Below are 126,298 nucleotides of genomic sequence, written 5' to 3'. Positions count from 1 at the left end.
AAGCTGCAAAAAATTCTGGCCCGTATTGCGTGATTGCCAAGACAAGAAGAGGATTGCTACCTAAAACTGTTTGTAAAATGCTGAACTTCTTTCGTGATATAATTGAAATGAACAACGCTTTTGGCTTCAACAACATATGTTTAACACGAACCGCACAGGCAGTCAATTAGTCACGACTCACGAACCCAAGTCAGTTACGTGTAATACCAATCAATCATTTTATTTTTCGCCAAAAGCGCGGTGGGGACGAAAAATCAAGCGAGTTGTTACTAAAACGCGCCGATGAACAGGAAAAAGTGACAATGTCGAAAAGACTTTAAACTTGCTCTAGAGAAATAACGTTAATATTTGCCGGTAACAACTAGCACTTCCAGTAAACCTATAATTAGTTAAATCCATGCAACATAAGTTTAAAAAGCGAAAATTTCGCAGACAATCAGGTGGTGTGTTCAAGCAACTGATGAATGAAAATTGCTTCAACGCTGTATTCGCTGTATAGCACGCAAGTGACGCAGACAAGAAAGCGCGAGTCAGAAAAGAGATCGCGAGTGACAAATAGCAGTTGGCGATCTATTTTGAAGCGAATTACGAAAGACATTTTCAAAAATTCTCCAAGTATACAAGGATGAATTACACCATAGTAAGCTTAGGTCACCATCGTATATTTACCTAAGTTAAGGCAAAAAAACCTAAAAAGTAGCTTCGAACGCACGTTTTTTTCCGTTGTAACAGTAATAGTCCAAATATTTTCGGGACGTATCTAATGTAGACTATAGCCTTCTGCTTCGTAGCGTCCAAATGTGGTAACAACTTCTTTTCTTAGTTTTTATTGCCGACAGCAAGTTGCTGAAAACAACACGTCGCATAGGAAGCAACAGTTGATATTAACGTTAAGAAAGAGTCGAGTCGCCCTCAACACAGTTTCTTTGGTCGACTTAGCGACACTGCCATAGCAATAGCTATTTGATAAGTGGAATTCTAACCTACCTGTTATCGGATGTTTTACCAAAGAAAGAATTTTCAGTAATCTTAGATATTAATTGAAACTAATGAAAGAATGTTACACGTGCCGTTAACTTGGTTGGGTGAGGAAAAGTGATGCTGCGTTAAAAATTGATTTTAATTAGCCTGTATTTAGAGTTAATTTGAGATTAAATCGTAAAGTTATGCTATTGTTTAAGCTAAGTACGCTGTATTAAAACTTTCAACTTTGGTTATATTACCAGAATTTCCAACTCGATTCCGAGATGGTTTGTTTACAGCCTTTGGTTTGCAGCATAGTCTGTGTTGATAAGGCATATGAGCTTGTAACGTATCCGAGAAGTTTTGATGTGTATAAATCCCCAGATGTATATTTAATGACTCTATTAATCTATAACGTTTTGAAGGGTGTGCTTACCCCAGCATCACCGGCGGCTCAAATCTGACGAAGCGCGATAAAGGAAGATATCCAACATCCAACTGTAGCCTAATTTGTTCAGCTACCCCTCAGACTGTGTGTGTTCGGAAATAAACTCGAACCATTTTAAAGAATGCGCGAGCACGAAAAACGCACATACCTGCACCGAAAACAAGTCACTGATTAATGATAAGAAATTGTACAACTTAGGTGGTACTGTAGCTACGCCACAAGCTATTGCATTGCAGAATAAGTAAAGCTAAGAAAGGATTTCATTTGCGACTAGACACTAGAAACTTGAGTTAGAACTCGAATCAGTTTTGCATTTAAGGACTTCAAGAGACTTGACAAAAACTTGCCCAGCCACAGCGACAGCGACAGCGACAACGGAAAAAGGCTATTTGATAGTGAGCTTCTATTATTTCCTGTGGTCGGAAAATCACTTGGTGGCTTTGTGTATGGAACTACTAGTTCGTCAAGACTGTACAATTATTCGTACTTGTTATTAGTTATGCAATGAATGCCGACCGTGAAGCAATTAAGCGGTTTCTAAGACACCATGATGCAAGTACGAGTATAATTCGCAAACTCGGTAACTTTCTATAAGGTCAAGAAGAACATTGGATGAAAATTATAGGCCTATAGAGCAGTGGTTCTTAAACTGGGGGGCGCGCCCCCCTTGGGGGGCGTGTAACATTCGTAAGGGGGGCGCGAGAGATGACAAACTGTTTATTATATGAGCTACCGGTATGTCTAAACATGCTTTCTTGACTTTCACTATAGGTTCATTTTTACTAAAATTTTAAAGTGTCACGATGGCAATTGTATTTTTGAAATTTGGATTCTGAAATACGTCAATTGTTACGTCATAATATTTGGTGTTTCTCCGCATTGAAGCGTATTGTTTTCGTTTACTCATTCATGCACTACTAGCTCGACTAACTGTTCTCTTGTGTTCTCTTTTTGCAGTGACCTGTTTTTTCTCACAACGGGGGGCGGCGTAACAAGAAAAACTTTTACAAATGTATCACTTGTAGAAATACTTAATTTACACTAAATGCATTTTCTTTAGTTTTACAATTATGATGTATACAGGAAGCCAGATGTTTTTGCTACTAACCTGTAAATATCCGATCAGTTTACGACGTATAATTTTGGAGTCATTAACGAATGAAAATTTGTGTGCAGTGTCGGCCACACATAATAAAAATAGTAATGTCGCGCACCCGGTTTAAATAGGGTAAAACCAACGTCAGCCAATATTAAAACCGTAAAATGAAGTAAAATTTAATTTTAGTATTGATTTAATAACCAGGTATTTTAGTAATTAAACTAATTGTATTGACACAAAATGAGTGGAAAAAAGAGAAAGTATGACCAAAATTATCTGAAGTATGGCTTTATAGATACCACAGTGAACGGAAAAGCCGTACCGCAATGCGTGATATGCTTAGAAAAGCTAAGCAACGACGTTTTGAGACCAAGTCGTTTGCAGCGTCATCTTCATGAATATAAAGACAAAACCTAGGAACAAACTTGACTGTGAAGCCGACCTAAGGTGTGCATTATCTTCTACAAAGCCTCGAATTAAACGTTTGGTTTCCAAAAAACAACTACATCCTTCACATCAATGAAAGTTAACTGAAAATAAATTGTTTTTTGTTTAATGCTTTTTTATTTTGCAATGAGGGGGGGGCGCGAAATTTTTAGGTACCGTCAAGGGGGGCGTGTGCCAAAAAGTTTAAGAACCCCTGCTATAGAGTATAGACTACTCGAGTAGTTAAACAAATTGACACTCGCACACAGCTCTGGTACAAAAAGCTATTTTTCATGGTTTCTTGTTAAACTAACTTAAATATTACAACATAGTAAGCTAAATATCACCTAAATCTTCCTTCTAATCTAAATCTAACTTCAATTAAACCCTAAATTGCTTAAATCGACTTTTGAATTCGACTCTAACCTAACCGTCTATCTTTAACTATGGGCTTTGTGACCTACTTACTGTGAAATAGTCGCTCTGAAAAGCTAAATGTTGCATGATTTTTGTAAGCGGTGTTGTATTCAAGTTTTAAATACTCATGTAATTATAAGCTGAAGTTCGCATGACTTTACGATTCCGTTACAAACACGAAAACAAAATTTTGTGCTTTACAGTGCGCTACTATAAGTCTAATTGGACCTAGTGTTGTAACAACTCGAGTCACAGTTTTCCTGACTTTACTTGCGTAGAGTCAAAGTCCCAAGGAGTCTTGTTATAGCAGTTGGGACGGTAAAAAACAGAGCTTTGATAAAAAAAATTGTTTCTAAAAATTTAAACTTCTCTGAAAGAAAGTATTAACCAGTTTAATTCGAACAGGGTTATGAGGTTATTATAACCAATTAAACGCAATTCATAATGTGACGTAAGATTTGTTTCTAAATTTAAAGGTTTAACTTGACTCAGGTCAGTAAAAATAACTTGGTTACAACCTTGCTTGAACCAGTCTAAGAAAATATATCTTTCGGTAAAAAGTTCATACCTGAACTCCAGAGTAAAACATTTTATCTCACCAATGCCCAGACTGCATTTTGGAGCTGTAGGTCACAAGCTCATAGTCGCACGGCTGTTAAATAATGTTAACTGGCAGTTTCACAATAATATTGCGTTGTTTAGCGATTTCTTACTCGTAACATCTTAAAAATTGACCAAAATATATTTGTATGGGAACATACATAGGATATCAAAACAAGGCGTAGAATAACCATGCTGGCTAGTTCTGTATATTACGTCTTAGCAAACGTGTATTCGTCCATAAACCTATGGACAATACTTGCACTTCTCGGAGCTGCATTATGGCAGTGGTGGAAGAAACCGCATCCCCGATTTCCTCCCGGTCCTAGAGGTGTTCCCATTTTGGGAATATTACCGTTCTTTGGGAAAAATCCGTCAAAATCCACCATGCATTGGTCGTTGCGTTATGGGTCTATTATGTCTCAACGAATGGCGAGCTGGGATGTAGTGTATGTTAACAACTACGAAACTTACTACAAGGTATAGGCTACATAGCTTACTTGTTGCTGATAAATATATTGTTAATCTCCATGTCAAGGTAAAAGCTGGATAAAAAGCATGGGAAGATCGGTTTTCCGTCAATTCAACCCGGAACGAAAATAAAACAAATTTAACCCAGCACGGACGATAAAACCTAGGACGACTCAACCAGTTGAATTAACATGGAACCATGTCTATCGTGTTATTGTGGACATCCAAGACGTATATAAGCTGACGGTATATTTCATTGCAGTGCTTCGTAAAGAATTGCAACACTTTAAATGGACGCCCGGACGTGAAGCTGTTTAGCCAAATACATGGACCCAATATGGGGCTCGTATTCAAAACACCATCTGATTTCTGTAAAAACCAAAAGCATTTGGCTCTCACTTCAATTAGAAGGTTGAAAATGCTGCAGGCTGTTTATTTTGCACTATTCTTCGATTTGAAAGCTTTCAACAATATTCTTTTGTTTTATAATAAAGATCGACAGCACAAGGACAAGTAATTCACGATGAATTCGATTATTTTTTCGAACATTTAAAAATGAAAATGGGAGCTGCAGTGAATTTAAAGGTAAGATATTAAACTTTGTCCGAAGTAAAGTCGTTTCCAAGAGTGTTCGACGTCTTGTTCAATATTTGCATTAAACTTATGACGTAATCTTAACTTTTTTTCTTGCAACTATAACGCAGCCCCTCATTTACAAGTTTACGGCGAATGTCATCAGTCAGATAGCGATAGGAAAACGATTTGGATACAAACACACAAAATTCAACGATTTTGTTTCGAAAATTGAACATGAGTATTAGCAAATTGCACATTTTTTCCTTGTATGATTTTTGTTTTTTGACTTCTGAATTTTATTGCTTTCAGATTTACGGATCCAAATCATGCAGGAAAAGTACACGTTTGCGGATTTTTTCCTATAATGCGATATATACCACCCTTTTACCAAGCGAATGAAAAGTTTTGCCTGGGACAGCATCATATGCTTGGTATAATCATATATCAGCAAAACTAAAGTATAAGTTTATAATTACGTTAATGAAGAGCTATTCTTATTGCTATCGTCTAGTTTGCCATGTATTTTCATTTACTTTGCCCTTTGCATATTTTTACCACCAGCTTTTCTGAGAAAGCAAGTCGAGAAGAGTAAGGTAAACTTTGATCCAAATACGGTGAACAATTTTTTAGACGTTTTACTGCACGCAAAAACATCAGGAGACTTTAAAGGTCATCCTGAATTTACCGTAAGTTTCTGACTGCATATAGTTATTGGTTTGGTGTTTACTCGAATTTATTTTGAAAGAAAGTCGTTGATAATTTTATGGTAGCCTATTAATCCAGAGTTCTATAGGGTACATCAGCAAAATAAGAAAACGTTTAAACAAGGCTTAAATGTGTAAGTTATTTTCTGCATTCAAAGGACACGCAAATTGAAGTATTCTTGAAAGAGTTCTTTTCTGGAGGAATGGAAACAACAAGTAACACGCTGCTCTGGTGTGTGCTGGCACTTTTGCACCTCCCTAAATACCATCAACTAATTGTGGAAGAGATTGATTCTGTTATAGGTAAGAAGTTCGTTTCAAAATTTGCCATCTATTTGCAACGTAATGATAGTTTTTCTCAAAACAAATGTGAACACATCCAGGTGACCAAAAACCTAAAATGTCCCACAAACGAAACACGCACGTCACTTCCGCATTCCTGCAGGAGATCTGGAGGTGCATGCCGGCGGTGCCTCAGACTCCTATTTATACAACTCTAAGCGACCTTGAGCTTGGCGGATATTTTCTTCCGAGAGGAACTCGAGTAAGATTTAATCTATAAGAATATAGATAAATTCTTTTGTTTATTTCTTCTTTGAAAAGTTTGGAGATAAAGCTGTTTCCTATTTGGCAAATTTTTTTTTACTAAAATAAGCTGTAGTATAGGGCTATAGACAGGGTTGCCATACCGTCCTTATTTCTAAGATTTGTCTTTATTTTGAAGGTCCTTGTCTTAGAAAATGTTTTTTTCCTTTTTTCTAAGAAATGTCCTTATTTTCACTTGCGTCCTTATTTTCGTCTTATTTTTAGGGCAGAGGTTCGTATTTTGGGCATTTTGACACCTTTACTATACCATTTTGTACCAAAGAGATACAAAATTTAAAAACATGCAGATAGTGTCTCGTTTTTTTTTGTTTTTTTGTTAGGAACATTGGTTGCTTTCTCCTGTTGTGCATTTTTTAAGGTGATATTCGTCTTTCGTTTCCTAGTCGTGCTTATTTTTGAGTTGAGACCGATGGCAACCCTGGCAATAGAGGAAGCAAGCAAGGCTTATTGAACAGTTGAGATCGTATACTTTGACACTTCGTATTTTACGCAATAGCAATTACGGAGGTTGATTACGAAAATGCGAAATGGAATTTGGTTCAATATGCCTAACTTTTTCGCTCTTGTGATCGCAATTCATGTCATGACTTCTTGAATTTTATAAACTGACAATATTCTAATTTGTACAGAAAGGTTTTGCTTGTTCATAAATGTTTTGGTTTCAGGGTAGTGTTATAAATTCACAGGCTTGTCCATGGGAATGGGATTCCCACGGGAATCCCATGGGAAATGGCCCATGGGATGGGATGGGATGGGATGGGACAGCACGAATTGCAATTCCCATGGCATTGAAAATTTGCTAAATGAGCACAGTGACTCGGAATATGAGTACCAATGATAATAAATTGTCATAGATAGACAACTTTTCTGAACTTTAAAGTTAACAAAGTCAATAAATTTTGTCGTTTTGTATCTCTCTTTGTACATGTAGTCAATTCTAATAGACATTAGACTTAAATTTCCATAAATTTAATAACATTTATTGAATCGTATTTTGATGGGATGGCATGGGATGGGATGGGATGGGACAGGCATGAATTGCTATGGGATGGGATGGGATGGGACAGAAAAAAATGTCCCATGGACAAGCCTGTAAATTCATAGAAAAAATTATTTCAGTAGAATCATCTATTGACAGGTTATTGGCAACATATGGGCCGTCCATTACGATCCACAAGTATGGCCTGATCCGGAAAAATTTGACCCAGGGCGACATTTGGACAAAGAAGGAAAGTTTATTCGTTCTTTCAAAATAATTCCTTTCGGAATTGGAGCAAGATTCTGCCTCGGCGAACTTCTCGCTAGAACAGAAGTTTTCATAACATTCGTCAAGATTTTGCAGTCGTTCAGAATTTCTCCAGCAACAAATCCATTACCCACTCTTAATGATGGAATCTGTTCTTTACTGTACAGTCCGCACCAGTATCAAGTTGTTCTCAGTGAAAGAAACTAGCTTTTATAATTAAGCTTCCAATTAGCAACATAGTACATAATTATTTGCATTAAGTTTTAAATCAAGCTTGTATATTTTGCTTGGTGTGTTAATTTGTTTGCTTGATTGTCACTCACACATTGTAGCCTATATTAATGTATACAGCATAGTCGTTAAATGAAATAAAATATCAAGAATGATAATTAATGGGCTTTAAACACAAACCATGCCATTTATGACATATAACACACCAAAACCTCTGAGCATACTTTCACAAAGAGTTTGGCTTTTTATTTTATTTCAGAGTTCTCGTTTTGTTTGTGTTGACCCCAAACAAACATAACAATGAAATTAGAACCTCCGACAAAAAGAATAATTACTTCAGTCGAAAAATAGAAATAAAACAGCATGTACAATTGTACATTAGGCCTATAGGTAAGTTAGATTAAAAACATGTCAACAGCAATACGTAATCAAAGAAAATTTGATAAACAAGAGAAAGTGTTGTCCACAAACAACAGAGGCAACCGAAACATGCCGATTTGGTCATCTCTTTTACAGCGTATTAGATGTGTTTTTGCAAGTTTTCCTCTTTTCAAAGTAGAAATTTCATTTAGGAAACTGCGGAATGCTTAATCAGCCTGTTTACATGATGGTCACTTTCCAAACCAGCTTTAACTGTGAAGGGGTAGCACAAAACTTGAGCGTGTTTTAGACTCTATTGCTCTAGCTTCACCTGGCCACCAGCAGCGCGTTCATGCGATTATTTACCAGTCTCGCAGCCCCCCATTTAGTCAAATTCGCAATCGACAGGATAAAGTATGATAAAAGAACCTATAAAAATGCAACGAACAATAAGCCGACGTTTGTAGGTAATGCCATTACAATAGTTCAGCTCTAGGCTTCTCCTGGCGCCCCGAGCAAGTTAATTGCCTGATAGCACAGCAATACTGTAAGTGTCAATCCAACTTTTTCGGATGACGTTGAGTGATGCCGAACAAAATTACTCCAAACAAAGTTCAAAAAGATGGATAAAAGCAGACGTAAAGAAAGTATGCAAGTGGGCTAATGTTTGATGAGGGCTACAAGTACAACGTTGTGGTATAGAAAGCGACAAACTGCAAACCTTGTTTTTAGAATGGGACAACTGGCAGAGGTGGGTAGTACCGAATTACTGTACCGCAGTACTTTTTCAATATCGATACCGTCCTTAGTTTTTTTCTAAAGATACTGAATTACTTTTTTCAAGAAAAATAAGTCGGTCCCGGCACTAGGTAGTTTTGAATTGATTATTTCAAAGTTTTGAAAAGTATGTTTTTTAAAACTTACTTTTAACTAACACTTAGTGCCAATTTTAGCGCTGTTTGTTTTTTTTTAATTTAAAAATGTCCAATAAAGTCGCAAAGACTGAGTTTACATATTTTTTGACCTGAAGTAACCTTGTGACGTAATTATTGTCACGTTGATTGACTTAGTTATTAGTATTACGATGCCGTATTTAGTTGCACCAACGATATAAAGAATTCGTATTTAGTTGCACCAACGATATTCTTTATATCGTTGGTTGCACACTGTATTGCTTACATAACTATTTACCCCCAGACAAATTGTATTTTTTAAGGATCTTATCGCCGCCTTGACGCACATCACATTTGGAACAAGTTTACGCAGTATGTATATAGTAATCGTTTGGACCTCTTCACATGTCGGGCTATTATAGCCTAGACGTTCGAACTAATAAAACGACTGAAAAATAATGTGTTTATCTGACTGAATGCCAGTCATTCCTAGGACAACCACTAACCAGCAATATTTCACGCCTTAAACCTATCTAAACCGGGTGCGCGACATTACTATTTTAACTATATATGGCCGACACTGCTCACAAATTTTCAATCGTTAATTACTCAAAAACTAGCCTATACGTCGTAAAATGATCGGATTTTTACAGGTTAGTAGCAAAATCATCTGGCTTCCTGTATACATCATAATTGTAAAACTAAAGAAAGTGCATTTAGTGAAAATTAAGTTTTTCTACAAGGGATACATTTCTAGAAATTTTTCTTGTTACGCCGCGTCCCCGCTGTGCGGAAAACCAGATGACTGCAAGAAGAGAACACAAGAGAACAGTTAGTCGAGTTAGTAGTGTGTGAATGAGTAGCCTAAACGAAAACAACACGCTTCCATTCGGATAGAGAGCAAAATTATGAAAATATGACAATATTTCAAAAATTACGAAATCAAACTTTATAAAACAAACATGGAAAGATAACTGAACTTTTTTTTAGGAAAAGTCACCAAATTGCAAGTTTCTACATCATTAACTTCACCATCTAGCTCATTCGATTAGGGAATGACAGCCGCAAGTCGGCAGTAACAACAGTAGTATTACAACAGTAATAACAGTAACATTATGGGATGTTACTGTTATACGCCCAGTAGCGCAGTACACATTCGCAAAACGTTACAACCTTTACCGTGGTCAAAATATCGACAAAAATTACACTTGTAACAGGATCCACTGTACAAAAACTACCGGTACCGGCAAAGTTCCGAACTACTTTTCTGAAATTGTATCAAATACCGGAAACGTCGGTAATTTTTTTGCCAAGTACTGATGGCGTTACCATCGGTATTTTCAAAGTACCCATTGCCCACCTCTGACAACTGGTTACTTAATTGTTTTTTGTGGGTTTTGAAATATGTGATGGCATCAATGTAGGGATAGAACTTAACCGGGTCTGACTGTAAGAAAATCTGTCACCAAAGTACGTAAAATCGATTAACATGTGTATTAACAAAAACAATTTTATAGGCTAACTGCAGCAACATAAACTGTTGTGTGCTTTCTGTGTTCTGACACCAGGTGCCTGTCTGCCACACTGTCATTGCCAAGCACCAGCACTATGTTTAGAATTAGATAGTTAAGATAATAACCGATTGACCGTATTACTGTAATAATTTATCCGATATGTTCATTATCTAGTACGATAATCTGTTCTATTTTATTGTTGAATAGTAGGTTTTACCTGCTTTTATTTGTAGGCCAATATGCTTCTATGAAGAAGTAGTTGTGTTACTTGAAAAAATAAACAACTTTACTGTGAGCCAGATGAACTTTCATGGTGCAGGTGTACTGACATCCTGATTGGCCACACACTTTTATGAAAAAAAGCATCTAGAAAAATCTACAAAAAATTTATAATTCAAATTTTGTCTGATTAAGTATTATTTTAAGATTAAGTATGTCAAATGCACGAAGCCCCATTTATACAATCATAAATATTCGTTCCGTAACTTATAACTTTCTTGGATAAAATTGACAGGCCAAACCTAATACGGCGTTCAATTTGCTTAGTAATGCTGGTTGCATGTCATATTGATCAGTCTGTAGTAGCCTATTCCACCATGTTTGTTGTACATATAGTACTTTGGCCGTAAATTTCTTTGGTGTATTTGAACTGTATCTTGAGCAGTTAAAGTTGGTTTAATCATGCGTAATTCGGTTCTAACAAATGTGTGTTTACATAGATAAAGGAGCATTGGATGTAGAAGTGGACATTGTCACAGCAGTAGTCGAAGTTTGGACACGCTGTGTAACTATGCTATATTCAGAAAGCTGCAAATCAGTTTGTCATTTTGTGCATGGATACAGGTGTGTTACTTGTCTACAGCCAGCACCGCGTCGTTCGTTGATTTATTACCTAACTGCGTGAAGATAACAAAGTTTGACAGTTTGGCCAGACTGCAAAGGACAAGAGCACGTAAGATTTTTCCCAAAACGGCATTGCACACCAGGACAAACTGGTGTCTCCAAAAAGAAGGAGGTAATAATTTTTGCTCCGATTTGTTCTGCAAAATTAGTATTTAAAAGCGATTTCTTTAAAAAAAGGCAAAATCGGAAACACTGATTTTTCCGCCGATTTCTATCAGAAAGGGCTGCAACTTACCTGCATAAATGCCAGACAGCCTTGGGCCACCTGTCGCTGTGCATACCGGAATTTTGTTTCTGCACATACGAGATATCGGTGAAAACTGCCATACTCAGCAGTTTAGCATGAACGTTGACGAATCTCGTGCATGCAGGTGCCACACTTTCCACTATTGTTCATCAATGTCCAGTCCACCCCAAAATTTTTTTTATCTTCACGCCGATTCGTAATAGAAAAGTTCTTTGTTTGAACGTCAATTTATAATAAATAAAAAATTGAGACTTCAGTGTACGCCAAAATGTGCTTGTGCAAAAACTGCCATGTTTTCCAGTCGAGTTTGTTACTTTGTTAGGGTCTGGTAGCCAGTGTATGGAAGGAACCAGTTATACAAATCTCAGAAAAACAATTGCTCTTTTAAATATTAATGTTTGGTTTAATTTTATAAAGTTTTTGTCGTGAGCACGATTCTTCTAACCGTATGTATGCCAAATTTCAAACTTTTATGTCTGCCTAGCTCATTAATATATGTGCTGTGTTCATCACCCAGTTGCGCTACCATTTTAATATCCTTTAATAAGGCCCGATTGGAAAGCATGGCAGTTTTCAACAACGAATCATGCATGCAAAGACACAAATTTTTGTTATGATGGCGTGCACTGAAGGCTCAATTATTTATTATAAATCTGCCAAACAACCAGCTTGTCTTTGTTTATGTATTATAAATCGACATGAAAATAAAAAAATGTACACGTTGATGAACCTCCTGTGTGCAGGTGCCACACTTTCCACTACGTGGCCAAGGTATAAACGACACTTGACTCGACTGTTTGGTTAACTTGTGAATCGGTGCCTCTAAAATATACTGGGTCGTTTAGACCAGGGCTTCCCAAACTTTTTTGCTCGCGACCCCTTTCAAACTTCTGAAGTTTTCCGCGACTCTTCACGTTTAAATTGATTAGCAGTGCGAAATATACATTAGTCATTAGTGACATTTATTGAGATGCAAAGACTGAATTCAAGCAACCAGAACTTCAATGTACTTCAATGTTGATTAGGCTGGAACGATATTTTTTTTGATTGTATTTTGTACTTCGTGTAAAATTGGTATACGCTCTGCGACCCCTGAAGTTCGTTACGCGACCCCGCAAGGGGTCGCGACCACTTTGACAATAGAGATCATTGTCGCGTTTGAGTTGTGCAAAAGCTTTCTTCATTTTGATCATGATTCACATTCCAGGTGTCATTACATTGGCTAATGTATATATTCCTTGCTTTGCACAGCAAGACAAACTTATCCAGTTAGCAGTTTGTTTCTATTAATTAATTATTAATCTAAACCTTGCTTACTTATATATTGGGAGTGTTTGATCATAATTAATATCAAATTACATTGTTGTTGTATACAGGTTACATTTGCAAATAGAGACATCTCCTAAAAAGTTAAAATGAATGATATATTTTCACACTGCAAGGATGGCAACCTTGTGGCGGTAAAGGTATGGCTTGACAATACTGAAAATGACCTAAACCAGGGAGATGACCACCTGTTCAGCCCCTTGCACTGGGCATGCAGAGAGGGCCATATGCATATTGTTGACATCTTAATCAACAGAGGAGCTCGTATTAATGCTGCTAATATGGGTGATGATACTCCACTGCATAATGCAGCACAGATGGGTCATCTGGATATTGTGAAGAAGCTGATAAAGAATAAGAGTGATGTGAATGCTATCAACGAACATGGCAATACTCCATTACATTATGCTTGTTTTGGCCAACATGCTGCTTGTGGTGAGGAGCTAGTTGCAAGTGGTGCTTTAATCGGTATCTGCAACAAATATGGCCAATCGCCTATTTCGAAAGCAAGGCCAATGTTTGCTCGTAACTTGGCTGAAATGGCAGCTTCTCTTGGGCAAGATTTGAACGAAATTCAATACAAGGATTCTGTAAATGCATGGAAAGGAACCACTCGTACAAGAGCAAAAAATGAAACCCTGAGCCACGAGAATGTTGATCTTCGCCAGCTTAATTTGAAAGGTAAAATAGCATCATCTCATTCTGGCGAAACTTGGAGAGGGCGCTGGGGCCAGCAGGAGATTGTTACCAAAATATTGAAGGTCCGGGACATAACATCAAGAAAAGCAAGAGAGTTTCATGAAGAATACCTACGCCTTCGAATCTTTTCTCATCCCAATGTCCTCCCTGTTATGGGCGTCGTTAACTCTCCCAAGACTCTAGCAACAGTCAGCCCACATGTAGCTGTTGGTTCGCTTTACAATGTTTTACACGAATCCACGGTAACAGTCGACCATTCTAGAGCTGTACTCTTTGCCACCGACATTGCAAACGGAATGTCATTCTTACATTCCCTGGAACCGATTATTCCTCGTCTTCACATCAACAGCCGGCATGTGATGATTGATGAAGGAATGCAGTGCAAGATCAACATGGCAGATGTCAAGTTTTCTTTTCAGGAGCCGGGGAAGCTATACAACCCTTCTTGGATGGCTCCCGAAGCACTCCAGCGTAAACATGAAGATATTAACAGAAAATCTGCCGACATGTGGAGCTTTTCCATATTACTCTGGGAGATGGCGACGAGAGAAGTTCCATTTTCAGATCTTTCCAACATGGAATGTGGAATGAGAATTGCCTTAGAAGGGATGCGGGTATCCATACCTCCTGGAATCTCTCCCCATATATGCAAGCTCATGAAGATTTGCATGAATGAAGATCCCACCAAACGACCAAAATTCGATATGATATTGCCAATTCTCAAGAAAATGACAATTTGAGATGCATGTGCAAGTGTTACAATCATTCTTGTCTTTGAACGCTATGAAAGTTTTTTACGCCTAACAAAGCTTTCTCGCTTAAAACTGCAATTATATTAAACTAAAAAAATGCTCACATTATAAAATTCTACCCAACTAATAGTTTCTGTCTTTCATTGTTGGAAGCATGCTTCGCACCGTATATAAACTTTAAAGTAAAAATGAATTAATGCTTCATATTACTTTTATCCAATTAAGAAATACAGTACTTCCAGTAGCTGAAACATTTCCAATGAAATATCCCCAAAGTCTCCTATTATGTGCGTTTTATAAAAAAGTATTATGAGTATTTTCTTAACCGATATATACAGTTTATACATGGCTGCTGTAATGAAGTGTTCAAAATATAATAATATATGTCATTTATAATAAAAATATGTGTTATTCATTGTTGTCTTTTAAATTACGTGTGTCAGACAAATTTCTGATGTTTTCGCATTCTTTAGATTTTTGTGTTTTAATAATCGTTAATTATCAATATGTTGAAATGAAGTATATACATACATGTCTCTTACTTTCATCATATAATGTCCATCACATGTACATAGCGCTGAATTGTCCAAGTAACAACGCAGTTGATCAAAAGATGATTCAATTTAAGTCTCATTTGATTTCATGCTAAATGAAGATTTTGCTTTGTTGCATAAAGTTAATGAAATGCTTTAAATGAGGAAATTTTATCATTTTTGTATAATGTAAAATTACCCTGAGGTGGGTAGTCGGTACTTTGAAGGTACTGTTAGTAACGGTACTTGGCGAAAAATGTACCGACAGTTCCAGCATTTGATGCTGTTTGAAAGTTAAAAAAAGGAGTTCGGTACTTTTTGTACAGCAGATCTTGTTGCAAGTGCAATTTTTGCTGATATTATGACCCCGTTAAAGGTTACTTCAGGTCAAAAAAATTGTGAACTCACTTTTTGTGACTTTAAAAATGAATTTTTAAAAACACGCTTCTCAAAACCTTGAAGTAATCATTTTAAAAGTGCCGAGATGGACATATAATTTTTGAAAAAAATTAATTTGGTACTTTAGAAAAAAGTATTGACAGTACTGCCCACCTCTGAATATTATTACAATAATACCATATGGTAAACTTAAATGAAATGTTTTGTTGATTTTGCTTTGCGCTTACTATTTTTACAGAATATTATACGTCTGGTGAATTGTAGATGTTTTATCTTGCTACTATTACATTGCTGTACCTGCCTTTTTACTTATGCATTTTTTGTTCATTTATCTCCAACCAAGTTTAATAAATTGTCTCGTCTGTATTGTGACCACATACTTTATATTCCTTCTATTGACTGCACCGGCCATGGCAATTATATGTTATATATATGGCTTCCGCCCTTTCTATATTCTGCATTGCACCGTTTAAACACAGACCTAGTACTAATACTGTAACATTTGCATTATTGTAGGTATTCGTTGTTTAGGAAATACTTGTAATTAAGTTAAGAAATGTCTCGAAGATATGATTCAAGGACAACCATCTTTTCTCCTGAAGGTCGTCTTTATCAGGTGGAATATGCTATGGAGGCCATTGGGCACGCAGGTATGTCTTTATTTTTTGAACAGCTTTGACAATATAACAATATATGACAGAAAAACGGGTATGTCTGAATAATAATTATAATAATAACAAACTGCCCTTTTTTCTAGGAACTTGTCTTGGCATACTAGCAAATGATGGAATTGTATTGGCTGCAGAGAAACGCAATGTTCACAAGTTACTTGATGATGTTTTTCTTTCTGACAAAATTTACACTTTAGATGATAACATTGCCTGCAGTGTGGCAGGAATAACATCTGATGCTAATGTCTTGGTTGCAGACTTAAGGCGAATTGCACAGAGGTAACGAAGTTTACAGTAACTTGTGTCTGAGAGATAACATCATAACTAGGAAATGATAATATTTTATTCAGGTTCAAACTGAGCTACCAAGAAAGCATTCCTGTTGAACAACTTGTTACAAATTTATGTGATATCAAACAGGCATATACACAGTTTGGAGGTCAGTTTAATTATGCTATATGCCTGACAAGTTGTTAAATGTGCTGTATTGAATCTAATTGTGTGGTAATGTTGTAAGAGATAAGTAAAAATAGCATTGCGTAGATATAGTATGTTGTTAGTTGGTGTGTTTTACCTGAAAGTTCAGGCCGGCAATTTTGAAATTTATCAATGTTAGATCATATCATAGTAGGCATTGAACAAGGTTTTGTTGATAACAGTATTGGACAGGATGAGTATACTTAAGCTAGATTAGTGACACCCTCAGTCATGAATGACTTGTGGTTTCCTGTTAGGTTTGAGGCCATTCGGAATTTCAGTTCTTTATATGGGCTGGGACAAACATTATGGCTTTCAGCTGTATATGTCTGATCCAAGTGGAAACTATGGTGGATGGAAAGGCACTTGCATTGGAAACAACAGTCAGGTTTGCTTTTTTGCTACTTATCTCTTGCTCTTTCTGTGCTATCCACATCTTTAAAATACTCCAACAACAATGCTTTATAAATGATGAATGGTTTAAAAATATGTCCCGTAGGCAGCTATATCAATGCTGAAGCAAGAATATAAGGAAGATGAAACCAATTTAAACGATGCACTTAAACTCGCCATTAAAGTTCTAAGCAAGACTCTTGATACAACCAAACTCACTTCCGAACGGGTGATTTCCAGTTTTTTCTCTGATTACCAACTTTTTATTTGTTTAATGACAACCATTTTTTCCTGTTGATAGGTTGAAATGGCAACTTTAACAAGGCAAGATGACCGAACAGTTATCACAATTTTGAATAGTGCCACGTTGACCAAATTGTGCAATGAATATGAAGAAGAAAAGGCAAGATTAGAAGCAGAGAAAAAGGCAAAAGAAAAGGCAACTCCTTCAAAAGCAAAGAAGTAAAATTTAAAATGTGACCAAATTGCAAAGACTTGTTTTGACCCTTCATGACCGTTGCTGCTTCTTAAGCATTGTTGATTGTCAGTTACATCAGTTGTACCTGACATAGATTTGTCTTTGACGAAGTGTGAAGTTTTTTAGCTTTCTTCGGCTTTTGTCAATAAACTACTTGCTTCAACAAATTTTCTTCTTACCTATCACCAGCGTGATGGTTGCTGGGTATCAAATACATCAGGTGTCAGCGCACAAGATAAATTAGACAACCAGCAAACAGGGGCAAAGGGTGACTACGTAAACATAAATAATAACTGAACTAATTTAAATATGCACCAGCCTTGTAAAAAGGACAAATCCTTTGTTTTACTACAAAGTGAAATTACTAAGAGATCAATTATCACTACGTAAGAAAATTAAAAAAATTTTTTGTTTGGCTACATTTATTAAGCGTATCTGTATGATTTTCAAGCGCTGATTCGAAAAATGCTATCAGTTTTTTTTCTATCATCGATCGTTTTCAAGATACAATGATTTCCGTTTTTTGTGATTTTTTATTAACTGTAGGTATTTTATGCGGTTATGATCTGTGTCTGTCAGCACTATCATGTTGTAAATGGGCGTCCTATTTACTTGAGAAAGTGAATGGAAGTGGGAGTGTGAAATGCAGACGAATGTGCTTTTATTTCTTATCTCAGTTTTCATTTTATCTCAGCCTGTTAAATTCAGTATAGTTTCACTAGAAAATCGTGTTTAGTGTTTACAGAGAGAAGTATGCCACATGATTACATTTTGTAGAGTTAAGTCTTGTGTAAATCTTAGATTTAGTTCATCTTTTCAATAGTAGAAATCAAAATGTCTAGTAGACAGTGCAAAAATTTAAGTAAGAGTACAGCCTACAGGAATAGACACTTGGAGTTTTCTGTCTACTTTGACGTTTTTGAAGACCTTTGCTATTGCAAAGATGTAGAAGGCCTGTTTGGTGCTGTTGGAATAGAATAATAGATCATGATCCTACTCAGTGGCGGCGTTTCATTGACAGTTCTGCCAAAAGTCTTAAAGCAGTGTTACTTAACAATGGCAACATATACCCATCAATTCCACTTGCTTATTCCTTACAGATGAAAGAAGACTATGAAAACGTCAAGCAACTGCTCATTAAAATCAGTTACATTCAGTTTAAGTGGTATGTTTGTGGTGACTTTAAAGTGTTGGGAATTTTGCTTGGTCTGCAGGGTGGTTACACAAAATACTCTTGCTTTCTGTGTTTGTGGAATAGTAGAGCTGACGGTGAGCACTATGAGAAAATTCATTGGCCGACACGGGAAAAACTAAACCCAGGAATGTACAGCGTTATTAGGGAACCTCTTGCAAGCCGGAAAATAGTTTTACTGCCTCCACTTCATATCAAATTAAGTCTGGTAAAACAGTTTGTCAAAGCTTTGGATTTTCAAGGATAAGTGTTTCAAGAAATCCGTTCATTGTTTCCCAAACTATCACTTGCCAAAATAAAAGGAGGAATATTTGTTGGTCCCCAGATAAACACAATGTTAAAGTGTAAAAGCTTGGAAGAAAAAATGTATGAAACAGAAATAGAAGCGTGGCAAGCATTTCGAGGTGTGGCTGATGGATTTTTGGGAAATAAAAGGGACAGAAATTACAAAGAGTTGGTGGAGAAACTTACCAAAAGTTACCAAAACATGGGTAGTCGCATGTCTGTCAAACTTCATTTTTTATGTTCGCATCTGGATTTTTTTCAAGAAAATCTAGGTGACTTCAGTGAGGAGCATAGTGAGAGATTTCATCAGGATATTGAGCCAATGGAAAAACGATATAAAGGCCGCTGGGATAGTGTAATGATGGGAAACTACATTTGGTCTTTAGTAAGGCAAGAAAGGAGCGGTCATAAAAGAAAAGCTCGCTCGAAAGTACATTTTTGAACGACTTTTACTGTTTGACAAAACTATGTTACATTTATCTTCAAGCCTTCCTTATTAACGTTTTTAAACTGATTTTTGCGTTTAATAAACCAAACGGAACCTTGATGTGGAGCTAAAATCTACTGCAAGAGTAGAACACGATTTGCTTTACTAACAGCTATATCAAAGTTTAAATATCTCAAAAAGTAACGATGGTACGAAAAAACTAACTGGATGTTTGAACTCAGCACCCAAAAATACATAAAGGGGCATTAAAAAAAGTAGCCAAACAAAAATTGTGTTACGTAGTGAATTATTCGAAAAATTCACAATGGGGCTTCACATGTCATTTTAGTATGTCTTAGGCTATTATTATTTCTTGAAATCCCAATATATTAACATACCTCTGGTTCTTGCAATAGCTAAAAACTACAATTTTGGGTCAAAAAGTCAAATTTCAGCTACAATTAGGCCTACCTTAATTTTTTAACGCATCATATGCTATGGTAATTCCCATGCCGAAAAGCGGGCATGCTGACGTTTGATTGGTCTAACAGAGTTTTTCAAGCCATTACATAGAACGCACAATATTTTCATGAAAATTGCAAAATTTAACATTGGTTGGGTTCTTCATTGAATCACTTCACTAAACATAATATATCTACCAGTCATAGCTTCTTCAACAATATTTTGAGTTTATTTTACAAACAAGTTGGAAATGTACGAGAAACTGCAAAAGCAAAACGGGTTTAATGAGCAGCAGATTCAACATGGCATTTTAACAGAAAAGGTGTACACACAGGCTTTAACATTTGACAAAAAATTGCATCATGTACCAACATAAAGTGATTGCTTTTTTCATCAGTGGTGAAGAGAAAAAGGTAAAAATATTTCTAGTAAAAGTGTGTTTGGCATGAAGTGAAAATGTGTTGTAGGTTACTGTGAGGCCCTTTGCAAAACTAATGCAACTTTAAACAGTGGAAAATGAACCCTAAAAATCGGCAGCCTTGCTTCAAATAAAATAGATTTGTAATTAATGCCAAATAGAAAGCAAGGTCTTGCAGTTTTAAAAATATACCACTCGTTTCACTGTAATATGTGTAGACTGAGATAATAAGTTATTATTGGCCTTATGCAGTTAAAATGCAACAACTCGGTTTAATCCAGTCGCAAAAAACCGACCACAAAATCATCAATATTACGATTTGCGATTGGCATTGTCAGAGTGCTGGACACCAAAACCAAAAGAATCTGGATGCAAATGTGTGTTGGATAGGTCAACGTTAATGTCCTTTCATCACGCAGCCACTTCAAGCTTAATTTACTGAAAAGAAAGCAAACAACACAAATGTAACATGACTCATACTTCAAAAACGACAGAGTTACAAAAGAAGTGCACGTCTATTCTGTTACAAAGTGGCTAAACTCTACTTACTTGAGGGTTTTCTCTTCAAATGTATTGGCATACATTACTTTCACAATTCTTTCACATCCAGTTGAATCAGCACTCCTTATTTCGTTGCACGTGCGTCTTGGAAATAAAACGTGAGCATGAAGTTAATCAGCACAGACTACACAACAGAACACGTTATGATAAAATATCTTGGTAAGTAGAAATAAAAAAATAATATGTGGTGCAGGACCCTTACCCAATTGATATCAAATGTGTTGAAAAGGAGAAAAGCTTTTCAATAACCTCTGCAACTTTACTACCATGCATTCTCGGAGGTCCATCGCGGCGGATTTTTTCTGTGTCTATTCCTGTATTTTTATCATGGCTGATCTTGGAAGCCATAGCAGTTTTCTCACACTTTGCCTTTTTTGATCCATCACTATTTCCAGAATGTGCATGGCCTCCTCTGTCAGTCATCTTGGAATGCTTTCCGCTTTCCTCTTCAACTATTTACAATATAGCGTAACTTTTTTAGTTTACAGTATTTGAAATAGTCTTCAGAATGCAACCGTTAAAGTTTTTTAAAAGTTTGCACAAAGTTGCAAAAACCAGGTCATTTTAAAGCTATGGAAGAAATGTTTCATTATAGAGAAAAAAATGAAAAATTCCTAGAAACTATTTTACCGCCAGTTTTGATTGTCTTAGAAAAAATTTCATTGCTGAAATCAGAAACTTCATTTGATGATTTTCCGTTATTTACGAACAGCCGCGTACCAGTATTTAGAACTCGAAGCTAAAAAACGTCAACATTATTTGAAGAAACCCTAACTAATATTTTCATGGTTACAAATGAATATGCAATTACACGTAACAACTTCTGTGTCAACATACCAGTAAATAAATGTTGCTTTCTGGGTCTTGTATGATAAAAAGATGAGTAGCATGACACTGCACTGCATTTGAAACTTGTTGTGCAAGCAATCTCTCCAAGAAGAACTCACTGAAAAAGACGGGCCTGTAAAAATGTATGAAAACAACCATTTCACAAAACCTGAGAGAACACACACAAAAAACATCAATTGAGAAAACCTTCCTCAACAAGAGTAGGTAAAGGCACCCTCAAGTTTCAAGCAGTTATGCTCCAAGCGGATATTTGTGTCTCAAATTTGTTCATAAGTTGCAGTGGCACATTCTGATTCAAAGGGCAGTAAAGTGGGGAAAATGCTGAGACAGAGACCTGTGTGAGGTGTGGGCCATTACTATTTTACAGTGATGCAGGGAATGGTTACTCTGTGTGATTATGAAGCTCTCTTAATTACGCATGTACATCGTTTTTAGATGACGAGGTACAGGTGTGACAGTTAAAAATGACAGTAAAAAATTTGATTAGCTTATCTAACAACTTGACTTTAGCTTATTTATGGTGAACTTAACAAACATGTTCCTCAGCCTGTGTATAACATAACAGCATCACAGTGTAGAAACATTGCATAACATGTCACTATACCTCAACGCAGCAAAATTGGGGAATGGGAAGTTACGGATATCATTGCTTTAAGAGTCTAAGTCAACGGCAATAATGAGAGTAGGGAGGCCAGTTTTTTCTCCAACTGTTTCTAAGATTTTGCGTTATGCCTACCCGATGATATTTCACCCTGGACGGTGGTGGTTTGGTGACGTCAATGCATCATAACGTCTTTGGTGAAGAGCACTTGCTTTAACTATGCCAAGATATTCGTTTTATGTTTACAGTTTACTAAAAGTAAGCAAAATGTGTTTTTGGGACAAGGTGAAAAAACAGAACAGATCACTTCAGAACACTTGTAAAACGCATTGTGACAATGCACAAAGCATTACATAACTACACAACAATGTTAACGTTGAGCCACTCTTATGCTGTCACAAAAGGGAAATCTAATTTATAATTTGCTCCCTCCAGCCTTTTTATTTTCTTCCAAAAAATCGACACCTACATATGTAAATGTTCATATATCGTGTCATCGTAAATCGGAGGAGCTTGTCTTTATTGCATAATAATGGCAAGTATGAAAACTTGCATTACTCCTCACCTCACAACTGTCTCAGACATTTGTTTTCTCAGGGATAAAACTTCAATATTATTCTTGTTTAGTTTATAGGCATCAATCTTCTTGTCGTCGTGCATGATTGCCTCTCCAACCACAACTCTGCATCTCGCACATTTAACACATTGCACAGGTGAAGGCGACTGTAAATACACATTGTGATAATTCATAGACATCTAACTGCCACTTAAACTGCCAAATTACATTTCACTTTATTTATCCCTTGCTTGTACTTTATTTGCTGCTTTGTTGGGATATTTTCGAAGCAAAATATTCTTTCTCTCAACTGTTCTAGAATGAACCAAAATGTTGAAATCATCCAAGAAACAATCGCCTTCCCTTGGTTTAAGTATTGATTGCGTCACATATGCTGCAAAAATACAAATGTCAGTCTTACTCTGACAACAATCAAAGATTAAAGTTGGAAATGTTTGGCATTAGACAATTGCTTCAATTTCAGTGCATATTACACCAATACACAGTTACACACTATGCTTTGTATTTTGTAAATAGAAGAAAAATTTAAACCTGGTGTTACTTTGTCTTCAGTAAATGGCTGGCTGCAGCATGACCAGTTGTTAAAGAGGTCCCTCCATGTTTGAGATGGCAGTGGTAAAACTCGGCTAAATTTCCTGGTGAATACCAGTAACAGATAAAAATTATAAACTGGTTCCACAGTTACTTACATATGGTAGGGTATTCACATTCTAGTGAATAAAGTTAACAGATGGAAATTATCTGAATTAAAAATAATTGACACTCTCAATCACATCACAGTTTAAAAAATCAGAATTTTGATGATTCGGCAGCAACAAATGAGAAACATTATCCTTTGTCTTAGCAAAAGTGCCAATACAGGTGCAGTTTCGTTACTAAAATTAAAAATATAGGTAAATGTCTCTGTGAAATATGACAAAGCAAACCTAAGATATCATCAAACATGTATGTATTATACTGGTACAGTACTATTCTATTAATAGGCTGACGACAGGTAATAATTCAACGGTAACAGATATTTTAGTAGCGTCAGTGAAATCACTTTAACAGTCTTGATGCGATCTTTTAAAGGGCAACTAGTATACAGCAGGCATTAATCTTTCACTACTTTTAACCATCAATATGAAAAATTTTTACTTACACATTGTTCACAAAAAGTGTTAATCCACATGTTTTGCATCCACATTGGCAAGTTGCACGTTCCATTCTGAATAATTCACTTCCTGCTCTCTTCATAGTCGTGCTCATGAAGCTAGTTTGAGGTACAGGTGTGTCACGCATTTGTAAGCGTAAACCAAGTCCTGCCAGACAACATAGGCATAGCGATTACGAAAAAATCAAGATATGGTTAGACGTATATACTTAACTATATATATACTTATAAACATGTATGAATGATTTGTATTGCACAATATACTGGTATTGGATTTGCATAATATATGCATTGCATATAATAATGATGTTCATGAAACTATATAATACTGTATATTAAAATTTTAGTACAAGTATGCTAATGGAGTTCTAAGATATTATTTTATCATAATTCCTTCCCACTGAGGCCTTTATATAGGCATAAGGTATGCAATTGTGTTACTGATTTAAAAGTTCCTGCAAGCGACAGTTTGTTACTACTGTTTTGCTTCCATGCCCTACAGGCTACACCAGACACATAAATCATAATGCATTGATTATAATGATAAACAGGCAGCTTTTACCTTCATGCGGGTGTTTTTGAATGGCTGTGCAGGTAGTAGGTTCAATTTCTATTACAAGTGGATACTGGTCTTCGGTGCCATCACATTTCTTGGCCACAATTTTACGAGGATGAACTTCAATAACTTTTGGGTGGTCAGATCCACTACAACATAAAATTTATGAAACATACAATATCGAAACGGCACAACTCGAACTTAAATTCTAGCAAACAAAACACTGGCTAGTGCACCAAAACACATCTAAAGTAGGTATAAAGCTAAAATGGGCAAATTTGTTTATGTTTTATGAAAAATGTAATCAATGTTTTGATTGAAAAGCATGTTTTCATATTTGCTTCGGAAGCTATTTTCTTTATAAACTCAAAAAAACATAACTTTTAGACAAAAAGTTACATTACCGCAGGACAAGATCAATTGAGTGAATACGATCATAAACCTCCATAAAGTAGGAACTGCCATCTTGTTCCTCTTCCATTTTATTCATTCTATTAACACAGATGTCCTTAGGAGCCTCACATATCAAATCTATAAAAACAAATTTTTCAATGCTTTTCCCAAACAGGCTCGAGAGTGCAGATAAAGGACATGACAGTGTGTAAATTATACATGCATCTAACAACAGAGAAAAAAAATCAAAAATAAATATGGTTTGTATGTCAAGTGTACATGGTAAATTCACGTTTATTTACCTCAAGTGTACCTACTATAATTCTCGTACGTTTACAACAGATGAGCAAGACTTTTTTGTGAACTCACATTTGCAATTTATTTAGCACAATTGTATGCAGTATAATATTGAGACATTGTGATGTATAAAATTAGAATAGATGTCATCGACATACCAATTAACATACAAAATGAACGGTTGCACATCAGTACTGAGAGTTGATATTTATTATAGAGTCTTAAAACTGTGATGGTTGTTGTACAGAATAGAGATAATTATTTATGGTTGGCCTTTTATTAAGAAATTTTCCCCATTTTGTACATTGATGATGCATGCCTCGAACCTGTATGCAAAGTTATGCTTAAAATTTTTTTCAATCTTTCAAATCTGCTATCTCAGTGAAATGAGGTATCGGTATCCAGTCAGCTCTAACTAAACCAAAACCACCCAGAAAATAAATTTAGGATGTTATGGTCAATCATGTACATCTTCTCAACATAGATTCAATTTTTGATATTGACTGTTTCCAAGTACAAGGACAAGAAAAAAAATTGCAGAAATAAATTTGCAATTTAACTTACATAAACTAGGACAAATATATTCGACAGTTCGTGGGAAAGTTAACAAACTGTTATACTTGCAGTAGTTTACCAATACCATCAAGGTATAGCCTTATAGGTAAACTACTGTAAAGCCGAAATCCATGCAAACATTAAACAACTGAACAAGCCAAGTTCCAATTAATTGAAGCTTCCAAGTTTAAACTGCTGTTAAATGTGCAAGTGCTGGGTTGGCAGACAATGGAAGAACATTTGTGTGGAAATATCTTATTTTACCTGCGAGTTTTACCATCTACCCAAACAGCAACATTACTTCTGCACCACCACAAATCAAAAGCAAGTTCTCATGCTGCTGAACATGAATGCTATATACAGTAGATTAAAATTGGTCATGGTTAAAAACTCATTAGCATCCGTCAAAATATAAGTACAAGTGCTATCAGTATATCTTTTATAAATAATAAATCGACGAACTTGAGAAAAGACAGGAATTGCTGGTTCAGGCAATCAAGTTGCAACATATAACCTGCATGGGCTAAAATAACCCAAATAATGCCTGTATCTTAAGATTTATAATGAAAATTTTTTATGGACAGATGGACTAGAATGTTTTACCCAGTATTTTGCTGGTGAATTTCAGGTTATTGAGGTGAACAGTATGAAGTTTTTCAGATAATTTCATTTTTACTAAACTAACATAACAGTATTATTGTATAAACGAACCCAAGCAAGTGATGAAAACATTCAGACATGTGGCTAGGCCTAGTGGCAGATTAAAGACCGCTGAGGCAACCTTAACTTGCAAAATTGCCACCCCATTTCACAGGCTGGAAAGTATGGCAGTTTTCGCAGAGAAATCTTGTGAGAAAAAACGCAATCTTTGGCATGACGGCATGTACTGAAAGCCTCAATTCTTTGTTTATTTATAATAAATTGGCATTTAAACAACCAGCTTTTTCTTGCTTATTTATTATAAATTGACGTAAGATAAAATAATTTGGCGTATAGCCTACGTTGATGAATGTGCAACACTTTCCACTATGATTATGACAGTTCAATAGTGTTTTAAAGCCAGTAGTGTTTTAAAGAATCAAAAGTTCCTGCTTTGCTCCACCCGGCTCAAAGTTCCCGGCGAGTGCAACAGTTTTAAGTTTGAACACCTGTAAAACGTTTCGACTGTAGGTTTGTGACTGTGTTTACAAGGCTATAAGCCTATATACCTATGGTAAACAAATGCGAACCATTGGGTAGGCCTATATATAATCAAGCGGTAACTTGGTAAAGCCAGGAAACTGTTAAATTGCGTAAATCGTTTATTTTTTAATGGCAAAAAGAAATTCTCTCGCTATGAATGGTAGGCTACTAATCCTACTATGCTAAGAAGTGGCCCCGTTATACTAGCCAACTCCTGCCGAACCTACCTCTGTAAATAATAGAAAACATGTTTAATGAGGAAAGTATCCCTTGAAGTGGCGCCAACAGCTCAATAAAAACCAAACTATTTTAGCCAAAAAGGGAAATGTGTTTCGTAGATTTATTTTATATGACTAGTGGGGCTAAACAATTAGCCAAATTAATACCATATTTGCTAAATATAGGCTAATATTGAATTGTATTATAATGCTTATTTTTTGATCTTGGGGAGCAAAAGTTACCGTTCTAACCATTATACTAAGTTATGCAAAATAAAAAATATGCTTACGAATAGGAAATATTGGCAAAGCTCAAAGGCTTAATAATTTAATGGCAGGATTTTTACTTCTTCCAAAATTATTCAATTCTTCTTTGAGCATTTATAGAAACTTTTTATTCTTCTGGGGCTGACGCAATACAGCTGAGTGAAAATTACCTTAAAATTTCGGTTATGCAAATTTTTCATGACGGTAATTATTTGTTTATTTTTAAGAAAGTCTATGTGAGGACTTTTTGGTTTATAATATACATACTAGGGTGCAAATGTAAATGTAATGTAACAAATGCAAATGCTTTTCCGGCCGTATATTTCATTTGCTTCATATTTTCCATATTTCGAAATATGTTGATCATACTTCTTGTGGTGTGATAATCTTTATTTCTTTATATAGCTGAACGAAGATTACATTGTAAGCTGATAAAGCAAGTGGGTACTTCACATGGATAAGGTACAACGTACAATGCACTTTTAATAAAGTTTTGTTTAAACAGTGATTTCCACAATAAAATTAAGTAAAATATTCTTGTTGTTCTACACGCAGAATCTTTATAGTACATCTTAATTAAAAAAATTAAATTACAAATTACAGTATCACGTAATGTTCACCTTGGTGGAAAGTTGTAAAACAGACGCAGCAGAATGTAAGCTCACGTCTTCGTCGGGTTTGATTACGGGGATTTCCCATCCCTTGACGTCATTCCAATCCACCTTAAGCATGTGATCGGTATAGTGTGTGCCAAACTTGCAAAAATCAGGGTTGGTTGGCTTCGATTTATGATTCGACGTGTAGTGGTACTCGATTTCAGACGCCTGGAAATTTAACAATCTAGTGTATCACTTACTTTACATCTTGATGAAAAGTGGGCACCTACATCATTTTCTTCATTCATATCTTTTTTTTCATTGAAGGAGTCTGGAAATTAAAAAATTCTTGCTTCTATTCAACAGTTTTAAAGATGGAACCTTTACAATGGTGTTTCTTATAATTGCTTTACAATTTCTTACTAAAGCAAAAGGAAGTGACTTTGAAAACTTTAATATTTGAACAGCTTTCATCCAAGTATACGCCATGAGGTGTAAGTAGTAGTTAAATTGTAAAACGATTATTGTTTGATGTGAATCAAATTGGTGAGTTTCAAAGTGTCTGTCCTACATTTATTTTATATAAAAAGTAGAAAAATTAGCAAAAAGCTTGCTAAGCGTTTACTATAAAGTATAAAATGCGCTCGCTTAAATCCATGCTTGAATGGTTGCACATTCCAAAAAAAAAGCCGACATTTTTTGTTGACCTGAGCAATGACGTCATATTTTTGTTAAGCTACCATACCACGGGCAGTTCTTCAGCTGTGTTCAGCCTTAAGAGGGCATTAGGTAGCTTAAAGTTTGATCTCTTTTCGGTGTAGCATGGGTTATGGCACAGAGCAGTGATTGTTTTAGTTTCTCCAGTAATAAGAACTTACAACTAACAAGAGAATAGAATAATGTGTTTGTAAATGTTGTAGTTGTATTGTGAAAATAAAGCATAGCTATTACTAAATCTGCTGTTTAAGTGGGACAAACAGCTGTTGTACAGCTCTATGTCTTTTTCTGCTGCTAACCTGTATTATTTAAGCGACAAGGGAAAAAAACGTTGATGTAATCGATACTGCTGTCTAGCGCGTAAGCCTCGCATGTTAGATATACGCCGTATACGGTATGGCTGATGGTTATCCACCAATCTGACGACAGTATTTAGCGTTTGTGCTATTTCAATCGTATTATTATTATTATCGACATAGCGAGGTGGTCCGTTTTTCAGCTAGATGGGCCTACTTTGATTTTATCTGGTTTATGCATTTAAGTGATTTTTTACGTTACAGGGACAGTACAGTAATGGCTTGATGAGGGAGTGTACTGCAAGTTTGCCAGCAATTCACTGTAAGAACATAAGCGTGCATAGTGTTAGTGAAAGGCAAAGGTATACCATCAGGCCAGGTAGTCCTATTGGCCTGGACTTACAATTTTAAGGGCCTTAATATTTGCAGCCACGCTCATTGCAACGTGACTATAATTGAAACACGAAGCATTAACTCAAAGAATTGAATGATGCTCTGTAGCAGGCTGTAAACCTGCGTGTTTCCGTGCATTTGTCAACAGTGCTTACACTTAACCGTTTATAAATCGTGTACCTTTAGCAACGACATTATCATAAAGATTTTACTGAGACCTAATTTCCCCTCTGGCCTTGGCCCACACAGCGCTTGGCACGATCCTACACGTGCATCGACTATCATAGAGCAGGAAACGGTGAAACAAATCGCGGCTGTATGCAGTAACGTAATCAAACGGCAATAGGATTATTTAACCGAGCAGCGCTTTTCTCCCAAGCAAATTAAACGCTTATGTTGCAGGCCCAGAATTATTTTATTCCTTTACGTTCGGTTATACAAGCTTGAAATCATTTTATATAAAAGATATTGGCAGCACTGTGATTGTTGTTAACGACACAAGCCCTTGTTACATCAGTATAGCTCTTTAAATACAAGAACGCTTTATAGCCCAGCCTCATGTATTGTACATGATGTATAGTAGCCTAGGTGCTGTAAGTAAAGGCAAGGTTAGGTTGTTATGGCTGTGGGAGGGTTTCATGAAGCTATTTTTCACCGTATAGTGGGTTACAGACATGGGTTATGTTATAAATGCGTAGGGAAACATTATTTATTGCTTCTATCCTCGTTTTGTGTGATGTGGTTTTGAAAGCTTACCCGATGAGTCTTGGTTATCTTCCATACTACAATACCAGCTGTTACTACTCTACTTGTAGTACTCCATTGTTCGTTGCTTTTTAGAGACCTTGTTGAAACACTTAAATTTTTAAATCTATGTGGTCCAGGACGTGGCGGGTCGACATAACGTGAAAGTGCGTTATTAGAGCCATTTTCTCTTCAAAAAATTTTGTTAATTAATTCAAGTTTTTTAGCGGTACAATCGTTTGTTTTGCTACATAAAAGTTTTTGTTCAAAGTTATACTCAGTCATTGAAAAGGTTTTGTTTATTAACGCCTGTCGCTAAAAATAAACCGGTTGGTTAGAAAGTTGGTATTGGTTACAGATATAGCAATTACGTTTAGACAAAAGATACTACTGTACTTACCTTGGCTACACGCTACCCGTGTTAGAATATACCCTGTTGTGGGTCTGACAACTTATTTACAATTGTTGTAGTTATTTTTTGTAATAATAGTAGTCTGTTTCCAAATCAAAATAAATCGAGAAGCAAAAGCACATTTTGCATTTTTGTGTAGCTGTAAAATTGTTCCCCTTTAGGATAACTATAATCGGAGACGTCGTCGAATTTTCAGGACAACACTGCGTCCACACAGGAAAAGGAAAGTTTTAAAAGGTTAACGCCGTTGAAAGAGTCCCTTTTTGATGCGTTTGGTTCTTAGACCGCTAAAACAACATCTACAAATATGTTCGATGAATTTGTATACCATGGAAATAGTTACCATTATACAGTAGTAACAATTTAGTTCGTACTTTTTGATACTCGGTCTATGTCACACAATTCGTTCATGTTTCGTTATCCGGTTTTAGGTAACTTTCATAAGTTACCATATAGCCTATTGTGTAAACGTAACCTAAATTAAAAATGGAGCAAGGTGATGGTTTGAACTCTAACAGCCTTCAGACAAGCAAAGGAAGTCCATCAGATGCCTCTAATATTCCTCTCGTGACCAGCGTCAATCCATCATCGCCACGGTCGAAACAACACCATAAGGGCAAAAAGAAACATTCTACATTAATTATACCGGTGTGTAGCGTAATGTATATCTCTCTGGTCTGTTGGCTATGAAAGCGGGTTTGTTAAACGTTGAATACACATACAACAGAAATTATGTGAAAAACTTGCTGCGCATTTAAATACTTTTGCTAATGGGACTTACGTATCCTTTACTTTCATCAGTGCTAGCAGCTTACTTTCTATAGCGAGTGGTACAAGTACTTTATTGATTTTTCCCATGTGTGGCTAAGTGGGTTTTAACATATTTTGAAAGGTATTGCCGCCTACACCCGAAGACTGCTGCTTATGCTGTGATCCCGTGTGTCATAACCATTTGCGACTTGCAGTTCTCACAACGTTTTGTTGTTGGATGTTACTAGGATTTCTGCCGATAATTTTCGGATTTATTTCCATATACTACGCCAGAAAGGTAAGGTTTACCAAAATAAAACATGTTTGAGAAAGTGTTCGCCACCGTGACATTCTTTAGAATGTTTTTTTTTTTAATTTTTGTTTTTTATTCCAGGCTAGGATGACTAAAGATGAATTACAACGTGAGCGATATAATTCCTTATCATGGACAATTTCTTGGGCCGGGATGCTACTTTTCACAATAGGCTTGATTCTAGCTGTGCTTTTAACTGCTACTTGTGGCGTTTTATAAACCCGGAGAATTGAATTACTCTTTCACGAGATATAGGCTAATTTATGTTCGCTTGACATAATTTACTGATTTGATAGCAAGCCTCTTAACAACCGTCTTATACGCAAACATCCTTCCCATAACCCGTTGTTAAGGTTTTTACGAGCAACGTTGGGTCAACTAAGCAGTGTACTGACAAAATTTTCTTAACGCAATTTAATACTTTATTTGAAAATAACATTTAGAATAAGCCAGTTTTATCAAAAAATTTCATTTGTTTACTAACATGTTTTCTTGTATTCGACATTTTCATACATTAATATTATTGATGATATTAATATGTAAGTTATATAATATATGGTATACAAATGCTTATGCATGTTTTTATAGTTTGTGATTTGTTTAGGATTGAACACCAGCAACAACGATTTTTGTTGGGTGTATAGGCCCATCACAGATTAACAAAATGCAAATACAACTAGGTCGTGGGCTCGTGTCTAAAGGTTCTGATTTCCTAGTTTGCGGGGCTTGTCAAATCAGTTTGTGTTTGTTTCCGTCATGTGTTTTGTTGTCAGCGGGCAAAAGCGGAAACTTTTGGCCGAGCTGGCAAAAAGTCACCCCCATTAAGTTAGTTGCAATGAACGAGTACCCGTTAATTTTTGGAAAACCAAGCTTATAGGTAAGTTGAAGAAGATGTAAGGGCGGCACGTTTCGAAACACATGCGATCTTCGTTTTATGCGTTATGCTCCAGCTAACTTAATGTTTCTATAGGCCACGATTTCTTAACCTTTTAACAACTGAGTCTGTACCTCTGAATGGCAATACTATGACCCATGCTATTGTAATTTCATAAAGATTTTAAATAATAAAGAAACAAAGCAGGTTCTAGAGTATAGACTGTTTGCATTTTATATAAACAATGTTATGGATTGTGGTAAAACTGTAAGTAGCTTGAGGGTGATCTGGTATGAGAAAAAAATTCAAATACTATTTAACTTTAAATTTTCCTAAAACGGTGTCTATTTTGAGGCTACCGGCTGTTAACTAAAGGCATTTGTTTTTTTTACTCAACAGTAACCACGTTGTGAAAACGTAATTAAGCGTTATCAATATTATGTGTGCATCATATGAATGATGCACTTTCACCATAGCTTTTTTCATGATGTGACAAAAAAATGTATGGATACACAATTTTTGTTGCCATGACTGTTCCATTCAATCAACTCTAACGACCACAACTTCAGTGAACCCTTAGGTAACACGGTTGCACGGTGACCCACGTGGTTCCACGACATATGGCCGCGGGAAAATGACCGCGAACAAACTCACCGGGGTCAACTGAACGTGACGTAAATTGACCGCGAACAAACTGACTGTGATGTAAATTGACCGCGAACAAACTAACCGGGAACAGACTTACCGGAATGAAAATTGACCGGGAGGTAAATTGACCGTGGGAGTCCTGACGTACAGCTTCAATCTGACAATTTACTTAACTAAAGTGTCCATTGTTATTGCAATGAGTCCATTGTTACTACATGAGATAGGCTACAACACATTGTTTCATAATCTCATCAAACAACTCGTCTAGACCGGGAAAATGCATGTAACAATAGGAAATCTATGAATAAAGGTGAAAAACCCGTAGGGTCACCCTACACCCTACAAGGGGCCAAAAAACTCTACGAGTGGCAACCTTGACTGCAATACACATACTAAATTGGATAGTGACTAGATAGCGACTAGATAGTGAATTAGAATTTTGACCTTTTGACGGCCAATTTGTCGCCGGTTAATTTGATCGCCGGCCAATTTATCGACGGTTAATTTTATCGCCGGCCAGTTTACGTCACGGTTAATTTGATCGCCGGCCAATTTGTTGCCGGTCAGTTGTCCACAACCAGTTGTCGCCGGCGAGTTTGTTCACGGCCATATGTCGTGATCCCGACCCACGTTATGGGCTATGTGTCAGACAAACAAAACCGCTAAAACGTCGAGCAATTATTTCCAGGCTGTAGGCCCAATGGTATAAACATTCAGATAATGTAGTAAAAGGCTTTGATCTAACCTAAATGCCACATTTGGGAAATAGGTAGCCAACGAGCTTGACTTGAATAAGATTTTCACGCATTGATGAAGTCAAGATCCGAAGCCAGGTGTGACAAATAGGAGTTTAGGCCCACGGAGAAAAAACTGGTAGCCTTTTGGTAAATGTATCAGGCACAGCTTTGACGTACACACTATAATAATGTTTTTGTTGTCGCTCACAGAATCATGTTCGATTACTCTGCGGTACCCAATCTAGTTATAGGCAGATTAGGCACACAGAAAAAATGGCTAGTAGGAAGTGTTTTTTAGTTGTAAGTTATTTATCACATCAGTATGTTTACACAGGCATTTTAACGGATGCACGGACTGCTGGAGATGACATATGTAGGCCTAGTTAGAGAACGCCTGATACAAACACAGTATACAATAGGTATAAGGCAGTTTCATGTTTTTGCGAAACTTGCAAGGAGCGTAACAAACAATCCGCGTCATTTGTTAATAGGCAGTTGCAGAATGCTTGAAAAATCTTGAAGCTTGGGTTTGTCACGCGCGGGTACACATACTGCAAAAAGTTTCCTTTACGAGAAGCCAGTGGTACTGAGCCCAAACGGAGAGAGAGGATGACGAACCTAGTAGCATACATTCAGCATCCTGCACGGGAAAATAAGCATTGTTTGTCAATAACGTGATTAATAGCTTCCATAAAAATTCGCCAGGCCCGAATCAGGCTATTTCTATCTTCTGTACCCCTAAGTGTACTCATGCTCAGCCGATAGCTCACTAGCTTCTCAGACAACAACTAGTTTTTAAATTAACCCCGATATAATTTATTAGAAATGAATAAAGACGATTTAGTAAAGTTTGTCTATTGTCAGCGCCAGCCAACGACACACTTTTCAGAAAGTTATACAGCTATACAACAAATATTTTTCCCCGTTTTCAGAGTGTTTGTAACATTCATAAGGTACCCCGGATTATGCTAGGCGGAACTATTCCACGTTGAGAGAAAAGTCAACATTGTTATAGCACTCAGCAAATATCCTCAAAATGTTTTACTTCTATAACGTAGGCAGTAGCGGAGTTTTGGCTCAGGAAGTAAATGCTATAGCAAACGCTGCGAAGAGACTGTATTGTTTCGCGTATAGACTATAGGCTGAATATATTGGCCTTCAAGCGCACAAAGCAAACGAATACAAATGCTTGCCTTTTGATATTACGGGAATAGTGCATGTGTTCGTTTAAAGAAGATGACTTGGGTTCAAGACGGGAATCAGACTAGCAGTCTTGAATATATAGCGAAGAACCCAGAATGTCAGTGTAGCGCATGATAAAAATAGACTTGTTTCAAAAGCTAGTTTTGTTCCGTTACGGTTAAATGGATCTTCTTTAGTGCACGATTAGAGCAAAAGTTATCAAAACTCTTTGTCATTTACTGATACTTGTCGATCACGTGTTTACTTGTGAAAATCTTGTGTAGCCTTACTTTAAACCATTTCTACCTATAAGGTAAACGTAGACCCAATCACAGCGAGCTACTGTAAAATAAAACAATAGTTACGGTTAAGTGGGTACACTAGTTCACAACAGAAGTTTTAGAACAGATGTGGGGCGCTATTCGGTAAGTCGTAGGGCATGGTAACAACTCTCTTGGCTGAAATAACAACTGAATCATTGTGACGTCACGTCTATCACAAGCGTAACAATGAAGTCGAGTTTGTTCATAGCTAACTGACGAATTGTTGTTGATAGCTAATTTAGTTTCTGGGATAAGAGTGTGCTATTGATCTGTTCGCAAGACAGCAAAGCGAGCCTAAGTGAAAATGACCAAGCGAATGATAAGACCAACGTACACACAGCAAAATGTATGTTCGTGGTATACGCTCAAAAGACCTTTGTATGGTATGGTATCGGAATATGTTCCTCGAATGGAGAGAAGTCTTTGCACTGTTTAAACACCATGATAATAGTTATATTGAATGCACTGGCCCCGTTACCCAGCTTGTGTGTGTGCATTATCCGATGGATATGTTTTTATTGGGGTTTTCAGTTTTATTTTCTGACCTTGCCCCATTTTGTAACTGTTCACCAGAAACATCGAACAGGAACAAAAGTTGTTAACGCCTTTGCAAAATGAAATTGCAACGATGATAGCGAGATGCCACTGAGTACGGTTCGCATGCTTGCAAGCCCAACGCTTTACAGCCAACTACAGTACATTACCGAGCAGACGCACAGCCGGAAATAAGTTCTACCCCAGTCTTATAACAGCTTGCTTTGTTTATCTTGAATAAATGCTTCCTGCAGCGTTAAGCTGTGTCTTGTGTCCAGGAGTTGATGTACCGTTTATATCACAACATCAGAATAATATCCATTTCCTGCTGTCTGAAGTCTAATGTCAAGAAATGGGCCAATCTGTTCGAATAAGGCTTGCAAAAGCTGCTGCTCAAGAAACTGTTTGCCAAAGATAGTATGCTGTGATGGCACCAGCAAATTAATATTAAAGCATTCTCGGCATGTCACTAAAGTTTTTATCATAGTAAGTCGGGCTGAAGTTTTATTATTTATTTTTGTTATTTCTATTCGTTTATTGTGGTAGAGCCTTTCAGCTTACTGCTCACAAACACTTCCTCTGGCCAACGGTTTACCGTTGACGTGGGTTCAGAGAAGAAAACGTTTTTTTAGTATTTTCCATATTTACAGTTGTTTCTGTTGATGTTTTTGACGTAGGTCATTAGTGCTCTTTCTTTGATTGCCACCGAAACTGCACTCTTTTATCTCGATTCCATCAATATATCATGGAAGCGAGGAATATTACCTAAGTTTTCCCTTCATCGCATCATAATGATTATTTCCTTTATAACAACAATCGCGCTGCTAATCGTTCTGATCCGGCAATGGAAATTGCGGATGCGTGATCTGCCCAAGAGCGAGCCTTGCCTCCGTTGCAAAGTAACGCAAAGCAGGACAAAGGAAAAGGTCCTCAATCTTGAAAACTGGCAATTCAAAAGTTGGAATTTTGTTGTAAGTTGATCAAGTTAGTAACGATTAATTAATTATCAATTTTAAAATATTACGAGTTTTTTTTGACACCACAATGAGTTACTTCAAGCGCATCTGCATATTTTATAGGATTTCGTTCATTCCTTTTTGCTGGCAAGCACTTATCTTGCATGTGCAGTATGTATGGTGATTGATATTCCTAACGAATACGAACATCATTTAGAGGCAAGTGGTGTATCTAAAATTGCTTGTAAAATGTCAAGCGATAAAATAAACTTTTTCAAAAAAAAAAATGATATGAAATTCCAGAAACTTCGTTTTCTTCCAGGTTACGATCAAAGTTGTTGAATTTGTTTTGGACTTAGTTTTGGCATTGTTATTCACGAAGTCATGTATGACTGCAATCGAACATTGCCAAGAGCCTGAAATATGCAATTGTGATGAAACAATATTTCAAAGATCGCCGAAAACTTATAGCTCGTTAGAGCCGTTTGGCGGCGATCAGTCGGACAATGAAAAAACAGAAGAACCCTCACTGTTTGCGGATGTAAAAAATGTACAAGGCGTGACGTACACAAGGTTATCCCCTTAATACCAATACTTTTGACTATGCTCTCTGTGTACAAAACAACCCGTCTACCTCTCCCGCCAAGCACATTGTACAAGAAATCTTTCTTCTATAATGAAAAACCGATGGCATTCTGATGTTGGTATCTTCGCTTTTATAAAAAGCAACTTTTCTAGAACATCTGTCTGGGTTGCACGCACGGCGATGTCCAAACATTGGGCTTAATTCTTACTTGGACTTCAACAAAGAAAAACTATGCAAACTCGTTTTGTGTGATGTTTGTTATTTACCAGATGATGCTCGTTTCTTTATTAAGTGCTATTTCCTTGAAAGTGAAATGATTGTCTTCTTTTTGTCTGACGTAATTTTAAAATTTAGACAATGTTACATTAAAACATAATTCACTTAAATAATGCAATTGACAAAAGTTGTGGTTTTAAAACTTAAGGAGTAACAGACGAAGAAGGGCTTCTTGTGTGCTTTTTATTTGGTTTTACATTTCACACGGATCTGGGCTTTAAATGCCCCAGAAAGCGATGTCGAAATAAGCAACACGCACAAAACGAAGGTACGATAGAAGCGTTCAAGAAAGGAAAACTATATCATTGCGCAAACGGAAAAGAATAAGTTAGATTGTATACAAGTAGAAAGTTGCAATCAGCAACTCCACGATATAAGCAAATTCTAATAAAAATTGTACGCTATAAGCGACGTCACAAAATATTTAAACACGACATAGCGTGCGGTTATCGAAAATGTTTCTAGAATATGTCCCAAATGAAAAACTTCTGATTAGGTAAGCCATAAACACGTCAAAATGGCAGCATAGTTTTGTAAAAATGGAAATTAAGCAAACACGACCGCGAGCTCACTACTCAAAATATTGGGCAGAAAATAAACCGAAGTTTTAGATTGAACCATCACACAAAGCATAAGACCATAAGACAGCGCCAAAAAAGAACGGTGACGAAACAGTTGATGTCGTCATGATAAAAGAAACGATGACGCCAGCCTTGACCAAAATCCTCCAAATACGCAATAATCCAAGCACATCCCTATCAGCAGCGCGATGAAGCTTATGCGAACCCTATCACGCGGCACCTAAGCATCAGCAAATATGTACACGTCCTCCAATGATCTTTCTTCACGTCACAGACCTATTACGACATCTTAACTCGGCACCTTTCTGACGTCATTCGACCACATTTCTCAGACTTAATGATATCTGTCAAGATTTTCGCCCTACTGTGACGTCTTTTTGTGGAGCGGCGCCACCCCTGAATGAAAATCACCGTTGTAGGAGCCGTAAAAGTCCCCCGCAGTAGGAGTCATGGTGGGGGTAGGAGACCCATCTTGCATATCTTCCGCCCTAAATTTAAGCGTGAGGTCCCGGGCAACGGAATTCTGGTTTTCCCCGAAATTGGCATTCGAGGACGGACCGAAATTCTCCACACCCGCCATACCTTCGACGTAATCGTTGTTATGATTATGGTTTAATGGTTGAAAAGTTGACATCAAGTTGGATATGTTGTTCGAAGGAACTGTCGGAGTTTGTACCGGCTTTGGAGCGCAATTCCGCCGAACAGAGTTGAATTTACTCGAGGGTTTCCGGCGTATCGTTGCGGTGCCGGGAGTATGAATCTGGGTGTTTATCACTAACAAACAAAAATAAATAATATTTTATTTATGTCAGGTTGTATTGTCGAAGTATAGTGATTTCCATATTCTTAATTTCTAACGACCATAGCCTTCCAGAGCTTAACTAGCTAGCTAACCGTTAGGAATGTACAATACACAGTACAATGTTCTCCTGGAAGTTTAATTGAAATAATTGTTGCGAAACCCCAACTGTTATTGACTAAATTTAACATATTAACATCAATTTCGAAAAACAAAAAATAAGCACAACTCTGGTAATAAGACTTTAATAAATGCAAAAAACACTTACTAGTTGTTTCTGGAACTCCAGCAGTCGAAGCTGGTCTTCTTTGTTGGCTATTACGCGCATGTGCGTGGCTGTTGCTATGGTGATAATTTCGAGGAAGAGTAGAGAATTTCTCATAATCGTGCCTGCCTCTGTGATGTGGTAATGCATCGTCGCCGTCATAATCAGTGTCTGGAACCCATAAACGTTCATTACAACACGTCACATCTAAGACTAAACACAACTGCGCACGTTCCAGAAAGTTCTAAACCATAGACAAAGCACAGGAAAATGTACCAACTACCAAGTAACAAACCTAACAATTACCGTGAGAAGCAATCGTGTCTTCAGAACAGGCTGGAGTGGTATTCTGGCTGCTGTAACCGCTGCTACTCGAATATTGAAGACTATTGCTACTGTTCTTTCTGCCTAATGTCATGGATGAAAACTCAGACTGTGGTCCGTAGTCTGATGGAGGTAACACCGGATTGGGAGGCATGGTAGCGTAGTTGACGTGCCCTGGATTGACGCCAGCGCTGTTGGGTTGGTGCATCTGCGGCACTGGCGGATTAGGAATTGTTCCTACGTCATCGGATAAAACTAAGAAGAAGAATAAACTTACAACTTAACGAAAAATTATTTCACAAAACTTAAACGTGGATGATGCTGAATAAATAAATAAGAAAAGTACCAATTGTTCTTGCTAAACCATATACACATAAATTATAAGTGTTTAAGCACTAAGCACAGAGTGTGATGTCACAAAGCATCAATATACTTACGTGAAGGAGGGGGCGGGGGAAAAGCGTCTTCAGTAGAACAGGAATTGTCCTGACCAATCAACGGAGGGGGTGGGAGCGGGGGTTCATCTTTGGGGGTCATGAATGAAAAGCCTGCAGGTTCAGAATTCCGGTGACGTAGTGGAGGCGCGGGATGGTCCCTGGGTACGTCGACCATGGATGATCTGTGCACAAGATAGTCGGGTTTTGGTGATAAAGGGGGTGGGGCCTGGGGTTTGCTGGGAAGAACGTTTTGTCGTGGGTCATTCACAGGGTGACTGGGAGGTACGTTGTCATAAGGACCTGAAACCACATAATGGGAATCCGATTAATTTAATCGCACTAATTACGTAACAGCTTTAATAATGTAATCAAAATTTATTTTCAACGATGTCATAGCATATTGCAAGCTGTAGGTTGACGTTGCTCTTGTCTCACCTGGTCTAGACCAATCTTTCCAAGAAAATGGCTTATTTTGACTTCTCGGTGAGACCATGAAGTCGGATGAAAGTTGCTCAGAATTGGGTCGGGAACGAATAACGGGAGAAACACCATCAGCACCATTCTGCGATATCTGGAACAAAGTGACAAAATTTCTAAACACATGCCTTTTATGGGTACAAAAAACTTAGCTAGAAAAAGTTGAGGAAAATCTTCATAATCATGATTTTAAGTTGCAAGTTAGTTGTTCACTAACCTTGTCCACTGGTGGTGGAATAGGTGGCTTCGCAAATTCATTTCCAGAGGGTATAGCTGCATTGCCGCTTGATATGAATCCCGAATCGTGAGATGAAACTGAGGACAGACGAGCTACAACGCTGCCGCCAACTGGCGCACTTTTGCATGACGTTGGGCTTCCCTGCCCGGTGGTGCTATTTCCTGTACTGTTGGTCCGCCGATGGTAATTCTGACATAAAAATTTAATTAGCTAATGGTTAGAGTTGCGCTGTTAAATTCGTACTTTTGCTGGCAATTTTATACATTATGAAGATCCAAAAATTGGTCGAAAGTTTACGCGATTGTTTTTGTACTAATCGCCTTAGAAATATAATTTCACAGATTTAAAAAAGTTCACAGAAAAGCTTCAGTTCACCGGATAATGATGATGACGAAATGACGAGGTGTGGTTGAAAGATCCACTTGAGCGAGAATCGCTGCTGTTGATACTGTTCAGGCTGCAGAGCAAAAACAAAATTCAGTTTGATTCAAATGAGCCTTACAACAAGAAAATACTGAACACAACTGCAATGCTTACGAGGTGTACCTGCACATGGATGACTTTCTGCTGTCAGTGGATGTTGGTGACGATGGAGGGCTCAGACTGTGCGTTTGAAGAAAAAAGTCCTCATTATTTGTAACTTGGGGATCCTAAAATTGACACAGAATCACTTATGTAATTTATTCAAGGCTTAACAGTTGCTTGAGTAAAGGAAGCAAAAAAGTAACCTTCTAAGACTGGAATAAACATATGTTAGTTGCAATTGTGGGATTTTTTGAAAACAAAAATTCTGACGTGTCTTACGGTAAGAGGGGATGTTGATGACTGGCTGTTGGCAGATATGAAGTCAGCAACAAGCTGATCGGTTGATGTTGGCAGTTGTTTTGGATTACGACAAAGACGGGTAATATCGGAAGTCAAGTCATGAAGGTGAGTTACTTCATTGAGCATAGAAACTTGAAGCTCCTGCAGCAGCAAATTTACATATATGATGAAAATTATGTGGAGATAATGCTAAAGTAGAGCTGAAAATTTTTACGGTAACTCTTTATTACATAACATTAAGATTTCAATCAGACTAATTTAACTCTTAAACTGTAAAGTATTTATTTTGATTTACATCCTTGCAGTAACCGAAACATAAAAATTGTGAAATAGATATGAATTAGAGTAGTAAGCTTTTAGCGAATTATAAAAGAGGGTTAAAAGATTCCGTGACATTTTATGTAACCTTTAACTTGATATTTCAAACATAATTCAAAAGTAAACATGGAACTCATCCAATTTCTTGAACAACTAATGCAACAACGATGTGGGCTGGGATATTGTGAAAACAATTACAGCAAGAAAAGATAAACGTAATGTCGACAATCGCCTGTTTTAACTGATCTCATGTCTCTGGGTAGGTATCAGATTGTAAAATTTTTGATAACCATCAACCTTCAGGCTATCACATCGTTTTATCATGTAAACTTGAGCATGTTTTTTATTTGTACAAACTTTGCCAGCAACATTCTTCAAGGAATTGAACAAGTCAGGGGAAAGAAATTCAAACCAAAGAGGACTGAGTCTCATTGTTTTGGTTTATTTTTTCTCTATTCATCTCTACTGATGAAGTGATTCCCATCAGTACACCAAGAGCAACTGCTTGTGCGTTCTGCAAACGTTTCTGTCCATGCAACGGCATTGTGACACGTACAGAAAAGCAGCATAAAAAGGTCTTTCACCCTATTTAAGTATCATGGACTTTTAAATATGCTGACTTTGGTATTAAAAACAACAATTCAGACAATTGTGCAAAACATGGGTTTGAAAGAACCACAAATGTTTTATTGTGCTTTAAATAAACACATTTTGAGTAATGGTAGAAAAACAATGTAACCCAGTCACTGTAAGACAGAACCTTGAAATAGTATCATGTATTTCATGCTTTATTGCTAAATACTTTCATGTCAGTGTCTGACTATACTGTCCCAAGTCTAACATCTTATGTAATTACCATGATCAGTTAAATATTGACAAGGAAATTGGCGACAAAAGTAAATACAACAGGTCAAACACACTAATTTCGCATTAACAGACATTAGTGATGGATAGACTTGATTGTCATTAAGATCCTGTGACTAGTTAAATGGAAAACAGTACAAACACGCCGATGCATGTTTTACAAGCAGTTTGAATCGCAGATTTCCTGCTGTTCTCAATATTAACCAATCGAAACCCAATGCTTTTGCAATAATAACACATGTACGGTACATGTACTCTTGAAATGATTCATTGAGCTGTTACGTTAAATCACTATGTTTTGCAGTTTTAGTAACCTATAGGAATGCAAAGGCACATAGTAAGTTGTTGATGAGCCTTAAACAATAGCATACCACACAAAAATCCCTTTTCGAGCAGATAAGTGAACTTTTAAAAGATGTTAACTCGTACATGTTTTTGAAAGTTTTGCATCTGAAGTAAAGTGTCTTGATAGTATTAAATAGCATGAAGACGCTTAAGAATGACTTAAGCTTATGAACTATACACTGTGTTCCAATCTACAAGTACATAAGCATATTTATTTGTCAGAAATGAACACAATATGTGATTAACATATTTTACCTACATGGACCAGCATATTTTGATATTTAATGAGCTGTAGGCTTAAGGTATGTATTTCCATAACTACACAAAAATATAAAAACATATCGCTCAACCCAAATTAATATTTATGATTCAAACATTAGTGGTTTTCTAAAGTGTACAATGCTAACAAAAACTGTGCATTCAAGCAGAAATATTTCATGATAATACTTTTGAATAATGGCACCACATCTACAATGAATACCACACAGGAACACTGTGGTAGGTATGGGTTGGCATGTTGGCACATATGTTAGCATACATATTCCATTTATTTATGCTTTGGGGAGGTAACAGTGTCATAAAAGCATATGCAAGTTGAAAACCTGTCAGTCTAACTTCAGATCTGCACTATTCAACTCCGTTAATGACTCAGCAGATTATCAGATATTGAACCGTGAATGTATACCATTGTTGAACAAGAAGCAATACAAAACCACAGCATGATCATCAAGCTGGTTGTCAAGATAATTTCACTCTGTATTTGAACATTCTATATAACGTGCTATATTTGGATTAGCTTCATCATGCAATATAGCCACATGAATATATTGGGAGCCACTACTTAACACAACTAATTTCTACGAAGTTTGTTATGTATGGTAAAGTTTAAATAGAAGTTTATTGCCCTACATTAGCCTGAAGCAGGGAACAACCAATACTAAATTTGTGCATCTATTAATGATTGGCTAAAACAAACCTACCAAAACTGGAGAAAGGCAGTTTGCAAAAAGGCATATTCTGGTTCGTTCTTCCACCAGTAAATTTCGCAATGCGGATTTCTCAGTTTCCATCAGAGTGGAGAACCGTTCGTTAACATCAAGCATCACTGAACTTAATTGCTGTTGAACATCAGTTCTGCTTCCTAAAACAATGATAAGATGACAAAATTAACAAAATATTGTAACAATAGATGATACACTACAAACATTTATTACATAGTTTATGTTAATAACAGCAAACTATCAATATAAACCAACAAATTACAACAAGTACCAGTAAGACCGTTGCTTGTATTTATATTGTTTTAATTTGCTTAAGCTACGTTTCGGTGTTAAGCAAAAATTGCTACTTGACATACTGTTCAAATTCAAGTCCTCCATTCCCCACTCTATGACAAAGTAGTAAAAAAACAAACACTTATTGAGTTTGGAACGCGAGTTCTAACTTCGCAATCTTGCATCACCAAACGGGCACCAAGTTTATAATGATTTGAATTATACACGGCATACAAAAGAAGAAATATTACACTAATTTTATTATAAAAACACTGTAAACAAGTCGTGACGTTTTAATTTCATCACATTTAAAGATTACAACATTAATTAATAAGTTATAAGAAATAAGAAAAATAATTGATGATTCACAAAAATGGTGAAATTTTTCTTGGTACATCTTTGGCCTTTCTCCAAAGCATTTTCTGTGTAATCCTTGCAATTGTTGATTTATTTGTATCTTTCTTTGATTTATTACCATGATTAAAATTTCCCCGGCTTTACATGAAAAAGGTTAAACTGTGATCAGAAACGCTTAGAAAATGAATAACGTGTGTGACGTGAATAACCACTTAAGCCACAAGACATAGAAGATGATAGAATGTTTGATGTCAAGAGCATACAGTGTAAATGAAACAAAGAATGAATGACATAGCAACGTAAATAAAAAACAGATTTGTTTCAAATTTCATGAATGAGCATTTTCTCATTATTTTAAGTTACTTTGCTAATAGTACATAACATTTTAGGAAAACACAATTTCGCCTGTTTATACTGCCAAAAATATGGTGATTCAGCATTTTTAGAAATTTGTAAAATAATCTAATAGGCCTTAAATATGAACTCTTCATGCCATCACTTGTGAAGTTGTGACTAAGTTAATATAAATGTCATTATTTTCTTCCGAAAATAAGTGGCCTCACCTTTTCGAGCTTTCTTCTGCAACCTGACACTGTCAGTGTTTCGCTTCTTAATTTCATGCATTGCTTTTTTGTAATCTACAAAAAATAAATAGAAAATTTCGATTGGCTTGTTTAATAAGCATACAAGATTACAAGCTTTTGTTTATGTTATCAGTTAGCAGATAGCAAAACACTTTACCTTTGGTGTGATCTTTTTCAAGTTGGTTGGCAACCTTCTTCCATTCTTCCAACCTGTCTTGTACCGGACACAACAAATTATCAAGCATTGAGCTAGAAAAACAAGGCAGAAATGGATTTAAAATTCAGTTTTGATGCTTGACTGTATATAAACATGTAATAAAATAACAAAAATTTATACAATCAATAAAATTTTCACATATTTACTACTTAGATACATTAGACTTATACCAGATAAAAATTTACGAAATTCAAAGTATTTTACAAGTGGTTGTATGAAAAAACTTAGTTTGTGGCGTAATGGTGGTTTCTAAATGATTGGTAGTTCACAAGTAAGTGCTACTCACTTCGTAAAATGCTTTAGTTTGTTTTCCATCATTTTCTGTCTCACGCATATCCGTGTCAAAGCGCTTCCAATATCTTTCGTTGAACCTGAAAAAGTAAGACTACGATTAATCAAGATTTTTACTAAACAATACTCTATCAATGTTGAATTACGTTATCAATGAGTTAACAAAGAGAGGTTTGAATTCAGCAAGCATAAGCAACATGTCATTGCAATGTGAAAGAGCTTTGAAAAGTGAACAAAAGCTTTGACAAACGGATTTCAAACCCCAATGCCCTCTTAAAATTTAGAAAACTCAAGATAAACTGAAGCGTTGACAAGCAATGAAAATTAAACTCGTAAAGCCGTTTAAAAGGTGAGCTGCCAAATACAAGTCCGTTAAGGTTGAATGTGAAAGTCGCAACAACTGACGCTTGACAAACACTTTTGGATTAGACATAACCCACAATAACAATGACACTGTAACTACACCGAGTAATGGGTGGGCTCGTACCCTCAAGATTGATCATATCGATTGGCTTAGCTGGCGTTGCTTTGCAGCGTGATTGACAAACTTTCTCTTTTCTCTTGCTGTCTTTCACGGTTAACTTGCACAGAGCTTAAAAACGACAACTTGAAGGAATGAAATGAGTCACCAGTAAAGCGGTTGTTAATCATAACAATGTGGTTAAACCCCTCAGTACATTGCAGATATACCGAATCGTTGTCACAATGAAACTCAACGAGATGTCAAAACACAAATTTTACGTCACGACGCTACACAACAGACAGGTTGTTTGAGGTAACTTAATTCGAAAAATTCTGACTAAAACCTCATCTCATTTTTATACTGGTTTTATATATTGTAACTTGTATTACAGAAGACCTGAAGCTAAGAGAGTTTTAGCAAACACCATAATTAAAAGACTGGGCGCAAAGAAGACGAAATAAGTATTAAACATATGGTGGAAAGGATCGAAGAAATTTGACGGTGACATACAAGAAACTTACCCAATTTACAATCACACAGAAAAAGCAAGAAGCAGAGTGCTTCGCTTTTGTTAAAAGATGCCAGATCCCGAAGATCCCTTCTTATAATACAAGGGGATCGTTAAGCAACGCGATGTACGGGAATTGTCGATAATGTCACGCAAAAATCGAGTCTCCAAAATCGACAGAGCGCGCCCTTCCCCCGGGAAAGTTATAAGTTTAGAAAAATTATAGTGACCAAACGTCGCGGCAAATTGGTTGATATTGATTGCTTGCCAACATGACGTAATAATACCCAAGTGTGATGTACAACAACATATGCTTGCTGTCGTCAAAACTTCATAAGAGAAGATATCAACCGTTGCTGTAGCAGTGTAGCCGAATGCAAGTCGCCCGACTCCCAACTTTCAGCATCGTGAGAAAATTTCTGTTTGACACTGATTGATGTTGAAATGTGTTGTTAACGAGCTTGAAACGGAGTCAATAAATGTAAGGATAATTTCTTCCGCCCCTTTACGGCAGGAAGCCTTTACTCGCGTTCTCACCGTATACCGGGTGCATAACGACCTTGCGAACGTGGATTAAGTCACAAAAGCAGTGGCGTAAATGATAACGTTCACTTATTTTAAGCCAGCGCCAAATATAAACTACCTTTGTGTGAAAGCTGCTTTAGACGTAATAATATTACAAAATACTCATTAATGCTTGGCTCGAGGCGCAACTGGTGCCGGGACCGATAACACAGACACAACGAGCACCTTGAAAGTTATCCTGCGCAATCAAAACCAGGATACCTGGAATTGTGCAGCGCCGAAGTGCAGCACTAACGAATGGGCGGCGGACCAACCATTAAGCATATGTTGTGCGGCCGACTACACGTCCTAACAAAGATAACGAAAATTTTTCCACATATTCCAGAAATTTGGAATTAGAAATGGACAGCAAGGGGTACATAAATTTACGCGCCCTGGGTTATTGTAATAAAGGCGGTAACACGAGGAACATTTCGATTTTAGAACACTTTAAACGGAATCATTTTGATTCGAAATAATGGTCAAAACTGAACCTGTGGAAATTCCTTATTGCCAACACGGGCATAACTAGCTATGGCTGCGACACTTTGTAAAATCACGTGGAAACAAAACATGTCCAAAGGGATGCGGAAAGTGTTGAAATTAGGATACTGACCTGCAACATGATGATGTCATAGAGGTTATGTAAATGTTATCGTTACACAAACTCGATGCACTCGGACACGAGTTTGTTGCTGATCTGGATTCAATTTCCTAAATTGGCCGATACAGGCTCCAGGTTTTTAACCTCACAGCAAAACATCCAAATAAGCGAAAGGCAATTAAGGCTGTTGTCACCCTGTCTCAAAACGTAACATCCCTTTATACCAGAGTGGCCAAACTAGGCCAGAACGTCTGACCACGTCCGGTGACCACTGTTTTGATAAAAAGGCGAGACACTCTGCAGCAACCAACGGTAAAAGCCATTGTGGTAAAAGGATGTCGCTAAAAGGGCGAGCATTACCAGATGGGTGACATGACATCCTGGTAGTTGTTTTAAGGATGTTTGCTTTGTACTATTTAAGGGGCGCAGCCATGGCCTGAAAAGGCGGCGGAGCGTATTCTTTACAAACCACCTTCTTCTATCCGGATTAAGCAAATGGCAAGAACTACCAGAAAGATGAGGTCACGCTTTGACTCGAGAATTTTATCAGTTCCAAGAACATCGCCAAATCCACGAAAACATAAACATCCAAAAATCATTCTATATTCTACAGCAGGGGTGGGCAAACTACGGCCCGCGGGCCGCATGCGGCCCGCGGGTCCATTTTCTGCGGCCCGCCGGCACTTGCAGAAACTCCTACTCATCACTTATTGTTTCAATTAAACAGGTTACCTGACAAAATATTATTCCCTTTACGAGTGTGTTTTTCTCTTCACTTTCAGTGCGTAAACACACACACGTCAGTCGCGCATGTATTGCAACATACACTTCTCACGCATTGCTTGATTCAATTGTTTGATCATAAAATACAATTACGGTAGCGACTACCGTAGGCCTACCGAAATACCGTAAGGCGTCAGTCGCGCATGTATTGCAACATACACTTCTCACGCATTGCTTGATTCAATTGTTTGATCATAAAATACAATTACGGTAGCGGCTACCGTAAGCCTACCGTAACCGTAAAACTGTGAACAGTTGCACAAGTCTCATTAAATTTTGTGATGATGATTGCATAGATTTAAACGTAACTGAGTGTGAAATACAAAAATTGTGTTTAATATGAATATGCGTTTATTTACACACCGGGTAAATTTTCCTACTTTGTAATGAAAATGTGCGGCCCGCCGGCTGCAACATTTTTTCAAATGTGGCCCTCAGTACAAAAAGTTTGCCCACCCCTGTTCTACAGAATACCCTGACGAAGCGTGTTTCCTATGATATTTTTAATGAAAAACTTCATTAAGAAACACTTTTGTTTGATATCTAAGCATTGTTACGTAATAAAGACCATTGTTATGACAGTGGCGAGTAAACAAGCGAACAATGTACAGTGAATGTCGCGGGCAAGAAAACCTTGTTCAACCCGGTTGTACAGACAAAACACTTCAAGAAAAACATGTCATATTGGTCTCAGCGGTTCATTTCTGTCAGAATGTCAGGCCACGATCCGACAGCCGATTTTCACTCGTCGGAACAAGCGGTAAAGAGTCGACGGTCGAAAAATGACACCATAGAAAACGTGTTATCGTCGCCTTATAAGGTTGGCAACGAGACAGGCGACAAATTTGAAGAATTTCGTTAGTTTTGGGCAATGGAGAATTATTTCCCTGGGTTGCAGCGAAATTCGCCCATTGGGGAAGCCATTAAAAGCCGATCCGATCCTTCAAACCAAGGTTGTTGCGCATTGGTGAAGGCGCAATTACATGCGCGATCGTTTCCCAGACACAACAAAAACCATTGTTGACATCACTATTATCACAGGTGTTGTCGGCACGAGACAACATGATCTACGACTTTTAAAACAAACAACTCCGAACTAGTTGCCCAAGGAGAAGACGGCAGACTCTATACGTCATCTTTTAAAAAACTTCTGCAAACAAATTTTCAACGAAGTCGCTGCCCGTCAATCAAAGTCGATTAGTGCCGGTTGCGACAGGAGAATCTGAACATTTGTGCCGTTGAAACTGGATGCTGAATTCGTGACGAAGGTCACTACCTTCGCAGCAGGCGTATTTTGAGTGCATAAAAGGTTTTCGTGTGAGAAGTTGCTTTATTTAAGAATTGCTGCAGGAGCCGAAAATGCAATGCGGAAACCTGAAGTGACGCGCTCACGTTTCGGTTTTGAAGAACTAGATCATCGTTATAAACAAACACAAGTAATAACCTACTTATAAAAGCATCTACCGTATGCAATTAAATGTACAGTATTTCTAATTTTTAAATAGGTTATGTATAATCAAAATTAACTATCTTAAAAAATACATACAAAATGAATGCAAAAAAATATATAAAAATGTATGAATCCACCGCTAAGGATGAAAACTTCAGATGTTTGACCCATGAAGTCGAAAGCCATGCACTTTCCGCTCCGGTTGTCAACATCTCCACTGCAACGCAAAGCCATCTCTGTTTGAATCAAATTGACCGTGACTAAGGTAAAGCAGAAATACATGGCTTCGAAAAGTCAAACCGTGGGTTTCTATTGCAAACTGAACACGAGTCATGTTCCTTTAGCATTTGATAGTCTGCAATTTTCTGGCAATTGGAATGAGCTTTTGTGTTGGCGACACTCGGTCAGATTTCGAAATTTTGGATAAAGTATATAATGTTTAAATAAACGCAAGAAACAAAATTTATACAACTAATGAAACACAACTATTGATAGACAAATCAATGAAAGATTTTACAATAAGACACTTATATACATGGCCAAAACTCAATAGATGACGGAATTATTGCTCTAATTAAATGCAACCATTCCACACCTGCAGTGCTGCAATATTTATTTTCCGTCAGCTTTTCTAAGGACACCGAATAATTTTACACACACGAAATGCAAATACACAAACCCGGCTCATTTAAATTAGACCGAGTTACTAAAACATTTTTGTAAAAATAATGTTTTTCACTCACTGTTTTATCGTAATTTTGTAAAAGAATCTAAAGTTGTATAGAAGAAATTCGTTGTTTCAAAAAGTCTTGAACTTTGACTGAATTATATTAAAGAAAATATCATATAGTGGATGACAACTCGGGCTTCAACGTATGATCCCGAACCAAGCGCGAACAAAGAATGTCTTCAGGTCGGCTACTGTGAACGACAATACTGTTTTTGACACAATTGACTGCTCTCAGACCATAAAACAAAATATAAGCTATAAAGTGCAACCATGCTCAATGTAAAGAGCTCAATTTAGTGGTTGGAATTGCTTGGAGCTGGCTTTGGTAATTACAGTGAGACCTCGTTAATCCGGACCACTTCGTTTCGTCAAAAAATGTCGGTTTAGCGGGGTATCCGGATTATTGGAAAGTAAAAAATCAATCAATCTTGCAAATGCAGCACCGTGTTCAAAACGCAGTATGCACCTTACTCCAATTCTAAGTACCGAGTTTCTGGCTGGACAGCAACTAAAATAAAATTATATTTTTTGTATGATCCGACCCAGTGTCGAACCCCAGAACCACCGTATTAAACACGAATGCTCTAAGCCAGAAGTGACGAACATGCGGCCGCAAATCGGTTTGACAACCGCTCTTGCATGGCGAAGCATTCCGGTGGGACCAGCAGTCTAGAACTTTCTTAGGCCTGTTTCCAATTTTTGCGCAATGCGATATCAAAAGCTGATAGCACGATTGAGTCGCAGCAGTATGTCTTCAATAGATTGCCGCACTCAACCTACGTAATGTACGTATTTTTTTGCGACCGCGGAAGCGTTGTTTGTTAGTGTTGATGAACAATTTATTTTTTCGTTTCTAAAATACTGTACAGTATTTCATAGTATGACTAAAAAGCTGTGCGACTTACTCAGCTGTAACTGACAAAGTGGCTTGCCACAACGAATAGGACCGTCACCGCTGCTACAACGTCATTATGCAACGCAACGTAATTATGCGTAGATAATAATCGGCAATTGTTTCGTCAACAAACTAACATACTGTATTAGGACAATCGTGAATCATTTTCGCTTAACTGTTAATAATCCGGTTTATCGGATTTTATTGCTATTGATTTAGCACATTTGTTCCAAAACTTTTGTGTCGGAGTCGGACAGCGGGGTTTCCGGATTAAAGGGGTAAAATGCATAGGAAGAAATCCGTTCCCGGCAGTTTTGTGTCGGATAGCGGGGATTCCGGTTCATTGGGGTCCGGATTAACGAGGTCCCACTGTATTTACAATACAGATTTATCATTGCATAGGGTCAAATCTTGAATCGGGCTGAGCCTGAGTGCCGAAGACGCCACATAAAACTGTTTTACTTTAATTTGACTGAGGTATTAATGCCATGTATGAGACCGCAAATAGCACTACGGCGCAAAAGAAGAAAACTGGTGTCTGATAAAATAATATTCAATGTTAGATGAAAAAAGAAATAACGTCAAACAGATAATAGTCGTGAGACATGCAGGACCTTAACACAATGATGTATATCATATTACAAAGCCTTCACAAAATGTTAACACAATATTGTTAGGTCATCAGAAGTGAAATGGTGGCGTCACAATGGTTCAGCGGGTCAAACACGAAACATTGGTTGTAACGAATTGTTGGGTTAAGAAATACTTTTACACGCGGCTATATGTGAGAGTTTTTGTTTTGATACAATAATTGAGTGAGTTGCTAATTATATCGTAACAGAGAAGCACGTTACGGCGGAAAACGGACAACTCCATTGATTACAAGAAACTGAATTTGGCAGATGTGATGGACATCGACGGAAACAATAACTTATAATTCAAGGTGCGGCAAAACCCTGGAACCCAAAAAGTGCTTTACCTCAAAATCTGAAAAGTGAAAATCTTACTACGTATTATTTCGTAGGAACAAAGTAGGCAAGCAGCGAACAATTGAAGTTGCATGATACGAGGCGAACGGTTGTTCTTTCCTCACGAAGGGGTATTACGAGTCGTAATTTACGACGTCATATGGACAGCTACTTCCCATCAAGCACACAAGCTTTTCTGTGTGTCTGAAGCATACAGCAGCCAAGATTGGAAACAGCGGCGCCAAATTACACAAGCAAATTGGGTAGTTTGCCTTATTATTATTACAATGGGAAAATCACCATGTGATGGTCTGTCGGCCTTTCGTTGTATTGGTGCAATTTTTCTTGTCACGATAACTTCAACCTAACATCAAAACAATACGGTACCACACAAATGCATTTGCCCAACAATAACGTCATTTAGAAATAGCAAGCCGGTATGCGATCAATATTTCATTCGAAGCAGCGTGGTATTGTAATCCAACTAAGCCCAGATAATACGTAGTTGGGAAAACGAAAAATACAGTGAACGAGATACGAATAACCGATTACAACTATGAAATCTAGTTGGTAACAATGGGCACTAGAACCATGGAATAGAAAGTTATCGCCTAATTCAGTCACCAACAAAAATGAGTTTTTTTTCAAGGCTTGCATTCAAGCCCACTTGACAGCTCTTACTCGGGTACGTTGAAGTTTAGCTAAAAACCTGTTTAACCAATCAACTGCACGACGAGGTTCATTTGAGCAACCGAGCGTGAAAGGTCAACGAACCGTGACTCAAAACAGCACAAAGGTCGAAACTTGCAGTAAATGCGCTCATAACTTTAGGCTGTAAGTTCTTGGGTAACTGTGGTTTGCAATATCGCTGACAGGACTCAATCGCGATCGATTTCCAATGTACATCACACAGTAAACCAAATTTGAATGATATATCAACACCAGTCATAGTACACCATACTGATAACCGCGCAGTCGCTAATTGGCAATTCCCTATTTGGATGCGTGAATACATCCCAGCGCAAATTTCCAGATTTTTTCATTTCGTTGAAAAATATCGACGTAAGTGCTGCGCTTATCGGTTTAATTAACACTTACATAGCAAGGAACAGCGCTAAGCAACGTTACACTATGCCGTCTGGGGATTGTCTTGGTGCAGTTGCGCTTTTGACGTGGCAGATCGACTTTAGCGGAAAAGAAAGCACAAGAGGTTGGGTTTTAAATCCGATCCACATGTCACCGTTATGTTTACATGACAATATTATATCCTTTAGCTGTACAATGTACACACCCTACCAACAGAAATACAATTCGTACAACTACTGTCGCACCCAGCTGGCTATGCAAATAGAAAAGATCTTCGTATGTTTTCAGTGAATTCGAATCAAATCTTACTTTGTGTTTTTGAAGTCATTACTTGTACCTGGGACATCAGCCAAAATAGCCCATTAAACTATAAAATAAACTTTTACTTCCTTATACGCAAATAGCAATTGCACCCGGTGATGTGACCAACAGTTTTACGACTTCAACAAACAGAGTGGTGCTATTGGGGCTTGTAGCGAAAGACAACTTGCGGATGATCATAAATTTCGCAATGGAAGTGGCATCACGATTCATGACTAATGACGTAGGAACTTGGCCAAGCCAGTAGTTGGTGATATATAGGACGATACGTCATATATCAAGCTTACGTCGGTTATGTACATTTCATGGCTTCAATGGACCACTGTTTTATAATAGTATACGTAACAGATTATTAAATCTAGTAGAAAAAACAAAATCGCAGAAAGAAGTACATGATTTGGAAGCTTAATTCAACTCTGTGTCTCAAAGAAAAACAGCACGAGTTAACATTGTGTGGATGTATCGAATTACACGATGTTCACAAGCGTAACAAAGACAGTAAATAAGCCTTTAAGACCCACTTCAAATCAGTTCTAAAGCATTTGGGCGTTCGGCCAATTAAAAACTTCCTTCTAAAAATAAAGCCTCGCCGGTGTGCAGCGTTGTACAGTAAGCCAACTGCTTGCTCGTTTGAAAAGTTGAAACTACCGCGCGCAAGTAGCGGTAAGTTTAAAATTTATTATTTTCAAATTCACCGATTTGTCATTGAGGTGGGCTTAACGAGTTTTCGATGACTCCGTTCTAAATGAATTGCGTGGGCATCGAAAAGTGCGACAAGTCATTCAATAAAAAGTCATGACGACAAATCCATTTCTACTGAAGTAGACCACTCCAGTGAGGAGAATTTAGTTCTAGGGTGGGCCTAAGGATGTACGGGGATTTTATTTAAATATACACAAAGAAATAAAATGATTGATGTTAAATAAATTTTCGTCATGAAACGTACAAAATCATCGTCTGAATTGACATCAAAATCCGAATAAGGAAGGATTTCTGAATGTTTAACTGGTCGAACCGAACAATTAGACTTCTCATAATAGAAATTGTTAGTTAATAAACAGCCCTTATTCAAGGCTGTTTGTGAAAGCCTTAGTTGGGGGCGGAACAAACAAGATCAATATTCTTAAGTGTGGACGACATTCATTGTGACGTATAACGTACATTGAAAGGGGGCAACGAACAAAAAACGACTGTCGTTTCAACACATCAAATGGACCAAATTCAACCACTGGAAATAATTACACTCAAAAACATTCATCAAACGCTGTGTACGACGATCAGCGCATTTTATGACAGCACTAAAAGTCAATCGGTGTTATCGGGCAATTATCACCCGGTTGCAACACCTCGCACGTTCGGCACGTTGTCACCTTGAGAGGTGGGTGATAAATCGAGGCTTTGGTAAACTTTCCTTGCGATTTAGCAGCATGAACAAGGTGACATTAACACGAACAGCAATTGTTTCTATGCTGCTAATTTTTGCGATTTTTCACCGTGTTTTGTTTAACACCCATTTTCGTGCAGGAGAAGCTATTCGTCACGTTTTAATGATGCCTTGACTTGGAAGAATCCAAACTTTCGTCTGGCGCAAATTAAAAAATGTAAATGGAGTACGAGCGCTCCAAACATTTGTTAAATAACAGCTGAACGTTTCAGGTTGTCGTTGAGTACAATCCAATTATTTTGCCGAGAACAGCGCATACCGGAACCTTTTAGACATAATATATGGATCGTGAGATGCTGTTTGGGAAGAAGCAAACCAACGACGACATGTGTGTTGTTATATTAGTTGCAGCTTGCGCGGTTAGACTAGAGTCACTAGAGTAACTTTCAAGCAGACGAATGTTAAGTTTTGTACGGACCATACATGTGCGGCACCAAACAAAACAAATCAAGACACAAACTTTCAAACTAATTTAGTCTTCTTCAACGATAAACCACCGATAAACTTCAAAGACGTCCTATTATCAGACCAATAAACAGTACATGAAAAAACTTAATCCCCTTTATACATGTCATTAAAAAAATTAGGTATACAAATCATAAGACTAGTAAGAGCTTGTTAAAAGTTGTTAAATAAAGACATAGGCTGCAATGTGAATAGCATGAATGTAATAGGTTTCTAATAAATTATTTAGTGATAACTGATAAGAAATACGATTATATTTTTCGTAGCATCACACTGTACACACAAACACGCAGTGTGGTTTATAGTATTTCTACACAAGTTGTTCAACATGGAAAGATTCAAATATACATCTTTTGAGCCCAAGCTAGCTTTTCTAATTAATTTTAAGTTTGAAGTAAGCATGTTACTAGGCGCTAATCCTCTTAAGACTGCCCTTGTCATTAGGAAGAATAGGTCAATCGCTTCACTGAATACATCCTATGTACAGCGCTTGCACACATCGCAAATGTCATTACAACTAACAATATGATTTTACAACTAACAATATGATTTTACACCTCACTGAACCAGAACCTAATTAAAACAAGAAAACTCTTATGATATTATGAAACCAGATTACGAAAAAAATTTTTAAGGAAACTTACTGATATTTTTATTGTGATAAAATTATTGCATACTGAATATTTATTAGTCTATGAAGAATGCTCTCGCTTGCAATTCATGAGACAATTACAGTTATGAAAATTTACCTTTGGTATTGGTGGCTACATCAGCAATTTTCTGTATTGACTCAACAAAAGCAGACACAGCAACTGTTGTGGATCTGCAAGGCACAAAATTTGACTAAAAAGCAAGGTCAAGTAGCAATGATATATATCACATATATATATATATATACCTACAGTATAAGCAGACAGATGGCAGTGAACCATTTTCAAAATTAGTCTTCAAAAACATTCAAATTTGCACCAAACACAAGAACATTACAGATAATTGTGGTTAGAAAAGTCAAAAATTTAATATCATCTTACTTCAGCAAGGAATGCAACTTGGTCCCTTTGCTGACAAAATCTTCCCACACAGGAGAACTTCCCTGTAATAATAAAATTCCATTATGCAGGAGAATTCCTATTTGCTACGAAAAAGGAACAGAAGCAAAATCAAATAAAATTAATGCTGTATTGAGAATGTTTCTAAATGGAAAGAAAACGTTTGCTCATCATGTTAAAAAATATTCTGGCTGTTTAATTCATTCTTCGATAAATGATGCAATTTTGTTTACTAAAACGTTTGATAAATGCTAAAATATATTAATGTATAAAACATATATTATGTGCCTCTATAGACATAATCCTGTAATAGTACCACAATCACAGTGACATGGAACTGAATCAATACACTGATGTCTTACAACTAATGCAATAGGGATAGTAATGTAGGGCAGAGCTTCTCAAACTATGGGTCACGACCTCAAACGGGGTCGTAAAATGTAATTTTGGGGTTGTGAAACAAATTCAACTTCTATCAATTGAATTTTTTGTTAATTTTTTATTCGCTATACTGTTTCCATCATGTGGTTCTTTTATTACTGCGCAGTTGCTTTCGTGAATTGTGTATAATACATTTGAATGGTTTCGCCATAGACAAAAATGCCACTTGAAATTTGTGATGGGTGGTTTATAGCTTTAATATCGATAACGTGTATGGGCTAAGGCCACCAATCAAGGAGTCGTATAGAATATCTTTTTTTAAATGGCGTGGCAGAACAAAAAAGTTTGTGAAGCCCTGATGTAGGGTACATAAATTTTCTATAAGCTTGTCTTGCTATGCATGCTAAGTTGTTTTCAATGGAATGCAAGCTGGTGATGGCATATTTATCCGACAGTAAAGCAAGGCAGACCATTACCATCTAATGTTTTATAGAACATACATTAAGTATGCACTATATATATATATAACAAATATTTGTGGTTAAAGCACCAGCAACATTTAAATTGAGTTAAAATAAAACATGAGACTACCAAACTGCAGCCACGTGGCACAAAGGAAGTCGAAATATGAAACTGTGTTTCCCCGTATTGCCATTTATCTTTCTCAAACAGTTAACCAATGAGTCAATAGCATATGCTACCATTGTACAACAACTATATACAGTAAATGAAATAAAAAACTTGCATACAGCATGTATACCTATAATTTTAGCATAGTTTAATGAAAAAGAAGTAGTCATCCAGTTTATCGGCAAAAATTGAATATATATTTTGAGCATGTTTTCTTTTTTGAATCCAAACATTCATTAAAAATTCATTGAAACCAACCTGAAAACTATCACACATATACTCACTTCAACGTAACCCTAATGTATCACCTAAACTAAGTTGAAACCATTAATAACAAAAATTATGCAGCTGTTTGCAGAGATCATATTGTAATTTTTTCCAATCGCCTATATCAAACAATCCAATCTGCCAGTGAAATAATCGCTTTATAAAAAAATTACTGTTTTACAAAGTACAGTAAATCATGTAATGTGACCGACATCAGAGTATGGCAGTTTTTCATGAGAAATCACGTGTGCAAAGATGCAAGTTTTGGCATGATGGCATGCACCGAGGGCTCAATTCTTTGTTTATTTTTTATAAATTAGTGTTCAAACAATCAGCTTTTCTTTATTTGTTCATTATAAATATATCGGAAGACAAAAAAAAAAATTGGATTGTACGTTGATCAATTTCCTGCGTGCAGGTGCCACATTTTTCACTATGGGTAATGTGCAGCATGCTGATCGTTATTCTTAATTAGTTATAATGGGTAGAGGTCTTATATACAATATATAGAAAGGCAATAAATCCATTGAAATAAATAGTCTACACTGATAAATAAGCTGATGATGCCTCTTCAAACCTTTAAATCCGTGACAATGTTCTGAAAGAGTGTTCCTAATAATGCACATTCTTTTTCTACATCCATTTTCAAAAACTTCCTATATTTTCAAATGTATAATAAATCCACAGAATCCAGATAGGCCTCCTTCATTCAAATACTCACAAAAATGTATCTGTCATTTGTATATATTGCAGTATTGCAAGTCTATTCTAACACAACAGTAAACTGAAAAAAATTATGGTATATTTACTGGTAATACTTATAGTTGGTTACTGTTCCCTTTAGTTGTAATATCTTTTAAAACCTAAGAGTAACGGACCAAAACGCAGCTAAATCCCTCACTTGTTTACCTTAAAAGCTTTATATAACCTCGTACAACGTGCCAACACTACAAGCCATGCAGATTTTAAGAATGTCAACACTACTACAAAGATGCGATAATGTACAGTTCTGGAAGAGTAATCGCTCGCATATCGTCGTAAACAGCATCGTATCGACTGACTGACGTTTCATCGCGCTCAAGCGGCTCAACTCGCAACGCATGACCAAACCTTCCGCATAAACGCTTATAGCGTCGTTTGGTTGGCAAGTAGAGGAATCAAAGATAACCGAGCAATTTTTGGTGGAATTAATGCTCTGAACATTTACCGCTACCTATTGGTCAACATACGTCTCACTATAGATATCACATTACAATGTATAATTTGTAAAATTAATCTATGCTTTAACAAACCATAAACATTGAAAGTTTGGCATTTTTCTTTAAGTTTGTGAAGATTGCCGGAAAGTATGTGAGTGAAATGGTCTCGCATTATAGCCCTAAAGCCAAAGGCCTAAATAATAGGTAAGGTAGTCTATTGTGAGGTTTATGATGTTATGAAATCAAGGAACAAACCGGTATACACTTTTGGTACGGGTAGGCTACGCTTAGGCTCAGAAGTCTATCAACAGGGTTGCCATACCGTCCTTATTTCTAAGATTTGTCCTTATTTTAAAGGTCCGTGTCTTAGAAAATATGTTTGTCCTTTTTTTTTAAGACATGTCCTTATTTTCACTTGCGTCCTTATTTTTAGGGCAGAGATTCGTATTTTGGGCATTTTGAAACCTTTAGTATACCATTTTGTACCAAAGAGATACCAAAATTAAAAACATGCAGATAGTGTCTTGTTTTTTTTGATTTTTTTTTAGGAACATTGGTTGCTTTTTCCTATTGTGCACTGTTTAAGGTGGTATTCGTCTTTCGATTCCTAGTCGTCCTTATTTTTGAGTTGAGACCGATGGCAACCCTGTCTATCAAGCTAGTCAGATTTAGGAAAGTTTGCCACTATTTCATCAGAAAAATCGTGCGTTCGAAGCTATTTTTCAATTTTTTGTTAAAATGTTATAGCTTTACATAGGCATAAATCTACCTTTTAATCTTACTTACAACAAAACCTGTTCTAGTTTACAGGTGCACTACCAGAAGACGTCACAATTTGACGGCATCCAGTAGTTGTGAACTTGTATACTAGCCTACAATTAGACCATTAAAACCTTAAATACCAGTAACTAAAATCAAATTTTTGCGTAGCTTTTCTTCCAACTTGACCTGTTGACCGCCTACCTTGAACAACAGCATGCATGACCTACTTACGGGGAAATGGTCACTCCCTTTAGCAAAGTATACGGTACATATAGCACTCCATTAGGCCAACAGTAATCTTAGTTACCGTTACTAATACTAAGGCAGCAATAGTTTACTAGTAGTACTGGTATTATGCTAGTACAAAACTTAGGTCTAGGGACCTAGTGCGGTCCTGCAGTGAAAAGTGAAGTAAACGAATTTCATTGGATGCCGTTATGGATGGTAGGCTATTCTTTGGAATACAGGACTAAAGTTTTCAGTCCTGTAGACGGAGTTTGTTGTAGGTATAGGGGCCTGCTGCCCATAGTAAAAAATGTGATATCTGCATGCACACCAAACGTTTTTATTTCGACTCCGTTGTTAAATAAATAAGCAAAAAATAGAGGCTTCAGTGCATACCATCACACAAAAATTTGCGGCTTAGCAAACATGAGTTATTAAAAACTGCCGTACTTTCCAGTTGGGCCTGCTTGTACATGCAGTATAATGGCCACCGGCTACTTAACTATCTTTTAATCCCAACTCTCAGGCCAGCAACCATATAAAACTACGCCAGGCAATTAATTAGTTAATTTAAGTACGTATAAGTTGAAGGTAATTGATACAGAATTTTACTGACATATATACCTTTTTAATAACTTTTTATTGTAGGCTCTAGCCTATTGTAGTAACTTTCAGCTCCATATTATTGTGTTTAAAAAAATGCTAGGTTTCCTCAGGCAAGCAGTGACAAAAACGGTAAGACTGTAAGAGTATATCGTATTTAGTGGATCCTACAGACGTATGTTTGAAGCGTAGATTGAATAAATATATAACGATATTTCATATTGCTGTTGATACTGTATCATCTTGTAGGCCTAAGTGCTTTCTTGAAATATGTTTTATACAGTATTAATAAATCACATATTCGTATAAGACTAAATGATAACAGAATGTTTTTTCAGGTTCAGCAAAGTTTAAGAAGCTTTCATGCGACATGTGTAGCACATAGTGGTGCTAAATTTACTCATGTTGATACACCAGAAAATAATTCAGACATAACTTTTGACTTTACTCCAGAAAATTATAAGGTTTTGTCTATCACTTAGACCTATTTCAGTACAACTTTGATTTCCAAATATATATACAGTAGTATGTAACATTAGTTTGTTTTATTTAAAATTGTAAATTATAAACGTTACTTGATAAGCCAAGTAATCCAGACTTCAATTATAACGAAGCTAAGATTATATCTGCTTAAAATTCCAATACTACGTGAATTCCAATACTCACATGAACTCTTTGGGACTTAAATTCAATTATGATGAAAAGTTCATGCTTACTTGGCCTCGGTTCTTTACTTGCAAAATTGCTATCTATGTTCCACAGAGAATTGATGCAATAATGGCCAACTACCCAGAAGGACACAAAGTTGCTGCTATGATGCCAATCTTAGATGTTGCTCAAAGGCAGCATGGCTGGCTCCCTTTATCTGCCATGAACAAAGTAGCTGATATACTGCAGGTTCCTTCAATGCGTGTGTATGAAGTCGCAACATTTTACACGATGTACAACAGGTTTGTTGTGTTCGTTATACAGTATATACATATGTATTTATGACTGTCTTTATCTGTATACTTATTCCACTGTTCCATGCAAAAATAGTTTTCTTTTTGTTATGCAAAAACTTTGATTTTTATTTGTGTTAGAATAGATTTATAAAGTTAGAAAGATAGAATCAATGTTTGTGATGTATTATAGTGTAATTGTACCCATGCTGCAATTAAACTGTTCAAAATAAGTTTATTTTCTATTGTTGTAGGAGTCCAGTGGGCAAGTATCATCTTCAATTGTGTACAACGACACCATGCATGCTTTGTGGTTCAGATGATATTTTAAAAACAATTCAGGATAAGCTTGGCATAAAAGTTGGTGAAACAACCAAGGATAAGATGTTTACTTTGAATGAAGTTGAATGCCTTGGCGCCTGCGTCAATGCTCCAATGATTCAAATTAATGACATGTATTATGTAAGTTATATGTTTTTGTCAGTTATTAAAACTGCTGCTAGATGTTTGTGAAGTTGTTTTGTTATTTCTTTTATGTCAAAGCTAACTGCATTTTACTTAACAAATACCTTATCTTCAAAATGCTAGTACTGCATATGTCAATGTGTTGAGTCCCTGCAAGCTCAGGTCACTGTTACTGAACCATACGTTTTTCACGCCCAAACATTGACGCAATGACATGCGACTTAAAAATAATCACGATATACTGTATTGTTAATAAGAAAGTTTTTGGCGGCTTTTGAGCAAGTTATGCTTGCAAATAAAAAAAGAAGGCTGCCACTAAGCTAATTTTTCAGCTTCTTGTTAACCCAAGATAAATGTTATAACATAGTAACCTAAATCTACCTTCCAATCTAACTCCAATAAAACCTTAATTAACCAAAATTAACTTTTTGCATACCCATCCTCCTAACCGCCTATCTTTAACAACAGACTGTGTGACCTACATACGGCCAGCTACTCACATTAGGGTCATGGATCATGTTTTGAGAAACTCTTGTTAAATAATTGAACTTGTTTGTGGTTTTTATTATATCATCTTGTCTTGGGCTATAAAGGTTAACATAAAGATAGGCTATATGTTAACTTACACTACAGGAGGATTTAAAGCCTAGTGATATGGAAGAAATTCTGGACGACTTGATAGCCGGAAGGGCACCAAAGCCTGGCCCAAGGTATGTTGTGATCACTATCTTGCAGCTTGATTACAATGTTTCTCAAAGTGAGGGAATCGCCATCTTGTGGTTTAAAAAATGTCGTACTAAAATGTTGTGGCTATACACCAGGTTGAATTCACTCTAAAAATCTCATTTGCGACGATTTGCAACTGCATGCGTCGCAACACTGACAGTAGACATTTTTTTATTGCTGCCGGCTAACGCAATCACATGAGTACAGACAAGTTTACTTTTTTCACATCATTGAATAGTCTAATGACTGACAACCAAGTGACTATGCACGTGGGTCACGAAGGCCAATGTAGGTTTTTTGTTTTGCAAGTGCTTTGTCTGGCAATGACACAATTGCATCCAGGTAACAGCAATTTTTAGGCTACTTAGTTATTTTTAAACTGTGTTCTGTTAAGGTCAGGAAATATATTTTCAATTGTTTACTTTATTTAACACACGGGAACTTTCCAAAAACTTGTTGTAAGAACGTATGTCACATAGTTACTCGGTCTCTCTTCATAGGGTTTTTATAGTCCTGCAAATGCTTCAACGACATTAATCAAATGTAACACTGCACTCCAACCTTTTTGCTAAAATGATTCTGTTTTTGCTATTGTGACTAATTTTTTAACTGTTTTCACAGTCAGTAGTGTTTTAGAGTTTATTCTCAAGGGTCAACTTTTCGTTTCCACTGAAGTAAAATTAAAGTCATAGTTTTTTTTTTATATGTGAACGTATCTAAACAGTTAGATTTTAATAATGAGCTAGATCTGACTAAAAACTTTGGAAACCACTAAATGCCAATAATGCTCTTCCTGGAGGTTGATGACCAATCTTACAATGCTAAAAGGGGGCGAATGGACAAAAAAATTGAGAAATACTACTTTTGTATATTCATATGTCACAAAACTATTTAATTGGTAACTGTATAACTATAAATATGTAACCATGCATGAGTGTATAATTAGTACTTCATCAAATGGTGGACTTATTCGATGTTATGTTTTAATCTAGGAGCAAACGGTATGCCTCTGAACCGCTGACTGGTTTAACGTCCCTGACAGAGACTCCCACCGGACCAGGATTTGGTGTTCGTGAAGACTTATAATGTGTAGAAAGTGGCTGATTCAGCAATGTTATTATGAAATTCTCTATTTGTGTGTACATTTTACCGCCATTAAATTCTTATTTATGAAACGCTCACACTGTCAAATGCACCTCGAAATTCCTCAAATTTCTATTGTGTCTTAGGGAATTAATTTTTTTTGAAGCCCGCTTGGCATACTTTACGTAATAATTAGTTTCAATCTGTTTAAAAAGCAAAACCCAGGAAAACTGCCCATTTCGAATGTAATACACAATGGGCGAAAGAATAGCCTATACTGAATCCATTATAAAACTTCGCAATGCAGAAACGAGGAAATGCAAGCAAGGAAAGATTAAGTTTATTATAGGAATATAGGCTAAGTTAGCGATTGACTAAAAGAAGCATGAACGAAACAAAAAGCAGATAAAAGCTGTTCCCAAACGAGGCGTTATTTCTTCACGTTGTCGACCACCGTGTGAGACCATTCGTGCTGAACTTTGCCGTACTGTGAACATTAAAAAATAGCTTAAGCCTGGTAGCTTCATAGAAGCTGACATTAAATCACAGAACTGATGAATTTCCTGTCACCTGTATGTCAGTCAGCTGTTTATAGTATTTTTTCGCTACGTAAGGTCCGTTTTCCATGGTTGGAATATGGTAGTCCTTGCCCATGTATCGGATTCTTTCAACGGGACAAACCACACACGCCGTTCCAGTTCCAAATATTTCCAGAATCTATAAAAAAACGTTTACCAAGCCTGTAGGTTCGGGTTTAAAGAAAAAATTGTGTTCTTTCATCCGGTACACTTTACTCGGTTTTCCTGGAGCTTTAGTATGATATCTTCCATCGTGATAACACCTTCTGTAACCTTAAATTCACCCCACTGCTTGGCAAGCTCCAAAAGGCTTGAACGAATAACGCCAGGCAATATAAGGCCTCGATCCAACGAGGCGGTGACGAGTTCTTTATCTAGGATATGCAGTAAAACGAGGATTGGATTAAAATAATATATTTCAATTTAATGCACATACACCGTCATCCAATCTTTAACCTCCATGGTCGTTGATCCAGAAAACAAAAACATTCATTGTTCCAACTTCCGTCAATTGCTGATTATCCCCATAAAGCCATAAAACCTGTTGGAAACCTTGTTTCTCTGCTTCATGTTGAATGGAAATTGTCGGACCGTAGTTACTTCAAAGAAGATGCAAAATACTCGTTTAATATTTTTGTAACACTACGATACGATCATGCTTACGAGCTGTAGCTTACTGTTAGTTTAATAGTTTTGCGTATACACCACAAATCAAACTTAATGTAACTTTGATCAAAACGTACAGGAAAGTGAATTGCATATACAGTGAGACCTCGTTAATCCGGACCACTTCGTTTCGTCAAAAAATGTCGGTTTAGCGGGGTATCCGGATTATTGGAAAGTAAAAAATCAATCAATCTTGCAAATGCAGCACCGTGTTCGATACGCAGTATGCACCTTACTCCAATTCTAAGTACCGAGTTTCTGGCTGGACAGCAACTAAAATAAAATTATATTTTTTGTATGATCCGACCCAGTGTCGAACCCCAGAACCACTGTATTAAAGACGAATGCTCTAAGCCAGAAGTGACGAACATGCGGCCGCAAATCGGTTTGACAACCGCTCTTGCATGGCGAAGCATTCCGGCGGGACCAGCAGTCTAGAACTTTCTTAGGCCTGTTTCCAAATTTTGCGCAATGCGATATCAAAAGCTGATAGCACGATTGAGTCGCAGCAGTATGTCTTCAATAGATTGCCGCACTCAACCTATGTAATGTACGTATTTTTTTGCGACCGCTGAAGCGTTGTTTGTTAGTGTTGATGAACAATTTATTTTTTCGTTTCTAAAATACTGTACAGTATTTCATAGTATGACTAAAAAGCTGTGCGGCTTACTCAGCTGTAACTGACAAAGTGGCTTGCCACAACGAATAGGACCGTCACCGCTGCTACAACGTCATTATGCAACGCAACGTAATTATGCGTAGATAATAATCGGCTATTGTTTCGTCAACAAACTAACAATACTGTATTAGGACAATCGTGAATCATTTTCGCTTAACTGTTAATAATCCGGTTTATCGGATTTTATTGCTATTGATTTAGCACATTTGTTCCAAAACTTTTGTGTCGGAGTCGGACAGCGGGGTTTCCGGATTAAAGGGGTAAAATGCATAGGAAGAAATCCGTTCCCGGCAGTTTTGTGTCGGATAGCGGGGATTCCGGTTCATCGGGGTCCGGATTAACGAGGTCCCACTGTATACCATTAAATAGCATAGGTTTTGCTAAACTAGCGGCTTAATTCGGAGGTCTTAATCATCGATTTTGATTACCAACTGATAAATTGATCCTAAAACATTGTCTAATTACGTTTCATGATTTGAATTTAGGCAATGAATAAGAACCGGCAAGTAGCCTAGATAACAAATTGATGCATGAAGACTCGCATTTGATTTACTAATTGACTTTCATTATCAAGTACATAATAGGCCCAGGATGTAACCAACCTTGTTACTGCTGAAATTAGCTTTGGTTGTTAATGCAACATATTAATTATCAAAGCGTGGTCTTTCTTAGCTTAAGTTAAAAGTCATTTAAGCCTATTAGGGCGTTATTTATAACATTCAAGAGCTCAGAAATTAGAAATGTGTAATCGGATTGCATGATACTGTATGAAGAAAACTTGGAGAACGCGTTACCTTTATTTCATTGCAATAGATATGTACTTAGCCGCCTTATTAAAACACATAGTCCTACAGTCCTGTAGCGATCAATTACCATGTTTTCTATTCCTATTTGAAAAGGTTTAATACCCTTTGGCGGTAAGACGGATAGTTTTATTATGCGCTCTTTAATACAAATAGGTAGAGTGCATCGCCAACAGGTTCAGGATATAGACTCAAAGTTTACTTTATTGGAAGCTTTGACAAGAGCATAAGTTAGGGCTGTAGCCAAATATCCACCGACTGTAAGTGGATTGGGATTGAATTGATAGAATATACTTGATACAACACTTGATAGAAGGGCAGCAGGAACATCTGCTTAGCCCGCTTTCAGGTCTTTGTGTTTACATCTCTCGGTCATTGATCACCGCGTATTATAGGTGAACCTTTTCTCAAACAGATTTTAAACTGGTAAGATTAAAATCGAGTGGAACGGTTATAACTTAAAAGCAATGCAACTGCACCTCTTACTGACCACTGCAACAACCAACATTAAGCTGCTGTACCTTCCCAGTTTGTAAGCACCGGCGCCACCTTCAGCTGCCCTGATGTATTTTGGGTCAGCAAGCAGCGAAACAGGATTGAGGGTACCCGTTTTGAAGTAGGGCCCAACAGGAGACAGGATACAATATAGAAGAGCTGACAAGCTTCGTTGAACACCAAGACTGGGCTATATGAAAGGTAATACAAAATAGAAGCTTAATTTGACTGAAAAGACGTTTTTAACAACTTACTCAAATTTTTATTATTGCAACTTTGCAAGCACCACTAAAATTGCATTCAAAGTGCAAGTCAACGTATATGATTAGTTTGTTATTACTGACTGTATATACCTCTGTGCCAATCATTGTAGGCCGTATGTAAAGCGACGCTTTGTTGGAGCGGGGCACCCAGTCCTGATCCACTCTAACTAATTCGCTGATGCAATCTAGCAACTCCTTTTGGTCAAATGTCTAAATGAATATACACAAATTGCATTTTCTGCAGCAGAAAAGATGTGAAAAACCAACCACGTGTATAGCGAACAGGTTTGTGTGACGTTTTTCCTGATGATCAATTTCCATAGGCAACTGTATCCCGCATGACATTATTCTGAAAACTAAGAATCTTCTAAAATTCCAGAATTTTTGTAATGCTTATGTATTGGGGAGAACAGTAGTGGCTTTAGGGTGAGGCGAGCGAAGTGGTCACCTCGGGCCCCTCTCCAAGGAGCCACCCCGTCCCCTATTTCAGTATACGCGCTTTAAAAATAAACATTAGCATACGGATATTTTTAACTAGTCGCACTTTTTCAGGACAGGAGTCATTTACTGTTTCATACTAATTAGCTGTATAAATTTTATTTAGAATAGGTTGTGTGAATCGAATCTCCGTGTTAATTGGTCCCCTCCTGCTTTGAGATTTCTTTTATAATAGTTTGATGCTCAAACGCTCAAACGCCAAAACGAAGAAAAAGTTGTGTCATCTGCTGGCAAACCTCTGAGGTATTAAGCGCTCGGTAGCAACAAACAAATGAACGGTGTAAGATCTTAAGGGCCATAGAGGAAGATTTAAGGAATCATAAACTGAAAAGGAATGCACAAACAAACTTCAGGCAGTTTGTTTTTTGAAAGAAAAGCAAAATTTTATACATCTTAGAGTTAGACCAATCATTCTATCGTTTTATTTTTCGTCAAAAGCGCAGTGGGGACGAAAACTCAAACCAGTTGTTACCAACACGCGCCAATGAACAGGAAAAAGTTGCAAAGCCCAAAAGGCTTAATAACGTGCTCAAGAGAAATAACGTTAACATTTGCTGGTAACAACTAGCACAGCCACTAAACCTATGATTAGTTAAAACCATAAAACATAAGTTGAAAAAGCGAAAATTAAGCAGACGAACAACAGGTGGTGATCCAAGCAACTAATGAATGACAATTGCTTCAATGCTGTACATCAGTGGATGGGAAAAGAAACCCACTGTAAAAGAAAACCCATCCCGGACAACAGCCCGGTTTCTGATGGCCACAGCACTAAAGAAGGGCGTTGTTGAATAGCCCTAGTTTGTACAGCAAGAATGCACACCAATGATAATCTTTGGAAGACGTCATGACAATACTGCTCGATGCAAGATGGAAACTTCTCTGGTACATCGACAATGATGTGCGATGTACCATGTAAATTCAAAATGTTAAGATAAATTAAGATAGATTGCTGCGTCTCCCGTTATTTTAGGCCCCCCAAAGTTAAGTCGCGCCATACCTTGCCTCGGGTACCCCCAACCTTAGGCCACCAGTGGGGAAGAACTAATGTAGTTGAAATATAATCACAAGGGATTTTGTCAAAGGATAAAACGATGCCTTTCCAAAATGGGAAAGGTCCCAGTGAACAATGTTAAAATAAAAATAACATTTTATTTTCGCAATTAAGTTACATCATTATCCCTATTACCTTTAAAGTTTGCTCTTAGTTTAGTATTTTGCAGTTACCGGTAAACAAGATCTTTCCGCGCTCATATACATCCGCTTCATGTTCTCCATTGGTCTAAACATTGCAATTCGGTTGTCTTCGGTGTGGAAAGCTTTCATACCTTCGAATAACTAAGAGGAATATATAAAAAATTTTAACCAAAACTGTAGTATAACGGAAAGTCTAAAATCGAGATTAACAATTACACTATCATAACGAAAAATAATAACTCTTTAAAAATCATCTCATTTATCCCAAAATAGCAAATAAAATACCAGATTAAAGCAAGTAGGTGCAGGTTGATAAGACAAAGACCAAAACATGTCAATAAAACATATCTTATATACTTCTATTGCGTAATGAAACACAGATGTGGCGGGGTGTAGACTTAGGTTCTCTAGAGGTTTAATACAGGGAATTCCCCAGCCGTTCTCTTCATCCCACTTCACCGACAGCATGTGATCGGTATAGTGTGAGCCGAAAGCGCATTCTTCCGGATTTGCAGGTTTCGGCTTCGGATGTGAAGTTAATCGATACGTCAGATCGGAAGCCTATACGTTGACAAAACAAAACAGGTACTTAACAATACTCAAAGCTGACTTTGTGTTAGTTCAGTCAAAACAAGGTAGATACAGTACTTTAAACTATACGAAAATTAAGGACATTTAGTCACATAGAGTAGTTTAATTGCAGAAATTTGTGGCTTAATACTCAAACATTTTAGTAAGTTGTAGTTAGCGGTTCAAATCGTAGGATGCAAAATTTGTTTATTCTGCTCAAAACTCGTAAAGCTAACAGAAAAAATGTTTGGATTTGTTTAGTTTGATGATCAGAGATACAGTTATCTATATATATGTATATCAGATAACGCTTCATTAACCTTAATTTCTTTACGCATAAACACTGTGACGTTGTCACGCGCATTGTTATCTAAATCTAACTAGGCTGTATTTTGTCATTTTGTGCACACAAGGGCAAGGCACTTCTTATAAGATCCTCTTACTTTTTTTACCTAAGTTCTTTTTATCAGCTCATATTGGGTGGATGAAGTGCCTATCAGTTTGTTCCAAAAGTAGTTAAATTTCCTATATTTTTCGCCATTCATAAAAGATCGTGTGACTATATATATTATATAACTTATACTGGCAAGGCTCTTTTATTACATTTTCTGGCAATGTTGTATTGTTATAACTTAACTGGCCGTGAATATGCCACTCATACCAAAGTGATATCAACTGTTGTAGCAAAAAGAGTTCAATTGTAACAAAGCACAGTGTAATTGCGGAGAATTTGATTTTATTATCGATTTATCACTATTATAGGTGTTTTTTTCTGAAGCATGACCATGACCACTACATGAACATGAACATCCATCGTGAATGTGCATTGTTATGCAACTAAACTCAATGAAACGTTTGATTAAACATCCATAAAAGTTTCTATTTGAATTAAATTCGACTTACCTTGAATGAAAGATGAGTCCTGTGAGGTTGAATCTGCAAAAATAAAAATTTCTACGTTTTAAATCAAGTGGCTTTTTTATTGTATATTTAATGGTATGCAGAGTGTTGCACATCGAGAGGAGACCATCAGGCACGTGTCTACCTGTACCCAGGGGATTTTTGCCACGTTTGCAGGTAGCCTACCGCGGCTCTGTAGGGTCTGAAAGAAGCCCGCTGGTTCCTATACTGTTTTAATATATGTCACATTTCGTGTTTATAGGATAGGTGTCGCCTATATAGCAGAAGTGTCGGAGCAGCGCACCGACAGCACCACACTCCTGCCTGTACCAAGTACTTCGAAAATCTACGAAAAACAACCTAAGCTTGATTCATTGTTATTATAATTGTACAAGGTCAACCTTCAACACAAAATTACGATAATGCCATTCAGAATTAAAGTATGTCGCCTTTGTTGTTGATTCTTTTATGTCTAGGAAACTATAGGCCTCTATTGCTTTAATATAAGCAATGTTTTTTTTTCAAGAATCTGGGTCATTGATATGTCTTTCAGCTTTATTGGTGTAGGGTCTTTTTACTCGACTTAACAGTGCCCTATGTATGATACTGTAATGATTTTACTTTTTTGGTTTGTTCAATGTCTTGCGCGTGACACGCAAAAAACATAAAAGTCCTTCTAAGTTTTTGGTGACACGCAATTTCATCATTAGCCTATCTTACAGGGTACAGAGTTACATCTTACAGTTTTTTAAATTTGCATCGCATGCTTGTCAGAACAGACAAACAAAAGAAGTTTCGAGTTGAGTCACATTATGAAAACAGATTTCCTAATTGTGTTATAATAATTTGTGCTAGCCTTTTGTTTGGAACCGAAAAAAGCAAGAATGTACACTTGCGTTAAAAAGTTAACTACCGGAACTCTTCGCTTTGGATATGACTTTACGAGGCCGTAGCGGTCATGTGCAAATGACTTGAATACAGTTTATGTTGACCTACTTTCTATCCAATCCAGGAAATATTTCGAAGTACTATTTTTAAACTCTGCTTAAAAACGTGGCCAACAATAGTACGTTATCGTAGTTGACATTATGTTGTCGACCCCTGTCTAACCACAGCTCGAATTTTAGGAAAAAGATGATCTAGGGTCAAACCGGATCTTCTAAGGATATAAAACAGTATTGATGGTCAACACGTCTTAATGGTTGTGCAGAACATCAAGTCACTAACATCGCAAGCGTATGCTTACGCTTACGAGTCAAGTCAAGTCAAGTCATTTTAATTACAATAGCATGTCGAATCAAATCAAGTCGGCCATGTTCACCGAGTCTTGCCTTGTTATTTACGATCAACTTTTTGTTATACGTAGTGACTAAGCTGTACTTCAGACACTGGTGGCACAGCGATTCAACTGTTTTTTTATGGCTTCTTGTTAACCTAACGCAAATCTTTTAGCATAGTAACCTAAAGTAAATCTTCCTTTTAATCTAAATCTAAATTCAACTAAACCCTAAATACCTTAAATCGACTTTTTGCATATACCCATTCTCTTAATCCCCCATCTTTAACAAAGGGCTGCGTGACCTACTTACGACGAAATAGCCACTCTGTTCAATTTTAACCATTTATGACGTTTTTGCACGTTCAATATAGATTATGTTACATATTGATGTTTAAAGAAAGTATTTTACAAATATTAAAAATGATTTTATGACGACTTGAATTAATTTGGGTTGCAACTAGAGTCAATGTAATCGAGATTCTCACGTTAACACGGCTAAGTCAAGTCTTTACAAAAACCAGTGGGTCTACACCTGCAGACTCCAAAAAAGGTAAGCATAGCGCAATTAAAAGGCTTTCGTTCACCAGTTAAACCAAAATGTTTTGGAAAATTTGCCTAGTTTTCAGTCCTTTTTCTTTTTGCTGTGGCTTTCTTCAGACCAATTATGCAAACATATTGTCATCGCCATATAAGGTTAATTCTTCGTGATTGTATGACTTCTATACGTAATATGACAAACATTGTTCGCTAATAATCAAAACCTGATCAGGAAGTATTTGCAAAAAAATAAAAGCAAACGTTCGTGTAGCTGACATTTTTTTTAAATGTAAGAAATCATTTAATTTTCTTTGTCTTTTATTTCGGAGGTAGTTTTACGAAAGGTGTAGTGCTCCAGTCCTATCGTCATATCACCCTGTATAACTATGTCTAAACATCAATAGTAAATGTTTAACAGTCATTATACCCAAGCCTTTCGTCTGACTTGAAGATCTTTGAAACTGTAGTAGCCTACATTTTTGTGGGCACTATCTTGTTTTTGAATACTTTAATTTAAACTGACCAAGTTTGATGCTACCTTACTCGTATACTTTGACAGTATTTGCACACTACGTTTGGTACGATGTCGCCTGGTTAAATCTTGAGAATAAAACTGCACAAATTCCGATAAAGCGATAAGTAATATTTGTTACCAGCAACCAGCGGCATCAAACTCCTTGATTTTTACTAGACTAAGGCAAAACTCTTAGATTTAAAGTAATATTCACAAACTGCAAGGATAATGGGTAATTTTACCGTTTATTAAAGTATATTACCGATGCTAGAGTTCCGTTTTTTTTCGGTCGTAGAATGCGTGCACATCTAACAAGTTGTAGCATCTTTTATCTGGCCTGGTTGCAAGAACATCCACCAGATTTTTTAGGTTAATCCACCCTTTGTTTTCTAACTGGTTACAGTACAATCACTCACGATGATACTACGTTATTCTTTTAATCATATAAAACCGGATAAACGTATGCATTGTAACGTCTACGCCAACATTTTGCTTGACACTGCATGCACGTTTGGGGTGTGTGACCGATGACATATCACACATTGTTGACCAATCGGCTTCTGCAAATCATCTGTCACGCTCTATATGATAATAAATAATGAGTTCATGCAAGTGACAGTGAGAAGCTGATTACACTATACTTTTCCTCATAGGGCTTGCTTACATTTAGATCAAGCTAATCCCAAATTTGCTCAATGGTTTTTACATTAAAACTTAAGTTCCAATTTCTTTTTGCTAGTTATCAATAACATAACGATTTCTATACAATAAATGTAGTACAGACACTTTGAAAATCACCGATTTCATCCACAACAAAGATTGATCGTTTGATGATTTAACTACTACGTATACCTTATGGCGTATACTTGGATGAAAGCTGTTCAAATACTGAAGTTTTCAAAGTCAACTCCATTTGCTTTGGTAAGAAACTGTAAAGCAAATATATAAATAAACCACTTTATAAGGAATCCAACTTCAAAACTGATAAATAGGAGCGAGCATTTTTATTTATTTATTTTTGCAGGTGCAGCAATGCATGGCACATCGGGACTCCTTCAAGGTAAAAAATATATAAATGTATAAAATAATGTAGGTGCCCAAGGTGCCCACTTTTTATCAAGATGTAAAGTAAATGATATTTTAGATTTTTAAATATATAGGCGTCTGAAATCGAGTACCACTACACGTCGAATCCTAAACCGAAGCCAGCCAACTCTGATTTTTGCAAGTTTGGCACAAACTTTACCGATCACATGCTTATGGTGGATTGGGATGACGTCAAGGGATGGGAAATCCCCGTAATCAAACCCATCGAAGACGTGGGCTTACATCCTGCTGCGTCTGTTTTACAATTTTCCACCGAGGTGAACATTACGTGATACTGTAATTGGCAATTTAATGTTTTTAATTAAGGTACTATAAAGATTCTGCGTGCAGAACAACAAGAATATTTTACTTAGTTCTATTGTGGAAATCACTGCTTAAACAAAACCTTCATTAAAAGTGCATCGTACGTTGTACCTTATCCATGTGAAGTACCAACTTGCTTTATCAGCTTACAATGTAATCTTCGTTCAGTTATATGAAGGGCTTAAAGCTTATCGCACCGCGAGAAATAGGATCAACATTTTTCGACCAATGGAAAATATGAAGCGGATGAAATATACGGCCGAAAGAGCTTGTTTACCGGTTAGAATGAAATTGCGAATGAAGTATCATCTTCGTGGATAACGCAACATGGGTTCAATACAGGTATTCGACAAGCAAGAGGTAATAAACTGCATCTGCGAGCTCGTCAGAGTCGACAAAGAATGGGTGCCTTATTCACAAAAAGCATCTTTGTACATCAGACCGTTTATGATCGGCACCGAGGTATATAGTCTATACCTGAGCACGTAGCGCCAACAGAATCAATAACATTGATTTCAACATAGCAGCTAGCAGCTTGTTGTTTACTTAATTTTTCAGATTTCTCTTGCTTTGAAGCGGCCAAACACGGCTAAGTTCCTTTGCATAATGTGTCCAGTCGGTCCCTATTTTGCAACGGGTACCTTTAGCCCCATATCGCTGTTGGCTGATCCAAGTTACGTAAGGGCAGGTAAAGGCGGCGTCGGTGCATACAAGTTGGGAAGGTAAATACTTTTTACATTTTTGACATCATAATGACGTCAACTTCTATGAACAATAGAAATCTCAATGCGATAATTTTCCGACAGCAATTACGGTCCAACGATCATGGTCCAGGCAGAAGCGGCGAGTAGAGGGTGCCAGCAGGTACTCTGGTTGTACGGGAAGGAGGAGAAAATTACCGAGGTTGGAACGATGAACTTTTTCATGTTTTGGATCAATGAAAACGGAGGTTTGTACTTGAATGGTTTTGGCGTTTAAACGGGCTAAACCAATCAAAAACCAATTAATCATTGATATTTAATCAATCAAAATATTAAAATTTAATTTCGATTTGAATATTGAAATTATGTTGTTGGCGTTGCTTTATGAAACCAAACCACGTAAAATCCGCGCTCTACGTGTACATTCTCTAGACATATAACTCACCGCGTTGTCATCAACCAACAGGAAATTACATGTCTACAACGCAACACATTAAGTACGTTGTAGACATGTAATTACCACCACAAAAATTACTAAAACAAACAAAATTACCCAAAAGCAATTAACCAAGAGATTTTTTGTGAATTTGCACAGACAAAGAACTTGCCACCATGCCCTTGGATGAAGGAATCGTGCTCTCTGGTGTCACCAGGCGTTCTCTCATAGATCTTGCCCGCCAATGGGGAGAATTCAAAGTGACCGAGAGAAAAATTACGATGAATGACGTTGTCATGGGCTTGAACGAAAATCGAGTATGAAAATAATGAGCAAACTATACTTTATTCGCTAGTGTTTTCGTCAGCATAAAAGAAAAAATGACAAAGCCTAACCAGATTACTTTTATGCCGTAAGGTTACGAAGAAGGATGGTAAGGAAAAGATTATATTTTGCTTCAAATGATTTTTCGTTATTTTCCAGGTTTTGGAAATGTTTGGTACAGGAACAGCATGTGTCGTGTGCCCTATCGACCGTATCCTTTACAAAGACACAAATTTGCACATTCCCACTATGGAAAATGGACCTTACGTTGCAGGTCGCTTTTACAAAGAATTGGCGGACATACAGGTGAATTTTAAAGCAAAAAAAGCGCAATCAATATATAACTTATACGCAATAAATTGATTTCATACTGTTTACTGTAGTTCAACAGAGATAATTGTGATTATGTTGGGCATTATACGGTGTAGGCTACATGACGAAAGTCCCGGCAATTAGTGCTAAACTAATCGATTCACTACAAGCATCATCACCTACATATACTATATGAATATGTGGTACCACTAAAAATGTAATAGAAATGCACGTTTGGTTGAAATACCAAATAACTTAGTAGCAGAATTTTGCTAACGGTTAAAGCAATATTTTTTAGTACGGGAGAGTTTCTCACGAGTGGGCTTATACGACTGTTGAGGAATATTAACATCGCCGCAAGCAACTACAATAACGAGATATATTTTCCAATCCCGAAATTCTTATTTCTTTGCTTCCTTCTGAACTCCAGTCCTTGATGAGCTTGTGTTCGTCTTGATATTTTACTGATCTTATCCTTCTTAAAAGGGAACTGCATAAGATTATATGCGAACAGTGAGAGAGCTGAGTGATGGTGTCAGTTTACCACAAAGATGAAGTTTTACTAAATACTTTTATCTTCAAGTAGAATAACCTCAAGAAAAAACAACTCGTATTAAACGATTATTGGGCTCTATTTTTCTAAATTAAAACCTGGTAAGAGTCAAAAGTCAATAGTCAAATGACAATTACATCGATCAGGCGGAGATACGATGTGTGTCAATGTTTTGTACAATTTTATTTCACGAAACATGAAAAAAGTATTAAAAACGATAAAAGAATGTTGTAGAGATTAGGATTATATACAATAAATAAAAGCACTCCGTAGGGGTTTCTTTGGTGTGCAGTTAAGGAAGATACCCTACAGCTGACAGTAAACTAATGAGAAATGGGTCTAGAACAAAAGAAAGAAAATTCAATTCTCTAGGCCTAGGGCAAATGGCACTAAAACGACTAAAAACAGATCAAAAGCTTCGTTCTTCAAAAGAAATCATACTGAGTGTATCTTCCCTGGTCTACTCCATTAACTTCTTAGGCTTCCTTCCATGCTTTGGCGACAAGCTTCTACAGAATGTTACGTCAGAATTCTTGTCGCCTCGTCGGAGTTTGCTGCAAAATTAGATAATCAGGATACTGCATAAACGTCGTAAAATCATTTTAATACATTCTCATATCATTTAAGCGCAGGAAACAAATAAAACACGCAATGATAGATTAATTATCACCGGTTAAGCTTTGGCTCCACATACGACACTGGGGTTGTTCTTCGTTTTACACGTCCACCTACTGTTTCCTGCAAGCTATGTAAGTGACGGGTTTAAAAAGCATCTCTGCTAAGTCTAGGACAAAAAAAAAACGCAAAAAGAAGCCAGCTTACTTGTTTGTGACGTCGGCCATGGGTAACACCACATTAGCACTGTTGGAGAGCTGGAATATAACAAGTCAAAAATAAATTTGGGCAATGCTTAAGAACGGCTAACAGTAAGTAACATAACTGTCATGGTGTTACCATTTACCGATTAGTTGCTTACACTTAGTGATGCTTGAACATATGTTACATATATTTTATCTATGATGGCCGGTTTCACAATCACAAATTTATTGGTATCACAAAGTCATATAGTAAAGGATCTACAATTAAAAAGCCTAAAATTTTACATCACAGAACAAAACGTAGTGCTCATAAGATCCAGAAAAGAAAGTCATTTACCTTAATTCTCTTCTCCGGGTTGGTGATAAAGCTATCACTACTGAAGTTAAAGTATTCGCTTTCAACCGTGTTCAGTTTCCGAGCTGTATTCTCCTTATTTGATTTCCCTTCTTTCTGAGTTTTTATTTTTTTTGCCACTGCTTTTTTGGGTTTGTTTTTAAATCTAACCTTTTTGGATGCTTTCTTGCCGGTGAAAATGGATGATTCAATGGGCTGAGTGAGCTCCATAGAAATAACGGACAAATCTGTTTTATCCAGACTGCTTTCATCTGATGAAGTTGGGTGTTGTGAGTTTTTTAAAGGCTTTTTGGTGACAATTTCTACATTTTCCTGCTCCAACTGATTTGTGGATTTATCACTGTGAGCTATTTTTTGCTTGGTCAACTTTTGTGGTTCTTCTTCACATCCATCCCCACAATCTGCAAGACTCTAGAGACAAAATCATTGTTGTAAGAAATAGTTGTTAACGGGGAACACTTTAAAAGTTAAGCATATAAATATTGCAGCCGTTACATTAACAGTTTCTTTGATATTTTCTGCCTCTTCATCCTCTTCCAATGGAAGATCATTGAGATTAAAGGAGTCGGGATCAAAGCTACAATCTGAAAAGAGTGATGTTCGCCGCTTCTTCCTACAAACACAAAGATACTTGCAAGAATGTGCGGCATGATTTCACTGCTGCCTTCAAAATTAATACCAACCTTTTCACTGGAGCGACATCATTTTCAGTCATGTTGATCCAGGTTTGTAGAGTGATATTAGACAAAGGGGACCTTCACATAAATGACAGTATAAAGAAAAATAATAATCTCTATGACATGCAATTATGTAGCCTACTTTTCAGACTCGTCTGGATAAATGGTCGAGTTGAGAGAAGATGGTGTTGTGCAATTTGAAAGCGATTCCTCCAGGTCAGAGTGATTGAGACTCGTTTCCTGCACAATTGTTAAATCGGGATGCCACTTGAACAAAAAACAAATGAAACTAAATTTAACAACATAATCCTTAAAACAACTCGCCAGGTGAAAATCAAATCAGACTTGTAATAGGCATAGGCAAATGACATAGAGAGCGAGAAATGTCTTCTTCTCTACCTTTGAGCTATGATTCCTTCTAGTCGTTATTTTGGATGAAGCTACTCTTCTAGGTTGGAAGCTAAAAATTAAAACACACAGTTGCCTGAATTGTAAAGCAGAGGTTTCATTCTGAACATCATACACATTCGTTGCACACAATACCAGCTAAAAAGTTATCCATCTTCGTTTTCTGTCGCAGTTTCCATACCTGAATTCAAGTGAAGAACTACTAGACTGGCTCGTATTGCGAGTTGCTGATATGTTTTCTTCAGGTTCATCATACAATTCTTTAAGTTTTGGCTTTAACTCTTCAAGTTTTGAACGCAATGATTGATAACGTTCATCTTTTCTTATTAGTTCTTCCTATTTGTGTCCAAAAACATACTCTAAATGTGAACAACTACAGTACATATAATTATACATATACATCTATGTTTTTAATTGTTAAGCATAATTATAACAGTCAAGGCAAGATACAGATGACCGTCAGGGGTTGTCAAATCAAAACGCTCATAACATTACAAAACAGACCTTAAACTTGCATTTATGGCGACCCAATTATTGATGGATAGCACATGGAATAACTGTATACAGGGTTTACCTTTGTTTTTCTCAACTCCAGCAATGTAGCATCCAATGCAACTTCGCGTGAATTTAGATTTATCCCCATTGTCATCATATTTCTCTGCCAAATCACATTTTCAAATACAAAAAAATGTCTTGTTCAAAAATGTTAAAAATGTTCAAATACAAAAAGGAAATCCAACCGTTTCAAGCTTTACAAGTAGTTGATTACTGTTACGTATGACATTAACTCTACTAATTACACAAACGTCCAAGCTGTAAGTCAATAAACCTGTGCAATCCCCATTGCTTCCTCCAACTCGCTGACCTGTTTGTGTCTCTGGGCCAAAGCAAATGCCAGCTGTTTGTTTTTAGTAGAAAGTGCAGATGCTTGTCTCATGACAAAGGACTGAGCTGGAAGAAAAATAGTTTTGGTTGGTTTCTAGACTGCAATAGCAAATATCATTGCCCATTTTAATTTTAGTGGCATAATTCTTGCTTGTCATGTTTTTGTCTTTGACCTATCTTTTGTAACAATTGCACCTAGTTAATATTTTGTGTTGCAAACAGGGAGACAACTGCAGTGTTTAACGGTTTAACTTCGGTTCAGGTTTTACAAATTTTTTTTAACCGCTCTACTCCGGGTTACGTTTGCATCGGGTGCACACATTCATCCCGCACCGGGTTTAGGTTCAGCAAGAAATTTAATTATAATTGCTAATATAAGGATCGCTCCATGTTCAAATGACATTGTCTAGCTAATTACACTGCTCAAGTAGCAGTTTGTTACCTTAAGGAATTTCATCATGAGTGGGTATTTCTTAGTTTAGGTTTTCTACGTTTGGAAATAGGCAAAGGAAACATGTTTTCTATAACTCGGATGAAAATATTGTACTGAACAAGTGGTTACAATTGCGAAAGGTTCAAATCTGATTCATTTTTTTCTCTTAGTCTTCAATAGTTCTGGTTTGGTTTGGGTTCAGGCAAATTTAATGCACCGGTATTGGGTTCTGATTCCTGTTCAGTTTTCAAAAATCACCCGCTCAAACCGGTTTAAATGTTTAGGTTCAGTTCCGGTTCGACAACCTGGTAGCAAATAGTTCACGCTTACTACTTTGGACATTTTTTAAGACTTGTTTGGTGTGATAGTGTTGTTGTCATCAAAAAGATGTTGCAATACTTAGGGATTATGGTAACCAAATAATGCTAGACAAAAAATGCAGTTCATATTTGCAACTGAGGGTGGTATACTTCACATGTCAAAGATTAGTCTTAAACAATAAAAAATATAAAACCATTTTGTTAAAAACTGATTGGACTTGGAGGGTACTAAAGCTCATGATCCCAAGTTTTGGAAAACCTGTGTTAAAACAATGCAGCCCTAGATATAACATCTGTCTTTGATACTTTTAGGCTACTGGATTAAAAAGTTTACAAACAACTGAACATACAAAGAACATCCTTAGGATGTCTTTTTTTCTTATGAATTCCCGATGCAGTGAAACTTCGATCCTGTGAGCTATTAAAACTTTTCTCAAGCTTATTGCGAGACTCTTTTGCTCTTTTCAGGATATCTTTATACTTGGAGGATCCATTCTTCTTTTCACTGTTTTCTTCCATTCTTTGAAAGCAATAGGCCTACCAGTTAACGGGAATTTATTTCCCAACAAACTTTTGCTAATTCATTACACCTGAAAATTAAAAGAGTATACATGTATTAAAAATAATTGAAATTGGTAATCTTGTCTAGATGTTTTTTTTTCACTTTTGAAATAGCCTAAATCAGGGTGTCAAACCGCAGTTTATCTCTAAGAACACAACAACGATGTCTGCCTTGTTTCAAATCACGTCTTGAAACCATGACAACTGCAACTGTCTTTGGCGTACTAGTTAAGCACACCAAACTGACCTTCGGTGTATGCATCACACAAAATTCACCTTGGGTCCATACCAGACAGCGAGCCTTGTAAAGTACACAAATAATATTATACATTACTTTTGAAAATTTAGAAATATTTATCTTAGGCTGGTAGACAAATAATCATGTGTGCACCTGCCAATTTGTAACAAACTCAAGTGGGGCCCTATGTATAAAAATTCATATCAGTTACAAATTTAAATAAATTGGAACTTTCAAAACAGAAAAATAAAAAACTGGAAATATCACACACAAGAAACAAATAAACTGCATTAATTTATACAGCAATCAAACTGGATAATTTTAAATCAGAAAATAAAAATTCAGAATGTGCCAGAACAGAGGTTAATCCATATGAATATCCGAAACAGGAAGCTATATATATACTAAAGAAAGTAATTCCAATATACTAAATAAAATAATTAAAACATATTATCGTTTAAAAGTATACGTGGACGTTGCTTGAAATTTTAAAAATAGACTACAGTTGTACGTTGTTTTTCTGGTGGACTGTATTTATCTTTTCATAATTTTCCAATTCATGAAATTTTTGGATGAAAAATCCAACTGCTTTATTTTCTGGACTTTTCAACGATACCTTGGGGGTATCGTCAAAAAGACTTCAGCAATAAAAGGTAGACAAAACGCAAAGCCTGTGGGCCCTGTTTTTTGGTCGTAAACTCAATTGGAAAGTATGACAGTTTTCAACGAAAAGTCTTGAGTGCAAAGGGCGCAAATTTTGGTGATGATAACATGCCCTGAAGGCCAAATCCTTCGTTTAGAGATCGCAACGTGTTTTAAAGTTGGAATTAGGGTGCAGGCATTTCAATAAGTAGGCTACAATTTTGAGAGTGCAGTTGGCTAGTTCCTCCTAGGCCACATAAGCTGCTGACTGATGTATCAATACCGGTATGTACCAAATAGAAGTAAGTGCGCGTGGTACCGGTTCTCCTTTAGAAACTAGGCTTAGCCTAGAACCTATGCAGTAACCTTTAGAAGCCTTAGGCTACCAAATACCGGTAGCTTATACTATTGTATAACTTAGGCTAACAGTATGGAGTCTACAACTTTTCATTAGTCAGTACGCCATCTGATTGGCTAAGCTTTTTGCCCAGTGCCTAGCTTGTACTCACTACTGCCAACATAAGCCTAGCAAGATAACTTTTGCCTAGGCCTATTTTCGTTTTCCAAAGTCCAGAGTCTGCACTGTGTAATTCGTAATTCCCGCTTCAGTGGCGCTCATTAACATCTTCTAGGCCAGGGTTTCTCAAACTGTGGATTGCGACCCCGTTTGGGGTCGTGAAACAAATTTAATTTTTATAAATTGAATTGTTTGAATTGAATTGTTTTTTGTTTATTTTTTATTCGCTTTGCTGTTTCCATTATGTGGTTCTTTTATTACTGTAGGCTACAGTTACTATACTTCAATGGATTGTGTGCAATTGCATGATTTTGCCAGAGACAAATATACCACTTGAAATTTGTAATTGGATGTTTATTGTTTTAACATCATTAATGTGTAGGCTACCGCTGAAGGGGTCGCATACAAATTTCTTGCATTGCAGAACCATTTGTTGGGTTGCAGAACCAAAAAGTTTGAGAAACCTTGTTCTAGTCTACACATTAACGCAAAGTGTAGCAATGGTAATCTCAGTTTGCTTCGAAATTCATGAAAAAAGTTGTTCTATTTAACTTCATCATTTATGGAAATGTTGGGAGTCCGTATGTTGTCCAGTATCCAGTCCATAACAAGCGGTAAGCTTTGCTTATTTTGTAGCAATGCTTGTAGCTTTACACATCTGTGGCAGTTAAAACATTTAGTTGTCTATGGTCTTATAGTCTTAGCATATTAGTCTATGGTCAGGGCCACAAAAACTATATCCCGGATTTATGTAAGAGAATTGTGTTGATTAGTTAGACAGAGCTCCGCATTTTGTGCACTGCTTTTCACCTTTAAACTTAGAAATTGAATAAATCAGTCAATAGTTATGAGTCATGACATTGTGTGTGAAATTGTTTATCTGTTATACAGTGTCAGACAACTTTTAACCCGAAATCAACGACATCGTTATCAACTTCGAGGCAACAACGCAATTCATCGGCTTCTTTCGCTATTGTATGAGTAAAGGTGAAGTCTACCAACCAAAGCAGTCGACCATCAACTACAAAATCCTTTATATTTTACACTCTGATCAGCCTTTATTACTACCACAGAATCATTGTGAAGATCTGATAATAGGCTATTTTCATATTATTAGTACCGTCTCACGAATGTGTTTTTACGCGTTTTCGTTCTCACGCGTTGTAGGCCTACAAGTTTGGTCCTGATTTTACTAGGCCTGTAGACGCGTTATTTAAATTGCTTCAGTAAACGACCGACTTTGAGCCTTCTATATTGCCTATGAGGTTGGCGATAATGTACTTAACTAGTTCATTTGGATTCAATTTAATTTATTCAGATATCGTAGGCCTATAGTCCAGTTATGTTCGACTATAGCCTATTGTAAGTTTGCAGCAGTTTACGGTAAGTTGAAAACAACGAACTCTCGGCTCGCGTCTGTTTAGCACCTTGAGTGTATGCTAGAAATCAGCAGAGCTGTATACAAGTACCGGTACTAAATTTAGTACTCGAGTACAAGTAGGCCTACTTCGTTTAAAAAACATTCGAGTGCCAGGCCAGGTGGCAAGTACCAAATACTCAGCATATATACTCGAGTGCTTTATCGTAATATAAAACTTACGGATCAATTCTTTAACTCCTTCATTCTTAAATATAGGCTAGTAGGCGAATATAATGATCAAAAGGGTAATAGTGTAAAAAATTTCGGATAGATGACCGATCATATAGGCCAGGGTTTCTCAAACTGTGGGTCGTAAAAATGTAATTTTGGGGTCGTGAAAACAAGTTTAATTTTAATAAATTGAATTGTTTTTTGTTGACTTTTTGTTCGCTTTGCTGTTTCCATTACCAGATTCTTTTATCACTGTACAGTTACTTTTGTGGATTGTGTGCACTTGCATGATTTTGCCAGAGACAAAAATAACACTTGAGATTTTTAATTGGACGTTTGTTGTTTTAACTTCATTAACGTGTAGGCTACCACTCAAGGAGTCGCATATAATTATCCTTTCTAAAATGGGGTCGTAGAACCAAAAAGTTTAAGAAGCTGGCGGTTAGTTGGTTTGTTTATTGTTGACAGTAGCATGCAACGATACATTTATACGCTGAAGGAGATAATAAAGAAACAGAATTTCAACTTGAGGCGCAATGCGTTTATCAAAGACAGGAAATGATTTGGACTTTTAAACTCGAAATTTTACGCTCAGGTGATAATTACAATTTGGAAATTTTCAATAAAAGGAAACAAATGTCAATCAATATGGTCTATTTTTATGTTAACAATGTTGTTAATACGAGGTCAATCGTGCAGTTAAACGTTTTTACCGATTAAGTTGTCAATCACATAGGGGTTATTTCGCATTCTGCAAACTCATAATGCAATGTAAATAACATGTTTGCAAAATATGATGACAAATATGGAGTTATCATAGCGCAATAAGTTCAAAAGTGCAAGGTAGATAGCATGTTTACGGAACTAATTGTCAATCAACTATTCTTCGATAAGTTTGCAATTATACCGTGAACTTAGATTGAACTTATGGCAAGTATGACGTTATGTAATAGCGCGGTAAATATCAGAAATTTAATTATAATGACACAACTTGGAAGACAATGGAAACAGTATCTTCCAAAGCCCTGATATAGGCTATACCAGGGGTGAGCAAACTTTTTGAACCCGAGAGCCGCATTGGTTTTTAAATTTTTACTGACGAGCCAAGTCATAAGAACTTATGACGTCATAAATAGTTTATATCGTTTAGTAATTTAGTTGTTCCATATCTGCATTCCTCAATCTAAAAATATCATTAAATTGTGGATAATCAACATCTTGTCATAAATACTGGCCTAAATAAAGAAACGAAAAAGAGAGAAACGATCATAAACGGTACTCTTGGTAGGCTTTACAATTTTTTGGGAATTTTACGATTCGACTAGAAGAGCCACAAAAACCATGCCGGCGAGCCGCAGTTTGCCCACCACTGGGCTATACTGTAGCCTGTATGATAGCTTGTATATAGTTTGATAAATTTATTAAAAAAGATTAATATGCAATAACAAATTAACCCTAAAAATTATTGATAAACAAGTACCAATTCAAGTATTTTAAAAACAATCAAGTACACCTGATCCCTGCAAAATTAGTACTCGAATCAAGTACTTGACTCGAGTAAAGCAGCTTTGGTAATCAGGCAGTTTAACGAACGCAAAGGTCTGCATTAATGGATTCAGATAAAGAATTAGCCTACTAATTACAACACCGCACACGTCAGTAGAACATCACTTCTACTTCTGTTTTCGTCAGTTAATAAGTAGGCTTATATTTTAAAATCGAAGTTATTATTTTCTTTGCTATATGTTGGCACTTATAGCAGCATTTTCCCGAGGTAAACTGCTTTGAACACACCATCCTCTAGTCTAGGAGTCAGATCTCTAAGAGTTGTCACAAATAAATCAGGTCCCAACAGACGCATCGGTATGTAGGCTTATGGTCCAGATAGTACTTCAATGACCGCAGTGTCATGTCTCTCGCAAAGCTTGCACTTTTTAACTAAAGTGAAACAAATGAAGGCACTATACGGCTACAGAAAAAATAAGTTTTTATCAAAAAACATCCGGCACAGTTTATAAATAACCGTTAGGTTTTGGTATTTAAATCAGTATTTAAGGTTGATTCTATTCATAAAAATTTGATGAGAGGGTAAGACGCAAGAAAATGAAAAAGTCAGAGCAATTCTTTTTGATCCAACTCATTTTAGAATGTTCTTTTTATGTTGGTCAATGGATGACGAGTATGAATGAAACAACAACATGAAAATATCCGTCCATCTAGTAACAGCTTATAATTTTGTCAACTTTTTTGATGTGGTGGTATGGAACTTAAACAAAAAATTATCTAACCTTAAATTCAAGCTTGAAGAAGACAAAAATTTTTTAAAAGTATTTATTTGCGATAAATGACCGAAAACAAATTTTTATCAAACAAAATAATAAACAATTCAATCAAATCGATCGGCAGGCTACAGTAAAATGGGTCAACGGACTAGATTAAGATACAAATTTAAACCTGGAAATATTAAATTATTTAGTTACAGAGAACAGATAACAAAATATACAGAGTGCCCCAGAAAAAAAATGAATTTGGTTTTTCATTTTGTTTCTGTAATTATTTCTCAAAATGGAATTCAGGAATTTTAGCTCGGGCACCTTGTTTACTTCTACAATACAATAATTTTATACAGCGGCTACTTTGGGCTATTGGCCTGAAAACACGACCACGAATCAGCTGGAAAGAGTTCCAACATCATATTGCAACCCGAGGTTTGGCAATAGTCGGTTTTAATGCTTGTAAAAACCCAGTTGAGTTTAAGCCCGATTAATACAGTATAGGCTATACACGGTAATGATGGGGACATAATAGATGGGGTAGCTAACGACTATAAACTATAGGTTTGAACGCATAGATAAGTTGTTGTAGGCCTATACATTGTTTAAGTTCGTTACAAAATATAGTCTTCAACCATATACTGTAAAACAGTTCAGTTCAGACACTAAAGTATTTAGACAAACGTGTAATTTAAGACAGCAGCACAAATTAAAAAGGAAATAGTAAAGCGTAAGAGTTGTTTAAAATTGTAAACGTATATAAACAAGAGGTGACCTTAATACCTCAAATAATGATTTCCATTTCATCGTAGGAAAATGGGTGCAGTAATTAGAGACGTGATAGGCGCCAGCGTATATTATAAAGGCTCAGGTGCGGATAAGACATGATACATTTCAAAGAGGATTTAACTGGAAGTGCTGTTGCAGTCAAAAACTATAGCACCACAGGTCATAGAAGCAGAACAATACAAAACGTTATATGAAACTGAAGATTGAAGAGTTGCTAAAATTTGACCTCAGTGGCAAAAAATCATTTTACTTTTTTCGAGCGCAGTGACCCAGGAAAGAGATGACGGAAGCCATCATTAAACAGCCTGCTCCAATCCAGCCAAGGTAAAATGATACTCCAGCCGATATGCTGCTGGTAGGGTTGCTTATGGTACCCGCAATGTTGTCTGTCAAAACTTTGGAGTAGCAACCCATCGCCGCGACAGCGCATGCGGCTAGAAGGTACGACAAATAGTTTTTTAAAACTTTCACGCATTAAGTACAAATCAAACAATTTCAAGCTAACCAGCATGCCTGGAAAAGCATATCACACCGGAATAACTAAAATATTGTTTTCAGTATAGGATGATTTAAAGAAGTGTTTGATGATTTATAGAAGATAGCCAGAGAAGCGCACCCTGTTTTTACCTATTTAGCATTTGGGCTTACCTGCAAAAGCATAGACTCCACCAGCAACTAAAGCACCTTTTCCTGTTTGGAATTTATGACAACCAAAAATCCCAGAAGCACCCAACGAGGCAAAAGCAAAGATAACGGCTATAATGATCATACCACGCGTTGCTTGTTCCAAATTCGAAATCTCTGCATTAAAATTTACAAATGTGCAAACTTGTAAAATATCTACATCCTTCAGGCCTTCGTTCAGTGTGCTTGACTTAATGACCTTGACACTTTTCCCGAAATCACTGCGTTTCAGCACAGCGCCGTTCCGAGAGCCATTCGCGGCTTGCAGCTACGATGAACAAGGTCAATTAACAATATGATGGAGTCGGAGGGTAATGGACCTTGTGTTTTTATTGATAATATATTCAGTGCAAAAGGACGCTTAACACATTGCTTATATTTAGTGCTTCTACAAACGTTCGATATTATTTCAAGTTAAAACATTAATCTTTGCGCTGGAGGCCAACGTAGGATTTTCGGTTGATTTCACAGTGATTTTATAATGCAACTCGGATAACATTGATGAAGCAAATGAAATGCGAGCGATCTTCCGAAACAGAAAACAATCGCTTTCTTTCTGTCTTACCAGTCCCTGCGTTGGCGAAGTTTTCTAGTGATTGGCACGAGGTATCACCGATCGTATCTGGTTGTACATCGTACCGACACACTTGGAAGAGTCCCGTATTGAGTATCTGTAGAAAACGTAACTTTTTAAAAAATATAAAGACCAACGAAAAGAGATGAGACAATAAATTCGTAAATACACAGTATTGTGGCGTGTAAGTACATACTGTTATTGCCAGTTTATTTTGGGTTCAAACTTCAAATTATACAGTGTATATGGGTCTATTCGGTACAATATTACCCAGTTTGAGTCATGGCCATTAAACATCGCAAATACCACGATGGCAACAAGCATAGCCTATAATCCAGAGCACAAGACTGAATAATAAATGTCACACTTCATGCCGTTTCGCGTAATATTGTAAAACGCTTGAATTTCGCAAGCCCTAGTTGCAAAGCAAATTAAACAAAATGTGTCATGTTTGCGACTTACCCGAAAATTTGATGCGGAGAGAAAAATGATTGTTTGTTGCCAACCAACAATTGCAATAGCCGCAATGAGTAGCCCGAAGCCGACAAATCCGGGGATCACCGCCAAAAAGCCAGGGTTGATCGGCAGCATGCGACGCTTCGACGTGGAACTGTAATAGGAGTCTTTACTCCTTGAATAGTAGGGCTGGGACACTGTGAGCACGGACCTAGGCTCGTAATTTGCTGACATGGTGTCTTTTGCAGCCTTAGACTTCCTCAACGAATACCTGTCACTTTGGTATCGATCAATAGTCTCTCGCTGGCCCCGCTGGATGGCAGCGTTGGCGTCGCCCAGGGTGGCGTCCGGGTCGGACACAAGTCCCGGTACCCGGCGGCTATTGGTGTAGTCTTCTGTACTGCGGTGGTAGTCCCGGTCGTGGTGACTTCTTTGGCGAGATCGGTAATCCCGGTCGCTTGGGTGACGATAACTGCTGTCGCTCATTGAGCCAGTTTCAGCTTTAAAGGTTACCTTGGGTTTCTCTTCCCGCCGACCGTTAACTGCTGCAGTACTGTGGTTTCCGAAGCTCTGCCTTTAAATGTTTCAAAAATTCAATTTGGGCTACACACTGTATCGAAAAAAAAGATTAAATTATCACAATAACCGCATAAAAGTATTATCGCTTTCGAATAATTGCTGAATAATTAGCTTTAAAGCAAATATATTTTTAATTCTATATAGAATATGCCTCTTCTTAACATCAGCCGCAGTTAAACACCTCGCTTAATGGAACTATATAAGCTTTCAAAGTCAAGTTACAACTGAGGTTAACTCTTGAAACTGTCACTATCAAATGTTTGGTCGCGCAGGCTGTGATACCACGCATCGTTCATCTGATATCTCAACAACTTTCTATTGGTAAAGAAGCATTGGGTAAAAGTTCTGGTGGCGGTGTTTATTGTTGATTGTTCAATACATGCAACAGCAACTTACAATGCGATATGAGAGCGCTTTGGCTAAGACAACGCTTTTGCAGCGCGGGGTAGTTTTCAGTAAACTTTTATAGCAATAAATATTTACCAATCAAAGCAAAGCAACGTTTACGCAAACGCTTGTCACAAACTGGCGCCGGCGTGGTACAAAATACCGTTTGGCAAAGTCAGAAGAATCCGGATGAAAAAAATGCTGAAAATTATACGTCGTCTGCCAAGTATATACAATTTTCATAATTTTACCATCGCACGCTATAAACTATCTTCAATAATTCACCCTTTTGCTTCCAGGCAAACATAAATGACTTTGCCTCATGATTTATCACAACGAAAGCCACAATTTTTGGATTTTATAAAACTTTTCGCAGCCTGCGGCAAAACTGCATTTTGGTAAACTCTACCTGATGAGTGAGGAAAACTCTTTCTCACACAACTTTAACGTAAGAAACCGTTTTGAAAAATAATGTTCAACCAATATAAACACGAAAACGCATTAAAATAATAGCCCGTTGAGCAAAGATATCTGCAATTTTTGGATAAATCGCGTTCAACTATCTGAAAGGTGTCGCGTCATCATTCAGGAATGTGCGGCTGCATAGCATTTCTTGTCTTGGCCGCGTTACAATTGAAGCGGACTTGATAAAGCTAAAACATACTGTGATGTGTTTTTTTAAAGATTTCTTTATATACCTATCCGTTCAAACATCCAATGGTGTTTACCTTTCCTTCGCCTTTGTTGATTTATTGAAAAATCTCGACGTCTTATAGGCTTTATAAAAGAGAGAGTCACGTTAGATTTGATTGTTTTGATGTTGTGTTGACCTTATTTGGGATAACGTAATGCCTGGACAAACCTAACCAAACACAAAGACAACTTTCTGGACAACAACCCGATTATGTCACAATGCCTCGGCACGAAATCTTTGTGACGTCATAAAATGTACATCTGTCCAAACTTCGCTAACATTATTATGACCAGCAGAAAAAAGTTTAAACGATAAATCAACGAAGGCAACTAAACTATCCATAAAAACATCTTTTACCTCAACCAATTCTGTTCTGCGCTGTTTCAATGACAACTTTTAACTACAACAAGGCAGTTCAACAAATACCCCAAAAACAGGTTTGCCAAAAGGCGTACTTGCACGACGGCGTAATTACTAATTATATAAACATACTGCTTCAAATTCTGTGCGGTAGCTGTCTTGCATAGAAGGCTCTGCATAATTGCACGCCAGAAGCGTTTTAGAAATGCAAGATAAGGTTACCAGGCTGGCGCAAAGTCGAGGGGATATCAGGCAGACCACGCAAGATTAAGTCGTTGTAATCTTTTAAATTCCCGTCGTGCTTTTCTATACTTTCGACGGAATTTGTTATCATAAACGAGCTCGAGTACCACTTAGCTCTCCAAGGCTTGTACTGCAATGCGTTTCAGAGACGTCTCCGTTTTGTAGGCATTTCAGTTATGAGCGGAGCCGGTGTGAATTATGCACACGCAGTGCTTTGAGTACTTTTTAAGTGTCTCGAATTTCCTGCAAGAATTGTCATGCCTGTTGAAAAAAACACAGTGTTGTGTTCATTCGGAAAAGATTTTCTTGGCAAAATAAATGCGATCCATTAGTTTCTTATCGCAATAGATAGCGGGAAAACCTTGCGGGCAAAGCCCAAAGTGGCATCAACCAATCCGCAAATAGGCACCGAGACCGGGTGATCTGAAACATCAACCTGGTAACATTAGGGTTCACGTAAGGTGAGCTTAATTCTGTAGATTCCCACATTATCTCTAGTTACATATTTTGGATTAAGTCATATCTATAAAGTTACTGTATTATGAATGATTGACACACGACTTCTTGTAAAATGGGAAGAGCCCGACAAGGTTTGATGTAACGTCACAGGGCGACAGAAACAAAATAACTTATATTGGAATATTGTTTGCGTGTTTTTCTTGAAATATGCAGCTTATAGCTCTTTTTGAAACCCTATTGCGCAAGTTTTATTCTATGGGCGACAAAAATTTGCCTTCAATATCAAACAATAGATGTATTAAAGAAAAACTTTAAAGGCGTATCAGCAATCAAAAGACATGCGCGAATTACAATCAATAAAAGCATAGAGGTCTAATGGTACCTGTATGACAAAGAAATCAAAGCTATAAAATCCACCTAGTGAAAACACAACATGTTGGCTGGTACAAACAGACTTTGACGCCATTCGAAAGGCTAACACAAACGGTAAAATAAACACGGTTCATTTACACAAGCTTTGGGTAGGTCTAAGTTACAATTCTGGCATTGGTCGCCGTGAGACGATACGGAATCGAAAATATTCATTTCCTCGGTTTCAGACTGACCATGAATCATTTTTTGATTCTAATTATAAAGGGCGATTACGACATCTCCGTGTTTCACGTTTGGGTAACTTTAATTTCCACTGTTCATATTGCTGACTCTGTTCGTTACATACCCTTGCCAACGTCACGTGATAATGACGATGTATACTTTAAATAAATCAGGCGTTATTAACAACATTTATTACTTTTTTGTTTGCTTTAAACAATGATTTATTGAAGACACTGTTAGTTTCGTTACCGTGACCAATCTCACGTCGTCAGACGTTGTACAAAAACTTGAACAGAACTAAAAGCTTACAAGTTTACTGCCTACGTTCGCCGTTAGTCCAAGCTTTTTATGGCTTTCATACTTTAGTTTAGCGAATCTACCGTATTGTTCCTTATAGAAGTTATAGTGCTAATTCTCTGGACACTTAAAGCTTATCTGCACTACCTGAGATATTTTCTTCCATAAACAGCATCAAGCGCCTCAAAATTCGAAACACTCCCTTTTAAACAAGCCGCAAATATTTCACATTAAAATTGTTGTAAGCATTTACGCCATTTCTAAGCTAGGCTACAGGTAAAAGCCCAAATAGCGATCTAAACATAGCAAACAAAAATCTTCTGATATTCAGCGTACAGCTTACACACTGAGTGGGCGCTAGTATAGAACTGCAGTTTTATATTAATAAGATATTATTGTTTGCTTACAGTAAATAATATCAATGTGGTTAATCATTTACGATCAAGAAACTTTCTGATGTGGAAAACGCTCGATCATGTGAACATGTTAGCAACAAGATGTTTATATGATCACTCAAGCTTACTGTATGAATAAGAATATACCGTACATAACTGCTTGCAAGTTCTGCTGGCGTACATTGTAGACGCTTAAATACATTTTATGAAATGCTTACCCCATTTAGCCTACGTTTCCATAATGTTACCAAGAGTAGGCTACTTCATATTCTTTCACAGGGCAGAGCAAAGTGTGAATCTCACACCATAAAAACCGATATCTTTTTCTGTACCTTTCTGATCCAAACTGGTTTTCTTTATACTGCACTGCGAATCTGATTTCTTTCAAGTAAGAGGCAAGTAGTACTAAGGTGAGGTTCCGTTTTAAATCAAAAAAGTACAGTAGCCAATTACTGTAGGCACACCGGATGAATTTTTTCAATATTATTTAATGATTACGCCATTATTACCAAACATATATATCGCAAATGCCAATTATTATAACAAAGGTGGCGGTAATTTTAATGTCACAATGTGAAAATAACTAGCGTGGCGGTAAATGTCTGATTAGGCATCTCCCATCTGTATTGCTGTATGTTAGCTAATGAGTTGTGAATTGTGTACAACCACACAGGTCTGCGATTAATTGCAGTGACGTTTATTGTAAGCATAAAAAGTGCGAAGTTACAGTATATTTACTAGTGAGGCTATCGTGTCTTTACGGTCAAGTGCCGGATTTCTGGATTAGGATAGCAACGAACGCCCTAAACTGAGCTTAATGAGCTGTAGACTAGCATCTATGCCTTTATAGTTAGCCATGTATATCAGAATTCGCTTCTTTCAACGCGTTTGTAAATTGCGAACACGTTCACACTTTATGAAAGCGTAAGTAAGTTATTTTGCCTGGCCGAAAGGTTCATAATCGCAATTTACGAACGAGTAGGTTTGATTATTTGACTGGCCGAAAGGGTCATAATAACGCGTTCACAAATTGCATGTATACTGAATTATCGTGCACAAAAATTAGCTGTGTTGGCCAAATAGGTCACTATTGGCTCACCTATACATGTTTGCAAATTGCAAACGTATTGACAGTTTGGGAACGCGTGTTTTTGTCAACACGTTCATAAATTACGAACGCGTTTACAATTTTTCATTGGGTATAATAATGACCTGTTCGGCCAACAGAGCTATCTTTTTACGCGATAGTTCAGCGTGCATGCACTTTGTGAACGCGTTATTATGACCCTTTCGGCCAGCAAAATATCATACTTACCTGTTCTGACGTCAAAATAGATTTTACGATACTTGCTGAATATTCTGTACCACTAAGTATTATTAAACATAATTTGCCCCGTATACCAACAACTTTTCTTTGGTACAGAAAAGGTTAGTTTGTCTTAGCACTTCCCTATCACTTTTAATACATTTATCAGGTTTAAATCTCTATCGGGTGCTTCTCAGTAAAAACGACTTGTTGTTTTTAACAGCAGTTCAAAAATACCTGGAGCCCCCACTTCCTGACAACTTGTTTCGCATACAGCGCGCTTGTCGGTTATAACAGTGCCTCTGGTCACCGTTCAATCTTACGAAGGCACGTTACATGTACTCCTAGTACAGGTTCAGGACCAAAATGAAACCTATCCACGGACTATTGCTATTCGTAACGCGTGGTTGCTCATGTATGTAAGGTCTATCACCACGAACGAAAAAGGAATGCCCAGCACCGCAGCTTTACTGGCGGGCGTAAAACATATATGAACCTTGAGTATGACGTCATACGAAACTTGGAATGTTCAGATTTCCCTACCAAGGTTACAGCTGTATTTGCGTTTACTGCAACCAAAACATTTCGTTTGACGATGTGCAGGTCCAGCCTTCCTTGCATAAACGTCAGGATAATCTTGACAGGAGAATTTCGTTCTGTGGAAGGTGGTAATGATAAAGACATAAAATATCACTTTATTTAAAAGTGTTTATCTTAAATTGACTTTCATCTTGTACCGAATATCACAGTCTGGTGCTGAAATTTATTTCACCGTTTTGTTGTACCTTATGACCTAAAAAAACTTTCAATCTGCGCAAAACTATGTATACGGCAGCAGTTCTGACAATCCTTTGTTTTAGTCTCGTCACAGGTCTTTGTCTAAAGCCGCGGTCCTTAACCGGTGGGAGGTAATTTAGCTGTATATCTTTCGTACACACAAATCACTACTCATGAAAGAAGGTTTGTTGTAAATGAACATGTATTATGCGCTACAGCTTACTGTGTAATATGCATTTCGCACTTTTAGCCACTGTTCAATCACCTCATACAAGATTATCAACCACAGTGTAGTTTAGGCTGTACTAAGGCGAACGTCCAAAATCGAAGACCAGGTTTTCCATTTGAAAAACATGCGTTGCAAGATTCTGTGTTTAACACAAGTTGGGACAAACAGCCTGAAAATACTGTATGACCAGCGTTATTGGAGTGCCGCATTATATATGTGTAGTATTAAGAGAATTTATATTTAATCATATTGGATTGCAAGAGTCATTATTAAGTTAACGTTTTTGGTAATTTCGGCTAAATCCCATCGGCTGTTAACGATAGGCCTATCTTTTCGGAGAGCAAAAAGGATCGAAGTACCAAGATGACGAGATATCACGGACTATTTCCATTTCTTCATGATCCATGAACCATTTTCTTCGTGATCCGCCACATCATGATCTTGTTTGATGTTCAAATCCTGATTCCTGAATGACATTGGAATCAGATCACAGTTGACGTCCGCCATCTACTATTTCTTCTGGAGTTTGTAGTAAGTGGACTACAGTTGAATATGTTTGCATCTGATAATGCTCCTCTACTTGTGATGCGATAACCTGGTAATACAAAAATTCGTGAAATTTGGGCAAGTTTCACAAGAGCTCGCTTTATTAAGATGGCGCATTGCAAAGTTAATGTTCTTATTTCATCAAAATTCTTTACTTAATTGCATACACGTAAGGTGTGTCGCCTAATAAGACTATAAATAACCATATTTAATGTGTTTTTTTCGAGCATAACTTTAATAAATAAATTTTACTATACGTTTTACATTTTTATATATACTTGTACCTTGCGTGCATAAATCGCCGCGCAAAAGCTTTTTAAACGCTCGTCTGAATTCCTTGCTGTGACAGTATATAAAGGGATTAAAGAAGCTGTTAGCGTATCCCAGCCAGTTAGCAGCGGTATAAACCGGCTTGTCTATGCATCTATTACAAAACACCTGTGTGAAGAACAAGAAAATGCGGCAATGATTGTAGAGTCAATAAAGAAAAAGATTACTTATAAGGAAATAAAAGGTTTCCAGCAATAAACAAACATTTTGAAGTAAATAACCACATGTAAAACTCAATATTTGCTACAATGGTCAACAGACTGTAAAATGGTTCGTAAAATAACTTATATAAAGTAGAAGCTGTGGTGACTAAAACGTGTGTGTTTGTAATACGTTGACGCAACAATACGAACGCTGAGTAACGCCGTATGCTTACGTAGTTGAGTAGCCTATTATTCAAACATACACCTATAGCCAGGGTTGCCATCTGTCTGGACTCAAAAATAAGGACGAACAGGAAACAAAAGAAGAATACTACCTTAAGCAGTGTACAACAGGAGAAAGCAATCAATGTTCCAAAAATGAAAAAACGAGATACTATTTGCATGTTCTCAATTTTTGTATCTCTTTGGTACAAAATAGTATACTAAAGGTGTCAAAATACCCAAAATACGAACCTCTGCCCTAAAAATGAGACGAAAAAAAGGATGCAAGTGAAAATACGGACATTTCTTAGAAAAAAGGACAAAAATATTTTCTAAGAAACGGACCTTTAAAATAAGGACAAATCTTAGAAATAAGGACAGTATGGCAACCCTGCCTATAGCCAATCCGACAAGCTTAGGCTGTTTTTGAACCAATCAATGTTCAGCTTTGTTCACCTGTTGTTAAACTTCAACTTTTGTTAAACTTGCCCATGTCACAATATTTCTATATCAAACTAAAAGTGTTATACTTCATCTACAAACCTACAGTACGCGGAAAATTTATCTATACAGGATTAAAAGAAATTTGTAGGAAATAGCAAATAGGCAACACTTAACCGATTTGTGACAATTCACGTATTTGACATATGCCTGATGACGTAAATAAATAACGGCAAACAAATAGATACTGTAGCAACTAAAATGCAACGCAAATAGAAATTGGAAAAGCTTTGTTGAGACTGCTACGCCTATACCAACCTGAGTGACGTTCAAAACAAAGAAAGGAAGCCAACATATAACAAATGTTCCTACAATGATCCTGGCCATAAGAACAGCCCTATGCTGACGTTTTTCCCAAAACACATGAATAGCTTCAGCGACTGATGCCCTGCGAACGACTTCTGTTCTCCTTTCTTGTCCATGCGGGTGTGTAGATTGGAGCTTATGAGCAACTGTAAAAGATTGTATGAAATATATTTGTTTAATAACGATTATAAAGTATACTCTAACTCATATGTATAGCATATACTTTGTCAATTAAATTTATCATAATTTCTGTAAGCTACGTTCAGTCATTTAGTTAATAGGATAAAATCCCAAATAACAAAAAGTTCACATAAATTATAGTTATAGCCTACACGTTTTGCTACGAATAAACTTGTAACAACAGAAGAGCTTTACTTACTAGCAAATACAATAGAATACGCCGTGACCAAGATAATCAAGGGAATGTAAAAGGATACCAAAGAGGATAGCACAGCGTAGACTTTGTTGGTGAAAAACTCGCAGCAGTGTGGATCGTTGTAGCAGGCGAGATCAATAGGATTGGTGCTCTTCCACCAACCTGCGTGGATGGGAACAAATGCTATGAGGAAAGATACTGACCAAATAACTAGTATAGCCAGTCGAGTTCGTGGTCTGGTCACTTTCCTGCGATAGTGGAAAGGGAAAACCGTGGCAATAAATCGGTCCATTGCTATGGCGGACAGAGTACCAATACTCGCAGTGACACTTAGCACGTCAACGGAGATCCAGATATGACAAGTGGTATGTCCGAGTAACCATTTGTCCGCAATTACGTAATGAGCCCCCAAAGGGAGCACGAAGCACCCCATGATGAAATCAGCTGCTGCAAGACTCGTGATAAAGATGTTGGAGACAGTCCTCAAGGATCGGAAGATGATGATTGACAGGACAACTAGAGCGTTTCCGATGATAGTTACCAAAATAAGCAAAGTGCTAAGAATGCTCAATACTATAGCTCGGCCCTCATTGACGCCATTTATATTGATCGTCACGTTCTTGGTAGAGTTGTTCACGTCATGCAGCAGCATTTGATCTTAGAGCTTTATATTTGCTACAAATTCCTCAAAATCTTCTTGAAACTTTTGAAGTTGCTTTGGATTTCAATTCTTCGTTGCAATAGCTGACGTACAGAAAATGCGTATCTAATATCCTTAAAAACACAAAAATGCGACTGAAATATCACCTAACATAAATCGATTACTTTTTCCTAACAACTGAAGTAACTGAAGGCATCTATAGTTGTTTTCTTCAAGAGACAAAGAATATAAGGTTAGCAACAATAAATTGCCTGTTTGCGATTGGGACTAACTTTCTGCTTGACCCAAATAAACAAACGTTTATTGCGTGGGTCTGCTGTCGCTCTCAGTTCCGCAGCTCGATGCTAAGCCAATTTATATAAATAAAAGTTTCTCTTCAAATAATTTTAATGACCTCATCAGATTGAATTATGAACTACTAAGAAATTATACATTAATTTCTAACGTTTCTCCTGAGCACTTAACACGTGTTCGATAAATCGATAGAGTACTTCTGATAACTAAGCCAAAGATCTCCCGGGCTTTACCTATATACCACTGTTACTGTTTCCATTACTATCTAAATATACTACGTCGTAATGGCCACTAAACCAAAACAAATCTGACAACCAAAAGTCTTGCCAGTTGATGTTTATTACCAGTTCCCGCTCCATTAGGGATGGATTAGGGCAGTTCAAGCGGACATTAAATTATGTATGAATGCGAAATAACGCAACTTACGGCAAAATACGCCTCTCCTTTGGAGGTAAACACCATTCCATTCACAGTCTTTTGTTCAATAAACGTTCAAAAATCAAAAAGCATTTTCGTCAAAAAACATTTCTTTGTTTTGCTGTCGGCTTGTGTTTATCCTGACGCATTTTTCTTTTATAACTTTTTTATTCTTGTATGACTTCATGCAAACGTATGTCGAATGACCTTTCCTTTTGAAAAACATCTCCGTTACCAATTGTCCGGAACGTCTGCACCTGTGAAACGATGATAAAGAATTACTAGAAACCTGGTCTTACTTTTCTCAGAGCGACCTAAGAAATATATTCCAAAACCTCAGATGACGGTATAGTCCTACAATATGTCGAAACAAAATGATAGATCGTTCAAGAGGGTATTTGATCAGGTATTTGTGAATGTGGAGGTTATTCAATCAGATAAAAGCCTTGTTTATCTTGTACATGCTCTTCAAAAAGGACAAGATACACAAAGCAATACGTCCTGTCATAACCGGGTCAAGTTAATGGACTAAGTAACGTCGACCTCTTTTGAAATTATACAAAACCAGAAAAACAAAGTCCCATTTAAAAACATTATCAAAAGAAAAGACCATTTGGTAGTAACGAGTTCTAAAATTGTTGAATCATTTAGAATGTGTTTTATCGGACAATTTACAATTACCTTTATCTGAAGGTGCCATTAAAATGTTAACGAGTTAAGCAGCAAAAGATAAGTTTATTTAAATAAAACCCATCATTTCGAAAGCAACAAATTTACCTCGTAGTAAAGCTTTTTCTTTGACGGACTCTGAATCTTGTACAATGGAAACTCATTCCAAAAAACACAGAGGAATTGTACGACGACCTGCCGCGTCTGAATGTAACAACATGCCACGTATTTCTTGATAACTGGCGAGTGCACCTCCAGCCAAGAACCTTCTTTTCTTGTCGTACATAACAACCTCTAGCATGTTGGTACTTATTTTCTCCAGGTTTAGCGTGCTTGTCACCGTCACCAGTGCAGTGCAGCACGCTGATAGTTGTGTACTTAAAACGACAAGTGTACTTTCTGTTAGGCCTACCTTTTGCCTTTGCTTTAAACGTCTCGCCTATTTCGAAGGCCTTGCTGCCAAGTGTTAGTTTTCTGCGTACTCTTCTTCGTTTATGAAGAACCTTTAGTTTTGTTGTCTTAATTGTGTGGTTTGACTTGGATGAGGAGTTAGATTTTCTAAAGCTAGGGCTTGTCATCAACCACCAACGCGATGTAACAATATTCCAGATATTCTGATTAAGTTTCCTTTTGGGTCTAATTCTGGGTATTGGAACTTTTCGAAAGTTTTCACCCTTTGTACGAGGTTGCAAATTTCCTTTGGATTTAGGCTTGGTGACCCTTATTGCAGAAAACTTGATCGGTCTTGTCTGATAGCTTAAACCTACATAAAAGACATACAAGACACGTTCATAAACTACCTATAATATCTACTGCTGGTAGACTAATGTTGTTGTTCTATGTGTATAGAATACAGTTAGCATACGGCTTGACAAAGACATTATAACTTTTCATTTTAAGTTTCTTAAATTTATTACACATTTTTATTGCGGTCAGCAAATATATGAACAAAAAATGGCAAACCGCAAAATGGTATTCCATCTTCTGTTCGAGTAAGTGTTCCTTTTATGATCATACCGTATCTATCTGAACACCAACAATACTTATTCCAACACTGTTAAAACAAAAAATTGTCACGTAATCGAAACGAAATCGACCTATAGGCATCGAAACTCAGTATCTCACCAATTGGCTTTAAAATATATATATCTTTATTTTAAAATATATTTCAAAACTAAGTTACAATTAAAGAATGTGACTGTTCAATTTCAGACGAAAAAAGTGAAATTACTTAAGTTTTAACAAAATAAAACCTGTGTTCTATCAAAAGAACCGTTAGGTGTGCATTTCGGAATCCAGGTGATGTTCAAAAGTTGCTTAATGTATTGAAATCGTCTGGCACGTTGTCGCATTCTCCAGCATGGCGTCTGTAAGCAGACTTAGCAGCGTAAAACGATTTTCGATGGCAATGTTTCTGGCAAGCGGTTTTCTTTAAAAATGCTTTGTAGATTTATTTCATTACACTTACGTACACATTTAGGTATGCTACAAGGTTCCCAGAGTAGCTGACGATGAATGGAGGTAAAGCACCAAGGTTTTCCAGTGAAGTCTGGGTCTCTGCAGAAGTTATGATCTACAGCTCCTTTAAAATACGACGAAAGACTTATAAACTTTTCGAAAGTATTCATTTAGGAATTTGCTGTTTATAGTCTTATTTATTGCAAATCAGCAAACACGATAGAATTTGCAAAAAAATAGGTTAGGAAGATACCGTATTCGTATATAGTGTGAAGAGTTTGGTTTGAAGTTGAAACGTATTCTTCTGCATCGGAAAAGCTTTCTTTCGAAGAGAGTAATGTGGCATTTCGTTTTACTTCAGCAAGGCGTTTGATGTTTATGTCTACTTGTTTGCGCATTAAAGCAGTAAATTCGGACCATTTCACGCATGGTTTGCCAGTCATAGTAGTTGCTGCTTTCCCCAAATATTCCTGCGAGTATTCTGAAAGAAAAAAACGCTCTCGCATATTTTGCTTCTCATACCTTGGCAAGTAAGACCATCATTTACCTAAATTTAAATCCATTATTCATTTTTTAATTACGTCATTAAAACTGTGTGAAAAACAATGTGCTATTTGATGCATGCACTAATGCACGAGAAAAATCGTTATAGCCAAAAAGTATGAAACGTACATAAAATCATAATGGTAACTTGGTAATTTGCTGAGAACAGTTATAGCACGGTCACTAACTCCAAATACAATAGCCGTATAGATATAGACCAGACATAAATAAAAGGATTACCGACCTTCCTCGTAACATCCCTTTTCGTCAGTATAATCCAAGAATATATTCGTTTTACTCAAGAACTCCTGATGTAAATTTGACTTCTTAAATGGACCTTCGTTTGCTTCGGGGATAAGATACTCCTCAAATTTTAATTCTTTATCGTCCGGAATCTTAATCTTTTCGTTGTTACTTCCGCCGAAGATTTTGTCAAACACAAGCCTCGCTTGTAAAAGTATCTGCCTTCGGCAACATTTTGTTTCCTGCAAATAATAGCAAGTAACTTAGCTAAGTTAGTCTAGGCCTAGAACATATCTTTTTTCATTAGGCTTCACCAATCATTGTTAATGTTTTGGTGAAGTCCATTGTCATTGTCCAACAATACTCTTAATGTTTTGGCTTAACTTGATGCCTAGTAGCAACTGGAAACATAGTTCGTTGTGGTGAGTAAATATAAGACAACGATAAATTTTATCAACAAATTTAGATTACCTGAAATTGAAGTAAAATAGTAAAACCATAAAAAGCTAAAAACAAAGAAGATTTTGCAACAAGAAACATTGATTTAATCAGTTTTCCCCACAGTAAATTAAAAGATTACTTATTTCCTTGATGTTACATCAGCTAAATATTGCAAAGTGTGTAGTATGTGTACGGTGTACGCAGTACAGGCTTTGTGTTTTTAACATGCACTTGAAAAGCACGGTCTGCATAATTACGAGTGGAAGCAGTGCTGTTATAAAAACAAAACAATTTTCAGTTTTCAGAAGTACACTGTTTAAATTTTAGGAGAATATTTTATTGCTAAAAAGCAATTATTGCATTTATTGCTAAAAAGCAATAAAAGTATCAAATAAAAGTACAACATTTTTGTTTTAGTTGGTTTTGGGAATAACGGTAAACTTAAATTTTCCATCCTGTTATCTTTTATAAAATAATGTTTATTTTTCAGAGATGTCGCTGTTTGTCAGTAAATTCTCGATGACGTCACTTTGGAAACTAGCTTTGTTGCTGGGAACCACAAGCTTCATTGCTGAAGATGTTAAGAAAACTTAATAAAACTGCGGGATTACACCACAGTTAGAAAGGTATCAAATTAACTAAACCATTATCGTATTGAGTATGTAATTATACGTTGTGGCAGCTAATATAAAAACATCAGGTGCTACTGTACGGTGTAGGCCTACACTGCATTCTCAAAGTTGAAACTGATTTATTTATATTTTAGATCCTGTCTTGCAGTAGCTGTCAGTGCATGTCATTTTGTTTATAGATCAATTAGAAAAGCACAGTAGTGATTCCCAGAAACTAACTTCCTGCTGAGTTTAATTGGAACCTGTAGGCCCTACTTGGCCTACAGGTCTTCGTCCGATATTTTTCAAAACAGTCTGACAACTAGTGCTTCTCATTCTCAACCTTTTTAAACTCGCTGCTCATTTTTACTGACAATTTTTAAGGACCACTAATTTAAATGACTAAATTTCACTGACAGTGTTGTTTAGTCACGTAATACAAATAAGTCAAATTGACAACAATATTTTTCAAAAAAACCTGTTTATGATAGCCCCGATGCGACTGCTCTAAGTTCACAATTGCCTCACTTCATGGTATTTACTTTTTGCACTGTAACATTTAGGCTTGCTTTGCGGTCCATTGGATTTCAATTTAACCTTTGGGCATACTATTTTTATTCAGATGCTTCGTTAGGTAAGGTTTGGGCAGTCTAAACTCTCCAGTTATTTAGTCAAATAGTTTCAAGATCAAGTTTACGCTTCTGAATTTACTAATTACTAAAAATATTGAAATCGAATGCCATTACTTTTCGTAATTAAGAGAATCTACAGGAGTTATGAGAAACACTTGTATTTGAATCGTAGGATTCAGGTTGATGCAAAAATAAAACGAACAACGACAGTTACTGTACTTCTTTGGCAATAACAGTCAGCAATTTATGAATTTTTTGTATACATATGTGGTCTTTTCATAATAAAACTGCATCAAAGTTAGTTTATTCCTAAAATTATTGCTTTTGATTATCATCCGCTGAACCAGTAGTTAAAATGCAAATACCCGGATATTTCCTTTATCTAGATGGTAAATATTTTTGATATCTAAAGTAACTTTAATGCAAAGTTTCCAGATAAAGTTATTTCATGCATGTAGCTGCAATCAAATTCCAAAAACAAATCTGTACGGTTATGAAGGTGGCAAGGTCTCTGCCTCTGAAACATTTATGCGAAATTAGAGTATCAGTGACCAGGTACTCATGTCTAAGAGTTGGCTTAATTTAATTCTGAAGCTATGTTTTTGTATTAAAGTTGGCTTAAATTTATTGGCTGCTACGTACTAGATCTTGACATGCTTGCTTGATTAAGAAACTGTTATGTTTGACCTGTAATAAGTTGTACTTGAGCAACTAACAAGTGGTTAGTATAGTAGTTCGTGCTTATATTGTAGCTTGTGCAACCCCAAATACCCAAAATCTTAGTGGAGAATTTTGCCTTAGGCTACCATGAAATTCAAACTGCACAATAATTTACATACAGTGCATCCATTAAATATACCTGCTCATAATTTTGACAGTTGCTATCTGCATACCATACTAGTAGTTATTTAACAAAATAATTACTGACTTTACAAACTTGCTGGTTTTTTTGTACATTTTTCAACCTGTGCATAACACATAGATTAGGTTAGGTTTCCGAAAACATTACAATCAACAATTACTAAAAGCCATTTGTAATTACTTGGCATAAAATTTCGTCATGGCGAACAAACTTTGGCAGTGCATAACATTTGTTGTTTATTTCAGGTACATCACAGCGTCATGAGAATTAGTTTTAAAAAGGATTAAAAACGAAAACATTTTATTGCAATATTTGGTTATCAATAAAGGTAAGTATTTGGTGTCAGCAAAAAGTTTACCAGTGTTTGAAATATACCTGGAGCAAAAACAAGAGCTTATTTTTAATATGTTATTATTGTTGATTGAAGTTTAAGTGAATGTAAATGGTATCATTTGATGGTTGCAAAATGGTAATATATCTATTTTTACATTGTCTGCCAGCTATTTTGTACTGGTAGCGATAGTCATAGTTTAGACATGGTCACACACTGAATGCCTGTCAAAATCACTTCTACAAAGTTGTCTCCACTAACATGTTATCTGTAGACTTGCCAAATTAAGGTTTCAATCCATTGAGCATGTAGATAATTTCACTCGGCTAGGTTTTCTTAACAATTGCCTTACCAGCTAGTTTGCCAGTTTGTTATGTTATATATATTAGGAACAATGACACAACGCTTTTATTAGTTAATGCTATGTTAGGAAACTATGTAAACATTTTGTCTTAACTTACTTGCCCCGGCCCATTTTCACAAATGTTACACTCTTGTTTCTTATCAAATTCTCTCTTACATGGATTCGTAACTAACCGTTCGACTCAAAATGACACCTGCCGTAACTGACACATAGTGCTTTAATTTTAATGTCCTCTAAAAGTACTTTGTTTTTCAAGTACAGCATCATTACGTTTCATTTGAAGAAAAGAGAAAAACTGTTATGGCTCTCCAGTTCAATTATCCAATTTTATTAATATGTATGTTGCTTTGTGACAGTTTAAGCTGATAAGCCCTTAACTGCTATAAACAGGTTTTTATGACTGTTAATGACGCCCTTGGTTCATATAATTTGTGATGGATGGTATTGGGACAAATTTTTTAGACTTTTACTCGGTGTTTCTGGTGGGAAAGTGATGTAGATGAATAGAGCTAAGTACAATAATTGTTCTCCGCTGGAGATAGGGTGGTAGTTTATTGGTAACGTTTTCTTTCTGAATGATAGACGAACTGTAGTGTGTTTATTGTGAGAATCATGGCATTAAAAATACGTCCAACCGAGGTAATGTTTTGTTGTTTATTGCAAATTCCAAAACCTTTCTTGGTTATGTAGTTGTAAGGGTAATTTGCATTTGGTCAAGTGGAGTCTATTGATTAGGATGCAAAAAGTTTTTTTTTTAGCCACAATATAATTCTTCAACAAAATTGTTGGCTAGTTGCTGGATACAGATGTTGTACAATGATGGTGATAATACTGATGTATGAAAAATTGATTTAACTTTTTTATGGTTTACAGAAAGCGGCCAACTTATTTTCAGGCAAGATGGCAGAGGCAGTTAAAGTAATCGTTCGTTGTCGACCTCTAAATGAGCGTGAACGAAAACTCAATTGCAAGGTAATGTTGGTATCATATTTTATAAATTCTATTTTGCATTACAATAACTCAAAGTTTTGTATCATAAATAGTTGTACTGGTATACAATGCCCAAGCAGCAGACTACAATTCAAGCTTTTTTCCTTAAAATTCTGTGCAACCTACATTCAGGTCATAGTTAACATGCATGAAGATCGCGGCATGTGTTTGATTCAAAAACCAGATGCAAACCAAGAACAAGCCCCAAAGCAGTTTACATTTGACGGGGCGTACTACACGTCGTCCACCACTGAGCAAATTTATAATGATATCGCATATCCCTTGGTGGAGGTGAGTTCGTTATATCAAGCTCTATATGTTTACTGTCACAGAGATTGTTCTTCAAAGTAACATTAGCATCAGTAAGCCCACTACTCAATTAGATTTATTACTGGAATTTTGTATATTGCGATAATGCTGTGTAATATAATCAGCAACAGTTTATTAAAAAAATATTACTTTTTATAAAAGTTGATTTATTGAAACAATTCATTGATATTTTGATTAATGAATATAACAGCCTGTATCCATTGACTATAATTTTTCTTGATGCATGTCAAGCGTATACAATGCTAGCAAAATACCATGGTTTTTCCTCGATGTTATCTTTATTCATGCTGTTGTTACTTGCTTTTTGTCTGTTTTTAAAATGGCGGTAGTGCTGCTTGTGCTTAAATTATTGATACAGGTAACTTGTGCATCTTGTTTCATTCAAGTGAATGATTTTCTTCACCACGAGTCAAATTCTAAAATATTATATATAAAAATAAAAAACAGTTATAAAAATTCTCCATTGTGCAACATGACAATATGTTTGTGTGTAGCTTTTTTGTAAATCTGCAATGCTGGCGTTAATGCAATGCAATGCTGCTATTAAACATTATAAAATATTAACATAAATATTTTGAAGTATTTAATGTTGCTCATGATAAAGGTGTCGTAAAGTGACAATTTTTTCTGTCATTTGTGATAAAATTTTATAATGTAAATACGAACCTAATAAAAATTGTCTCAAATCATAATATCAAACATATACTGAGTACGACTTGTATTTGTTTCTTCATTAATTATTTATTCATACCATGAATACTCTTCACTAAGTTCTAGTGTCTGTTAAAGGTGTTTTGAGGGACTGGAATGGTCTCAGAAATTTTTTCAACAATCTTACAAATTTTATATTTCTGCAACTGTTCAGCAGATTATGAGCAGAATTTAGTTTTTAGAATTTGTGGTCTTTTCTAATCTCACCTTAAAAATTCTGTAAAAATGAGCTTTTTTTTCTTCTTCCATCTGTTTGTTCAGATTGCAATGGTTTGTTTATTATTTATGTGGACGAGTCAGCTGGTAATAATATAAGGTATCAATATGTTAACATATTAGAACTGTATGATTTAAGTGGATGTAATCATTACATAACTAATTGCATTGATTCCATATTGAAGTCAAGATAATCGTAATTATCAAGATAACCGTAACCGATATCCTTAATTTGAAATTAAAAAGCAATTTTAGTAAAGTTAAACTGTTTGAAGCATGTTTCAAAAGTGTGTATTCTGCCTTATTAGTAATGGCAATAACCCAAACATAATCGCCACACCAGTATTGGATATGAAATTTGTGTTGAATGTGTGGAAAGCATCTCAAGTTCTTGCTCATCCAATCTGAACCTTCTTGTTTGACCATGACGTACCAGTTACCATGCAGACACACGTTCATATGTGTGCAGGTTGCGTCTAAGTGTTATCAAACCCTTATTATCTGAAAACACACAAAAGACCCCTCAAACTACCTTAAGTGCTCTCCAACCACTAAAAGGCGCTCAAATAAATCACCCAGTGGACCTGCTACTAACCAAACATTAAATAGTCGTCAAAGTTTTTTTTTAATTTTATTTGTTGGTGTTGTTTATTAGCCTCATTTCTTTGGTAGAACTTGGTTATGACAATCAATTGCCAAGCATCTGCATCTATCTCAATGGCATTGATTAACTAGTAAAATATTTAATGTATCACGTGTGCATTGAAGTTTAAATAATAATTTTTGACTTGTGTGACTTTATATTTATGGATCCACTCAAACTCAATTGCTTTGTTTTAAAGGGTGTTGTGGAGGGATATAACGGAACCGTATTTGCATATGGCCAGACTGGATGTGGCAAATCGTTTAGCATGCAGGGAGTTGACAATCCACCTACACAAAGAGGCATTATTCCCAGAGCGTTTCAACATATCTTTGAAAGTATTTCGGTATGAAAGGTCAACATACATTGAAAACAAAAAGTAGTATTTGTATATTATGTAATGGGATAATTTTAGGTATAATATCTCTGCACAAATACAAATTTCACCTTAATTTTGGAGATATTTTTGGCAGTTTTCATTAATATGTTTAGAAAAAAACATAATTACATACTGAAGATTTTTTGGCATGGCTTGAATTAATAATAATGTTGAATAATAACTTGAATAATGTTGGGATAATAGCAGTGTCCCATGATTTCTAGGTCATGGGTTGTTGTTTAGTACTCCAATATACCTTTCAAATCTACATTTTTTCGCTTATCTACTTTAGGTCGCTGAAAATACCAAGTACTTGGTCCATGCATCATACCTTGAGATATACAATGAAGACGTTCGTGATTTACTTAGCAAAAATATTAAAGACAAGCTTGAGGTTCATTCAGATTTTTCTCTTGAACTTTATTTATTATGACATAGACAACAAAAAATTTGCTTTTGTGGAGTGGATTCTATCTTGACTTATTAAATGTAAACTTTTTAACACATTAGGTTTTGTAATACTTTTTAATTACATTTTGGTTGAACAGGTCTTTAACTAACACTTTTACTGATTTATCCACTTAACTATTGTTTAACTGACGGTTTGTGCTTGGATTAACTCTCAAGTCTTTACCACTATCATATCATTAATCTTCTTCAGTTAAAAGAGCACCCAGACAAAGGGGTTTATGTTCGTGACTTATCAATGAAGAGAGTGAGTAATGTGGAAGAATGTGAGAAAATTATGGCATCTGGTTGGAGCAACAGAGCAGTCGGAGCCACTTTAATGAATGCTGATTCATCCCGATCTCATTCTATCTTCACCATTTATTTGGAAGCTTGCGATACTGGTAATAGTTGTCAGCTGTTGTGTTTGTTTACTTTGCTTTAATACATTATTCATTTGCAAGCTGCCAAACTTATTACTAGTATGTTTCCTGTAACTAAGTTGTTTTTTGTTATATGTGGGTGAACTTTGTCAGGGAAGATAACAATAAGAGAATAAGAAATATTTTTGAAACTACAAATATATAAAATTACCTAGATACAAGCAATAACTAGTCAAAAAATTGAAAATTATTTCTTATTCTCGTATTGTAATCTGCCATGACAAAGCTCATGCGCATGGGTTTGCAAAACAATGATTCATAAAAGAATTAACTCCTTAGCTGAGCACCTTTTGTTATTGAAATAATGCCTGGTGGCAAACATACAGTTTTAGTTTTAAAGATAGGTTTGTTTTTAAAACTTTCTTTTATTTCTATTTTCAAACGCTTTTGTGTGGTTAGCTGCATAATATGTATATTTTTTAAACTTCAATCCTGCTTCCATCAGCGAATGTATGGGCAGGTAAAGTTTTATTGCTATGTCACTGTTGTGAAACATTGAATATATACAAATCTATATTTTTGAGTTATGACATCTAATGATAAATATGAGGAGTGACAGTTCTTGCCATCAACCGTTACTGTTTAGTTTGTATTTTTTTGTCTTCTTTTAAGTGGAGTTCCATCTGTTTGCATGAAGAATGAAACTTTGATGTTGTGATAATAACATATTCAATATCTTTTCTATAACCATAATCATCTTTAATAGAGAAATAAAGTAAACCAAAAAGTTTAAATTTTCCATTTTTGTCAGGAATCGATGGTGGAGATCATATTCGGGCAGGAAAGCTCAATCTCGTTGATTTAGCAGGAAGCGAAAGACAATCAAAAACAGGATCAACAGGAGAGCGACTCAAAGAAGCAACAAAAATTAACTTGTCTTTGTCAGCATTAGGTGATCAGCTACGACAGCTATAGGGTTTTGTGATTGTGTATGAACCGTATATTGCCTGCAGCTAGACAATGCATTATGTGGTTATATGGGGAGTTTCAAAGGTTGACTTTGTTTTGACATTCGACAGTTTGATGTCTTTCATCTTAATTTTGTGCTGCAGGTAATGTGATATCGGCTCTTGTCGATGGCAAATCAAAGCATATTCCATATCGTGACTCCAAGCTTACCAGGTTATTGCAAGATTCCCTGGGTGGGAACACAAAAACTTTGATGGTCGCTTGTTTGTCCCCTGCTGATAACAACTATGATGAGACTTTAAGCACATTGAGGTAAGAGTGAGATAAAACTTATTTTACCAAACACAGCACAAATTTATAGAGCAATGTTTAGAGTATAGTATATAGCCAGTAGCAGCAACTACATGCCACACGACTTGTGTTTCTTGAAGCTGGAGTGTTTTAACCTAAAGCCTAAGCTTTTAGGACACTTTTGCACTGAAAATAATGTGTGTTTTTGCACTTGCTGTTTTTAAGGTATGCCAATCGTGCCAAAAATATTAAGAACAAACCGCACATCAATGAAGACCCAAAAGATGCGCTCTTGCGTGAGTATCAGGAGGAGATCAAGAAGTTGCGAGGGCTGCTTGTTGGACAACTGGGTCCGGATGGTATAAAAGGTATATTTGTTTGCATTGTTCAAAATGTCAAAGCACATAAATAAGGAATAGCCAATATGTGCACGATTCTATTTCACATTTTGAGAAACAGCACTTATCATATTCTTAACTATCCAATATTGATAATTATTTAAAGAACGGATTTTAGTGTGATTTATTTTGTCCATTGATGGAAGTTATTTTTAGCATCATTTTGCACTGCACACAGCCAGCGTTTGTTTGTTTATTAGCACGCATTTCATTATCATCATTTTTCACTTTTAGCTCTTGAGCAGAGTGGTCATATCTCGGAAGGTATTCATTCAAACGGTTGTGGTTTCATATAGCGCTTTAAGTGTAAAGCATTGCTTTACACATGCTTGAGTATTACTGCTTTATGATGACAGCGCGTCTTTCAGTGATGTTTTAAATGTAATCTTGATCAAGTTGAATCATACAGCAATGAGCAAGCTTAATTGTGTTAAAGATATTATCATATATATTACATTAATAGCATAGCAAAAAGAATAATAATTTTTTAGTAATTCTGTTTTCTTGAATATCAATGCTACGTGTTATTTTTAACAATGTTATACTGTATTTAATCTGCTACTGAAAACTGCAACGCTTAAGGGCTTGGTACTTGCAATAATTTCCCTAAAAATATCTACTTCTAAGCATAAGTTGGACAGTTATTTTCTTCCAATTTCTAGTCAAAAGGCAAACTGTAGCTCTTAGGCTAATGTTTTAGATTAGTGCAATTTCCTACCTGTTTTATCTTTCAACGCTCATCTATAATTAAAACAAGCAATTAATCAGGCCTTAACCAATTTTCTATCCCAACATGAATGATTTGCTCAGACTCAGCTTGAGAGTAAAATACAACACAACATGTCTTGATGCTTGTAAAGAATACATTAATTGATTAAGTTATCAATGATTGATAAAAGTTTGTGGTGCTTTGCAGCGCTGCTTGAGGGACAATCACCGCTTTCTCGGCCAAAGTCAGATACTCAGGAAAAAAAAGAAATGAACGAGTCAATGAAGGAAGAAGCTGACAAAATGAAAGAGGTTTCTTAGTTTCCTTTAAAAAAAGCACAAACCCGTAGATAGAACTAGTTTGGGACTGTTTATTTCATTGAAACAGGATTATCAAGGAAAAATTGATGAACTCAAACAGCAATATGAAGCCGAACAAATGAGCAACGCCAAGCTTCAGGAGGACATGAATAAACTGAGGTGTCAATACGAACAACACCTTCAGCAAGAAGGTTTGATATTTCGGTGTACCGACACTTAATCACGCGACACATAATCACGCGACATTTAATCACCGACACATAATCACTAGGACATTTAATCACGCGACACATAATCACTAGGACATTTAATCACGCGACACATAATCACTAGGACATTTAATCACGCGACTTGGATACGTAATCACGCGACATTTAATCACGCGACACATAATCACTTGGATGCGACTGCCAAAGGCTTCCTTGGTCTTTCTTTTAGAACTCCCCGACAATTGTTTTGAATCCGTTTGAGACTGCCGCAGTAAGTGCTTTCCGCACAGCATTTCCTACAGCAAATGTTAGGAGTTGTTATTTTCACCTAACGCAAAGCGTCCTGCGCAAAGTGAATGAAATTGGCATGAAGTGTGACTACGAGTCTGATGACGAATTAAGAACAGCTGTTCGGTGTTTACCAGCCTTAGCCATGGTCCCTTCCTCTGACGTAGTCGAGTCATTTCTGATCTTAGCTGATAGCATGCCCGATCACGAGAAGATGCCTGAGCTGCTTTCGTATTTCGAACACACATATATCAGAGGCAGACGACGTCCGGGACGTGGTGAACATTACGGCTCAGCCATCTTTCCAATCGAAAGTTGGAATCATTACGAAGCCGGGGCAGGTTGCATTGCAAGAACCACAAATGCAGTCGAAGGTTGGCATTTTGGTCTCCAAGTGCTTTTTCAATGCCACCACCCGACAATGTGGACTTTCATACGGGGAATTGAAAAAGACATTCAAATGCAACGTGCAACGTTTCTGCAAGGAATTGCTGGTACTCAACCTTCTATTCCAATACGGTACAAGGCACTGAAACTGCGCGTGCAAAACATAGTTGACCGTTATCTGTCAAGCGAAATTTAAGTCTACCTTCGTGCAGTTGCTTACATTTCCCATGCATAACATTGCTGTAAATTGTAAATGTAAAAAAATATTGTAAATGTGTGATTAAATGTCGCGTGATTAAATGTCCTAGTGATTATGTGTCGCGTGATTAAATGTCCTAGTGATTATGTGTCGCGTGATTAAATGTCGCGTGATTAAATGTCCTAGTGATTATGTGTCGGTGATTATGTGTCGCGTGATTAAGTGTCGCGTGATTAACTGTCACCAAACCGATATTTCTTGCTACTGTTTAATAGAAATTTAATTGGTTGTTTTTATCTTTATACCGTATATGAATTGTCTGCTTCTTTTTGTTTTTAAATTGTCTGTTTATGAATATCTTTCTGTTTAGGTGTCGCTGTTGCACCGGCTCTTACCCAGGATAGAATAAAGCAAGAGGTAATTGTTTGTTTTATCATGCTTAAAAAATTTTTGATTGAAGGTTATATATTCTAATGAAACATTTACAATTTTTGAGTAGGTGGAATTCTCTGTCTTTAGATAACGTAACATACAAATCCACATTTAGTTGAGAAATTAATTTTCTATATGATACCTCTGCAAATTTGGTTTTCCTGTATAACGTGACTTTTTTAAAAAGGATAACGTCGTCTCATGCGTTGATACTGTGAATACTATCACCAATTTGACAGCGAAAAAGATTTAAAGATTGCAAAATCTCGTTTATTGAATAAAACGCATATGTCATAGCTTTGCATCTCTCCTCTGTCAGTTAACACGACGCATCATAAGCATTGTAAAGATGTAAAAATTGGTGTGATTTATACTGAGATGTATCCAGCTTGTCCATATATATTCCTTTTCCGATGACTCAAGTGAATGTTCAACATCTTCGTCTTCCGTATTCGAAGACTCAGACGATGACACTGACGTAGTTGAACACGTGACTGGTATGGTCAAACAACAACCAAGTTACTCGGCGCAAAATACATCAGACACGGACTTGCTGGTATATCGTCAAACTGCCAACTTCATTCTTAAACTTGCGGAGTTAATTTATAATCATTCACTCGACATTTCGGTGAAGCGGTCGATTCGCAGCCATTCTGGCGTTAGGCGCGCTGCAAGAGAAATAGCAGTGGGTTTGATCATTTTTTATGCCCGTAATTTTTATTTTGTCGTTCGGTGGCGCCACTGAGGCAATTTTGTCGTCTTGCGTTTGTGCATGATTGTGAGTACAAATCTTCTACCCAAGAAAGATGAGCGACTGCATTTTGGTCAACCGTGCTTTCAAGTTACGGTTTTCATCCCAGTCACCGCCGTACGTACTAAATAACAAAATTCAGCTTAGCATTTGAAGCAATCGATTTGTTGCCCTTTCACAAGCCAAGCTTTCAGTATTCTGCGCATCAGTTTGTTCAATCTTTTAAGTATGGAGATCCCTGTTACCACAAGTGATTAGACTTCTTCAAAAAAACCTAGAAATTGCGGTTTTTATCATTGCTGGTGTTTTTGTCGTTTAAATGCATACGATCGAGGATTACCTTGACTTGTTGCAAGTTTTGCTGAATGTATGTCGTGAGTAAGAGACGCTATTCCTTGTTGTCAATCGTCACGTGTTTGTTTGTCGACAGCTTGATTGGGCTTGCCGCAATGCCGTATGCGTACGTCCCTTAAGTTTTCTGTATTGGAGCGAAAAACAAGATACTGATGTAACTGACTTAGCAACGCACTTGTCAATCTTAGTTAAGCGACTTGTGAGCATTTTTTAACATATGTTGCCATTTTTTGCAAGCATGTCTCTTCTACGGTCTCCGCTTCTGACGTCGGCTTCTACGAATCTTCTCTCGAGGTGATGACATAGTTAGCGATGAGCATCGTTGTGTTTGTCGCAGTTTTACACTTCTCACTGATACTGTTGTATTTAGTGGTCGCTGCGCGGTTTTGTTAAATATTTAAGTAACGATCCGTACAAAGACGGTGTTGCATGGACGTTTCTTATTGGTTCTCGTTTGTTTATTTTTTCTACTATTAATTTTTTTGTTGCAGGACAACGAAACCACGCCGCTTGGTCCCGCGCCTGAACAACCAAACCAGGTAATAAATACCCGGCGTTATGCTTTCTATATTCACTTCTTAAAGCGAGGGGCAAGTACAAGAAATCTGTTGACCTTAAATTAATTATCTAAGAACCGTTGTCAGTAAGTATACCGGAGAAAACATCTTTCAGTGATATGTGGCGATAAAAAACTGATTGATAAAAATACTGCATTTTTCAAATTTTCCGCTAGTTACGGCTGATATGCGTTGACTGGCGTTTGAATCAAGTGTGAGAGTAGTGATAGGGTGACTAAACTTTTCGGATGGAAAACGACGTCGCAGGTAGGCGATTAATTGCAGGTGATGATTATTTTGAGCGTTTAAATACCAGTTGTGACAACACACTTACAAGTGAAGCATTCGTGACATTACGGCAGTTACCGGTACCAGACCGAGCTCAGTGATTTTTAGCTAAGCATCTACTCTACCTCCTGCGGTATAAATACTAGAAATTCGGCGGAATCAGGTCAAAAACCCAAATTAGGCTTTGGCCGAATCTATTTCTAGATTCTGCCGAAAACCGAATATATAAGTTACTTCTAGACACCTGCTCGAAATTCCATCATTGCAGGAAAGCTATTACAACAGCAGTTATAATTGATGTTGCACGTAAGACGAAATCCAAGTATGTCATTTACGTACTTATATGTTGCAAGTTACAGATAAGCACACATTTTAGTTCAACTATCGTGTTGCTTTAATTGCATAAGCCGCGGTTTATAACTGTTTCGTTCACTTTTACGACAGAAATACTTGCAATAACTATAGTTTGTTTGATTTGTTATTAAATAATTCAATTCCTTTTTCCGAAAAGTAACTCGCAATAATTCGGTTGTTTTTTTTTCAAAATCTTGGTTTCGGATCAAATCCAAAAAGATCGACTCCATACACCGCTACTGAATACACCAACTATAAGTTAGTTTAGACGTAATTATCGCAATTCGTTTCTCTTACTCACTTAGGTTCGTTTTCATACCAACTTTTGTCGCGCACAGGAAACTTTTTTATTTTCACTCGATTCAAACGTCTTTTCGGGCTTGCCGCTTACTTTAATCTAAAAAATGTTATTATCGAAGTGTTGTTGTTATGTTGTTAACGAAATAATTAATTGTGCTCTTGTTTTTTTTAAATTATGTAATGCCTTCATGTTCCACTTAACACGACTCATAATAAATACGATGATCGCTAATGACTTTGACCGTGACCACCTACAACCGTTAATCCGCCATGCGATATATTTTTGTTAAAATTTCAACAATTCGGCTATTTTTATAAGAACCTTTATAATTGCAGTAATTGCTTTAATCATAAATTTTTGCGGGTAGGTGGCCGAGTACATCGGCAGCCAACCGATCCAGCGCAGAGTCAGCTCGGCTTTGGATTATGACGATGAAGAAAAAGTTGATCATAATGACGTCATGTTTCAGCACGAGGAAGCTTTGAAGAGGTATAAGGCCTCCCGGCCTAGGGTGAAGAATTAAAAAAAATAAGAAGGAATCTAAAATGATTTTATTATTTTTCGTCAAGAAATACCTATTTTATTTCAGAGAGTGATTTTTATGTAGTTCCCAGCAACCTTGGAAAGGAGCAGGGAGCTGATTTATATAGAAATTGAAATTTTTTTTGAAAAGTTTTATTCCTCAAGGATCTCTTCAATCTTCTTTCTCTTTGGTCCTCTTCTAGATTGCAGATGCTCCAGCAGAACATGGTGGGAGGAGAGATGTCACGTGACGAGGAGGCGAAAAAGCGGCGGCAAACGCGGAGAAAGCACGTCGATGAAAGGAAGAGGCGATTGGCTGAAGCATCCAAGCGCGACCAGGATGACATCATGTTGGACGTCTATGACAGCATACATGATGACGTCAAAGATCGAGATCGCGTTATTGGAAAGCAGAACAAACGAGTAAGAACGATTTTGTTGTTCATTCTCAGATGACAAATTTATGTTGTCGTTAATGTGGTACAGGTTCGATTTCTACGGCTTGGTTCTATTGATTCTGTCATCCATGCTTAGTTACAAAAACTTCCAATATAACCACAGATAAACAGACTTTCTAGCTATCGTCTCGGAGAGAAAATGTGAATAATTTCTTAAGTGAATTTCTGAAGTGCTCAAGGTTAAACGCGTATCACAATTTAACCACAGATTGAAGGTTTAAAAATGGAAGTCGAAGATTTGAATTACGAATTCGAAAGGGACCGAAGCGAGTATTTATCAACGATACGAAGACAAGAGAGGGAAATCTCTTTACTTCAGGTTCTTCATCACTCTTCGTCGTTTTGACTATCCGGATCCAAATCGCTTACCCTTACACCAGCTTACATGTCACTCTTTGTTACATATCGACATTTTTCAGGATATTTTAACAAAGATTCATCCGACCGTGCGACGTGATTGTAACTACAGCAACCTGGACCGGATCAGGTCGGAGGCGAGGTATGATGAGGAAGAAGATCGCTGGATTCTTCCCGATCTTGTCGTCGTGAAAACGTCGCTGCCTAATGCGGGTAAATCGTTTAATATACAAGGCTCAGTAATATTTCATAATAACCAATATTTAATTAAAACGTGTTGTGGCGTACGATGTTATTGTGCCTGCTTTTTAAACAGAACATCTCAGGCCTCACGTTGTTTGTCTTATACTTTACCGGTCGGTTCTTTAGTTTTATTTCACCAAACCTGTGCAGTAACTACCGGCAACAACAAGTGACTGTGTAGCAGCCTGCATAATACTTCACAGCAGTTATAATAAAACTAAATTTTCTATTATTTGAGTTCGCTGGTACCACTGATGGCTGCCAGCTTTTATGGCAGAACTTCGTATTTTTGATAAATTAACGACGGTTTTGCACCTTAACAGGTCACCATCTGACATAGCAAGATAATATGATCACAAAATATTAACAGTTTTGTGAATTTGTCATGGGTGATTCTTAAATTTGCACATTATTTTCAAATTTTGTTGCAAAATTAAACAAAATGATTTTGGGCAAAGACTCTTCGTCTAGACCAGACCATTATTGCGTAATCGCATTCATGATATAGGAAACAATTATAGGCTATATGTGTTCTCTGTAAATTGTAGTTATCAACGACGACTAGCAAAAGCTAGATTTTATAGCTTAGGTTATTTAAAAATTTACAATACCAAGGTAAGTAAGGTTGCTATCATTAATACTATTTCACTAAAAATTTTCTTCTCGGTGGCCAGACAGCATTGTATAAAACGACACATGTGGTGTACAATGCCAGTTTCGTGCTGTAATTTTCGACAATTGTGGGTTACTACGATCGTTACCGGGCCACAGCATTGTATTTTGAACGAAGCTTACGTTTTATAACGACCGCCTGTGATTTTTTTCCATTTAGGGCCGCAAGCCGTAAAAAAGGTCAACTCTGTTGCTGAGCGACTTGCTTCCGTCGGGTATTCCCCGACACCGACCAACCCTGCAGAGACCTACACGCAGGTACAAATATAATTCGTTTTAACCAAACGGCAGTCATGATTTTGTTTTCCCGACTTGTGATATTGAGTTCCTGTATTATTGATTTTTTGTTGATTTGACCTATGAGCTAGGTAGAAAAATTCGTGTACTCTCAGGGTTATAAGCTCATTATATCGTCATATGCCAAGCTTTATGACAAGAGTTAATGCTATTTCTGTTGCTTTGGGCGACAGCGTAATAACGAAGAAGATCGTTACTTGGCCAAGTTAAAAGGAACAAACGATGGTTTTGTCAATAATTACTTCATGCCAAAACGACAAGTCAAACAGATCATATCGTCGGCCCATACAGAAAATAGCAGAGGTATTAACATGTATAAGATTCTGCCTTTAGACTTTTAGAACTTTTTCGGTAGGTTTGAAGTTACAAGTAGATCTGTCCGGGAATGTTAATTTACTTTTAAACCTTTTTCCGTACCGTTTAGTTCCAGCACGTTTTCACAGCAACAACAACAACACCTCGGACTCCCCAACCTTCAACGGCCACGCCCAGGATTACATAATCCCGTCGGCTACTATGCCCCACCCAGCCTCCTACCCGGGACTGGACGATCTAGGGTCACGCCGACCCCATAAACTCGAATCTTTGGGGCCCATTTCATCGAAAAATAGGAAAAAGAAGAAAAACAAAGGGGTCCTTGATCCGCTATGACGTCGTTCGTCTCTAACATTTGCTTAAATTCTATACTCGATTTAGCTCAATTTTTTTGAAACTCTGCCCTCCACTTAGTGATCTAATGCTGATGTGAGCTTATGGGAAGGTTGCACTTTTACTCATTGTTGTGCTTAGGTGGATTCACTGCTTCTATTAACCTGTCCCGAGCAACTTTATAGTTTAGGCAAAATTGTTCTCAGTGTTTTTTGTAAACTTCTTCCCTGGCCTTAACCTTGTTGAAAGAACAAGTCTGAGTCTAGTTTCATCAACATTTTTAAACTTGCTAAATGTTTTGCTATGTATTTGAAACAAACTGATAATTTATAAATCACAATGAACACTTTTTCACTGGCAAATACTCCCTTGCGTTTTTACTACAATGACCAAGACCTTATATGGTGTGGTTCACAGTTCTACCATCAACAGGCAGTGTTTTGTAGTTTATTTATTTTCACTTATTTATTAATCTGTCTTCTCTACTGTGGCGATCACTGAAGGCTGTGAATCGTATTTAGTCCACACAGCTGTCTGTTGGGGCTTTTGAGGTTGTCCAGTTCTTTTACTTATAGAAAACGTTTTAGATTTTCTTATTCTTCTTTCCAAATGCAAACTTGCTCTCTTGCTTTAAAAGAACAATTGCCATTCGTCCATTGTTAACGTGCGCAAGGATCAAAATGTTTTAAATTTATAGGGATTTTATGCGGTCATCTTCAATAGCCGAGCGAAAGTGTATCTGTGGTTGTGTTTCTTCCTATAAAGTATTTGTGTACGACGTGGGCTGTATAGGCTAGTTCAGCGTGGTCCAACTGCAGGCCCGCGGGCCAAAGTTGGCCCGCGAGCACCGATGTTTTGGCCCGCGAACTGATAGTCAGCTTTGATAGTCGCTATTGTTGAGGAAGAACCTCGACCGCAGATGTCACATTGATCAGCATTTAAATTTTATCAGCTAAATTTTGAACTATTCTAATTTCAGTTTTAATAAAAAAGATAACTTTTTTCAGTTCTAATATCAATGTCACATTGTTCTTCAGTTCTGATTTAAAAGCATTGGCCCGCAAAATAAAAAATTTTCTGATTTTGGCCCGCGATGAAAAGAAGTTGGACCACGTTGGGCTAGTTGTTATGATGTCTTCAGCAGCTTTTGAATTTCTTCACATGCAGCCATCTATTTGTACAACACATATGCTGAAGTTTTTTCATTTGTAGTTATACTATCTTTGTGAATAAGCCTGCGGTAAATATTCCTCTTTTTACTGCTGCTCTGATTTATTATAAATAAAGCAAACAAGAGTTTTTCTTGCTATTGTATTAAAACACAGCTATAGGCTATACGGAAAGCAACTAATTATGAAAGCTTGCAACGATCAGCTTTTCACTCGTATAATCTCCACAAGTTTTCAGCTATACCTTGTCTGCAGGTATTTTCAAATGATACGAAATTGATTTTTCTTTTTATGACAAACGTTCTTTTTATTGCGTTGCTCGCCGGAATTAACAAAGAAAGCATTGAGACGTGATAATAGTTAACACTGATAAAAAATTGAAAAGCGCAAAATACGTTGAATGAAAGTTAAATCAGACAAAGAACTTATATAAGGCAATGTAATTGAAAAAGTTTCTTGCCCTCCCGTTCTCCATTTTCACTTTGACTCCACCTGAACCAAAATCACCATTTTTTAAACCAAGCTGCGATAGATTGCTTTTTATGATTTTTACTTGAAGATCCCTTTGATAAAAAACGTTTTTTCTTCTGGGAAGACTTCGCATCCGGACGTGGCGTCGGATATCTCAGTTCTACGACTGATGAGGAAGAAGTAATGGTTGAGCAGCTGGAGCAGGACACATTATCATCGGAGATCGATTTGTTTATGGAGGCTTCTCTCGAAAAATCACGAAATGTCTCAATATCAGAGCCTTCTTTTACAAATTGACCTTCTTGGGAAGTTTCTGAACACGTCATCACTTGCACGAACTCGTTAAAACTAACAAAGCCATCGCCGTCTTCATCCGCCGCTGACATCATTTCCTGGAGAAATAAAATATTAAAATAAAGTCCAGCGCCTTTGCAAATAAACCTCGAAACTTCTGGTATATAACCACCTCGCTAACATTCCACACCAGTTTATTATGGTGCAAATTTCAAATGACTGCTGCGCTAAAGATCGCATGCCAATGGAAACAGGGCTGAAATTTTTGTGCAACACGTATTTTAACGACGCCCACCTGAATGTCTAGTTCGGTGAAATCTTCACCGATTCTGAGCAGAAGATTGCGTAGTTCTTCTGGGGAGATGTATCCGTCTCCATCTTTATCAAATTCTTGAAAGATTCTCATTATTTCGACGTTCGATATGTAACACTACAAAAAAGGGGATCACGTCAATTGACCGTGAACAAATTCACCGGCGACAATTGGTCGTGGTCAACTGACCGGCAACAAATTGGCCGGCGACACAAATCAACCGCTACGCATTTTATTTTTATTTTTTACGCAAATTAGCATTGTTGTTTATTCAAATTATATGATTTAAGTGATAATATGATTTAAGGTCAGTTGGTTCTAGGTAAATTTACGTCACGGTCAGTTGTCCCCCGGTCAGTTGTCCCCGGTGAGTTTGTTCGCGGTCAATTTCCCACGTTTAATTGTCGTGGAACCACAAAAAAGTAACCAATGTATTATTTAACAGGAGATTCTACAAAAGGCAAAAGTGTCCCAAATAATTGTTTATATAAAATTTGCAACATAGTCTACGTCAGATATTTTCGTTTATTAGAGACAGAAAAAAATTAAATCAGGATTAGCTTTCTTACCCTGTCTAATACCGACGTCACCACCAAAAAGTGTGAAAACTCCACAAAATTTTTTCCAACGTTCGACGTTGAGACTTCAAGCACTTGCTCAAGAATCAAGCAGAGTTCTTGGGTTGAAAACTGGAATCCCATAAACGCGACGGCGCGTTGTAGATCCTAAAACAAAACGCAAATGTTTTAATGTAGCCTAAGTTGCATTGATGAATTATCCTAATTTTGTCGAGTAATATGCCTAAATCAGATAAAGACGAATTCGAAGATTGAATCAAAATCAAAGTTCTTTACCTCGACAGTGATCTTTTCTGCATCGTCTTTAACAAAACTGTAGAAAATGTTTTGATATTTTCTTATAACTTCCTTCTGAGCATCCATGACCTGTACAGCAATAAAAGCTTTCAATAAGTCTGTCTGTCTGTCTGTCAATCTTACCGAACAACCTGTGTTAATTGTAGACGACTTATATGTTCTGTCCTGCATGCAGCAAAACAAGTATAGCTTGATTCGTGCGCACCAAGACTATACCAGGAAAGTCCTATCATAGTCGGAGTATCTTGGTCGATCGACGCATTGGTTGACGTGCAGAGAAAAACATTCGCATAGTTGCGCAATGAAATTTCAATGGACATGGATCATTAAAAAGGTTTTCGATGAACCCTCACAAGCAGCAAAGAGATCTTACGAATCATGCACCACCCTTATCACTCATTCTTACTTCTTCGGTATAATTCTTAAATTTAAATTAAGTAAGTTGGTGCGGTTTAGCGAAGTTTTGAGCGATTTTATATCACATAGGCCATAACAGTACCATTGTCACGCTAAATTCCTGTAGGCCCAAGAAACTTTCCTACGAAACTAACGGCTAATCAGTAATCACAATAGCCAAAACTACAATTTCCTAAATGCCTTCATTTGTCCTTTTACGAATAACATTCCATAACTGTGTGTGTTCTAGATTTAATATCGGTATATACAAAAAGATACAAAAATAAAAAGTTTGCAAACTTCTACCTTTCACATGGAGTGGATAATGCGACAAACAGATACGTAACAGGCATATATGTGCGTGTAAACAAGCTACATACGTTCAGTATAAAATGTTAAAAACGTTAACATGATAAAACATATAAAAGTACAAAAAAATAAAACATACATTTCGTCGCACCATACGCAGATAAAACGCAAAACTTTGCTCTTTTAACAGTTTTTCCACTCGATCGTCACCCATTACAATATACCAGAAAAACATAAAAGTTTGCAAAGTTTACGATATAGCCTACAAACTTTTCTAAATGTTTAAAATAGAATTTACCCTTTCTAAGAAAGTTTGGCAAAGTTTTTCTTGAACTTGAATTTTTGAAGTTTCTTTATAAGTAGTTTGCCCACCGTCTCACACTATATACAATGCTTGTCGCTTCAGTTTTGCGTCTGATTGCTTGTGGTAACTGATTGCCTCTAGTTCTTTTCCCTCGGTTTATATATGGCGTTGTGTGAACTTGGATCTTTTTTCTCCTTCAGTTTAACGTTTTATTAAGCTACTTACCTTGAACTACTTGTAGTATAGCTAGTGTGATAATTAATCATATACTTGTAGAAGCTTGCGCATTTAAATCTGTTGGTAAGCCGTACAGATCTATTTGTAAACTAATAAAAAGCTACAAATGCTTCCTTCCCGTGATTATTAAGTACAAATGTTGGGAAATTACTTTGCAATACTTATTGTAAATTTTGGAAGCCGTAATTGTCCTCGTTAATCATCGTTTACTCTTCACAGGTGCGTTTCTATATACCGTACACACAATATCATTGCAACAATTGCATTTTCGCATGAGCGATAGTTTGTGCAACGCCAACGTTGAGATTCTTGTTGTTCTCGCTGTTGATTCATTTTCAAACCGAAACTTGACAAACTCTACGGGATTTTCCGTAAACAACTTTTCGCTGTCCATGAACAATATAGGCCTATAGCAATAATCTCCAAAACACACAAGGCAGAGAGGTAATATGATATAGGCCATTCTGACTCATCGGTCACGGATGGAATGTATCCAAAGCCATCGTTATTGAACCTTGTGGTTTGGGGTCATCGGCAAAATTGCCTTCTGTAAAGGCAGGTGCTATACGTTGCGTCATACTTGACACAAGTGTTGAAAGGAAGTTTTGTTTACCAATTGAAGTGAAAGAAACTGTATAAACTTAGGTCTACGTTTTACACAGACGCCTCTTCGACTTTCACAATGTCTACTACTTGGCTCATTACCTTATGGAGCAATAAGAAAGCAAAATTTCTAACAACGATAGGAGTCATGTTATCGCAAATTTAAAACAATTTTCTAGGTTTACCTGTAAATTATTGGAAAGCAGCCATGATACGTCAATCAAAGGTGATTCCAACTAAGTACTACAATTACATTGACGTGAGCATTTGTAATGCCTGCTAATATGCACATAAAACGTTCATTATAGAAAAAACTTTCTCTGTAACGTGTAAACATTTTATGAATCTTTGTACATTATAATTTGTAACAAGAAAATTGTTTTAAACTTTGCAGACAATATTACCACCTTTATCACCAGACAAATTGTATATTTTATTGCAAGTAACTTAAGATAAACAGTCCATATAAGCTTAGATCAAACAAATTAAAAATAAGGAAGTCAAAAGTTGTCTGCAAAATATTGCTAAATTTATAGAATAAATTTGTCCTTCCAACAGTTTTGATTGTGCCAAAATAAACCTGAGTGTTGCGACACCATGACCAGGAAAGGAAGTCAATACCACAATTATAAGACAATGGCGTAAAAAAGTTTGAATAAATCTGGACACAAAGAACGATTTAGAACAACAAATGGCTGCCTATAACTTATTTTCAACCGATTTGTGTTTCTTCATACAATAACTTAATGGAATGGTTATTTTTTTAATCGTGTGACGTCATTGACCTATATAGCACATGATGACCACTTTCCTCATAAAGAGCGAAGTGCTTCGAAGTCGGCGACATCGGTGGCAAAAACAATTTCCACTTTGTTCGTGCTTCGCTTCTTGTATTTAGCATAGCTATTTATTAGGCTCCATTATCATTTGTTTATACTGTATATCTATTTTTTATTATTTGATTGTTCTTCTTTTAGAAAGACTTGACTTGTTTACATTTTTGTGTTTTCTCTCATCTTGATACGTTTTCCCATGGGAAATAATCGTGACGTCGTTCTGAATATTTACCATATATTTCCGCATAACCAAAAGTTTTGAAACAAAATATTTACGTATAAACCTAAGCAAATTCGAGATCTATTGATTAAACGTCACAGCAACGTCACGGTGACATTGATCGAAGTCATGGTAAAATTGATAGCTTAATGTAAACAGAAATCGGATTTTCAGATATAGTAAAATTTTGGTAATTTAATCCGAGGTCTGACTCACTGGTTCGATTTAGTTTACCTTCGAAGTACTTGCATTATATCAATCTTGTTATACAGTAACTGAAACTGAATGCCCACGTTACGAAGGTGTACGCTCAACGTTCCAATTGGTGTAAATTTTATTTTGCCAATTCATTCTGATTCTAGAAAGTGCTTCGATCCAATTTACCACATGAA

At 36.7% G+C, this 126,298-nt stretch overlaps 16 protein-coding genes across 28 annotated transcripts; 8 read left to right on the top strand and 8 right to left on the bottom strand.

The window, feature by feature from the left end:
- The first annotated feature begins 3,167 nt into the window (after window positions 1-3,167).
- Window positions 3,168-7,945, top strand: LOC143465797 (cytochrome P450 18a1-like). The gene is made up of 9 exons (XM_076964267.1): window positions 3,168-4,433; window positions 4,687-4,835; window positions 4,919-5,009; window positions 5,129-5,238; window positions 5,310-5,431; window positions 5,562-5,686; window positions 5,863-6,007; window positions 6,088-6,248; window positions 7,449-7,945. Exons 1-9 carry the CDS (start codon window positions 4,146-4,148, stop codon window positions 7,761-7,763), a joined length of 1,506 nt encoding a protein of 501 aa, XP_076820382.1. The 5' UTR covers window positions 3,168-4,145; the 3' UTR covers window positions 7,764-7,945.
- A 3,166-nt stretch (window positions 7,946-11,111) lies between these two features.
- On the top strand, window positions 11,112-15,929 carry LOC143464879 (scaffold protein ILK-like). Of its 3 annotated transcripts, none has more exons than XR_013118549.1 (2): window positions 11,112-11,397; window positions 12,448-13,072. XR_013118549.1 is itself a non-coding variant. In XM_076962916.1 (2 exons), the coding sequence occupies exon 2, from the start codon at window positions 13,120-13,122 to the stop codon at window positions 14,467-14,469; it is 1,350 nt and encodes a 449-aa protein (XP_076819031.1). In that variant the 5' UTR covers window positions 11,121-11,397; window positions 13,081-13,119; the 3' UTR covers window positions 14,470-15,929. The 3 variants fall into 3 exon arrangements, 2 of the variants coding, with proteins under 2 accessions (XP_076819031.1, XP_076819030.1); XM_076962916.1 differs by lacking the exon at window positions 12,448-13,072 and adding an exon at window positions 13,081-15,929 and having other exon boundaries at window positions 11,121-11,397; XM_076962915.1 differs by lacking the exon at window positions 12,448-13,072 and adding an exon at window positions 13,081-15,929 and having other exon boundaries at window positions 11,121-11,569.
- Window positions 15,927-17,599, top strand: LOC143464880 (proteasome subunit alpha type-4-like). Its single transcript, XM_076962917.1, has 6 exons — window positions 15,927-16,063; window positions 16,171-16,363; window positions 16,435-16,523; window positions 16,819-16,949; window positions 17,061-17,183; window positions 17,256-17,599. The coding sequence occupies exons 1-6, from the start codon at window positions 15,970-15,972 to the stop codon at window positions 17,418-17,420; spliced, it is 795 nt and encodes a 264-aa protein (XP_076819032.1). The 5' UTR covers window positions 15,927-15,969; the 3' UTR covers window positions 17,421-17,599.
- A 2,406-nt stretch (window positions 17,600-20,005) lies between these two features.
- Window positions 20,006-25,273, bottom strand: LOC143465861 (E3 ubiquitin-protein ligase E3D-like). 2 transcript variants are annotated; one of them, XM_076964372.1, is made up of 11 exons: window positions 24,918-25,273; window positions 24,520-24,662; window positions 23,946-24,105; window positions 23,336-23,439; window positions 23,041-23,177; window positions 22,793-22,950; window positions 21,615-21,738; window positions 21,408-21,516; window positions 20,980-21,229; window positions 20,766-20,861; window positions 20,006-20,654 (listed from the first exon to the last, which is right to left on the bottom strand). In XM_076964372.1, exons 1-11 carry the CDS (start codon window positions 25,001-25,003, stop codon window positions 20,489-20,491), a joined length of 1,533 nt encoding a protein of 510 aa, XP_076820487.1. In that variant the 5' UTR covers window positions 25,004-25,273; the 3' UTR covers window positions 20,006-20,488. The 2 variants fall into 2 exon arrangements, with proteins under 2 accessions (XP_076820487.1, XP_076820488.1); XM_076964373.1 differs by having other exon boundaries at window positions 21,615-21,723.
- Window positions 25,274-30,994: 5,721 nt separating this feature from the next.
- Window positions 30,995-32,340, top strand: LOC143465135 (uncharacterized). The gene is made up of 3 exons (XM_076963307.1): window positions 30,995-31,231; window positions 31,476-31,631; window positions 31,728-32,340. The coding sequence occupies exons 1-3, from the start codon at window positions 31,070-31,072 to the stop codon at window positions 31,863-31,865; spliced, it is 456 nt and encodes a 151-aa protein (XP_076819422.1). The 5' UTR covers window positions 30,995-31,069; the 3' UTR covers window positions 31,866-32,340.
- A 1,586-nt stretch (window positions 32,341-33,926) lies between these two features.
- On the top strand, window positions 33,927-37,883 carry LOC143466258 (uncharacterized). Its single transcript, XM_076964915.1, has 4 exons — window positions 33,927-36,430; window positions 36,622-36,915; window positions 37,024-37,119; window positions 37,223-37,883. Exons 1-4 carry the CDS (start codon window positions 36,287-36,289, stop codon window positions 37,484-37,486), a joined length of 798 nt encoding a protein of 265 aa, XP_076821030.1. The 5' UTR covers window positions 33,927-36,286; the 3' UTR covers window positions 37,487-37,883.
- A 45-nt stretch (window positions 37,884-37,928) lies between these two features.
- On the bottom strand, window positions 37,929-59,368 carry LOC143466257 (protein MTSS 1-like). Its single transcript, XM_076964914.1, has 16 exons — window positions 59,144-59,368; window positions 57,271-57,332; window positions 56,989-57,062; window positions 45,954-46,038; window positions 45,608-45,699; window positions 45,430-45,504; window positions 44,216-44,376; window positions 41,688-41,849; window positions 41,430-41,533; window positions 41,259-41,340; window positions 40,863-41,072; window positions 40,604-40,739; window positions 40,169-40,468; window positions 39,714-39,986; window positions 39,411-39,578; window positions 37,929-39,117 (listed from the first exon to the last, which is right to left on the bottom strand). The coding sequence occupies exons 1-16, from the start codon at window positions 59,207-59,209 to the stop codon at window positions 38,705-38,707; spliced, it is 2,463 nt and encodes an 820-aa protein (XP_076821029.1). The 5' UTR covers window positions 59,210-59,368; the 3' UTR covers window positions 37,929-38,704.
- A 1,523-nt stretch (window positions 59,369-60,891) lies between these two features.
- On the top strand, window positions 60,892-64,662 carry LOC143464597 (NADH dehydrogenase [ubiquinone] flavoprotein 2, mitochondrial-like). Its single transcript, XM_076962466.1, has 6 exons — window positions 60,892-61,487; window positions 61,694-61,819; window positions 62,118-62,305; window positions 62,551-62,758; window positions 63,395-63,471; window positions 64,480-64,662. Exons 1-6 carry the CDS (start codon window positions 61,452-61,454, stop codon window positions 64,571-64,573), a joined length of 729 nt encoding a protein of 242 aa, XP_076818581.1. The 5' UTR covers window positions 60,892-61,451; the 3' UTR covers window positions 64,574-64,662.
- A 136-nt stretch (window positions 64,663-64,798) lies between these two features.
- LOC143464595 (branched-chain-amino-acid aminotransferase, cytosolic-like) lies at window positions 64,799-74,053 on the bottom strand. The gene is made up of 10 exons (XM_076962462.1): window positions 73,812-74,053; window positions 71,223-71,255; window positions 70,107-70,310; window positions 69,780-69,890; window positions 68,145-68,264; window positions 67,818-67,981; window positions 65,605-65,747; window positions 65,365-65,522; window positions 65,141-65,287; window positions 64,799-65,057 (listed from the first exon to the last, which is right to left on the bottom strand). The coding sequence occupies exons 1-10, from the start codon at window positions 73,872-73,874 to the stop codon at window positions 65,001-65,003; spliced, it is 1,200 nt and encodes a 399-aa protein (XP_076818577.1). The 5' UTR covers window positions 73,875-74,053; the 3' UTR covers window positions 64,799-65,000.
- On the top strand, window positions 67,890-77,251 carry LOC143464596 (branched-chain-amino-acid aminotransferase, cytosolic-like). Of its 3 annotated transcripts, none has more exons than XM_076962463.1 (11): window positions 67,890-67,992; window positions 74,327-74,470; window positions 74,574-74,609; window positions 74,710-74,913; window positions 75,128-75,238; window positions 75,302-75,421; window positions 75,518-75,681; window positions 75,766-75,908; window positions 76,256-76,413; window positions 76,580-76,726; window positions 77,031-77,251. In XM_076962463.1, the coding sequence occupies exons 2-11, from the start codon at window positions 74,405-74,407 to the stop codon at window positions 77,079-77,081; spliced, it is 1,200 nt and encodes a 399-aa protein (XP_076818578.1). In that variant the 5' UTR covers window positions 67,890-67,992; window positions 74,327-74,404; the 3' UTR covers window positions 77,082-77,251. The 3 variants fall into 3 exon arrangements, with proteins under 3 accessions (XP_076818578.1, XP_076818580.1, XP_076818579.1); XM_076962465.1 differs by lacking the exon at window positions 67,890-67,992 and adding an exon at window positions 70,262-70,334; XM_076962464.1 differs by lacking the exon at window positions 67,890-67,992 and adding an exon at window positions 72,944-73,048.
- A 149-nt stretch (window positions 77,252-77,400) lies between these two features.
- LOC143464594 (uncharacterized) lies at window positions 77,401-81,765 on the bottom strand. Its single transcript, XM_076962461.1, has 12 exons — window positions 81,532-81,765; window positions 80,373-80,494; window positions 80,118-80,201; window positions 79,725-79,879; window positions 79,535-79,595; window positions 79,278-79,402; window positions 79,142-79,213; window positions 78,954-79,071; window positions 78,441-78,869; window positions 78,108-78,157; window positions 77,956-78,030; window positions 77,401-77,839 (listed from the first exon to the last, which is right to left on the bottom strand). The coding sequence occupies exons 1-12, from the start codon at window positions 81,698-81,700 to the stop codon at window positions 77,746-77,748; spliced, it is 1,554 nt and encodes a 517-aa protein (XP_076818576.1). The 5' UTR covers window positions 81,701-81,765; the 3' UTR covers window positions 77,401-77,745.
- A 5,288-nt stretch (window positions 81,766-87,053) lies between these two features.
- LOC143465690 (uncharacterized) lies at window positions 87,054-95,107 on the bottom strand. Of its 2 annotated transcripts, none has more exons than XM_076964113.1 (5): window positions 95,058-95,107; window positions 89,513-90,080; window positions 89,042-89,147; window positions 88,441-88,593; window positions 87,054-88,226 (listed from the first exon to the last, which is right to left on the bottom strand). In XM_076964113.1, the coding sequence occupies exons 1-5, from the start codon at window positions 95,090-95,092 to the stop codon at window positions 88,039-88,041; spliced, it is 1,050 nt and encodes a 349-aa protein (XP_076820228.1). In that variant the 5' UTR covers window positions 95,093-95,107; the 3' UTR covers window positions 87,054-88,038. The 2 variants fall into 2 exon arrangements, with proteins under 2 accessions (XP_076820228.1, XP_076820229.1); XM_076964114.1 differs by lacking the exon at window positions 95,058-95,107 and adding an exon at window positions 93,733-93,957.
- A 676-nt stretch (window positions 95,108-95,783) lies between these two features.
- LOC143465689 (beta-2 adrenergic receptor-like) lies at window positions 95,784-99,395 on the bottom strand. The gene is made up of 4 exons (XM_076964111.1): window positions 98,254-99,395; window positions 97,827-98,020; window positions 96,657-96,810; window positions 95,784-96,421 (listed from the first exon to the last, which is right to left on the bottom strand). The coding sequence occupies exons 1-4, from the start codon at window positions 98,900-98,902 to the stop codon at window positions 96,309-96,311; spliced, it is 1,110 nt and encodes a 369-aa protein (XP_076820226.1). The 5' UTR covers window positions 98,903-99,395; the 3' UTR covers window positions 95,784-96,308.
- A 131-nt stretch (window positions 99,396-99,526) lies between these two features.
- Window positions 99,527-103,388, bottom strand: LOC143465687 (uncharacterized). The gene is made up of 8 exons (XM_076964109.1): window positions 103,007-103,388; window positions 102,537-102,777; window positions 102,003-102,230; window positions 101,764-101,873; window positions 101,545-101,658; window positions 101,255-101,345; window positions 100,400-101,054; window positions 99,527-99,879 (listed from the first exon to the last, which is right to left on the bottom strand). The coding sequence occupies exons 1-8, from the start codon at window positions 103,073-103,075 to the stop codon at window positions 99,705-99,707; spliced, it is 1,683 nt and encodes a 560-aa protein (XP_076820224.1). The 5' UTR covers window positions 103,076-103,388; the 3' UTR covers window positions 99,527-99,704.
- A 76-nt stretch (window positions 103,389-103,464) lies between these two features.
- On the top strand, window positions 103,465-121,178 carry LOC143465685 (osmotic avoidance abnormal protein 3-like). 5 transcript variants are annotated; one of them, XM_076964106.1, is made up of 23 exons: window positions 103,465-103,602; window positions 105,327-105,409; window positions 106,650-106,748; window positions 106,899-107,057; window positions 108,866-109,012; window positions 109,338-109,439; window positions 109,707-109,896; window positions 110,687-110,827; window positions 110,988-111,156; window positions 111,361-111,503; window positions 111,768-111,797; window positions 112,450-112,553; window positions 112,630-112,753; window positions 114,016-114,062; window positions 115,420-115,476; window positions 115,674-115,721; window positions 117,050-117,171; window positions 117,408-117,627; window positions 117,871-117,981; window positions 118,082-118,232; window positions 119,095-119,192; window positions 119,405-119,534; window positions 119,656-121,178. In XM_076964106.1, exons 3-23 carry the CDS (start codon window positions 106,677-106,679, stop codon window positions 119,880-119,882), a joined length of 2,592 nt encoding a protein of 863 aa, XP_076820221.1. In that variant the 5' UTR covers window positions 103,465-103,602; window positions 105,327-105,409; window positions 106,650-106,676; the 3' UTR covers window positions 119,883-121,178. The 5 variants fall into 5 exon arrangements, with proteins under 5 accessions (XP_076820221.1, XP_076820222.1, XP_076820219.1 ...); XM_076964107.1 differs by lacking the exon at window positions 103,465-103,602 and adding an exon at window positions 104,593-104,774; XM_076964104.1 differs by lacking the exons at window positions 103,465-103,602; window positions 105,327-105,409 and adding an exon at window positions 106,264-106,415.
- A 150-nt stretch (window positions 121,179-121,328) lies between these two features.
- Window positions 121,329-124,618, bottom strand: LOC143465691 (calmodulin-like). 3 transcript variants are annotated; one of them, XM_076964115.1, is made up of 5 exons: window positions 123,133-124,618; window positions 122,981-123,070; window positions 122,696-122,851; window positions 122,109-122,243; window positions 121,329-121,911 (listed from the first exon to the last, which is right to left on the bottom strand). In XM_076964115.1, exons 1-5 carry the CDS (start codon window positions 123,319-123,321, stop codon window positions 121,552-121,554), a joined length of 930 nt encoding a protein of 309 aa, XP_076820230.1. In that variant the 5' UTR covers window positions 123,322-124,618; the 3' UTR covers window positions 121,329-121,551. The 3 variants fall into 3 exon arrangements, with proteins under 3 accessions (XP_076820230.1, XP_076820231.1, XP_076820232.1); XM_076964116.1 differs by having other exon boundaries at window positions 123,846-124,609; XM_076964117.1 differs by having other exon boundaries at window positions 124,005-124,602.
- Window positions 124,619-126,298: the final 1,680 nt, after the last annotated feature.

This window comes from Clavelina lepadiformis, chromosome 7, assembly GCF_947623445.1.
Source record: "Clavelina lepadiformis chromosome 7, kaClaLepa1.1, whole genome shotgun sequence".
Classification (NCBI taxonomy): Eukaryota; Metazoa; Chordata; class Ascidiacea; order Aplousobranchia; family Clavelinidae; genus Clavelina; species Clavelina lepadiformis.
The sequence above is the reverse complement of the archived record's forward strand: the minus strand, read 5'-3'. Positions and strand labels throughout refer to the sequence as shown.

What these genes read in the sequence shown, in the direction of transcription:
- LOC143464594 (XM_076962461.1), bottom strand. Translation starts at nt 81,700, where the DNA reads ATGGAAGAAAACAGTGAAAAGAAGAATGGATCCTCCAAGTATAAAGAT. An exon ending in AAGCAATGGGGATTGCACAG is followed by an intron (nt 80,202 to 80,372) that starts GTTTATTGACTT and finishes GTGATTTGGCAG; the next exon opens with AGAAATATGATGACAATGGG. An exon ending in ATATCAAAGAAACTGTTAAT is followed by an intron (nt 78,870 to 78,953) that starts GTAACGGCTGCA and finishes TTTTGTCTCTAG; the next exon opens with AGTCTTGCAGATTGTGGGGA.
- LOC143464596 (XM_076962463.1), top strand. Translation starts at nt 74,405, where the DNA reads ATGGCGTATACTTGGATGAAAGCTGTTCAAATACTGAAGTTTTCAAAG. An exon ending in CACATCGGGACTCCTTCAAG is followed by an intron (nt 74,610 to 74,709) that starts GTAAAAAATATA and finishes TTAAATATATAG; the next exon opens with GCGTCTGAAATCGAGTACCA. An exon ending in GGTGCATACAAGTTGGGAAG is followed by an intron (nt 75,682 to 75,765) that starts GTAAATACTTTT and finishes ATTTTCCGACAG; the next exon opens with CAATTACGGTCCAACGATCA.
- LOC143465135 (XM_076963307.1), top strand. Translation starts at nt 31,070, where the DNA reads ATGGAGCAAGGTGATGGTTTGAACTCTAACAGCCTTCAGACAAGCAAA. An exon ending in ATTCTACATTAATTATACCG is followed by an intron (nt 31,232 to 31,475) that starts GTGTGTAGCGTA and finishes ATATTTTGAAAG; the next exon opens with GTATTGCCGCCTACACCCGA. An exon ending in CCATATACTACGCCAGAAAG is followed by an intron (nt 31,632 to 31,727) that starts GTAAGGTTTACC and finishes TTTTTATTCCAG; the next exon opens with GCTAGGATGACTAAAGATGA.
- LOC143465861 (XM_076964372.1), bottom strand. Translation starts at nt 25,003, where the DNA reads ATGAATAAAATGGAAGAGGAACAAGATGGCAGTTCCTACTTTATGGAG. An exon ending in TCAAAAACACCCGCATGAAG is followed by an intron (nt 24,106 to 24,519) that starts GTAAAAGCTGCC and finishes GTTGTCTGGCAG; the next exon opens with GACTTGGTTTACGCTTACAA. An exon ending in TGAAGACAAAGTAACACCAG is followed by an intron (nt 23,178 to 23,335) that starts GTTTAAATTTTT and finishes GTATTTTTGCAG; the next exon opens with CATATGTGACGCAATCAATA.
- LOC143465797 (XM_076964267.1), top strand. Translation starts at nt 4,146, where the DNA reads ATGCTGGCTAGTTCTGTATATTACGTCTTAGCAAACGTGTATTCGTCC. An exon ending in AAGGTCATCCTGAATTTACC is followed by an intron (nt 5,687 to 5,862) that starts GTAAGTTTCTGA and finishes CTGCATTCAAAG; the next exon opens with GACACGCAAATTGAAGTATT. An exon ending in TTCTTCCGAGAGGAACTCGA is followed by an intron (nt 6,249 to 7,448) that starts GTAAGATTTAAT and finishes ATCTATTGACAG; the next exon opens with GTTATTGGCAACATATGGGC.
- LOC143465690 (XM_076964113.1), bottom strand. Translation starts at nt 95,092, where the DNA reads ATGCGAAACAAGTTGTCAGGAAGTGGGGGCTCCAG. An exon ending in TCAGGAAGTGGGGGCTCCAG is followed by an intron (nt 90,081 to 95,057) that starts GTATTTTTGAAC and finishes AAACATTTAAAG; the next exon opens with GCAGAGCTTCGGAAACCACA. An exon ending in CTTCGCCAACGCAGGGACTG is followed by an intron (nt 88,594 to 89,041) that starts GTAAGACAGAAA and finishes ATTTTAATGCAG; the next exon opens with AGATTTCGAATTTGGAACAA.
- LOC143466257 (XM_076964914.1), bottom strand. Translation starts at nt 59,209, where the DNA reads ATGGATGTAGAAAAAGAATGTGCATTATTAGGAACACTCTTTCAGAAC. An exon ending in AAACTAAAGCATTTTACGAA is followed by an intron (nt 45,700 to 45,953) that starts GTGAGTAGCACT and finishes TTGTTTTTCTAG; the next exon opens with CTCAATGCTTGATAATTTGT. An exon ending in TTCCACCACCAGTGGACAAG is followed by an intron (nt 40,740 to 40,862) that starts GTTAGTGAACAA and finishes ACTTTGTTCCAG; the next exon opens with ATATCGCAGAATGGTGCTGA.
- LOC143465691 (XM_076964115.1), bottom strand. Translation starts at nt 123,321, where the DNA reads ATGTCCATTGAAATTTCATTGCGCAACTATGCGAATGTTTTTCTCTGC. An exon ending in GTCGTCTACAATTAACACAG is followed by an intron (nt 123,071 to 123,132) that starts GTTGTTCGGTAA and finishes ATTGCTGTACAG; the next exon opens with GTCATGGATGCTCAGAAGGA. An exon ending in TGACGTCGGTATTAGACAGG is followed by an intron (nt 122,244 to 122,695) that starts GTAAGAAAGCTA and finishes CCTTTTTTGTAG; the next exon opens with TGTTACATATCGAACGTCGA.
- LOC143465685 (XM_076964104.1), top strand. Translation starts at nt 106,389, where the DNA reads ATGGCATTAAAAATACGTCCAACCGAG. An exon ending in TAAAAATACGTCCAACCGAG is followed by an intron (nt 106,416 to 106,649) that starts GTAATGTTTTGT and finishes TATGGTTTACAG; the next exon opens with AAAGCGGCCAACTTATTTTC. An exon ending in TCGCATATCCCTTGGTGGAG is followed by an intron (nt 107,058 to 108,865) that starts GTGAGTTCGTTA and finishes TTTGTTTTAAAG; the next exon opens with GGTGTTGTGGAGGGATATAA.
- LOC143464597 (XM_076962466.1), top strand. Translation starts at nt 61,452, where the DNA reads ATGCTAGGTTTCCTCAGGCAAGCAGTGACAAAAACG. An exon ending in GGCAAGCAGTGACAAAAACG is followed by an intron (nt 61,488 to 61,693) that starts GTAAGACTGTAA and finishes ATGTTTTTTCAG; the next exon opens with GTTCAGCAAAGTTTAAGAAG. An exon ending in TTACTCCAGAAAATTATAAG is followed by an intron (nt 61,820 to 62,117) that starts GTTTTGTCTATC and finishes TATGTTCCACAG; the next exon opens with AGAATTGATGCAATAATGGC.
- LOC143464880 (XM_076962917.1), top strand. Translation starts at nt 15,970, where the DNA reads ATGTCTCGAAGATATGATTCAAGGACAACCATCTTTTCTCCTGAAGGT. An exon ending in GCATTGGAAACAACAGTCAG is followed by an intron (nt 16,950 to 17,060) that starts GTTTGCTTTTTT and finishes TATGTCCCGTAG; the next exon opens with GCAGCTATATCAATGCTGAA. An exon ending in CCAAACTCACTTCCGAACGG is followed by an intron (nt 17,184 to 17,255) that starts GTGATTTCCAGT and finishes TCCTGTTGATAG; the next exon opens with GTTGAAATGGCAACTTTAAC.
- LOC143466258 (XM_076964915.1), top strand. Translation starts at nt 36,287, where the DNA reads ATGTCAAGAAATGGGCCAATCTGTTCGAATAAGGCTTGCAAAAGCTGC. An exon ending in TCAAAAGTTGGAATTTTGTT is followed by an intron (nt 36,916 to 37,023) that starts GTAAGTTGATCA and finishes CATATTTTATAG; the next exon opens with GATTTCGTTCATTCCTTTTT. An exon ending in AATACGAACATCATTTAGAG is followed by an intron (nt 37,120 to 37,222) that starts GCAAGTGGTGTA and finishes GTTTTCTTCCAG; the next exon opens with GTTACGATCAAAGTTGTTGA.
- LOC143464879 (XM_076962916.1), top strand. Translation starts at nt 13,120, where the DNA reads ATGAATGATATATTTTCACACTGCAAGGATGGCAACCTTGTGGCGGTA.
- LOC143464595 (XM_076962462.1), bottom strand. Translation starts at nt 73,874, where the DNA reads ATGCTACAACTTGTTAGATGTGCACGCATTCTACGACCGAAAAAAAAC. An exon ending in CTACAATGATTGGCACAGAG is followed by an intron (nt 67,982 to 68,144) that starts GTATATACAGTC and finishes CCTTTCATATAG; the next exon opens with CCCAGTCTTGGTGTTCAACG. An exon ending in TAAAGCTCCAGGAAAACCGA is followed by an intron (nt 65,288 to 65,364) that starts GTAAAGTGTACC and finishes GTTTTTTTATAG; the next exon opens with ATTCTGGAAATATTTGGAAC.
- LOC143465689 (XM_076964111.1), bottom strand. Translation starts at nt 98,902, where the DNA reads ATGCTGCTGCATGACGTGAACAACTCTACCAAGAACGTGACGATCAAT. An exon ending in GTATTCTATTGTATTTGCTA is followed by an intron (nt 98,021 to 98,253) that starts GTAAGTAAAGCT and finishes AATCTTTTACAG; the next exon opens with TTGCTCATAAGCTCCAATCT. An exon ending in TTGTTTTGAACGTCACTCAG is followed by an intron (nt 96,811 to 97,826) that starts GTTGGTATAGGC and finishes TTCTTCACACAG; the next exon opens with GTGTTTTGTAATAGATGCAT.
- LOC143465687 (XM_076964109.1), bottom strand. Translation starts at nt 103,075, where the DNA reads ATGTTTCTTGTTGCAAAATCTTCTTTGTTTTTAGCTTTTTATGGTTTT. An exon ending in CTTGTAGCATACCTAAATGT is followed by an intron (nt 101,659 to 101,763) that starts GTACGTAAGTGT and finishes GTCTGCTTACAG; the next exon opens with ACGCCATGCTGGAGAATGCG. An exon ending in AGATGGAATACCATTTTGCG is followed by an intron (nt 101,055 to 101,254) that starts GTTTGCCATTTT and finishes TCTTTTATGTAG; the next exon opens with GTTTAAGCTATCAGACAAGA.